This window comes from Falco rusticolus, chromosome 2 (genome assembly GCF_015220075.1).
Source record: "Falco rusticolus isolate bFalRus1 chromosome 2, bFalRus1.pri, whole genome shotgun sequence".
Lineage (NCBI taxonomy): Eukaryota > Metazoa > Chordata > Aves > Falconiformes > Falconidae > Falco > Falco rusticolus.
In genome coordinates, this window is record NC_051188.1 from 107,331,375 (window position 1) to 107,452,346 (window position 120,972).

The following is a 120,972-nucleotide window of genomic DNA, read 5'->3' on the forward strand; positions in this document are numbered from 1 at the left end:
GACCTGTGGTATAAAATTAAGAAATTTCCTCCTAAAATTTCAGAGTAAATATGCATAGCAAAAGCCCCTCAAAAGCTACAATCCAAAATCAAGAAATTAAATCAATCTAAATGAAAACATGTCCCCTGTGTTACTTAGGCATTGGTTCCTTATTGTATGTTGTCATTTTGCTAGCTCTTCAGTCTTTCTGGAGTTTTGCAGGTAGCTATTACTTTAAATAGGCATTAAAAAAAAAAAAAAAAAAAAGAGAGAGAGAAAGAAAGAAGGAAAAAAAGGTAATTCTCCATAGCTAGGACTAGGTGCTTTTGTTCATTACCCTCATAGTACTTTGCACATGAGGTTTGTGCTGTTATTTCACTTTTTCCAGCTGGAGAACCTGAGGCACAGGAAGGATAAGAACTTCCTCCCTCATGAGGAAACTAGCAAATAAGCACAAGGCAAATGCATGCCCATCTGTGGCAAGCTAGGCCTCTCAAATGTCTATTTTTGTATAATCACTTTAGGAAAGTGTCACTAGGTGGCAATTGACAAAATCTGTTAGTGTCCCTCAAGTTTGTAGGAGTTAATGAGAAGTCTGTGGTTAACTGGCTTCTAAAAACCAATATTTTTCATGATGCTCTTCATAGCCAACCCTGTTTTTCTAATATGTGAAACCAACCTGAAATTATTAGTGAAAAGGAAGCCTGGGAAAAGCCTTAAAAAAACTTTCATATACTTCACAGTAAATAGGAAAAGTGCAAACTAAAAACCTTTTCCTTTTAAAATCTTGGAACTTATCTGTCCTCTGGTGTTTGTTGGTGTGCCTTTGTGTGAGCCTTGTTTGGGTTTTGTTCAGTGCAGAAACTAACAGGCTAAAATGTATTTATTCTGCCAAAATATGGACATTTCAAATTCACTGTGGTACAGGATCAAACTGCAAAATCACTAGAATAAACTGAAATAGTCAGAAGTATGAGCAATGAAGGAGATGTTTGACATTTATAGGTATGAAGCTCTGGGCCCAAAGAAAGGAAAAAAAGATCTTAATCACAAAACGATGCCACCTCTCCATTTGTGGTGTATTTCAGCTTATGTCTTTGGTACCAGCTGCTGCTTGTTCATATAAAAAAATAGTATTCACTTAAGGGCTCTGGGAAATTAATTGTGGGTTGGGAGGAAATATTATTCCAAAACCAGCCTAATTTCAGGTATTTCATAATCTGAAACATTTTGAGGCTCGCAGTGCTTTTGGCATTGTTTCTTCTTCAGACTGTTCTGCACTATGAGTGATGGAATTTTGCTGATTTATACCAGTTAGTGACATTGGTTACTGTTTGGTTATCCCTCATCTGCCTGTCCATATACACTGTAATACCTCTCATTACGACCCATGGATCAGCTTTGAATGCTCTCAATTTTTTAATTTCCAAATTTGCCATGTTTTCTAATAGCAAAATTGGTTTAGTCCTAATCTGTAACATCAAACAGTCAACATGTCAGACACCAGTCTGGTAATTGTTCTTTAGTGTACAGGTCCAGGGTGTGAGGTTTTCATTTGGGTTTGGGTTTTTTCTTTTAGTAATTTGATTGTGGCCCACAGTTGTTGGGTTTTTTTTCCAAGGTCCCTAAGCAAGATGATTCCTTTCAAAATGTAGTCAACAATAATTACTGAATTTTCTAAATTACTTCATCTGTATAGAAAATCAGCATTTTCCAAGAATTTCTGTGTGTCTTTTGATAACCTGAGTAAACTGAGAATATTTGCCTTGGAGTTAGCTATATGTTCCTGTGGCTTTAGGTAGAAAAAAAATTAATTATTTCTATTAGTTAATAAACGAATTAGAAAAAACAGCCTGTAAGAGAGCATTTCCTGAGTCCATCATAATCATTCAGACCATGTTTTTGTTTTGTTGGTAAACATTGCTCTTTAATTCAGAAAACAGTTTGTACTGTCCTGGGGAAGCCTGTCTCATTTGATAATGGGCTTTGAATCCAATGGATTATTGCAGGGATTTTATCTTGCAGTAATCTCCAGGGAGAAATGTACAAACAGCTGGGAGAGCAAGGAGGAGCTGCATTGTGCGGCAGGAGTTTGTGGAGCAGAATTTTGGGGTGCTGGAGGGGATCACAATACCAACATGAATCTATTCTGTTTTTCTCTGGTAAGTGTACACACATATGTTTTTATTTAGTGGGTTGCTGAGTTGATAAACTGAACTGGTGGGTGTGTTTGGATGAAAAAAAATCAAGGTGTTATATCTCAAACTGTGCAAGGTTGTGTAGCAACAGTGAGTCTTTCTAGCATAGACAAAAGAGTTTATGTATGAGAAATTGTACATGGCAAAATATGATTCAGTGAAAATAAGATTAAGCAAAAAGCATATACTGTGTACTATCTGTGACTATTACAAAAACATGCAGATTTAAACATGAGGCATTTGACCCGAGCACAGTAAAATGACTCATGTATATGTTATAATTACTAAATATATGTATGCTATAAATTGCTTTAAGCTCATTTTTTTGAGATAATAGTATCTGTTTTCCTTAAGTAGTGTAAGAGAACTGCTAAAACTTTGAAGCATTAGTTTTCTCTTAGCCAAGAATGAATATATAGTCATCAGGGCTAGCCCACTCATATGGCAATATTTACTCACAGGCAGAGGAACTGATTTAAGACCCTCTTCAGTGTTTTTTTCACTTTCTCTCCTTCCCCCTCACTCACTTCCCTTGCCCCAAGGCAACTGGTCAGAACGAACAGGTTTATCAGGATAGGAAATCCACTGAAACTCTTTCTGTTTTCAAAGCTTAACCATCTGCCAATGCCAATGCTCAGTATTAGTAACGGTAATTAGATGAGTGTATTTGCTGTATTTACACAGCACAGTAGATCTGTCAGCCCGTTTTTCATCTTTTGTCCAGATGTTTAGTATATCTTCCCCATATGTTTAGAAAGAACAATAAAAACCATTATTCAAACTGCACTGACACAAATTCAAATAAGGGAGCTGCTTTGTGTAAACTGTTGTTCCTGATTGCTAATGCTATCTTAGTGCAGAGTACTGGTGTTCTTGAGATCACAAGGATTAAAAGCTGCTTTGGAGTACTTAGAGTAAAATGCAGCGGTATTTTAGGATTCTGTGACAAGGGTCACTCACAAAAAAAAAAAAACCCCAAAAAAATCCCTGAGAATTCAACGACACTTTTGATCGTAGTTTCATGTCAATACATGTGTATTTCTTCTAAGTTAACTATAACTTTCTGGTACAATCGGTAACAGCTTGAAAATACTGATTTCTGAAATTCTTTGGGAAAGAACAGGTCTACCAGTATTTCATTGTTCCATCGGGGCAGCTTCTTGCTTTCCATGTATGTAGTTTGCTTTTCAAAAAGGTGTTGAGCCTTGTATCAGTTGAGAAATCAGCATTTGAACAAAACATGAGGTAGATTGTGTGGGTGGCAGTCGGTCAAGTTACAGTTTCTCTGTTAAGCCAGGTATGCAGCAGCTGGAGTTTCTGTGAGAGAGATAATGGCTGCAGTAATAATGGATGGTGCAGACAAGTGAAAGCTAGTGCCATGATAGTTTCTGTAATGAAATAATTAGTTCTGTTTAAAGATTGTTGCTAAGAAGATAACCTCTGTTCTTTACAAGCTTTCCGTGGGAGCCATTCTGTTGGCTTTGGTAATCTTTTGAGCACCTAGCAAAACACCTCACAAGTTATCAAGATCTAAAGATAATTCATAGGTCACTAAAGCATTTCATAAAATGCAGAGCCCTGTGCAGCCCTCTCTATGGATGTGACACAGTGCAGTTGCTTTCTGTAATCAGATTGTCTAGCTTGGAAATGAGCTAGTGATCCAAGTATGTACCCTAGGTACTTTCACTCTGTTGTCCTGTGACTGTGAAAAGGCTAGCAACAAAATGGTTGAAGTATCAATATAAGGATATTTTTCTCTTCAAGAGAGTCAATTCAGAAGTAATGCACAGCAATAAAATAATTAGGGTTTAAAGACAACTTTTAAAGACACTAGAGGAGCCAGTTCCTTTGTAGATGTGAATAGTCACTGATGAAATCGCTGCTGATTTACATCAACTGCACTTCTAGAGTAACTGCTAAACCTGAAACCAACGAAGAGTTTAGACTATTGGCAGACAGAATAAAAAAAGCTGCCCCAAAAAATAGTATTCTCATGGAAGTATGTTCCTCACGTAGACTGACTGACAAGATTTCAGGCTGTAATGAGTGTATGTTTGTGTGTACGTGTGTGTGTACATATATTTTCAAATTATGTTATTTTATAGTTCAGACAACAGTTTTCAACCCTATGGAGTATTGCAGTTGAAGTAAACTACAACTTGAGGGAATTACAAGGATATTCTCTTTAAAAACAGAGTAGAACCAGACTTCTGGCTGATCCAAAGTGGTGGCACACTGTGGTCGTTAAAGGAACATCAGTTTCTGCTGTCAGATTTGACTCTCTGTGGGTTTGCTTCCATACGTGTCCATAAAAGGCATATTTTTGGCATGACAGACACAATATTATGGGCCAGTCTAGCAAGTGGTGACATGGAGGCTGAAGATATGAGTCGCAAGATGGTTGTAAGGGCTTTGGAGTCTGGACTAGACTCTGCTTTTCCCAGGGAGGCAGACAGAGATTCCTGCAACCTGTTGCCGCCTGAGAGCCCTTTGATCTCCTCGTGTGAGTGCTCCAGCATGGGGTGTTTCCTCAGCAGCACTTTGTGTCCTGAGTTGACATCAGAATGGTTTGGCTTCTCAACTGAGATTAATTTTGCATCAGACGCATTTTTTTGCCTTGGTCTCAAGGGATTTGCAGGCAAATTAGATTTGCCTTCAAACCCTTGTGTCCCTTTTCCATTTACAAAATGATCAAAAGGATAAATGTCCCTTCTTTTGCAGACAAATTACATTAAAATTTCAACCTTAGACTCTGAATTTGCTGTGTCTTTTCCATCTTATGGTGCTTAGCATGTCAGACAATTAAATAAAAACAATACTGTTTGTATTATGGACAATATATGGAGAGGTACCCAGATCAAGCACAGCTTCTGTATGCATTGCAAGAAATTATGTTGCCAAACCATCTGTTTTGATACGCTGCCTAATAAATAGCAACATCCCACAAATCTGAGAAATAGATATTATTGAGCATGAAGTTCTTTAGTTAAGGTAGAATATTTTCCTTAGATTATTTTCCTGAATCAACTCTCCAGTATTGAGGGTTAGCAACAATTCACCTGGAACACTACCAGTTGATCCTGTCCTGAGTTATTCTCTTGTCTGGCAGGGTATACTTTTGCTTGTCTTGTAGCATTTACTCCTGGAAGCAGAAGTGTCTCCTTAGATGGGGCCATCTTTGACCATGGTTGTACACTCAGCCCAAATAACAGACTTTTCACACATTTCTCTACAGAGACTCCCATTAAAAACGCACACACATCCAGGAACATGTCCAGGCATTGAGCCTCCTTGGCACACAAGCACCTGAGTCTGTTCTAGCAAACCCTCCAAACCAAGGCAACTGCATGCAACCTGCCTGTCAAGTACAGTTTTGATGGTGTTTTAACAACTGTGCCAAGGAGCTGTTTGGATGTCTGTTAGTTGACTTCAGACAAGTGTGGGCCAGGGACTGTTCTGGCAGGGGGCACTAGTGCAGATGATCACATTACAGTGCTCTGGTTCATTCTTCTTTATTTACTAAGATTGATGCAACCACATATATTTCTGTTGCAAAGAAAAACTGAATTTCAGTAAAGTTTCTGTAAGAAGGATGTGAGGGGCACGAAAGACTTCACACAAGGAAATACTTAAAGACTAGGTCCTACCTTCTTTGGCAGTGAGCAGTGGCATTAGTAATGGAACTAATGAAGACAGGGAACAATTTCAGACACTTAAGTGCCAGCATCTTGTTTATCAGAGACCTGTGTAAGAAGGGCAGTAGGGAAAGGACACAGCACTCCTAATCATGGGGTCACTCAGATTAGTTATTCAAATTGACCACTGATCTTAGGGTTTAAGCCAAATAAGATCCCTTGCATTTGCCTATTTTTCTTCCATATGGTAGCTTGCTAAACACCACTTTTGCTAGTAAAACTTAAAGTACCAAGTGAAAGTCTAATCGCCTTAGTGACTTCCAGTCATTGAACTAGTTATATATTTTATTTTTAGAGCTCATTTAAAGATGTGCTGACAGTACAATGTAAAATGTATTACATCTAATGTTATAAACTGAAACAGCCTCTGGCACTAAAAACTAATGTTTCTATCATGCAAGATGCAGAGAAAATAAGTATTAATAAAAGCAGTGTAGTAGATAAATTATTAATTAGATGAAGCTTCCAAATGTTAAAGAAACCATAGAGTAAATGGAAAGATGCTAATGCTGCTATGGCTATTGGGAAGTGATGTTACTTAGAAATAGATCTGACCTAAAACCACGTGTTTTAACAAAGAATGATTACCTGAATGTGGAAAGACCATCATCTAAAGTGTAGTGTTAGTAGAAAAGATCTAAGAGGTTGAGCTTTGTAGTACTTCCCATGTAATAATCTTCATATACTCCTTGTTTATTTTAGCTGGATTGCTATCATCCCATCATACACCAGAGTTCACATTTAAATGCTGAGCTGGAGAATGACCTGACTGCATTACTAAATGCTCCTCTCTCTGCCTTATGATCGATATAGTCTCTCATGCCATGATAATAATATGCAAAGAAAAGAGCTACAATTAGTTCCTTCTAGATCTGAACTAGGATCTTTTCTCTTCTGGTGCAAAGGGCTTCAAAAGGCTTTCTCATCCCATGTAGGAGAAAGGAAATGTACTAACTACTCCAGGATTTAGTTTTCTTCTGCTGTCTCTTATATTGCTCTGTGATGTTTAGTGTGCTCAGGACTACTAAAGAGTTGATGTGTGAAATGGAAAACTACTGAAATTGCCTTTTTTGGTATAAAAAGAAACCTAACAAAACAACAACAACAACAACAACAACAACAACAACAACAAAAAAGAAGCAAGAATAATTCATTTTCATTTAAATACTTTGGGTTGCCCTGAAGGAGTTATTTCCTTCAATATTTCCCTCCTTCAAGCGATATATATGCCTACAAAGTATAAAACCAGTCATCAAATAAAACTATTTCATAAAGTGAAGGTGTGCTTTTTCTTTGTTGGGTGCTCTGTTTCTCACTTTTTTGTGCTTTCTTGAGCACACTTCCTTTCTTGCACTCCCTTACTCACTTTTGACCGTCCTCTTCTGCACCTCTCATGTGCACTCACTCTTTCTTATGCCTGCTCTTACTTGAGCCTGCTCTCTCATGCACTCTTTCCTGTTCCCTCACTCTTTCCCACACCTTTGCCTTTTCTGGAGCCCACCTTTCTTGTGCCCTTGTGCTTGCTCTTTGTATTGCCCAGGCTCTCATTCCCATGTTCCCTTTTGGTGGCACTCTCTCTGGCATGTTTTCTTACATGCTGTTTCTTATGACCCTTCTCAGTCTTTCTCTTGCACTCTATCCCTCACTCTTCCTCTCCCTTTCTCACACACAATTTGCCTTTCTCATGCTTTAGCTCTTTCTCGCATACTTTGTTGCACATGCTTGCTCTCACGCGCTCATGCCTTTGTGCACCCATGCCCTTTCTCCTGCCCACTGTCTCTTGCACCTTCACACCCGCTCTTTCTCACATGTGCTTTATCTATCTCCCTTGCATGCCTGCCCTTTCTCTTTCACCGTCTATGCATTCTTTAACATGAATTTGCTTTTTCTGCTCCCCTTCTTGCACCTTTCTGATGCCTGTGTTTTCTCACACCTCTTTCCTGTTACTTTGCATACTTTCTTGTGACTGTTCTCACTCTATCACACCATCACTTTATTACACGTTTTCTTTTTCTCCTCCCATGCTTTTCCTTCCTGCGCACTCCTATTCACATGCTGTCTTTCCCCTTCTCTTCCTCTTTTTCTCTCCCGCTTCCCCCCTACCTTCCCTCTGCCCTCCTTCTTTGCCTTCTTCCATCTGTCTTTCAACCATCCTTTCTCTCATGCACATGCTCACTCCTTCTCACATGCTGGTGCACCTGTTCCATGTCTTGTGCCCTTGCTGTCTTCACAACTTCATGCCCTTTCTTGTGACCCTGTGCTCTTTCTGACATACCTCTGGTTGGATTCTTGCATGAGCTTTTCTTGGTGCTCTCTCACTTCTCTTGTACCAACTCTGTATTTTCCCCACACCCTGTCTCTCTCCCCTCTTCCGGAATGCTTTCTTAAAAGTTCTGTCTCCTCCCTTTGCTCTTTCTCTATCTAGTTCTTCCTTGCTGTTGCTCTCACTGTCTCTCATTCTCACATGCACTCTCATGTGCTTACTTTTTCTCAGTTACTCTTTCTTGCACCCTTACTCCCTTTCTTATGCCCTTTCTCATGTCCCCACCCCATTTCTTACAACCTTGTTCCCTTTTTTGTGACTTACTCATGCCCTTGCACGCAATTTTTCATGTCACCTCTCTCTTCATGCAATCTCTTTTCCAGTACTCTCTCTTTAATCGTATGAGCTCTCATCTTTTCTTGAACAGGTGCTTTCTCACCCTTTAGATATCTCTGTCTCTGCATACACCCCACACACACCCCCACTCTCACATCCTTGAGCACACTCTTTTTCTTACATCTTCACAATTTTTCTTGCAGCCTCACACCCTTTCTCATAACACTGCCTTTTCATGCAACCTCATATCCTTTCTCACAAGCTCGCACCCTAACAACCTGACATCCTTTCTTGCAACCTAACATTCAGTCTTTCTCACAACTTCATGCTTGCTTTCTCAGGTACACATTATTTCTTGCATTGTTCCTTTTTTTTCACCTCTCATGCATGCTTTCACTCTCTCTTCCTTGGTCACCCCCTCCTTCCTTTTCTTACTTGCTAACACCCTCACTCTCTTCCTTGTGTGTTCCCTTTCCTCTATACACTCATGCTTTCTTGTGCACTCCCTTTCTCAAGTGCTCTCACCTTCTCATTCTCTTGCTTTCTCATGTGCTTACTCTCTTTTCTGCACTTGCATTTTCTCACATATTCATAAATATTGCACACTTTTCCCTGTTTTCTTTTGTATCCACCCTTTTCCCTACTTTCATGCTCAGTCTATTCTCTCTCTCTCTCCATTTCTTCCTCCTGTTTTATCCCTTTTCCCTCTTTCTCTGTGTTACTCCTCTCTCTCCTTTTCCCTTTTCCTGTCATGTGCATTCTTTCTTGTGCATGCTCGTTTTTTGTCATGCATGCTTATTCTCATGCCCTCATGCCCTTTCTCTTGATTGTGCACTATTTTGGAGAATCAAAGAATAATTTAGGTTGGAAAAGACCCTCAAAATTATTGAATACAACTGTAAACCTAACACTGCCAAGTCCACCATTAAACCATGTCTCTAGATGCCACGTCTACGTATCTTCCAAACACCTCCAGGGTTGGTGATTCCACCACCTCCCTGGGCAGCCTGTTCCAATGCTTGATAGCCCTTTTGGTGAAGATTTTTTCCCCTAATATCCAATCTAAACCTCTGCTGGTAACTTGAGGCAGTTTCCTGTCATCCTGTTGCTAGTGTTCTGGGAGAAGAGACCGACCCCCACCTGCCTACAGCCTCCTTTCAGGTAGTTGTAGAGAGCAAAAAGGTCCCCAGGAGCCTCCTCCTCTCCAGACAAAACAACCTCAGTTCCCTCAGCTGCTCCTCGTAAGACTTGATCTCTAGACCCTTCATGAGCTTTGTTACTCTCTGGACATGCTCCAGCACCTCAATGTCTTTCTTGTAGTGAGGGGCCTAAAACGGAACCCAGCATTCAAGGTGCAGCCTCTCAGTGATGAGTACAGGGGTCGTTGCTGTTTAACCCCAGCTGGCAGCTAAACACCACCCAGCCACCCTCTCACTTCCCCACCCCAGTGGGATGAGGGAGAGAATCACAAGAGTAAAAGTGTGAAAACTTGTGGGTTGAGCTAAAGGCAGATTAATAAGTAAAGGAAAAGCCACACACACAAGCACGGCAAAACAAGGTATTCATTCTCCACTTCCCATGGGCAGGCAGGTGTTCAGCCATCTCCAGGAAAGCAGGGCTCCATCACACACAGCAGTTACAAGCAACTCTGAACGCGCCCCTCTGCCCTCCTCCTCACAGCCTTATATGCTGAGCATGACATCATGCGGTGTGGAATATCCATTGGGTCAGCTGGGGTCAGCTGTCCCAGCTGTGTCCCGTCCCAAGTCCTTGTGCACCTCAAGCCTACTTGTTGGTGGGGTGGGGTGAAGAGCCTCTGTGTAAGCACTACTCAGGAATAACAAAAACTTTTCTGTATTATCGACACTGTTTTCACCACAAATCCAAAGCATAGCCCATACTAGCTATGAAGGAAATTAACTCTACCCCAGCCAAAACCAGCACAGGGGCTGTGTGTCCTGCTGGCCACTACTAGTGCTGATACAAGCCGTTGTGCCATTTCTCACCAAACTGAGGTTTGCTCTTTCTTACTCACACCTCACACTAGCTTTCTCACATGCACTTTCTCTCTTGTGCCACCTCTTTCCCTGTTTCTTGCTCCCCCACCCCCCACCCCTTCTTGCATGGTCTCTCACTCTATCCCTTTCTCCCTCTCTCCCTCTTTATCTTTCTTCTGGGTGCATCCTTGCTTTTTCTTGCAAGTGATCATATTCTTTTTTGTGGCCACGCTCTTTCTCACATCCATGCTCTTCCTCACACCTTATCTTGCACCTTCATGCCCTTCCTTGCAACCCCACTCTCTTTCTCGTGCCCTTGCACTCACTCTTTTTATGTGCATGTTCTCTCTCCTTTTCGCAGTCTCCCGGCTTCTTGCACACACTCCCTCTTTCTTGAGTTCTCTCTTTCTCCATCTCACTCCTTCTTTCTCTTCCCCCCCTTTCTCTTTAATTTGCTATATCCTTGTCTCCTCCTCTCTATACTCCTCTTTTTTCGTCTCTTTCTGTTCCATGAGTTGTCCCTCTCTCTAACTCGCTATCGCTTTCTCACATGCACACATGCACTTTCTCATGTGCACTGGCTCTTTATCACACATCATGCTTTTCCTTGCTTGCTTGCTGTCTTATTCCGGGCTCTTTCTTGCACCAAGGCACCCCTTTTCATTCTCTTATACCCTTTCTCATGGCCATGCCCCCATTCCTGTAATGTTACTCTCTTTCTCATGAACTTGCACCCTTTCTTGCAAAATTGCTCTTGCTTTCTTTTGCGTTTGTGCTTGTTTTCTTTCTCACACCACTTATTTCCTAAACACTGTGTCTTGCTAGTGCACTCTGTCTCCCTCACAATCCCTGCCTCTCACATTCATACGCCCTCATTTTCTGCCGTGCTCCCCTCCTCTTTCTGTCTCTTACACCTTCTCTCCCTCTTCACCCTCTTCTCACTTCATCCTTCTCTTTCTTTCCCTCTCTTCATATTATTTTCTCCCTTGTTGTTTCCCGCTTTGTCTCCCCATCTCTAGCACTAGCACGCTTTAATGTAGTCGTTCTTTAAGTCCATTTCTTGAGCCCCCCTTTTATTTTTTTTATTTTTTTTTCTTCCCCGTTCTAGCAAGCTTGCTCTTCCTTGCATGCTTGCTCTCCCTTATTTCTTGTGTGCTGGCTCTTTCTCCTGTGCTATCACACCCATCCTTTCTCATGCCGACTCTTTCTCATGCAAGCTCTAGCTCTCTCTTTCTTTAGAGCTTTCATTCTTGGAGTGTCTCTCTCTCTTTCATGCACTTGCTCAGTCTCTCAGCTGATAATGCTGCTTCCTGTGCTTGCTCCCTTTCTCTCAATCTGTTCTTTTTTTTCACATCCTTACTCCTTTTCTGACAAGCCCCATTCTCATGACCTTATCCCCTTTCTTGTGACCTCACACCCTTTCTCTCAACCTTATCCTTGTTCTTATGCTCTCACACTCATTTTCTCATGCATGCCTTCTCTCCTGCTATACTCTCTCTCTTGTTTTCTGGTGGAGCCTTTCAATCTCTTTTTGAGCTTTATCTCCCCACCCTGTTCTCCCTCTCCCTCTTTCTTCCTCTTCCCTTTTGTTCTTCCTCATTCTTGACTCTCTTTCAGATGCTATCTCTTTCTTGACATCTTTCTCACACACTCAAACTCTTTCTTGCACACTTGTTCTTTCTCACATGTTAAGTCTTTTTCCTGTGCCCTCGTAGCCACATCTTACTGTGCCTGCTCTTTCTTACACATGGTCTTGCTCTTTCACACACTTGCTCTTCTTCTCATCATCTCACTTTCTTTGTTGCACCCCATGCCCTTTCTCATGCCCTTGTTCCTTTTCTTGAGACTTCATGGTCATTCATTCTCGTGCCCTCATACTTACTTTCTTGCACTTTTTCTCCCTCTTTCTCGAGAGCTCTTTATCACAAGCATTCACTTTCTACCTTGCATACATGTTTCTCACATGCATGCTCTTTCTCACAAGTTATCTTGTTCTTTCTCATGCTCACTCCCTTTCTCATACCCAATCTGTCTTGTGGCCTTGCACTCTCTTGCACCTTCCCCCCCATTCTCATGACCCCATCCCTTTTCTCACATCACTGTTTCTCGTTCCCACATGCTCACTTTCTTACACACACTTTCTTTTTCTTGTGTAATCTCTTTCACGTACCATCTCTTTCTCACATATACTCTCTGCACCTCTCATGTCATCTCTCTCCCCCTTTCTAAACGGTCTCATGATCTCTCCCACTCTTCCCCTTGCTCTCATTCTTACCCTCCCTCTCTTGTTCTTCCATTCTCGGATTCCCCTGTTTTTCTCTCATGGGCACTCTCTCACTCACATTTACTTTGCTGGGCCTGCTCTTTTTCTCTGACCATCACATCTTTTCTTCTAGCAGTTTTTCCTTTCTGACACAATCATGCCTTTCTTGTGACCTCACACCCTTTCTTGCACCCTCGCACACCATTTTTCTCATGCCCTCATGCTTGCTTCCTTGTGTCTGCTTTTTCTTTTGCATGCCATCTTTTCCCAGCACACTTTCTCTCACATTCTCTCTCTTCCTCCCTTTTTCTTGACTCTTGTCATTCTCTCACATATGCACTTTCTTGCACCCTTGCTTACACACGCTTGCACTATTTTGCACACTTCCTTTCTCAACCACTTTCCCTTTCTCATGCCCTTGCCTTTCTCACACTGTTGTTCCCTGTATGCTTGTTTTCTTGTACTGTCATGCTTTCTGGCCCTCAAGCCTACCCTTCCTTGCTCACACCCTTTCCTGTGCCCTCACGCTTGCTCCTTCTCACATGAGTAGTCTGTTTTGTGAGTGTTCCCTCTCATGTGTGCTTGCTCTCGTTTTCAGTGGTATCTGCTTTTTCATTCTCTCTCATGTACTTTCTCATATGCTCACCTTTTCTTGCATGCAGGCATACTTTCTCATGCACTCTCCTTTTCTTATGCTCCTGATTTTTCTCACACTCTCACATTCTTGTGCCCTCACACCCCTTCTCACAACCTTGTGCTTGATCCTTTTCACACCCTCATCCTTGCTTTTTCACTCCATCTTTCTGCCCCCTTCTCCTGCGCCCCCCTCGCCTGTGCTGTCTCCCTCTTTATTTGTTGCACATTCCCTTTCTGGAGTGCTCTCCTTTCTCGTGGCCTTGCTTCTTTTGTGCCCCCTCTCTTTCTCGCACCCTCATTCTTCCTTGCACATGCTTACCTTTTCTCATGCCACCACACTCTCACATGCTTATGTGCTTTATCCCACCCTTGTGCTCTATCTCACCCTCATGCCTTCCTCTCTTGTGCCCACCCCTTCCCATGCCCTCACACTCACGGTTTCTCACATGGGGGTATCTTTCTCATGCACTCTTTCTCTCCCCTCTTCTTTAGCACTCTTTCTCACATGTTCTTTCTCTCTCTCTCGGTCTTGCCTTCCCTCTTTCTCTCTCACCCTTTCTTGTTTTATTTAGCTTTTGCTCTTTCTTGCTTTCTTGCTCCTTGTCTCTCACCCTCTCTCTTTCCCTCTCTTTCTGTCCTGCTCACACTCTTTTATAATTCATGCTGACATTCCCTTGCATATTTGCTCTTTCTGGGTATCGGTACACTCTTTCTCATGTCCACTCCTTTTCTCATGCCCTAGTTCTCTTTCTCATGCCTGGTCTCTTTGTTGCACCTTCACTTTCTCTTTCACAACTTTGCACTCCTGGCAACCTTGTGGCCTTTCCTGCAACCATGCACTTGGTCTTTCCCATGCCCTCATGCTTACTTTCTTCTTCATGCCTTCTCTTTCTCACACCTTCCCACACATTCTCCTTCTTATGCCTTATTTCCCTCTTCCTAGTGTGGTCTTTCTCACATACTCCTGCACACATGTACTCATTCTTTCTCATGCCTTTGACCTCTTGCTCACTTTCTTGTCTGTGCTCACACTCTTTCTGTGCATTCTCTTTCTTGAGTGCCCTCCCTTTCTCACACCCTCACTCTTTCTGTGCCCTTGCTCTTTTTGGTGCCCTCACTCTTTCTCATTCCCTGGTTCTTCCTCACATGCACTTGCTATTTCCCATGCACTTCTTCCCCATCTCACACACTCACATGCTTCCTTATGCACTCACACCCTTTCCTATGCCCTTATGCTCATTCTTCCTCAGGCAAGCTTTCTCTTTCTTACTTAGTATCTTTTTCATGCTCTCTTTCTTGCCCTTTCTCACTCTCACTTGCTTTCACACAGTCTCTCTCTCTTCCTTCCTATCTTGTCTTTCTTTCTCTTCTTCACCCACTCTTCTGTGCGCTTATTCTTCCTTGTGCACTCAGGTTTTCTTGTGTTCTTTCTCGTGTGCCCTCATGCCTTCTCATGTGCTCCACTTCCTTCATGCATTCTCTTTCCCATGCCCTCATTACTATTCACATGCTTCCTATTTCTCATGTCCTCCCTCTCTTTCACATGCACTTGCTCTTTTTCTGCATACTTGCTTTTCTTACACACCTGTCCTTTCTCACTCCCTTGAACTCCACCTTTTTCACATGAACTTTCTTTCTTGTATGACCTTTCTCACCCTCTCCCTCTTTACCTTCCCGAGCACCCATTCTCACATGCTCACCCATATGCTTTCTTGTTGCTTCTCTCCTCTTCTCTCTCCTTATCTCTTTTCCCTCTCTTACTCTTGCTCTTCCCTCCCCCCTTATCTCCTTTTACATATTTTTATTGATCTCTTTCTGTTTTCTTTTTCTCTTTTCTTACTCTCCCCCTTCTCCCTCCTTTCATTCTTCCTCACCCTCTCTTTTCCCTCTTTCTCTTTCTCATGCCCTCTCTTTAACATGAGCTCTCTTTTATGCTTCCATCTCTTAATTAAATACTCTCTTCACCAAAGTCCTCTACTATTCCCAATCTGGGGAGAAATATATGGTTACATTTTACATTGTGGAATCACAGAAGTATGTAATAAGGTTTTATACTCATCATTTTTGTCTAGAAATGCTCAATCAACAACTTCAGACTGGGAGCCTGAACCATCATTGCTACATGGCAACATAGTTACAGTAAGAAAAAACACCGTTCTTATGAATAGACAGGCGCAGTTGTCTGTTAGGAGCACAAGCCATGTGTAGTGTGCTTCATAAGCCATGCACCACTTTCCCAGGAAGCATTAACTCATTAGTTCCTAGAATAAACACCACTATATAACATGAGCATTTTCAGGAGGTTCGGTTTGTAATATTTCTCCCACAATATTTATCTTGGCTTATGAAGACTCTAGTAGACTGAAGCAAATAAAGGTCCATACGTAAACACTGTGGCTGAAAAAATTAGTCATGGCTTTGAGCTGCTGTTTCAATAATATTGCCTGTAAATCTTTACGTATTAACAATATAACTTCAAATATACATCTGTGTTTATGTTCTCTACTAGAGGAACAAATGCTTTTAAATAATAATATACCATGTTAATTTCAATGGTGTTGCTAAGCTGTATGTCACACTGCTATAAATTTGATTTATTCCTTAATTAATGCAGTTAAAATCAGTAATCAAAATTCATTGGGAAAATGTTCGGTGCAGATCAAAGTGGCAACAGCTAAACTCTAGGATCATTAGATAGAGCATGTTTAGTTTTGCCATCTGCTTTCATTTAACTCCTGAATTATGGAATGGTGGTATGTATATGTAATCCTGGCTCTTGGAACAGTGGGATAAATGTGAAAATCTTAGTTTCTGTTAAAATGTTTATATTCTTGGTGGTTGGAGAAAAAGAACCCTCTTACATGTGCATTATAACATGAGTTAAAAAATTTGAATACAAATGGAATTTATTTTTAATTCTAGCCATTCTCATAATTTTGAGAGCCTAAATCATGGCTCAAATTCTGGGAGCTGGCAGAATTGTTTCTGTTTATTTCCAGAGAATAGGGTTACTTTTCTGCATCAAATTAACATTTTTCTCATAAAGAAGTACTAACTATAAAACATTTTTATAGTTTATATAGAAATTTTAATTGTTTATAGTTTTCATAGTTTTTACAGGAATTTTCACATAGTGTTCAGGTGGAGATATACATGTGATTTTACTCCTTCTGAGAAGATAACGTTCATTTTTCCTGTACCCTCAGCTTTACCCCTGCCAAGCTATGGAATCAAAGACACGATACTGTGAACTCTAGCATTTGAGTACTTACTATAATCCGTTTCTATATGCTTTTTAAAGAAAGAAGTCAATAAATTATTTCAAAAGACAGGGGAGCAAAATCACTCTCTATTTCGTAAATCACAACTACTTGCTTTTTTAATTGCTATTATTTTAATGTGTTTACAAGTGTTCATCTTTCAAAAGCTGTTTAAATATGTTTTAGGAGGGCTCAATGGACAGCTTGTATGAGCCTGTCCCAGAACATCAAGAACCCAAGGATACAACTCCTATTGACATCCGGGCTAGCACTCCAGTGAGCGTGCACGTAAACTGTGGACCACCTGATAGGTCTATGTCTTTGGTAAGTAAAAGTTAATTGCAAAGTTGCATCATATTTTGAAGGCACATGTGTGTTCAGCTGGTTTAACTGCCAGTTTGAACTGTTTAGGCTTTTTAAAGCCACTGTTCAAATCTCATCTCTGTAGCAAATGACCTGATTTCTGTCCAGTCCTAACAGGCGCCCTTGAAAAACAGGTCATGAGTTCCTATACAGCTAGTAGCAAAGTGAGGTTAGTGCAGCCCCACTGTACAAGGGAATTTCTCTTTGCAAGTCATAGCATATGAAAATGTTAGGAACAGATATTAGTTGAGTTTGTCTCTACAGGATATACTGTTGGTGTCTCTGGTTGTTCCTTTCATTAATAATAATTAAAAAAAAAAGCATTTCTAGTATGAGTTTTATGAATTTTGTAACTCATGGCTTCTGGAATAACCTTTACATTTTACAAGACCTCATTAGGCAAACATGAAGGAGATTGTCTTCTGGGTTTTTTTTCTTCCTAAATAATATTTCCCTACTTAATCCTTTATTATTGGTATGTTATTGGTATAATATATCATTGAGGCTTTGACAATACTTTAACATAGTATATTAAATTTCATAATCTTTTTCATTTCATAATCTCTGTTCTCTACTTTACTATGCTCCTTCATTTATAATTACTATCTCTATCTATAGCAACATATGATGCAGCCTGGTGAAGGATTAAAAAGAAAACAGGAGGTTCATTATTCAAAGAAGAAAGACTGTCCTCCCTTCAGAAATTATGCCAAGCTTTACCCGTGTGCGCTCCAGGTTAGGTGCTGTGTGCCTATGAGACTGCTGGACCTATGGTGTTGCAGTATCACAAAGCAGGTTTGCACACAGGACTTGTGTGAGGAAAGTGCAAGAGCTGGTGGGATAGGAGAATGGCTGGGGAATTGTGGCATGCACTTGTTGAATTCCTAAAGGAATGGAAATAGCCTGTTTTTCTCAGGCCCTTCTGCTGCAACCAACTCTGTGCATGCCCCTCTCTTCCAGATAATCACCTCGGTGCTTTATATAGTGGTCCTGGTTTTGAGAGCATAACAGGGCAGAGATCTCAAGATGATTCGTCATAGCATCAGCACAGATCTATAAGCCTGGGCTCTGAAATATGCCTACATTAACATTTTACTGCAGTAGGTAGGAGATGCTCTCCTGTGTGACAGGTTTCTCCCCGTTATCAGGTTGTGACCTTGTTACTGTAAGAATGAGCCACCTCTACACTGTTCCAACTAAGTGTGTTTAATCATGGCTGTGAAATATCACTTGTAACCTGATCCTAGCAAGCCTGTAGTATTTCAGTTGTGTGAAGCTCTAGCTATTTGGCTAGGGCTGTGTTACACAACTCTATTGAAACATGCCGTTCTACTAACAAAGGTGGACATTATAGTTCAGCTCCTACAACTATTCAATCTTTTCCCCTTTGCTGTGACTACAAACCAACTCTGTAGTTAATGAGAACGACACTAATATTTCCCTGTCCAATGGGTGTTCATCTAATAGGAACAGTATTTAGAAGTAAAATTAAAATTGAAATCAGATTTGGTTTTTGGTTTGTACCCAGTGTGTGACATGTGATGTCCTAATATACTTTGAAATAGTTAACTACTAGAAATTATCCTTTATCTTATCAAGATATGGTAAAGACATATGCTATGATTTTCATGATGTGTAAGACTAAGAATTAAAACTGCAGTGATATTTTAGGTCAGGCTTTTTGTTTCTTGCTTGTTCTTGTTTTGTTCGGTTTTCTCATTTGACAGCATTACTTTAGGCTCTTCGTTTTATTAGTATAGAGTTAGGTTTCATAATTTTTTTTGCTAAATAAAAGTAATCAACCAATCCAATACAGAACTTCATTTTCATTGAGCCAACATAGAGAAGCAGATCTGCTACTACTGTTGGACCGGAAAATCCTCTGTGTTAATCTAAACAAATTGTAGCAAAATAGTTTTCACATTGCTCAGTGCTGTTTTCATGGTATGGCAATGCATAGTCCGTGAAGACACATATACAGCAGTGAATAGAATAATCCAGCACTTTGGTTTCTGCTACCTCTTATCATACATTTCTGTTTTCCTGAAGGGGATATTTTAGCGATGGCACATTTATTCATCACTAAGTTTAAATTTCACCATCAATAAAAGCAATGTTAAATGGGTAAGCAAACTGTTAGCTCACTAGCTATTAACAAGAAGCTTCCTAAGACTGGTGGTGGGTTTTATTTTGTTCTGTTTTGAGAGAATATTCAGCTGAGCATTTAACTAAAAATAACGGCTGGATGCTGTGTCACTGTGCTGGCTGTAGAATCAACATGATTATTTATAAAATACGCTCTAGAAATGGAAAACAAGATTAGTGATGACATGTCGGCAGTAAGACCTATGGAAAAATATCGCTAAGGCCAAAGGACTATGTGTAATCTTATCTGCTATTTCTAGCATGTGAGTTATTAGACCTACACCTTGGATGAAGCTGTTAAGCTTATTAACTGAGCCCATTTGTACTTCTCTCCCATTTTTAATTCCGTCACTTGGTTCCAGGCTGCAGGGCGGCCCCCACAGCATGATAAATTCAGAACATTATTGGCTCCCTCAGGCCCTGATTTAGCCATCTGTCATTATTCAGTAATGCACATACTTAAGTGCACCGCTAAGTAGGTATGGGCTCCAGTGTATGTTTAAGTGGTTGGCTGAACCACGGCCATGCAGATTCCACAGAGCTGCTAAATCCCCTGAGGGTGGAGCAGCCTGGTACTGCACATTTCCTCCTTAGAAGGCTTTGCCGCCTTCCTTTTTTTCTATACATCTTCAGAAATCAATAGGGCAGGTGTTCGAGGTCTGCTCCCCTCAGCTTAAAAAGGGGAGGCTAGGGCTAGAGGAGGTTTATCCTTCTACTGCAGCAAGGTAGTTATTTTCTTGCAGTTGTCTTGTTTGTTGTGACTTGTCCGAATCATAGCTAGGCTGTGACATTCTGCTGGAGACGTGGGATATACACGGTACGGTGGTCACTGAAGCTGTGCATGACATAATTCAGTGAACATACAATTTGGGCACCTTTTTGAACCATGATTATTTTTAGCCCTGGCCAAGTATCTGCCCAAATGGCACAGCCTGGAGGAAGAATAATCTTTCTCTCACGTACACTGTTCTTCTCCCTCACATAACTTAGAAGACCTGTTTAGTATATGAAATGTTTTGCCTGGAATGTTCCCACCCCAGCTTCCTGTGGTAGTGTCTTGTGCCCGTTATACACACATGCCTTTTGATTTTAATCCTCTCAGGGAACTGGCCTGTTAACTTTTTGGTTACTTTTCCAGTTGATCAGCTTCAGTAACAGTAATATTCTCATACAGAAAGACAAACATAGATTTATGGAGTTGTTCCTGAACCTTATGCATAGCAAAACTGAATTGGACTTTCCTCAGAAACAGTTGGTAGCCAACAGCATGTAATGAATCATATGTGTACTCTTTGCCTATAGCTATGCTATTAACTGGGAAACTGAATTTCTACCTCTTGAAGCTTGGTGTTGCATTCTTCTACCTCATGAGCTGTCTTAAGCTGCTCAAGAAGAGTCTTCAGTATTAAAACTATTTTCATATATTTCCTGTCAGATTGCAATCACCAAACGTCATGAGATCCACATATTTTTCAACTGCTGACTGTGATGTGATTGACTAGCCTGTGTATCAGAGAAGTGCCAAGTAATTTATCAGTTGTTCTAAGTTATTACCAGGAAAATCACAATCAGTCATGATACCTGATTTCATCTGCAGCGTTGTAACTGACATTCGGTTCCAGTGAGGGAAAGAAGAGGGTAAAGTTATCTGAAATGATCATTTGCCTGTTTGCAAGTCTTAACAGACACAGGAGCTCTAGTAAACTAGCTTGTAAACACCAGAGGGACTCATACAATTCTTTAGTTCAGAGTTATTTGATAAAAGCTGGGAGGAAAGGACTTTATTACTAATTTCATAATGCTGACTTTCCATGTGTGCAGTTTGTTTCTAGGAAACAGATTGTTCATATTTGGGATAGGGAAGGAAAGAATTGTTCCCATAAATAAAATAATTATGTACTTCAGAGAACGTGGAGAGCAGAGTCTAGGTGAACCTTAATTTACACTCTAAGATAAAACATGTTTTTAAAACTGCTTAATTTCCAGTTTCAGATTGAAGTTACGTATGATTTTAAGTGTAGTCCAACAGTGAAAAGATTATTAAAAAAAGAAGTACAAACAAGAGTCATTTATTCCTGTACCATGATTTGGCCAGCTGACTCAGACATAGCAAGAAGAGATGTGTTGGATAAAAGGTGACATTTTTAAATGGCCATTTAAACCCACTGTCATATTTCACTGTGGCACTGCATCCCATGATATCCAGTGATCACATGAATATCACCCCAATGTATAACGTGATGCCATAAATGCATCTTTTGTTGGATTTTAAGAAACTAATGCTGAAGCACTGGTTTCAAATCATAGAGCAGAAGATTAAACCTACAGTTCTGTGTTTCATGTTCCACTAGGTGTTTGGCATGTGAAGGCATAAATTAATAGTCTTCCCAGGTATACGGCCACAGTGAGGTTTAGAGAAAGCCCTGGGTCTTATACAGACTCTAACTTACAATATCCTTTGGTCTCTGACCTCCATGCATAATGCTTCCTTTAACAAGACTCTTTGAAATCAAATATTTGATATTTTTTAATGAGATGTTGACACTACCCCTTCAAAAAAATCCTTTAAATCACTTCTTCAGCATTTTCCAACTTCTCTGTGTGCCTGTGCACCTCGTGTAGTTATTTCTTTAGAGCTTTTGCAAAGATTTTTCCCAAGACTAAAATGCTGATTTCTTTTCAGCAAGAAATTTACATTACATTGCTTGCAATATTGCAAAGTAGATGATAAATTCTGTATACTCTTTTGATCTTCCCACAGCATCTGTGAACAATTCTACACATGCAAAAAAAAAAAAAAATCTGTAGAAGCTGTATACAATTATAAGCATTCACAAATGTTCAGGTACTTAACAGGACCTCCTACACTCAGCTAAAATAACCTCAGTGCAGTAAAACAGCCTTTTCTTAATGCAGTCTCCTGAAGAAGCTTGAAAGTCTATGATGGGTTTTACTGAGGAGGGGAAAAATATAAAATGCTCAATTATGCGCTTACATCGGTTTATGTAGTACATGTTTTGGATTTTCATCATGCAACGTGGATGACATTTTTAAATTACTGTGGTCAGAGCCATGCAAATGTGACAGTATTACACAAAGGAAATAAATTAAACATAAGAATATGAGAAATAGGTCCATACACTGAAGTTTTCATATTTATATAATAATGAATGGTTGGGGGTTTTTTAATGTCTCTTGTCGCACAGCAGATTGAAGTGGCATTCATCATGGACATTTTTATCCCAGTTTCTGCTTTCCAGGATGGAAGAAATAGAAATGAAAGTGATACAGTGCTTTGATATTCTGTCTCAGGAGATATCAAAATAGTATAGGGATCAGAGAGCTTTTCTGTCCTAGCATGACATCCTCAGGTTTTCTTAAAGTTAAAATTAACTTCAAGTCCCTGGGTAACTGTGACAGCAAAGGTGCAGTGAGCTGTTTTGGCATTGCTTGCAGAATGAGGCGCACTTTTATTCACTCTCAACAACCACATAACTCTTCTCTTCCTTCCTGCATCTTGTCAGAGTGCATACCATCTGGACACTGGGGACCTTGCGATCTTGCCTCCAGACCAGTGCTTGATTCCAATTTGGTGCCCCTCACAGCTTTTGCAGGCCAACCTGCACAACTTTCAAGCTTACTTGCAGAGTTTCCTGCTCTCTTCCACCTTCCTCTGCATGAAATGGGGTTACAGTCTGTCCTTCTGTGTCCCTCAGAAAGCCACATCCCATTGTAACATATGGGGTCCATCTGAGGGTACTAAGGGGGCTGATGGAGGAGCTCACCAAGCCACTCTTCATCATTTATCAACACTACTGACTAACCAGAGAGGTCCCAGCAGACCAGAGGTTAGCCAATGTGGCACCCATCTAAAAGAAGGGTGGGAAGGAGGATCTGGGAAACTACAGGCCTGTCAGCCTGACCTTGTTACCAGGAAAGGTTATGGAGCAGATCATCCTCAGTACCATCACATGGCACATGGGATCAGGCCCAGCCAGCATGGGTTTATGAAAGGCAGGTCCTGCTTGATGAACCTGATTTGCTTCTACGATAAGACGACCCACCCAGTGGATGAGGGAAAGGCTGTGGATGTTGTCTACCTTGACCTTAGAAAAGCCTTTGTCACTGTCCCACAGCATTCTCATGGAGAAACTGTCTGGACATGGCCTGGATGGGTGTACTCTGTGCTGGGTATAAAGCTGGCTGGATGGCTGAGTGTGAAGAGCAGTGGTGAATGGAGTTACATCCAACTGGCACCCAGTCACAAATGATGTTCCTCAGAGCTCAGTACTGGGGTCAGTCCTGTTCATTCTGTTTAATATCTTTATTGATCATCTGGATGAGGGGATGAAGTGCACTCTCAGTAACTCTGCAGATGACACCAAGTTGTTGGGGAGTGTTGATCTGCTGGAGGGCAGGAGGCTCTGCAGAGGGATCTGGACAGGCTGGACCAATGGGCTGAGGCCAGTTGTATGAGGTTCAACAAGGCTCAGTGCCGGGTCCCGCACTGGGGTCACAGCAACCCCACGCAGGGCTACAGGCTGGGGGCAGAGTGGCTGGGAAGCTGCCTGGTGGGAAAGGGCCTGGGGGTGCTGGTTGACAGCCGGCTGGGCATGAGCCAGCAGTATGCTTAGGTGGCCAAGAAGGCCAAGAGCGTCCTGGCTTGCCTGAAACAGTGTGGCCAGTAGGACTAGAAAAGTCATCGTCCCTCTGTACTCAGCACTGGTGAGGCTGCACCTCACTTTTGGGTCCCTCACTAGAAGAGGGACATTGAGGTGCTGGAGCGTGTCCAGGGGCAACGAAGCTGGTTGTCTGGAGCACAAGTCTTATGAGGAGCGGCTGAGGGAACTGGGGTGGTTTAGTCTGGAGAGGAGGATGCTCAGTGGAGACCTTATTGCTCCCTACCACTACCTGAAAAGAGGCTGTAGGCAGGTGGGGGTCGGTCTCTTATCCCAGATAACAAGTGATGGAACAAGTGGAAACAGCCTCAAGTTATGCCAGGAGAAGTTTAGTTTGGATATTAGGAAACATTTCTTCACTGAATTGGAACAGGCTGCCCAGGGAGGTGGTGGAATCACCGTCCCTGGAGGTATTTAAAAACCACGTAGATGTGCTCAGGGACATGGTTTACTGATGGGCTTGGCAGGCCTGGGCTGACAGTTGGACTTTATGATCTCAAAGGTCTTTTCCAATCTAAATGATTCTATGATACTATTTTATACTCATAAAATATAAAAGAATCATACTATGAAAGAAATATGATATTCATTCTTGGGGTAAGAATTTTGTTCTCTGTCTTTTCAGGGGTATTATGGCTGTCAGCTTCTTGGGAGCCATGGATATTGAAGCCTCCTAAAATCAAAACACATAACTGCATATGCTCCCTGTTGCACTGTCCTCCACAGCTTCAGCTGTTGGAAAAAGAAAGACTGGACATGTTAGTAGATATTGAAAACACACCAAAAGTACATCATTCAGTGTCTTTCCAGTGAGGAAAATATTTTGTATGGATTAAACATTTTGGATTTTCATAGACTTCTTTTCTCTATCTTTTTAAAAGGAATTTCCTGACTTTGAGAGCACAGTGACCAAAAAAAGAAAGTAAGTTGAGACCAGTTCGAGGTCTACACAGTGTCACTATGTTTGTGTGTTCCTTTCATCCTTGTTGTTTTATTAGTGTTTGCCTATGTTGCTTTAATTCTCACAGAGTACATGTATTAATGTTGCAGTTGGGAAGCAAGTATCAAGCTTGTAATGCAGTACTAAAGCTCTTTTGCCATGACTTTTTCATACACATAAAGCTTTCTTCCAAAATATGAGAACCAGGACAGCGAAAATCAAATGCAGTTAATCTCAGCTTGGTTTAACCATATGTCTGTTTTTCTGAAAGATTGAAGTGGTAACCTATTTTATAGCATGTTTGCACCATTGACCTGATAATCTCCTGAAGATTTTTTTGTTTGTGTTTTTAATCCAAATAAAAATGTAGTTTGACAAATTATTCAGATAAAGCAGGTCAGACTATATTTTATCAAGCATGTTTGTGACAGCAGCATGCTTTGCATCCGTTCATTAAGACACAATGCTATGGTTTGGGCTAATGATTAATATATGTTACTATGCAGAGGAATTTATTTTGAAAATTCTTTTTTGGCTTCAGGTTGAAGGCTATTACATTACTGAAGTGGTCCCCTTCAAACGAAATACAAAATCCTGCCTAGTGGAATGATAGAGGCAGAACTTATCTGTCTGCTGTGACTTCTTTTTTAGTTGGGGTTCCACTACATTCAGAACATCAATTGTAATCTATGTCTATTGCTGAGAAATATCAAATTATATAAAGATTTCAAAGAAAATCAAGAGCTCCTTTGTCTTAAGTAACAGTTTCAACCCATTTCTGGTCATCTGATAAAAACACTAGTAACTTACCAACTGCAAACACAGAGATATATGCACTCAGATCTGTGAGACCTCATTATCTGTGGCCGATGAGGGCCCTGTAAAAATGCTCCCAAAATTGCATTAATTAAAACCCGGTATTCACGGTTTTCTCATCATTCCTTAACACTTTTAAGGAAGCCAAATTGCTGTGTAGGCCCCACCCAAGGTTCATCCTATCAAACTCTACCAAACATCATGCAATCACCTAGCTGCCTATGAGTGTCCTGCTTAAATCAGAATTCAGTCTGCCCCAAGAATAGAAATAGTAGTCTATAGTGTCAAATCTTACAATGCAAATAAAACTATTCTATTCTAAAACTAATCCTATTCTAAATGAATTATCAGAATTTAGAAGGGTTGTCTAGATAGTTTGATTAATCAATAGAAAAAATGAATAAGCTGGATGAAAATAATTTTACCGAACATGAAAAGATTTTGTAATGAAAATTACTTCATTGTGAGTATCCAGCCATTACTGTCCTGGCATGATACCTCCACTGATAATGCAGAAATTTTCACATTAGCCTTTTCTGTAGATATGGAGAAAGTGAATGAGGAATTATCATTCTCTTTTTCTTACAGCGGGGCAACAAGAAAGTATCAACTGAAACAGAGTAGCAGAAGTAAAATAAACAGAAGTATGCCTTGCTTAGACAGTAAGAATTAAATTGTGGAACTCTGGAAGCAAAAAGAATAAACCAAGTGGTTTCAAAAGGAACTAGTACTTACGGACCAGATCCTTAAAAAACCAATAGTTCTGTTGCACCGTCTTGCTCAGGAAACCCTTCAGCATCTACGTGCCTGAAGCTGGGAGATGGATCTCAATTTTTGTGCTCTTTCCTTTCTGCTGATCATTGTCACAGATTACAGAGTCTCTGGTCTCGTCTAGTACAATCTTCTGGCTTCATCCTCTAGCTCATAAGTTACTGTCCATTGGGTTTTTTATAGACAAAATGAAATTAATTCACAGGGTATATCTTTGTTGATTCAAAGATTTCTTTCTCTTCTGTTAAGCTAATATATTCTTTAAGCCATCATCTATAAACTATCACCACAGACGGAAGTATGAGTTAGGACTATTCCTTGATGCAAATGTGCAAAAAGCTCAAGGTTTACTTGGGCAATCAAATGCCATCCAAGTTTGTGGAGGTGGTACGTTCATATGTAGCTCTTTGGTTTGACCCATTATTATGTCACCAAACCTCAGAAAATAATTTCTAGAAGTTGCAGGATACTTCAGATCATGTCTAAAGAAAAGTATCTCTTATATTCTTCCTGATGGGTTCCCTGATTCAGTCATGAATTCTTCATTCCAAAAAACTTGAATAACATATTTTTACAGAATGAAAACTCAGAAGCTTTCAGAGCTTTGCGTGGCATGTGGGAGTAGATGATTGGGTGAATGAGAAAAGTCAAGTAACACCAATTAATGCCAGTGGGAATTGCACAGCTAAATCCCTGTGGCCTGCTTTGAAGAATTAGTTTGAAAATATCCATATTTGATTAAATGTGCTTTCGTTTTTCATTCTGCCTTTCAGCTAATGGTAAATTCTTTTAATTCTTTTAGATCCATCCAGAAGTCCATGTCTGAAAATGAAGCATTTGGTTAGTAACTGCTTAAATCATTTACTGTATACTTGCTAATCTCACAGAGTAAACTTTAATTAAAGGGTCTGATTTGCTTTACAGCTATTGGAGCAAATGTAAAGGAAAGGAAAAAATACAGTTAAGCTATCAATATTTTCTACCTCCCCCTGCCCATGCTTTCCACAGAAACATTTGTAGGTAGACACTGAAAACAAACTAGCTAAACATAGAAAACAAATTGAGATTTCAAGAACCTATTGTGGGACAGTATGAGAAATACCCAGCATGCCCAGTGTTTCATTTAACCATTTCAATGAAAAACTGAAATATCTCTGATCGAAACAAATTCAGGTCCCTGCTTTTTTCCATATTAAACTACTTTAATTCAGATTTCACAGACAAGTTCACTGAAGAAGAAATTCAGGGTTTTTGTTTCAGCCTGTCCTGGCACTGCATATTATTATCCACACTTGTGATTCAATGGGTCCTATTTTGTAAATCCCATGGAGGAAATAATCACCAGTTTCTTAAAAAGTAAAAATTCCTAATTTTTTTCAGTGAGAGTTTCCTATTAGCATTTTATTATTTATTCTTTTGAGTCTGGGTTTAGTTGCTGTATCTAGTCCTTACTGAGTAAAAAGTTTTTTATATCTGCCTGTAATGATGCTGTTATATTTCATAACAATGTGTCTCAGATAGATGCAAGTTCCCCTACATTAAGACTTCATTCTGTAGCCCTGCACTGGGAAGACTTTCATGCAGAGCAGCATCAGTTGGGCTGCAGCATCCAGGCTGCAATGAATTCCCAGCACTTGACAGAGTCAACAAGTGCTTTCATAAAGAAAATTTTCTGACAGTCAGAGTGAAACCCAACATTAAAAATACCCAACAAAACAAAATAATAATAATAAAAAAACCCGAAAACCAGAAAGCACAAAAACCTTGTAGCTATCAACGTGCTGTGAAGCATGATCACTTTGAAGTTCACCGAGGGAAGAGAATGGCCATCTTGTTCTCAACGCCAACCTAGTTTCTGCCATTCAAGCTGAGACAGTAGTAGCCTTGGAGTGTGTGTGACACACATGTGCGCGTCTTTGATGCTATTTCTTGCAAATGCACTGGCTCATTAACTGTGAAATTAAATTATATTTATACAATTCCTGGAAGCAAAATAGAGGCACAGATGTTCTGTGAGCTCCTAGGTCTTAAAACCAGGGTTAAGATAACAATCATTTTCATTATGTTTTAACAGTGTTAAATGAGGTATCAGACAGCAGCAAAAGATGGTAAAACTTGAGGCCTGCTCCCAATAGATACCATCCTTCCATCGAATTTCCTATATTGCAAAAATATTAATTCATTTCCAAGTTCGAGCAGATGCTACACCGTTCTGCAAGCTTGTTTGATTTGCCTTTGATGCTATTTTTGTAGACCTTCCTGTTATTTCACGTTTGCTGTGAATTCAGGTGACTGCTCTCTGTGCTTTTACTTTAGACAGGAAAAATGTGAATGGCACACTTTGGCAGGGTTCCAGGAAGTCGGAGAATGATTCGTACATCAGAAGGCACTGTCAGCTTGAAGGTAATTGCTAAACATATTTCAGCTGATTTTGCATTTTCCACAAAGTATTTAAAAGGGCACCTAGGAAAATTTCTCATTTTTCACCAGTAATCTAGCTAAATAGTTTGTCAAGTCCTTTTGAGATTTACCTTGTCCTCAAGGGGGAAAAAAAAAGTAGTTAGAATAAAGCTTACCTTAAAACTGGGAAGCTAAGAACACACTTTGTGACCAATTCACTCCGTAGTGCAGGAGCCAAGGAGGACTTCCACTACAGCAGAGTGCTGTAGTTGTGTTGTATAGGGCTTGCCAACTATAACATGAGCCTACAGGAGGAATCCATGTTCCCTGTATACTTTATACTGCTCCAGGTATCTAACAGGGAAACGGTATAAATTTCCCCAGACAAATCCTTGTGACAGCTGGAAAACAGAGCTGGCAAAATTTTGTAGGCAAATGTTTTTTTCCAATTCTCTTCCTAAACCTGTTTTAACCAACTTATTGAAACAACCTTACTGCTAATATATGGAAAGTTGCTAGTGACACTGTTAACCAGTATAAATTCACTAAAAGAACTGTGGGAAATAACAAGTGAGCAGTCACCTTGTCTATTTAAACACAAACTGGACTCTTAAGAAAAACAAAAAGCCTTGATAATCTGCTTAATGTTGCTTCCAGGAATGGAATTTGTATTTGTACTTTTTAAAGTCAAGGTAAATTCATTATAGTTGCACAATCAGACTAAACCAGACCAGGTTCAACAGAATCAGAAACCAAGATAAGTGAAACTAAAGTGGATGCATGTTTTGTTCTCTACTTAAGCCAACAAAGTGGGAAGGTGGCCATTGCCTTAACTTTTAGTATCTCCTGTACAAATGGTTTAGATATCATCCAAATAGCTCCTGTACAAATGGTCTTGGTATCATCCACTGTCAGGAGATTCCACTGTTACCTGGATATGCCAAAGAAAGCAGAGGACAGGGCACCAGCTTTCCCTCTGGATTTCATTCACTTCACACTTGAAGATAAAATGGTGAATGCTTGGAAAGTAGATCTGACATTGCAGTACCTATCGTATTTGCCCATGTGTGGGCAAATTGGGTTTCTTGGAACCAGAACCAGAAAAAAGAGGTGACGGGAAAATTTAAAGGAACTCTGCTTCTGTGACTAGCAGATGAGGGGAAAAGGGACCTTCAGCTAGTCTCATTGGCTTGCAAGGGAAAAGGTTGTAATGACAGGTGAAAGGAATATTAGGCATCTCTCTCCTGACAAGTCTTACTTTTAACCAAACCCATTTTGTAATAATTCCTCAAACTAGTGCAGAGGTTGACAGTTTGGAGGTGGAAAAAGGCTGAGTGAGAAAGCAGAACTTTTTGACTTCCCTCCAGAGTCTTTTCTACTCAAGACTTTTTTTACCCTTTTAAATATCCAAAGCATGCAAAAGAAGCAGTGCACATTTTAAAAGCTGACAAGTGTTGCAATTGAAGAGCAGGGGCCCAGAGGGAACAGGAAGCAAAGCTGGCAGCTAAATAAAAATCTCCTTTTCCCCTACTGCAGTAAAATTATTTGAAGGGAAGCCCCCTTCACACAGTGGTGAAAACCATTGCAAGAAGATTTACAGTGTATCACTGTTGATCAAGATAATTTGTCACTATTGATCAAACCTTTCTCTTAACAGAGATAATCCTTCAAGGTCTGCAGTCTATTGCATAATATGAATTTCTGTTAGCTGTAACAAGCCATGCATGGTGGGCAGCGTAGACTTCTCTGCTTGCTTCAGAGCTGTATTCACAGACCTAACCCAAATCTCACTGAAATCAATGAAAAAACATCCACTGACACTGGTAGCCTTTGAATTAGGTCCTTAATGCTGATGTGTGTATTACCTCTACAAAAATCAATTTTCCAGACTGATAAGGCAGTAAAAACATGTATATCCCACAGACACAACAGTGGTAATACCCGTCTTTGCTCACAAGCCCAAACCCAAATTACAAGTACCAGATCTGTCAGCCTAAAAGCATCATTGTAGAAAAAGTTGAGGGTGCAAGTCACAGTCATTGGGCTTCCATGAAAGGGTATTACAGAGACAAACAGAAAAGAGCCGACACCTCTCAGAGTCAGTGGATGTAATTCTCCACTGCTCCCAATTCACTTTGCAGTGAAGTGACTGGTACCTGTTGCCAAACTAGGAAGAAAAGAACACTGCAGCTTACATATAACTTTTGCATGTGTTGGTGTTTTTGTGAGGTTTTTTTTACCCAAATACTCTATTCCATATTTCAATGGATTGAAGAGGTGATTTATGCAAGATTTAAGAGTACTGCGGATAACTGTTATTACAGCTAGCAAAAGAGATCATGGCTGGGGGGGGGGGGGGGGGGGCACCACTAAGGTTTGCTTTGATAACTTGCCATTGTTCATGTGGTTTTGAATGAAATGTCATTAAAAGCAGTGTCACTGTATGTAGTCTTTCAGGCTGAGGTCATTATAAATTGCTTCGCGGTTCTTTGTGATTTAGCTGCAAACAGCTACCAAGTAATACTATTTTGGACTAGGCTGTAAGAGGACTTGTGGGCACAGGACTGAATGCTGCAAGGTTTAACCTTGAGTAAGCTTACAGAGCACAGGGCTACAGTGTGCGGAGATGCCTGCAGGAGGTGAAAGCTAATCAGCCTGCAGACCAGAAACAACCCAGTTATGTTAATCTGGTGTTGCATAAGCACTGCTTGACATGAGTTACACTGCTTCTAGAAGTCCAGCTAGCTCTATATTTAAATAAACAACTGGATTGTCAGACACCTGGCCTTCAGTCACTTCAAGGAGATTTGTAGCTCCTTGAGACAACTTAAACTCTGGTCAGTCACGTTAGATTTGCAATGTAATATACTTTTTAGGAAAGCTTTTGGTTTTATTGTAAACATCAAGTCTGTAGGAGAAAGGCATTGCCCTATTACCACAGAAGCTCTTACAGAAGCCTCTAAAGGCAAACTGGTGTGATAATATTTTCTGTGACTCATTTTTCCTCTTCCTGTTGACGCACATGGCAAATAAAGGAAATTGTTTTGATGGGGTTTTCTATGCAGCTGACCTTGGTTTCAACATGGAACTAGGATGTGAAAAGACAATTGTTCTTTTTTGTCCAATGCCCAGACTGTAATTTGTAAGTTTTAACACAGTCTTACAACATCCAAGTTGCAAAACTATGAGTAAGATTACTTGTTATTCTGTTACAGTTTTTATTTGCAGAGGATTTTCTTTTAGGAAAAAACAATAATGCTAAAAATGTCTCTTGATTCAGGATTTGCCTTAAAAATAACCTATGAAAATATGTGTGCTAACTTGCCTGTACAGTGGCCCTTTAATTGTTCACTCACATGAGCTTAGGGGTTTTTTTGTCTAGCTTTATACCCATTGTAGTCTCATTCAATTCCAACATAAGCATAGGTGTTTTGAGGACTAGGATCTTACCTATCCCTTTGAATATAAATATCCATGATCATATTCAAGCAAATTTTTTCATGTGATCACTGAGGGATCTCAGTCACTCAGAATTATTCACAGAATTAATCTTTCCTTTTCTGTTGATTGTAAAGAAAACAATGGAATCAGTCTTACCTGCCTACAGTTAGCCTTGGTGAATCTGTATGTTAAGTTGTCCTTTTGCAAACGGGAGAACTACTGGTGTTGTAAGATATTCCTCAGCATCAGTAAAGATGCCAAGTTATGATTTATGAGAAAAAAAACCCAACACATTTCTACTGGTTTCTAGTAACTTTGGAAAAATAGGATAGCACATTGTGCTATGATTAGCAGACAATTTTGCTTCTGTTTTTCCCTGCTAAATGACTGAATGCCTCTGTGTTGATGGTATCTAATCACTAGGGCCTTTCCACAGCAGTATAATGGTGGAGGCTTTGCCTTAAGATTGGGAGTAAAAGTAGATCTTTCAAAGTAGATGAATTAATTACATTAATGGCAATTAATGACTGTCCTTCACGGTCAGTTAATGGCACTCCCTTGAATATGATTTAACCTGTTAGTTTGGAAAAGTATTTTAAACTATTTCTCGATCCAAGGATTCGAATATAAAATCAAAACTTCTAACAAAAATAATAATCGGCTATATCAAATTGGAAAGGCTCCCCTGAGACCATTTCAAAAAATTGGTATTTTAAAGGGTTATACTTTACCACGTTTGATCTACTTGGCAGACCAAGCGGACATAAAAGTTGCATATTTAGAAACCCTTGACTCGGTACTTAGAACTGCCATCAAGGAACGGTTACATCTACCAGCAAGTACCTGTGATGCAATTTTATATTCTAGCACAAGGGGTGGCGGTTTAGGTATTGCCAGACTTGTAGGATTAGTTCCTAGTGTACAGGCTGGAAGGATGGATAGGGTAGCATAGTCTTTGGATAAAACAATAAGAGAAGCTGCTAGGCAGGAGGATATCAAAAAATCAATTTGGGAGATTGTGGATTGCAGCAGGAGGAGATAAAGATAAAATACTTGGGATCTAAAATTGGTGATATTTGCTGAGGGGGAGGAATCAGTCTGGGAATGGGAAGTACCTGCTCAAAAAAACACCTTTCTGAGGCCTTTTAACTGGTGAAAAGAAGAATTTATAAATTTAACTAAACTGGTATCTCAGGGCTGTGGTATTTTGAATTTTGAGAAAGACAAAATAAGTAATAACTGGATTGAACATTATAGGGGCATTCCTCACAGAAAACTTGTTTGGACAATACCATTGAGAACTAACATATCCAGCTAGAGAGTTTCTGGCAAGGGGCAGGTATGAAACCTATATTAAATCTTGTAGACATTGCCAGGTGGAAGGTGAATCCTGTGCTCACATTATCAGTTACTGCCCCATAATACAAGATAATAGAATTAAAAGACATAATCAAATATGCAAAATTCTGGCTGATGAGTCTAAGAAAAAAGGTTGGTTTCTTTTCCAGGAACCATTATTAAAAGATAAACAAAATGAGTTGTTTAAGCCAGAGGAAAGTCAGGCCCTCGTAGTCAATGTCACAATCAGACATGAGAGCAAATTAACATCTTTAACAGATTCTGCTAATGAAAAAGTAAAAAAATATCAACACTTAAAAGATCAAATTCAAGAATTAAAAGACATCGTCACCATCAAATTTATAGGATTCCCTTTAGGTTGTAGAGGAAAATGGCATCAAAGTAATTACGGGTTACTGGATGGACTTGGACTCTATCTCCTGACAAGAGAACGTCGCTCAACGTTTAACAGAGCATTATTCTCATCAGTTGACATTGTACATATGTTTGCAAGTTATTCACATGCTATTGTTAGATCTAGTGAGTTGTAATGGTTTGTGTTTGTATGTTATTCATGTGCTATTGTTAAATCTATCAAATTACCGCAGTTGTTTATGGATTACAAATGAAGTACCCATTCTCTGCTAGATGGGATTCGAGGTACTAACTAGGGACATCAAATGAGACTCAAAATCATGACATGTCACTTATCCTGAAAAAGACAAAACTGCCAATTTTGACTTAGGTGGACAGGCCACCTTTACTTAACCTGGAAAAGAACACGTATATCTCTATATATGTGTGTTCATTAAATAGACTTAGTAAAATTAAAAGTCTTTTCAAAGAGTTGTTTGACCTGTTGTTGCTCGTTGCTGTAATGAAGGTACATACCCTTCCCATGCAAATCACTAATTTCTTGGAAGAAATGGAAGGACATTCATCCTTTGAAAGCAGTTTCTAATCTAACCTGAGATAAACACATCTCGGTTACAAAGAAATTTTTGCCCATTATTTAAATGAATATTCTACACCCTGCTGCTTTAAATTAGCAGGGCAAGAGGAAGTGCTTTGTGGGGCTCTGGGTTAGTAAACTGAGGACTAAGTACAGATGAAGAAGTACGCATGAATGAGTTTTCTTTACAGGAACCAGTTTGCCAATTTATTCTGTAGTCTTACTTCAAAGCAGTTTGAGAGAAAATGCCTGCTTAAATGATGTAAAATTAACTTTAGAGAGTCAAAATGTCAGCTCAAAATATCAGGTGTAATTCAAATTAAATTCCTCAGAAGAAGGATTTGAAACAGGATTGAAAAAAAATGAATTAAAAAAAAAATTGAAACAGGACATTTTAAATCATGTTTTGTTTTCTTTTCTTTTCTTTCTTTTTTTTTTTTTAACATAATTCACAGAAGATAATATTATTAGTGATGGGATACATTTGCTGCAAGGAAAGAAGATAGAAGAAACAACATGCCAGGTGAAAAAAGTACTTTTTTTCAGAATCTAAAATTTCATTCATATAAAATGTCTATTTCTTGCTCCCATTGCCTAACTTAAACTTCATACTCAGTATGCCTATGTATTTTAGAAGCTGAGTTTAAAAGAAACTCTGGTGACTACCTAAGTTGTGCACCATTTTCATTATGCAGACCATATGGATTTTAAAACTTAGGATTTTTTTTTTTCCCTGAGTGAATACATTTCTGTTAAATTGATGTGTTGGAATTGTGTCTAGCAAGATCTGTACTAGAGTGTTTAGATCAGTCTTGCGTGATCCATATTGGCATATGTATCCTAATGCTTTCTGAATTTTTATAAACATATGCCATATCTCCTCCTCATAACACTACATTAGTTATCTCACTAGCTTGAGGAATTGAGGAATTCTGACCCTTGGGTTTGCATAATAATAACAATAATTACATAAAAGTAGGTAACAGCCCATCAGCTGGTGAGCAGCAGAGCAGTGAGGAGAAAGGCTTGTAGCTCTGGAATTAGAATGACTGGCATTTGCTTTTCATTTCACTTCTAGTCCTATGTCTCCCCTGATATTATGTTACTTAAAGGGCCAGGTCATGATGCAACTCAGCTTAGCGCTGCTGATCTCACATGATGTAACAGTTTACCCATTCGGGAATCCGACTAAAAGTGTGTAATACACACCTATATGTTTGTATGGCTATGTGTCTGTCTAAATGCAGAATTAATACAACATTATTTGAAAGCTGAAAATCTGGTAAATTCTCCTTGAAAGAATATTACATTCAAGGTGAACATTAAACTTTATTAAAGGCTCCAAGCTAAGTTTCCTCTGCTGCTTCCATACAAAGTCAGGAAACCTTTTTGGATGCTTAGGTTAAAAGCAAGAAAAAAGCGTACATGCATCACCCTGAAGGCACCTGAGAGAAGATGGAGAACTGTGAAGATCCAGACTTTATGCAGTGCTCATCTCTAGTGTAGGCCAGAGACATGATCTGGCTTAAAAAGAAAAGTCAAATGATCTGCTTTACCAGGGGACAGATGACTGTACTGGAAACCAGTGACTTCAGTGTGTTCCAGATTTCTCCTGCTTTCCCTCAGGGTTTTATCTGTCTGTGTATTGTTAGTTTGTTCCCATGATTACCTCCTCCTCTCACTGCTGCCAAAAAGTAGGTGAGGAGGAAAGCAAGGAGAAAAGAACTCTTCTCTTCTGCATGTCTCGTTCTCTTTCTCTGTTCTCTTCCTCTCACCTTCTAAGTATTAAGAAGACAGATTATTCTTTGATTTCCCACAGCAGTTCTTCTCCTCCTTGGTGTGAGGGATGCCTGACTCTGCCCCTATCCTGCCATGGCAGCCACTGGGCTGATTCCTGGTTAAGATCCTGGAGGCCATTCCCTAGACATGATAGAATGGGGGGGGTGGGAGTGGGGGGTGGGGGGGGGGGAAGGAAGAAGAAATAGTAAGTTAAAAGGCCCATGTCTGCTTTAAGTCTGTTTCCTTAAAGTCCCTTAAGGCATCTCTCCATGAACTATTTGCCCCATTTTAAAAGCAAAGTTCTATTTTTGACTTCTCTAATTTTTTGAAGACTTTTTTGGGGCACATGACTAACAAGCTGTAGAGACTTGCATACCTCCAAGCTTTGGTACCAATTTGAGACCTGTTGAACTTGCTTTTCAAAAATTTAATATTTTAGAATGTTATTTTGAGTTCTAATGATTGTTACCTCTGGTCTTCATTATCATTAAGATAACATTTATATAATGCTCTTTAAAGCTTCCAAAACAGTCTGATGATGTCTGTTTTCGTTTGCTGCACTGCATTACGCACACAAATAAGGAAATGCTGAGGGAACAGCATTATGTGGGAGGCTCTCACACTTCTGCAAAATCAGCACAAATGAGCACCTGTAGTGCCTGTAGGCTGATGCACACAGCATGGGGACTGAACAGGAGGAATTAAAAGGTCTGTATGCAGCTGTAAGGCTGCATTTTCAGCATGACAGAAATGTGGTGGAATAGCTCATGCAACTGGAGTGTAAGCTGCCATGGACATCACTCCTATCTTCAAGAGGGCCAGAAAGAAGATCCAATGAAATAGAAGCCAGTCAGTTTTACTTCAATCCATAGGAATGTGATGGAGCAAACCCTCCTGGAAACTATTCCCAAACATGTGAAGAACAAGAAGATAATTGGGGGTATCAGCAAGGATTTATGAAATGGAAATCATGCCTGACCAGCCTGAGGGTCTTCTACAATGAAATAACTATCTTGATGGAAAGGGGAAAACCAGTGAATGTTGTTTATCTTGACATTACAAACCTTTCAGCGCTGTCCCCCAAAACATCCTAATGGGCAAACTAAAGAAATAGGGACTAGACAAGTAGACAGTGAACTGAATTTGAAATAGGTTGAGCTGCTGGGCTCAAAGGAATGTGATTAATGGCTCAAAGTCCCACTGGAAACCAGTGATTTACCCCAGGGGTCAGTCCTGGGTCCAGTACCATTTATCATCTTCATTAATCACATGGATGATGGGATAGAGAACACCTTCAGCAAATTCACATTCAGTACAATGCTGGAAGGAGTGGCTGATGCACCAGAGAGTTCTCCTTGCCCATCAGAAGGCCTTCAACAGACTGCAGAAATGGACAAAGAGGAACCTCATGAAGTTCAATAAAGGGAAAAGCAAAATCCTGAGCCTAGGGAGGCATAACCCCTTCTGCCAGTACAGTCTGGGGGCCAACTGGCTGGAAAGCAGCTTTGCAGAAAAGGTCCTGGGGGTCCTGGTGGATACCAAGTTGACCACACCCTTGGAGCAAAGAAGGCCAACAGCCTCTCAGGCTGCATTAGGCAGAGTGCTGTCAGCAGGCTGAGGGAGGTGATCTTTCCCGTCTGCTCAGCAGTGGTGAGATGACCCACCACATATGGGTGCTGGGTCCAGTTATTGCCTCTCCAGTACAACAGAAACAGGGAAAATACTGGTAAGTCCAATGAAGGGCCACAAAGATCATTAAGGGACTGCAGCATCTGTCATACGAGGAGAGGCTAAGAAAGCTGACACTGTTCAGCCTGGAGCAAAGGCGGCTCAGGAAGATCTGATGTATGCGCACAAACACCTGATGGGGGATGTAAAGAAGACTGTACTCAGTGGTGCCCAGTGACAGGATGAGAGGCAATAGGCACAAACTGAAATACAGGAAATTTCATTTAACATAAAGAAAACACTTTACTGATCTGAGGGGAGATCAAACACTGGAGGAGGCTTCCAAAAGAGGCTGTGTAAAGGCTGTCTTTGGAGATACGCAAAACCTGTCAGGACGTGAACCTATGCAACTTGCTCTGGTGACCGGCTCTGAGCCGGGAGCTAACTAATTATCCCCAGAGGTGTATTACTGCCTCAGCTGGTCTGTGGAGTCTGTGATTCTGAGACATGGAAGGGCCATTTTACAAGCAAGAGTAAATAGCATAGATGAACATTTTAGGTTACTTTTCCTCTCAGTCAAGAAAAAAAATAAGAAAGAAAAATAGAAAGAAAAATAAAGATGGAAAAAAAAAAGCAGCAAATAAGTTTCCCTGAGTACTTCACAAAAACTTTAATCCATTTCCATTTCCTAAATAGAAGCTCATTTTTTTCCATTCATTCTGTAAGTTCCAGAAAGCTGGGGTTTCGAATGGAAGTATGGGTTTAGGGACACAGCATGAGCAACACTGTAATAATTGCACCTTACCATAAAAAGTAGCTTTACTTTCTGCATTTACTTTTCATATCTTTTTTCTTGTTTGTTCATGTCTAGCAGGGCTCCCTTGATGGCTCAAAGCCTTTGTAGCATACTGGGAAGGACATAAAATATGAAGTAATACAGTCTTTGGGCTAATACATTTTCAAAAATGTTTCATGCCTCATTTCTCACGTAAATTCTTAGGTTGCATTCAGCCTTCAAAGTGTCATTCATATTCATGAAGAAAAAAGGCTAGTGTTCATTATTTTCACTGATAAGCTATAAGCACTGTCAGGCTTGCCCACTAGGGACTGCATCAGTGCCCCAAGGAAAGTGTATTCTCATGGTGTTCCTATCACGAGGACATTGTGACCAAGAAATGGATTATAGGCAGATGATGAAAGTGTATATAGTCCTGTCTTTGCATAGTTCTGAGGAGTCTCCCATTTTCTCTGTATTGTTAATCCAATTCAAACTCATACCCTTGGGGCTCAACATCCCAGACGAGATGAGGCAAACTGAACAAGACCCTTTTTAGAAAATGCATCAGTGACATTTGCTCCTCAGCTAGGGGGTTGTTGCTGAGCAAGAAGTCTTCTGTGGCTTTCCTGCTCATTGAGAAAAGAGAGCCAAGATCTAGGATGAGACCCAAGTATCCCATGATATAATGGATGGCTCTGCCACTGTACCACACACACTGTGATGTCTCCAAGATGTTACTGAGCCCCAGATAACTAAAGAAATTAAGACAGTTCAATTTCAAACTGATTTCAATGGGTGTCAGCTGGTGTATGTCAGCCATTGCTTTTATATGCCCTTAATACTGTGTTGAAAGACTGCCGAGCTCTCAATCTGTTTTCAACGACATGATATTCATTATGTTTACTCATCTTATTTATGTTGGATTTTTAAAAAAAATTATTTTGCTTTTCTTACCATCTAGGTGATAAACTACGAGCAGTGGATTCCACCGCGAGTTCACAACCCAAGTGTGGCTGGTAACAGTGAAACGGTGAGTTGATATGAAAATTGTTCATTTGTTTTTCAGCAGCAGCAACTAGCTGTTTGAGTAGGATTTCCTTTACTGTATGCTGTTTCCCCAAAAGCTGAAAAATCTTACCCATATCCATATTATTAATCATGATCTTTCATAGAGTACCTTATTAATCTCTGCTATTAATCTTGATATTTCTTAATCTTTTATAGAATATTTTATTATTGCTCTGTGGTTTGCAGGAGAAAATCTGCCTATAATCCTAGCCTGCTTAGATTGATTCTGCAGTCATTTTGAGTAGCTGGAGTACCAGACTAAAATAATGGGACTATTTAAAGGTCAGATATGTGTGGGTAGGAGCACATGAAAGATGTTTGGTCAGCACTTGTCTTTATATTGGTTAACCATGGCTTAACTGACATTTGTTAACATAAAATTTATCCACATTCAGTGCATTTTAGAGATCTAACTCTGTATAAATACAGCGGAAAGTTCTCTATCATCATGTAATATTTTAATATCCTCTATGTCCAACAAGGGTATTACTGAACCTTTTCAAAAATTGCTATGGTACAGCAATGGTAGCACCATTGACACAATAAACACGCAGTAATTTTTTTCTTCTGACTGTTACACTGTACTCTGAATTTAAGTGCATAGGCAATCACGATTAAAACATTGCAGTTCTTCAGGAAAGAAACCAGTTGAGGAAAAATCACAGAGATTAGACTCTGCCATGACTAAGTTCTTTATGCTGAGAAGTGACACGCTGTGCAAGTACTTTTACTGAAATTAATGCAGTTACACCCAGGAAAGAGAGTGCTCAAGAGGACTGAGATTGCTGGAATCTGACCAACAGTGTTTTACACTTGGCTTCCAAATTGCTGTATTTCTGCCATCAGGTTAATCCTCATGACATCTCAGTGAGCAAAGATTTCTAAGGTATTGAGAATATCTTAGGATAAACTAGAAACAGTTTATCAGACACAATTTAGGTCTTTTTTGCTGTTACACATTTTTATAAGTGCATTTTTAAAATGTACTTTTTTTTTGTCCATAAGTATACATGCACACTTCATGCAAATTATGTGCAACTAAAGGACAGGCTGTGATAAGGTTTTTTACACAATTCATTTTTATTTGTGGTGTGACATGATTTTTCATAACTGAAACCTGTTAAGCAGGGAAATAAAGAATATTCTTGTCCATGAGGGAATACTTTCCTTATAGATAGCTTTGCTTTGCTTATAGATTGGGCAAAACACAAGTATAGTTAATAACATTCAAGTGAGCAAATGCTCTGCCTCTAGAACACGGAAGGGGGGGGGGGGAGCAGAATTTAGAAGTCTTCAAATGGGTTTTAAATGAACTTTTTATGAGTGGAAACTTACTGCTCTGTGCACTGGTCTTCAATATTCCCCCATAATTGCTTTTGGAAACCCCTTTCCATTCCACAGAGAAGGAAGGTACTGGAAAGCAGCATACTCCAAATTAGTGTATGTTACTGATCCAGCCAGTACCACTGCACATTCCATCACTGTGTTTCCTTCTCTCGTATCCTGGAAGGGCAACTAGAAATACCAGATTCTAGATAACACAAACATCAAGAAGAAAATTGTCTGAAACCAACACATAACATTTGGTGGGTTTTTCTCGCTTTTATGCAGGCTTTCCCTAAGCGGTAGCTGAGGGTTGCCAGGACAATACACAAAACCTGTGAGACCAGCATGGTCAGTTCACCGGGTAGTCTGTCTGTTTTTTACATCAAAGAATGTTTTACCTCTATTTGGATAGGCAGCTAAACTTCTGGATTTGAGTGCTTAGGTAAACCAAAATAAAATACTGCAAATTTAAAAGCTGTCCCATCACTAACTGATACTGTACGAGCTTTTTTTCTCCATAAAAGGGGGTTACTGTATTTATTATTTAATCAGTTATGACATGTCACTAACAATAGACTCTACCAAATGAGTATTTTTAAGGTAAAGAGGATTAGAGTTTGCCATTAATAAAATTATCTGAATAGATTATCTTTCATTTATCTTGATGTCTCCATGATGGAAATCCCAGATCATAACTCAAAGTCATCATGTTGCTTTTGTATCGTTACTTATAAGTGAATAAATGATTATTACTACAAGAGATCTATTAGAGCAATATTAGCACTTTAAAACTGGTGTGATTTATTTTGCAAAGACATCTCACAACGAGAGACTGAAAAATTACACCTCAGTTTCTCTCTTTAGCTAAGGTAAAACTGGAGTCCTACTATCTTGAATTTGGAAGAGGGGAAAGGGGGCTTGAAATACAAATCAGAACATGACTGATCGAAGGGTGCTTGGATTTGGCCCACAGTGGATGATGAATACTCAAATGCAAGCTGTGAAAGGGCCTTAAGCTGACTACAGCTTTAAGATGGGTCTGCTGAGACCTTATCCTACAGTGAAGATCCTCAAGAAGAACTAAAGGGATTTAAACTCCAAGCTGCTAGGTTTTATTTAGTCTACAAAATAAAATAACTAATTCTTCAAATGGCAGAAATTGAAAGCACCCAGGTTTTGTCTATATTAGGAACTAGCAAAGAGTAATACGTGAGTATCAGCACAGCAGAACATTTGGTCCTGATGAGCTGATGTCCACACCGTGCATTATGGGAGGTCTATCTGTGTTGGAATCCTCTCTGTTAGACATCCAACAGTAGCTGGAGTTCATCAGTTGAACTTCTAGAAAGCATCTTCCATCTTAATTTCATCTGCAATATATTCAATTTGTGCCACTTTGAGACCAAAACGCAGCTTACAGGGCTAGTGGTGAAACTCACTCCAAATATATGCCCCTGATGGAAACTAAAATACCAAAGTAGCCATAACTTACAAAAGACACTGGAGACATGAAAAGGTGTTTATATTCAACTCTCTGGCTTCCTGCTATATTCCTGTGTTTGAGTCCCAGTTCCCAGTACAGTCTGCATCCTTCAAGAAACCTAACATGCTGCTGAGAAGGGTGGAGTCTAAACCCAAGTGTTATCCAACATGGGCAAGTCTGCATTAGTCACCGTGTTTAGCAAGAGGAGGACTCCTAAGAACTTAGCCTTGAGGAAAGAAGCCAGCATAGCTTCACCAGCATGAGTGGAATCATGGCATGAAGAAAGCCATTAAAGGTGTATCTAGAGATAGACTAATAACTAATAATTTTACATAGCTAAGAATATTTCATCAGAACAGTGCCTGAAAGAATAAAATAGTTTCAGATTTTTTTTGTGTGTAATTTTCCACATGTGGGTACATGTTTATTTCACTAGGTCATGCTTGGTTCAAGCCAATTTCTAATATTCTGTTAGACCATTGGTCTTACATGAGAAGGATATACCTGATTCTGTAGGCTGTTAAATCGCCATGACAATTTATAGCTGGACCAAGATGAACTGGTAGTGCAAATAACTTGGTACAAACCCTTTCAAGGTTTGAAACCAAACATCTGAATATACAGGGGAACATCTCACCTATTCTCACTTAGCTTTCACTAACTCTTTGCTTCAATTTATGATGTCAACACAATTGTCTACTGACACAAAACTAACTAAACACATAAAAATGTCTTTTGCCTGGGCATAGAAGTCTTGGACTTCTATTTCTGCTTACAGAGCCTCATGTCTTCATAGAAAAATACCTGAACTTTTGGTACCTGAAGCACAGCTACCTTTATAAGCAGTTATCTGTCAAGTGAACACTGGTCTTTTTTAAAATCTGAAATTAATATATACCCTTCCCCTTATCATTGCTACTAGGGCTGGATGTAGCCTGTAATATGTGAATGCTGGGGTTTCAGGTGGGCTTCATGCTAAGATTTTGCAAAAAGCCTTTAACCCAAATGAAAGCTAAGGAGTTCAGAATCTCTTGAGACTCCTCCTGAAGCAGCCTGCCCACTATACATTAGACTGTGCTGGCAAACTCCATGATGACTTTGTCTCAAAGGATTATGCATGTGAGGAAGTAGAAAGGATCTGTGATGTGTGACCTAATTGTTGGGGAGAGTGCAATAAAGGTCTCTGCATTTCTGCCTTCTGATAACATCAGCACTAGCACTTAATCACTTGTAATATCACCAAAGATGCATTGCCACAATAGGCCGAATTCTTTATCGGTGTAAATAGGTGAACATCCATAGAAGCCAGGCAGTATTGTTCCAGAAAGTAGCCATTGGCAGATTATGGTTCTACTAGTTTCTAATATATTTACTTTTTCTGGTTTCTAATGAAAAGCAGATATCCCATGTGAAACACTGCACGTGACTATGGGAGAGAGGTTATTTGCTGTCAGAGTATGAAATTTCTCTCTAAAGCTCACGTAGAAATTCAGTCTGATTGGAGGAGAACTCAAGAGTTTCTGAACTGATTTGCAAGGCTGGTTCACATAAGTGAAAGTGTCTGAGATGGCTGCATGTTCATAAAGTTCCTGCTCCAGGAGCCTGCAGTAGCCAAACCTTGAGTTTCTCCAGTAGGATGTTGTTGGAACGTACAATAACGGAATTGGATTGTCATTTACATTGTTGTCATTTGATCTAGGAAAGGAAATAAGGTCTTGAATAAAGGAATACATCAGTATTTCAGAACACACCTCCATACATATTTAAATGCAGTAGCTCACCACATCTGGGAATTCCATGCATACCTGAAATGCTTCTGGATAATGTAGTGGTTGCATATATTAAAATGTTTTCTGGAACTAATCTGGAATTAGGTAATAAATAATACTGGGGCATTAAAGAAAAGTCATATGTAAACAGCAATATGAACACTGATCTAAGCTAGATGCCTCTTGTGACTTGCCTTTTCCCTTTTTTGTATCTATTGGTCCCAAGCAAGGAATGCCTTGCTTTTAAAAGCATTTTGTAGGTGATAATTCTCTGAATCTGAGACTTTGTCATTATCAAAAGAATCACCCTGTTGCCCTTACCTTTTATTTGTACGGTTTGAATGCTTCTAACATCTTTAGGTTTTTTGCCAGGGTACAGAACCAGATGATAAAACAGAGTCCATGGGAACATTAAAACGATTGCAGAAATTGGTCCGAACAAAAAAACCAAGTACACAAAGCCTGGAGGATGTCAAACATGTTTTGCTCCCCCTCAGTAAGTAAAGCATCATATCAGCATTCTTTCCAACATTTGGTAAATGACCCTGTATTGAACATAACTGTAAACAATCCTGTCCTGGTCTGTCATTCACCACCCATGATTTTCAAACCCCACTGAGACATTACTGTGATACCACTTTAGTCCTGACTTCCTCATAGTGTGAAAAATTGTTTCCTGTCGCAGTAGCTTGAGTTTTGTAACAGTGTATCTTGCAAGTGGGGATTTTATCTAAACAGAATTGTATAACAGTGGGGTCTCCATGCAGAGCACCGTTTGTTTTTAGAGTAGTTCTTAGGTTTGTATCAAGTTTCAGACAAGAAAGGCAAAACTCAGAAACGCAATGATAACTTTCAGTGTTAATCCGCGAGCCAGTAGTAACTGGGAGCACAGGAAGATCTGTGATACGACAAGCAAGTCGTCCTCTCGTCATACCGAATTGCCTAGGGCTGTAAGACACAGAAATTCCGAACTAATGCTGAGCTCAGGTTATTTTCTGGAGTGCCCTATAGATCATTGATCTGACTGTGCCACAGTTCTTCAGCTGAACTTGTTTTGCCAACAGTAATTTAACAGTGCATGAATTTGTTGTACCATGTGTTTGTGTATATGATTATTTTCAAACGAAAACTAGCAAAATGAGTGTAAACTATCTGAAGGACTACTGCTCAAGCCAAATCATTGCTTGGCTGAAACACATGAGGAAATTTGTATTTCAACAACTACTTTGTAACTACAGCATACACACTGGAAAGGGGTGGAAGCGGAATTATCCAGAAAAGCTTTCCAAACTTTTCAAGTATTTAAGCTAAACTCATGGTCTCTGCAACTATGCAGCAATATGACATTTAATTAGTAAATTCTCATGTTCAGTGCAGATCCAGTAGCATTTTCCAGGCCAAAAGCCTGGAAAGACTGGAAAGGGAACAAGACACATTTACCAAATGGACAATAAATCTTGCTTTTGACTCAGATGTCTGACCCAGTACAAAATCCTTTTCATCTCCCCAATTATCATTATTATTTGTTTTTTATGGAGTCCTTGGCTTTTTCAATATATATAATGCAACAGTCAGAACTAAAAAAAAAAAAAAAAAAAAAAAAAGTGCTATTTTCTCTATGAATCGCAACATATTATAACAGAAGTATTTGCATTTTTAAAGATACACTAGAAGATGGTTATCTCTCTGAAGAGGATGAAGAAGCACTAACGTCTTGCATGAAGCTGACAAAACCTCAGGAAAAGAAGACCTGGAAAGACAACGTAAGGAGAAAAGAAGCTGAGACTAGGGCAGATTTTATTTCTGCATCTCTGGGCCGCTCATATACTTCCAGGCTTAATAACTTAGGAACTATTTCAATCCATTCGGAAACCGAATTTCACTTGTGGAGTGACTGGAAGCCATTTCCTGACAGCCAGCTCTGTCCTTGTGACTTCTTGATTTCAAAAATAGAAGAATGGGAAAACTGTACTTGCTCTTCTCATCAGCCACATCTTACATATTCCCTAACTGATATGGATCTGCAGTACTCCTGGGTAAGTGGAAGTGGTTTCGTTTGTGCTGATATGCATAAAAAGTGGAAACTTTTTGCTCTGATTCAGCATTAAAGAGATGCTGTCATCTTCCATGTGGTTATGAAATGTAATAAACCAAATTTAGATTTCAGGTAAATGGATATGAATGTATTGTTCAGGCTAACACCAGGGGTTCATACAGCCCTAGGTAGCTCATTTTTAACCATGCAGACATCAGCAGCATTGAGGTGGAAGGCTTGAGGCTATTCTGTTTCTCATCAGACACACTGGTTTTTTCATCTGTATTCATTAAATACTCATCCTTCCAGGCTCAGAAAATTTTCTGGAGGTCTGGCGTAAATCAGTAAGAGACAATGAAGCCGGTGGGCTTGGATCAGGCCCCTAGAGGTCACTGCAATACTAGTAAAGGACACCAGAGTTATTTAGACAAATGTCAGAGGTTGAAGGGGGATTGGTGATTCTGCTTTCTTGGATCAGCTCAGCTGGTGGAGCCTATGTTTGCAATTACCTTTGTGGCAGCAAGAAGATCTTAGGGCCAGATACAAAGAAGAGTTTAGTCTGAAATTATCTTTCTGGATAGCTATCTGGAGTATCTTTTCTATGTTAATTGCAGGCTTTTTTTAAAGGTGATATTTAAAACTAGAAAAACAAAGGCAAGAAAAAACTGTAGTTGGTGAGGTATACAAAATATGGACACTGCAGTGAGGCTTTTCTCCCTCTCCTCACTGGGCACAGCAGGTCTTCTGGCACTCCACATAGTGGTAAGGACATGGAGGATGGGTGGCTGACTGAAATAATACGTCAGGGAAGAAGTAAAGAGTAGCCTCTTTCCCTTTATGCCCATTCCCTCGACAGCGCTCCAGGGACAGAGCCGGTTCTCACTGTGCAATAAGGCCAACCCCCAGGAAAGTTCATTTAAACGACAGGAGGCAAGATACCTGCTGACCTGCTAGCTGAGTGTTCAGATGGAGACCTGTGCAACCACAACCTCAGATCAGAGAGTCTCCTGCTGAAAACAGCATTTTCTTTAATGTGTGCTCGTATATCATTAGGAAAGGTACACATGCATAGATGTGTGGGTCAATATAGCAACTACATTTCTCAATACATGGATGTAGTAGTTCAGTTTCTTTTCAATGACACAGTAGCTGATGTAGCAACAGGCAGCACCTGAAACATGGGATTTATCTAGCTGAACGTAGCCCAGAAGATTGTCCTGGGATTTGACATAGAAATAGAAAGGCTAAAGCTTTGATTGATGGAAGTGTCATTAGGAGAGAAAGAAAGCAAACTACCCCTAAAAAAGACTGAGGAAGGTGCAGCAGTAAAACTGTGGACAGTCTCAGCACTGCAAACTGCCAGGGAGAGCCCCTGGAGACAGACCTTTAGGGCAGAGCATTGGCAGAAACAGGCTGGGAGCCATGAACAAAGCCTGCGTTTTGTTGGGTGAGTCCTCCTGTCTGCCACTAAATAGGAGCCCAGAAACCAAACTGTGTCAGGGATGCTGGGCTCCATCATGTGCCTGCTCCTAATGAAAGCAATTTTCAGCATCCCAAGCTAAGGCTGAAGACCCAAGGCAAAATAGTGATAATAGACATGTCGGTCAGATTTATGAGAGCATAAGTGTCAATTCAAATAATTTTATTTCATTTTGTCACAAACAGGTTGTTAACATTCTCTACCCTGGTGAGATTTGTCCTACCCATGTAACTATTAAGTGCCAGCAAGAGGTTTAGTGGTTTGGGTTTTTTTCTGCATTATAGTCTATTTTGCCATCTGTTTTTCTGACAGGCTCCCTGAATTTAATGTATCTCTGTGGGCTTAGTGTCTTTAGATTTACATTACAGGCAATGGAAAGTTATCTCATTCTTTGCATTTGCATTCTACCAACTGGCTCAATTGAAGATTACAAAGACTGGATTTTCAGTTTTGCTTTTTAAGAATCAAACAAGCCAACACTGGTGGCTTTGCTAGGAGGGGATCAGACATTGGGGACAATGCAGATGTTCCTTCTGGTGTTGATTTACTTAGAGTAAAACCAATATATTCCATAATAATTTTTCTGATTCTATGAGTAAAATATTTCATTTTCATGGTTGGTCTTGGCTTGGCTACTACTCTGTTGTCTTTCCTGCAGCATCACGTGAAGGTGCGCTACTGAAATGTAGTCGGTATGTCCTGAATTGAGGCAAACAAGCAAAACTGGTTAGATGCAAGACTAAGGTTCAAGACATTGCTATTCCATCAGCAAACTGTGGCTGGTCTGTTCTGGGGGACAGACAAATATCTAGGTTGGACACATATTATCCAGACTCATCTCAGCAACATACACAAGGCTGACTGAGCCTAGTTTTAATTAAAGCTGGAAGTGCAGATAACAAATTAAGTCGTGCTCCCCCGTAATCATGAGGAAAAAGACCTGGATCTCTTAATGATAGATTGCTGTTTAGAGATATAAAATATGAGTGATCCTAATTCCTTTCCTCCAGTTTCTTCCTATGACTCCTTTCTTCCTCTTCCTTTCTTCCTCCTCAGCACTTTACATAGCCTCCTTTATAGTGTTTCATATTGCCACCGATTGTTTCACCTAAAACAATAAAAAGGCTGGCAGAGATCATCCAAGCTGGTCACCTAACCAAAAATTGTGAGAACAGACTGCAAAAGTCACATCCATCTTCAGCTGCAACAGGCTCACCAAACTCCTCCAGCGACTCCTCCTTCAGCCTCCCCCAGTTAAGCTGACAATAAACACCTGTGTTAGCTGACCGCCTCCGGCACAGGGACATCGGAGACAACTATCTCACCCATCCTGCACACCTTCATGTATTATGAAAACATTTCAGAAGTCTGCATTTCTGTCCTCTGATTAAATACAGAACTGAGTGTGCTGTGTTACCATTTTATAGCCACAGTGCCACCGTTAGCAACTTTGTGCAAAGTTAACTTAGACATAGGTCATTTTTTTTCTGCATTATTCAGCTGTTTACAGTATAATTAGTGGCTGGTCAAAATTTTGCTAGGGGCAACACAGCATTTTTTTTTTTGGTGTGTCAGAATTGCCGTGTGAATTTATTGTTACTGATATTCTTCCTAAAGATATTTAATTTGTAAATAGTTCTTCCTTAGAAAGTGGAAGAATATATTTAAAAAAATACTGAATACTTCAGCAAAAAAGAAAAAAACCCCTATGCCTCAATAAAGAAACTACCATGCTGTACATTTTCATATTACCACAAAGTATATTCAGGAGGGAAATGAGCGATCCAGGCTGGTGTTTGTAATGTGATATATCAGCTGAAAATCAGGCAGAGGACGGAAGACTGTCCAGACACCACTTTAACGCTCACGTGGCCTTAGTGTGAAAGGTTATTGGGTTTTACACTTCTTATTCCTCAAGCTTAGCCCTGCAGAAAACAGTTCAGCTGTCTGTCAGATTTTTTTTTCCTCCTTTTTTATATTTTTTAAATTGTGGTTACTAGAAGCTGCCCTTCTGTTACTTGTACGCTAAGATCTTCCTAGCAAAGTAGTTCACTTAGAAGTTTCATGTCTATATGACTTTTATACAAGCCCTTTCAGCCTTCTGTTGCTTTTTCTCAATCTGTGCAATTACATAAGACTTTTGCAACCTTGTGTAAGGCATGGAAAACCCAGAGTCAGAAGCTTGGAAAGTACAGGAGCTTGATGGGCTGGACTGGCCCTGAAACATGCACAGTGTGGAGCACACGGTGGGGTCACAGCTGAGGGGTCCGCTTCATAAAAGTGTTCCCAGACTGTCTTGGACAGCGGGAGACAGAGAGAGAAAAGCTAATGAGTCCCTTTCTCCTCTCCCTCAATACTTTAACATGCTGCTTCACTGGCTGACCCACCTGCTCTCCCAATAACTGTGCAAGGTGGAAGCTGTGCTTGCAGGGTGACACAGGATCCTTTACAGGAAAGGGAGAGCAGGCAACGTCTCCTGTTGGAGATAAATCAGACAAGAGCTGCTGGAAGGGGGTTTCTCTTCTTGCTGTATCTTAGAAGCATGGTTGCATTTCACAGAAGAAGGTTTTAGTCATTGATACCATAAGAATATTTATCTGTTTCAACCTGTGTTTGGTATTCAGTGAGAATGAAAAGATGATGGTCATTTCCCAAGACTAGAGAAGACCTGGGAATTTGGTGATTAGGAAGAAAAAAATCTAAGGGGGCTGCAGAGCAAGATACTTTCATGTCCCATTTTCAGGTTATGAGGAGAGTAGAAATCTTCCAAAGACTGCTTTCTTTCCAATATGAATGTATTGCATTGTGATGGAATGAGCAGTAAGTTTAAGAAAACTGCAAGTGACTTGATGCCGATGTCTGTGTTCATTCTCTCCATATTCCTCTGAGGAATGTGTTCTGGTCTAATCACAGTTATTTTAGCCCTGCTATTATGGCCGTGGTTCTCTGCCTTTTGAGTGACTTTGTGGCTTTCTGCTTTCCTCCTGCTCTGGCTTGTTTTCTTGCCAGACAAGCCATTTCTCAGCATCTCCCTTTGACCCTTAGTAGACACGTCTAGTTTGACACTCATTTGTTTGTTCAAGAAACACTTATTTCCAGCTCTGTTTTTGGACATTTTCTTGTCCAAGCTTTTCCTGACATGTTCTACTTAATAGTTTCTGGTTCCTGGCTGCTCCATCCCAGCCTTGCTTGCTCGCCACAATTGCTCTTACCCCGCACTCTGCACTGCCTCTGCTGCTCCTAATCATCTTGGTTCTCAAAGAGGTGCTGTATATTGCCTTGAGGTTTACACAGGATTTTGGATTTGTTGTGATGCCGGTGACGGATCATTGTTCTCTTGGTTAGTGAAGTAGGGGGGAAGAGTGTGGACAGCTGGTAATGAACAAGCAGGACAGAGAATGCTCTTCCTTAGCAAAACCCACTTCAAAGCTGAAAGCTGCATTTACCGTTTGCACAGCTAAGAGAATGGCTGCAGGAAGATTTCTACTTCACTTCAGCCAGCAGTTTCTCCTGTGCTCTAGAATGCTGTCGGCTTTAATGGACTTTCTGGCTGCTCAGTTTTCTTAAGCAATTTGTCTGTTTTCTGCATTTTTTCCTTTCTTCAGCTAATGCCTTTCTGTTGAGAGACACCTGAACATGCCTTAGAAGAGCTTTCTCAATTACATTTTGAATCCCTATTTGGCACAAATGTAGCACTAAAAAGAGTGCCTGGAAATCCCCAAATTGCTTTTCTGAGACACTGGTTTTCAAGTGCTCTGGTCACTCTAGCTGCTTCAGTGCCAGTAACAAGTGGTTGGTTGAAAATCTGTAGCTCTTACTTATTCCTATTTCAGTGAGAAGATAGGAAGACAGGTCTTCACCAAGTGTAAATCTATTTTCTGCTCATGTTAGGAAGTCCTGTACTTAAACTGACGCCCAAAATCTTTGCTTGGGGAAGAGATGAAGAGCAGTTGAAAGGGTGGCAGTAAGCAAAGCAGTCAGAACCATCGTGATGGGTGTTCAGCTGTGAAAACACTCTTTGTTTTCTAAGATATGAAACTGTCCCCAGCTGCTTCTTTTTCATCTCGTCATATCTTCAGTGACAAGCCCCTGACAGCCTTCCTTTTGCATTTTATAACATTCTAGCTAATTTCATCTGTTACCCTGCTCTCCCCATCAGTCGCCCAGCTCAGCCCTTCAGCCTGTGTGCTCAGCATCTCTCTCGCAGAAATGCCCCCGTGCTCCTCAGACTGCGGAGTCTTCAAAGATACATGAACTGATAGACAAAAAGGAACAGTGCTACAGCTAAATCTAGCACACGGTTAAATTCAAAGGCACTCCCTATTTTCCCATTCAAATTCTGTCTCAGAAACATGTGAAAGCTTATTTTGAATTTTAAACCTTGTAAGGAGGTGGAGATTGAAATGTGTTTGTGCATGTCTGTCGTAGTCAAATGCTGGTGAAATTGGAACAGCTTAGATTTTAAAACTGGAGAAAAGTCAAGATCTGTGATTGACTTTCAGTGTTTACTTTTCCTGGAAATACCAAGCAAAACACGAACTCAGCCAAAAAGATAGAAATGCTAGTGAACTGAAGAGAACTCATTTTCCTGATGCTTCAGTGTCTGTAGAGTCTTACTTTGTCTCCTGTCACAGGGAGCTTTATTTAAGAAACTATTACATCAGGAAGTTGGTAAATATTGTATGGCTTCTTCAGTAAAATACAAAATGTGAGAGAAAATCACTTTTTAAAGCATGAGGCTTCATCTCTCAAGCCTTGTGCTTGGAAGAGAGGAGCCTGGGAGGGCGTCCAGCCTCGCTATACCTGCACCATTGCACCGTGCTGATAGCAAGTATCTGACAGCAAGTATCTGCCGCTGCCATTCTGCACCCTACAGGGATTTTTGCTACTTCCTGCATAGTAATGTGAAAAGTTTAGTGTCATCTGTGGTGACTTTGACCATGCAGTCTCAAAGCAGGTTTTAAAAAACATGAAAAATCTGGTGATGCTGCTTTTCACTATGGTAACTCTTGTCCTATTTTGTATTTTTAATACCTTACTAGAATTTTCATAGCTATACAGGGAATTATGTCACACTTTCCATTAATCTTAGAGGCATGTATACCTAACTCTATTAAAAAGCTTAACAATTCCAAACTTTTCCCTCCAAACATTGCTGGACTGTTCTGTAAAGTTGGATTGCTAGTACTTGCTAGTATATATAAGGCAGAATGATAATTAAGTGAATTTATTTGCAGTAAAAGATATTTTAAAATACCACAACATTTTTAATATGGTTACAAATAACTGCAGAAGAACATTTCAATTCACCTCAGCAGATTTCATGGGTTTCTTCTGACATAGCTGCTAGGTACTGCAGAGCTACAGCTAGAGAGAGAAATGGAAGGTTAATTTGGATTACTGTCATGAATGTAGTATGAAAGGTAATATAATTGTTGGAAGTGTAGGGAAAATTGTGCCTTTCATATATTTATTCTTTGTAAATGGCATATGAATTCTTAATAGCAAAAAGGAATCCTACCTGCTTCATGAAACATGATGAAGAGTCAAAATATAATTAAACGAAGTGCAGTTGTTGATAACAAACTGATGAAAGGATGACTTCCTATTAACATCCTTTGGAATTGCCAAAATGATGCACTTTTGCATACTGAAAGAAATAGATTGTATTGTCTGTCTGCTGCTTTATATACCTATGCTGTGGTAATATTATCCTTCTGAGGATCTGTTGTGAGTCCAATATCTTATAATTGACATTTTTCTTCTTGTTATTTTATATTAAAAAAAAATAAAAGCTATAATTTCTTCCCATACACCACAGAAAGCAAAAAATATATGTTATTCTTCTTGAGCAGTGCTCCTGCCAAGTGAATCTGCTAATATAAGGTGTGTTTTCATCCTGTGTTGTGCTAATGCATTAGCTTCTGATGCTAGCAGGAATGTTTTGACCAGTGAAGCCATCAGATGCCCTGGCATCTGCCTATCCAAGACTGCAAATTTTTAAATACAATGTATCTCCTTACACAAAGTGATGCAGTTTTACTTCTGCATAGATTCACTTTTGAAACCTAAACTTTGGCCTGATCTTATGCTTGTTGAGCTGGTGAAAAGCTTCCCATTTGTAGTCACAATGTTTAATTTTCACTGGGCTTAGCTCAGTATACCTTCTGTGCGTGCTCATCTTCATCCCGGGGAACAAGCAAGCTTAGAAGCTTAGCTTCAGATTTTTCCAGTGTCCCTGATGAAGTTGAAATTAAAGTGCTACCCACATGACTAATTTGGTAAGGATTTTGAGGCTAAGGCTCTGGTAAGGAAGCCACAACCTAAGATGACTGAACAATCTTCACTGACCTTAAGTTACAAGAATACGTAGGTGGTAGATATCAGTGCATACAACAGTGCCTGATATTCCTTGTCTTCTTCCCCAGCTAATTCAAATAACTTTTCTTTTGGGGTACGCTAATTTTCTGGATGTTCTGGGCTAGATTAGGAGCTGATTATGTTTACTTGCTTGTTTTGTGAGTGTAGGTTGAGCAAGTTATTCTCCTTGGTAAGTTTTTTTTGTGTGCTTTGAAGTGTTCCTGTAAAGCCTATTTGTGAAATATGCCTTTCATAAATCCGAAGTCATTGGTTCTGTTTTCATCACCCTCACACAGAAATGTAGGAAAAGTCTCATGGTATCAGTGCTCAGCAATGGCATAAATGGAAGAGTGAGGATTTTCAGTGCCAGAAAGGCATTAAAATTTCCAGGGCTGCAGCATTATTATAATGAACGTGCTTCAAAGTCCAGTAAAAGAAATATTTCTGTTGTGGCATTCTCTTAAAGCAGGGTATGTCTTGCATAATTTCAAACTTTTTTTTTTTTAGAAACTGAAAATTTAATTTGAATATTGCATTTTCACCCAGCTTTGAAAAAATAGTTGTGGGTAAGATGAACAAGAATAAGGCTTGAAAATAAGATTGGTAGTGAAACAATGGAGACACAGTGGACACACCTCTATTTCTACTATTTAAATACCTTCAGGTATAGGAACAGATCATTAGAAGACAAAGACCAGGGCTTTTCAGAAAGAACTGGGCGATGACTTGTATCTGAGTATTCTCTTTTATTTTGAAAGGAATTCACCCATGGTAATGAAATTTCTGGACTGAATTTCTGTAGGCATTTAATTGACTGAAAGAAGTTCACCTTCCCTAATGCATGAGCAAAGCAAATTGGAAACTTGAACATAACATAACATAACTCTTGCTGGACGTGCTTATACTCCAATCCATTTGAAGAAATTTGGCTGAATATTTTTTGTGAAAGGACCAAATTGATTAGGTTAAATTACATGAAACTTCTTGTTCACTTCTACTTACAACTTACGTTTGGTAGCATACCACAAGAAATGACGACAAACAGTGTGTGGGAAGTAGGAAAATCAAGAGTTCAGATAGTTTAAGATCATGAGATAAAAAAAAAAAAAACCCAGATATTTTGAGGGTTTCTGTATTTAGCTCTGGATCGTGTAGGTGTTCTAATACCTAGATTTCCTTCCTCACAGATCATTCTTGCTTCCACAGAACTCCCCTAAAAATTAACCAGCATGGCAATATGGCAATTTGTGTGCCCTCAGTTACGGCAGGGACTCGTGCATTCGCTGCCACACTAGCTCACAAGACAGATCTTACTCTCAGATAAATACAGATGACAGCTTATGTCCTACAGCAAGATATGTACAGGTGGAAAAGGGCAGAATCAATTAATTCTGGTGGCCATTTTAAGATAGGCAAGATATTATTCAGATTATTTCAGATTAGTCAGAAAGCCTTGAAGTCAAACTCCCAAAACTTCACTTGCAGCTACATTCACTCGAATTTGTTGCATACCTAACCACAGGGTCAAAACCTGAGGATTATGTGCAGTCAGTGATCAACTACAAAGTAAATAAATTTTAATACAATTTCTTACCATTTTACTGAACTTTAATGACAAAATAAATCCTTATTCCAGTTCTTGGTAGAAGCATAGCTTCCTTAACTCTGTGAATCATGATCCAGTGATTAAGGACGTGGATAATGCAGATTCAATTCCCTGCACTTCCACAGACCTCTTGCGTGATATTATACAAATCACTTAACTTGTCTGCCTCAGGCTTCCTTTGCAAAATGGTGACAGTATGTTATGTTACACATTAGATGGGTGTTGCACAAGCAAGAACACATTTGTGCACCAAAGGGCAGAAGTTCAAACACTTTATTTGCACTTATTATTTTACCTCCATTCAGATTCATCCTTTGCACTGAATAAGACAGCCATTCAATAGCAGAAATGTGGTAAATATTAAAGCTGCATCATTATAACTGAACCATAAATATACATGCACGCATGGGGTGAGATTCAGACATCACAGCATTAATTCTGCCTTTCCTTGGCTTTAAAACTTTATTTTCTTAATCTAATGAGTTTGTATCTGTATGGTACATGACTGTGCTACTTTTTAGGGGTTTAGGTATTATTATTTAGTTTTATAGGTGTATTTGAATGAAAGGATGTTTCAAAGGTTTTTGTGAGCTTTCACCTCCCAAACTAGAAGAGCGTAAGATTAACAGTTTTCTTCACCAGTTTGTACAAACAGGCCTGTACCTAGCTGTCGGAGTTTTGCTGCTCCTGGAGTAAGACTGCCCTCCAGTTGGCTGTCTGAGGCTCAGTGGAACTTTTAGCAGATCATGGAGCTTTGGGAGGGAAGTTTTCTTTCCTTTTCATCAACCTCTGCTTTCTGTGGCAGCAGTAAGGTGAAGGAGACAGAAAAGACATGAAATAAAGAAGAATAAAGGACCAAATAGGTGAGAGTAGGAGGTAAAAAAAAATTCTCTAGAGAAGTGGTATGCAAGGCATGAGTCAAAAGCTCATGTACTTTGTGGGGAAGTGAGAGGGGAAAGAGTTTGATAAGACAATGAAAAAAAGATGAAGATTGGTGGAGGGAATCTGGAAGAAAAGTGGGGTGTTTGTGAAGAGGCAAAGGATCTATCTCTTTTTCCACAGAGCACAGTTTCGGAGACAGCCTCCCCTTTCCATTCCCTTCTCTCTCCAAAGACAAGTTACTGACATGTAAGTAATTACCTTTTACCTACTGAGTACCATGACTGTCCCTGTGAGCGCTTTAAGCCCACAGCCTGAGATAAAGCATGTTATCTTAAACCCTTAATGAAAGAAATTTATGTGACTGTGCTTCACTTCATCTTGTTGATGGGCTAAGAGCAAGTTCCCTCCCCATTAGTGAGGCTCAGCTGACCTGGGGCAACTTAATGGTGACCAGCCAGCCACAGTCCAAAGCATCCCATGAAGCCCTGAGTGAGGCAAGCAGGGCACTAGCCATGACCGGCACAGAGTGCAGCAGTCACCTGGCCAGTCCTCCTCCGTGAGGGACTCAGTGCTGAAATCCAGCAGGAAAAGTGCCTCCTCTTCTTTATGGGAGAGCTCAGCATGGCTGCAGCTTGCCCACCCTCCATCAGCCCTGCCCTGGACCAAGCAGTTGATGGATCGAGGTAACCAGCTACACCTGCCAGACAGGACATACAGAGCAAGAACCAGAGCTCCGTGCAGTGCGGTTCGGGCTGGAAGTGAGCATGAGAGCAAATCAACTGCTTGCCTCATTTTCAGTACGAGTGATTTGGCAGGTCTGCTGATGGAGCTAGCCTGACCCACATCCTGCTTGGTTTGAGGGTATGGCCATTAATGTTAGCACCTGAACCAAGTTTTGCAACAGATAAGCCCAGAGGTCTGGTGCAGAGTGTTCTAAGCAAATAAAATGTAAGACTCAAACTGATCACCTTATTCTTGATGAAGAAGCATTTTAGTGTTTTAAAACACAATTACAAATAAAGCCATCTTGTCCCTCTCTGTCCCTTCCAAATTATGTTTACCACCAACTTGAAACCATGTTCAAGGAGAAAGGGAGAACAGCATTTTCCTCTAGAAGTAAAATGAAATTGAAGCACCACAAGTGAATATGCAGTGTATCACACTTTATTCCTTTTCATGTTAGCATCTGCACAGTAGTTCTAAAGCTGTGACGGCACAGCAGCTTGACATTCTGCCATCAGTGAAGAAATTCAGCAGGACATGTTTACTTGTAAAAGATGGTTCAAACTACAAAGAGTTTCCTGACAGCAGGTTGTGCATTAGAGTTAATCAAAATTTACTTCTGTTGATATTGATTCTAATCAGAGATAGGCTTGCAGACATCATGTACAGAGCTTGGATAAACCTCCTGCTGCACTGCCAGTGCTGGTGTGTTGTTGGTCTTCTAAATGCCAAATGAAACATGTCACGTTTTGTGTATGAGATTAAAACAGAGAGCCTATATTTATTTTTGTATCAGTTCCCTTTATCGAAAATCTCATATTTGAGCTTTCTGAATAGATGTGGAAGGCAGCTGTCACTTTTTATCTGTAAATGCATTTCTGGGAGTCTGAGCTTCAGCTGGATAACTATAAAACAACAGTCAAATAAACCTGTAAATTATGTGGGATAAAATGCCCTTGTAGCTGATTAGTAATCACAGTGTTCACTAACAGAATCCATTGAGATCTTCTGGCATGAACGCTGCCATGTAGCTTTAAGCATCATTTTAACATTCACTCTGAGAAGCAGCATGCTTTTCACTTACATGCCTGAACCCACAGCAGCAGCATCCTGCCCAGTTGCTTTCTGTTATCATCACAGACAGTAAAGTGTGTTCTGCTTACAATAAATTGTACAGGAAAACCACCAGTGATGCATATATTTCTGCTGGAAATTATTACATGGATGCTGAATAAGGCTGTGGCTGTGTTTTATAAGACACCAACCTTGCTGACTCTGAGTTTTCCCAACAGGAATACCTAGAAGATATAGATACAACTTTGGCTTTTACTCTTGAAGGTAATAAGAAAGGGATTTGTTCAATAGGTGAAAGCCAATCTCCTTGAGAATCCTTCTGTCACAATAGTATAGATTTTTATTAGTGTTACTACTAACCTGACATAGTGTAGGTATGACTGATCTGTTCATCTACTGCTAATGCATGAGAATGTGTTGGGATCAAAGTTTGAGATAAGTTCTTAGTACTTCGTTTTCGCTTTAGGCCAGGTGGTGTTGGGAGCATGCCAAGGACACAGTCTGAGGGCCTGGCAATGAGACACTTTTTCTTACTCATAGAGTAGCAACTACTTTTTTTCTTACCAGACACATCTTTAAATTTGGTAGGAGCTCTCATAGTGATGCTCTATAGCCTGCCCCTGCCGTATTTCTTTGTGTCTCCGTTGACCTTAGTGGCAAAGGATTAGCATAAGAGAAGGAAAAATGTCAAAAATCTTTTTTCAGGAAGAGAAGGAAGCCAAATAGTGTGAGAGAGGCTGAATTCACAATTCCAGGGACTTGTCTTGATGCTGCTTTGCACCCTGACAGTTGCTTAAACAAGTTTAGACTTTGCTCTGTTGTTGCTCCCACATGCTGCTTCAGTGGATGTATGACAATAAATATCCCCCCAATGTAAATTATTTAACAAAGATCAAGTTTTTGAAGAAAACTTCAGATGTTAATTATTAGCTTTGCGGAATAGCCAGTTTCTGCAGGCTTCATAAGAATTATGCTTTTCATGGGATAGGAGTCTTCTTGATATAGTGTCAACACACTGCCAGGTCAAGGGTGTCAACTTAAAATATTCTTTAATCCCGTATTTTCTCTCGAAGACTGTGAGTTTCTGTAGCTTCTTCATTTTTATTCCTGATGAAAATCACATAGGAGCCTATTCAATAGGGAGTTACATACTTTGTTGCATGAAGCCCCTAATCGTTTTGGACCAATTTTCATTACCATTCTGAATGCTGGCAGTGATGAGTTTGCAGTGAGTGTGGGAGTTTCAGAGATGGGACCTTAAGCATCCAGCTCCATTCCCCAACATCCCAATGGAAAATCAGCCTCAGTCTTCAGAGTTAAGATTAAAAGTGACAGTTTTGTTTAAACAGTTATAAAGACAGCCCAGCCTGCAATATCTGCCTTCTTTCATGAGTTGTTGGCAGGGGAGGGAGGGCTTAACTCCATTTTTCTACACTTGTTCCTTTTAGTATCTGCAGAGTCTTTGCCGTGGTAGTTTATGGAGGTAGTTACTCTGCTGAGGAGTAGCAGTGACTGTAACTGTGGCTGGCCCTTGCTCAGATTAGGCCAGGAGAGGGAAGTATCTAGCTATGTTCTGGCCCATAATTAATACATAGGAGGAAATTGTGTTCTGCTCATGAACGTTCCTTGAGGAAATAAAGATTAAATTTATTAAGTAAATTATTCACTGCAAATTATTCACTCAGATCCACTTGCTATTCTGAGATTTCTGCAATATCTAAGGGAGCTAGATCATACAGGGAGAATCATGGACATAAAAGCACAGGCTGAAGGCATGATTCCTTTCTTGTACAAAATACAAGTCTTATTTTAATTAAAATAAACAGAATAACACACTCTAGAGTTGCTTAGCATTAGGGAAAGCAATGTACAGCCCCAAGGTATCTCTGAGTCTCCAGTTAAACTTGGACAAAGTTTGTCTGACAGACAATAAAAAATGAGTTGCTAATACGAAAAAAAATCTCTTTTCATTTGCTTTTTGACAGGTGGCCAGTATACTAAACCCTTCAATCTACTTTGCACCCTACTTTTTAGTTTTGTCTCAATAACCAAGCATTGAAAGGATAAGCTTACACTTGCTGTTTAGGCTGGAAGTGATCTCTCCTTTAAGAGCAAGGGAAATAGATGGAGCCACTGAGAGGTTATGGACCTGTTGTGGCACTTGACATCATGTGGGAGGAAGGCACATAAAGCACTGGAATGTCCAGGACCATTCATCACGGTCCATTCATTAAAACTGGATAATGATAATAATAAGCTATAAGGTATGTTGCCTTTTATAAATACAATGGCAGTGGGAATCATTCTCATGGGGTCATCTTAATTATTTTTAAGTGGATAGCCTTTTTCCCCATTGGACTTCCCACACAGAAGAGTGACATTGCCTGGGTATTTCAGGATGGAGGAGTCAATCCAAGCCCCATAAAATTAACCTGAAAAACTTCTATTAATTTCACTGGGGCTTGGATCAGGTTCAAAGACCAGAGAGGAAATGGAATATGTTACCTGCAGTCATGTCCAACGGAAAACTATGTAAGAGAATTTTTCTTTTAATTTTGCATAGATATCCATTCCCCTTTGAAAAATTAGCTTCAAATACAGAGGATATAAGCACCCAGCTTATTATTAATCTTTAATTCAAAAGAGGTCCTTTAGAAATGCATCGGTTAACTAAATTAAATGAACTTAATGTTATAGATGTTTGATTTTCTTTGCTTTTTTACTTTTTAAAGCTAGTGTGGGTCAGCCTTCCAAGGGCAAGAACATAATCAGGTCAGCTTTCAAGCTGCTATAATTTTTCTGATATGTGGATGAAGAAAGGAAATAGATATGGGTGGGTACTATATCTCTTGAAATGGCCTCTTTCCTCCTGTTTAACAATAAATATTCTACAGAAAGGAAGCTCATATATTACTCGTCAGATGAGTTCCCATTTTATTAATCATGAAGATTTTAACAGTGGCCTGAGACAGGAAATCACAGTCTAATGATCAGCAGAGTCTGATTTAATCCTCACGCTTGGATCAGATTAAAAAGAAAAAGTATACTACCACATACATCTATGTACATAAATAATCAGGTTTAATTACTATTAAACATGCATACAGCTTTTATAACAACATATGGCCCTACTGAATTACTATGGCTAATTAAGTATCCATGGTCAAACCTTGTTATGGTTGGAAACGTCAATGGACACTTCAGGTGGTGTTATCAGATCTAGAAAAGAAAAATACCTCTCAGAGTTCATCACTGTTATCAATTAATTATTGATTACTAATTATAACAATTATTATGGCTCTGATTGATATGTTATTATTAATAAAATTAATAATGAATTCAACTCTATTCTACATGAGTGTAGTGCTGATTAAAATGTGAAGTGAAACATCTTGGTTAATGGGTTGAGGTTCAACACATACTCCACTGCAATCCAATAACCTGGAGAACAGTCTTGCATTATACTGAGCAGCATTTCAGCACCTTAACCCCAGTTCCTCCTCCCCTTTTTACCAATTTGGTTCTTAGAAAGTCTGTAAAGGAAAAACTTATTATACCGTTAGCATATAATAATTATTCTCTCACCAGTCAGTCTAAGCCCATTCAGGTGCCCATCCATGGGCATCCAAGGCAGCCTCCAAAACTTTTCTTAAATATTTAAATAGAAGAAGCAAACTGAAATGGTAATTCATATGATGAGCAGTGTCTTATCCCTCCCTGAAGTATTCGTATGACAGAAAAGAGCAATTCAGCCAAAAGACTACTTGCCTATCTAGCATTGTCTCCTCATGCATGCTTTACAATTCACAAGTGTTTACTGGCAAAGGTAATTCTAAGAAATGAGACCTGTGCATTTGTTACTGGCTTTCAACCATCAGTTCTTTTGGGTTTTGGTTTGGATGGTTCCTTGCTTTAGCATTCCTTTAAATTTGAGTTCAACCAGATCCAGTATTAAAAATTACATAAAGCAAGAAACTCTGACTGTGCATTGGGTATTTGGATTCACGACAGCTGAATTTTTAGTTGGTGCAAGAGACCTTCACAGTGACTTGCTTTTTTAAAAGAGCTTTTATCTATGACAAAATTATAAGTAAAAGTTGCTTAGAATACATTTTCTCAACAAAAAAATAATTTTGAAATAATATCAAAATTTTGGGGAAAAAAAATTCATACCAAAGTTTTTTCTTGATACTTAATCTTGAAACTTTTTCTTGCAACTTATTTAGAAATACATGTATTTTTTTATTTGTAGTAATGTTAAATTAAAATTTAATTGATGCTCTGTGGATGGACCAAAAGTTCGAGGTTTGAAATTGAGAATTTGCCTCCATCTTTAAGCAAAAAATTGGGAATTTTTCATGGTTTCAGGTTTTGTGGCCTATGTTTCACCACAAGTGAGTCTTACTTAGGATACTTAGGAATTTTGTTTGTTTGACTTTAGAAAATAATATTAAGCAAAATTAAGAAAAAAATCAAAAAAATAATAAAAAAAATTAATACATCCACTTTACCCTCTGGACTGGTTTTCAAGAGGGTATAAAGGACCTTTGCCATTCTCCTCTGTCTTTTTGTTGTAAGCCACCTGTTAGACTTGCCTTTTCTCCTTGTGGCTTTGTCACCAAATCAAAGACAACAGAGGACTGAAAAGTGCTGTTTCAGGGCATCCAAATTCTGTGATGAATGGCAAAAATTCATTCCATCATGCAAAAGAAAAAGGTGGCTTTAGAAAACGTCCCTTCTCTACCAAACAGTGACCTTTAATCTCATTGCTTTTATTGCATTCCTGTAGAGCTAGGAGAGAAAGGGAGGTGTTAGGGACCAGCCAGACCATGTACTACAGGTGCACAGTGGTTTGTTTTTTTGCTGGTTGTTGTTTTTTTGTTTTGGTTTTTTTTTTTCTGGACAAATAATCACCCTTGGTCCTCTGAACAGCAGCACACCTTCTTCATATTCGAGTCCCAGCACATGTTGAAATGAAGGGTGCGCTTAGTGCCACAAGGCTGAGTGAGGAAAAATGAGAAAGGAAAAGAGGACAATTTTCTTGAGGTTGTCCAAAGTCTTACTGAGGCCTGACAGTGACACAGAAGGAGGTCAGTTTTAAAGCATTTCTCACTCTGAACTTTATCCTCATTTTCAACAAATCTTAGTGCCTCTCTCTTTCTTTCCCGTCACTTCCTCACCCCCTTCTTCACTCCCTCCCTAAAGACTTCAGCTTGCTCACCCATGCCGCGAAGCAGCCGTGTGAGGTCACATCCTGACAGAATAAGGAACTGTGTAACCGATGTATGCATGTGTAGTATGCTTCGTTGTGCTTAGTTTGGTTACAAGGTAGTAGCAGTTACAGTTCATCTGGCTAAGCGTGAATTAAAAATGTTGAAGAGAAAACCATCTAATGTGTCTGATAAGGAGAAAAGTCAAAAGCCAAAGGTAAGAATGTTTAATTTTTATTGCCAATGAATAATAAGAGGAATTCTTAGCAAATTTTAAAAGGAAGACTTCCTTTTAAATCCTAGCTTCAGGGTTTCTTGATGTGTTAGCAAGTGCCTTGGTGCTATAATCTCAGTATATACTCACTTTATAACAGTAATGATCCAATCCAATGAATCATGATTGTGAAGCTGCTATAGCTGTGCTAAAGAGTCCTGGTACTGGGGTTTGTCTATAGTTACATGTTCTGCATCAGCATCTCGCAAAAATCCCCTTTCTCTTTTTTATCTATGATAAACTGATGATGTTCAACAAAAGTTTGAGAATCAGTGAAGAATTAGAAAAGCTTTTAGATTTGTTCCTTATTTAATATATTTGCTTTTGCACCACCATAACCAAAAGAAGAGCGGGACTTGGCAATCAGTGTTTGTCATCTTCACTTTTCTGGGAATGATCATCCTTTCAGCCTGAAAGAAATACTCTGAATAAATTGATAATGTGCTACACTGGACACCTTCCACAAACTGGAATTGCAAGAAAGAAAGTGAGAGTTTTGTAAGATGCATAAGAATGTGTCCTGTGCTAGAAATTTCTTTTCAGTCCCTGGACTGGGTGCAAAATTACCTTTGCAAGTGTATTGGAAGCCTGAAGAGAAATGGCTACTGCTAGACCCCAGTGCCTCAGTATCCATTTCTGCCTCAGTTTATCAGTGCTGACAATTTAACCAAGAGATTAGAGGAGCCTTGTAGTGTATCTCTGCTTTCAGTAACTCAGTGTCTCCAAGTTTACAGACCCATCTTCTCATTGCTTGGGAATACACTTCACTTAGTGACTTCTGTGTCCTAAAAGATTATTGCAGGCACTGTTCCAGCAAGAATGTCTTCTGGTTTTATACAGCACTGGCTTTTGTGTATTGCACTTGCAATTTTAGACTATGACTCATTAACAATTAAAATTAATGTTTTTCCATGGATTTGAAACAATTGTGAACCCATTTTCCCATAGATTTTAATGTTTTTAAAGCATTTCACTGGCTACTATGGTATGCATTTTCTTCTGTTCAATCATCATACTGTTTTTAATGCCAGGGAAGAAGTATAATTAATAGCTAATTACACTATAGGTTAAGCAAGAAATGTCCACGAGAGACTCTGTGGACGGGCTTTGTTTTCCCATCTGTTAAGTGTTTTCAAAAGCCAGTTTTGATCACTCTCTTCTTCCAGAATAAGACATTCCCTAACAACAGTCTGATTTTCATTTTTTGGTTTGGTTTTTTGGGTTTTTTTTCTATACAGTTAGTTACTCATTCATGAATGCACTCCGTGCTGTTAAAATGCTGGCATTGTGGCTTTTCAAATATATTTGTGTATATCATGGCCATGGATTTGATTCACCGTATGTGTAAAGTAGTGATAAAAAGAGTCTAACCACTTGACTGAGTGTCAAACCTGCTGACTTTGCTGTGCTGACTTTGCCTTATTGTAAATGTTTACAAAAATGGAAATGTCTTGGTGAAGTGGCTCGTCATGTCTTCTGCCTCTGTATCGTGCTTTGAAACACCACCTACTCCAGTCCCACTTTTGCACAGAATTGTGAAAACTTTCCACAATGAGCATGTTTTTGCTGAGTACACTGTTCATAAAAAAGGCATGGGAGGCCACAGCCTCATGCTGCATGGAATAGAAAACTTTGCTTGTTGTAGCATGTTTTGAAATATGCCCCACGGAAGCAACGCAAATACTTAAGTTGCTTAATACTGCATTGGGTAATAGGGGCGCAGGTCCTTACCTCCCGACAGAAGTTATGGGATTTCACAAGAGACTTCCCTAGATCACTTCCTGGCTGCCGCTGCTCTGCACAGGCAGCGTTTGGTACCTCCTCATACACTCAGGGCAGGATGCTGTTGTCACTGTGCGGTTCCTGGGATACCTCACCTTGCCTTTAGGCAGCTTAGACCCAGTGTCTCCCAGCATCCGCACAGGGCTGACGCAAGACCTGTGGGAGAGCTGTGAGGTCTGGAGTGTTAAGTGAAAATCAGGTTTGCTACCTTAGGCCCTCAAAAAGGACACCAAAAAGATCATTTTAGGTAAATGAATCTTAACCACGGTGACCGGTTATCTTTATCACAATTGTATGAATTTCTGTGCATTAATTCAAGTGTTTCACCAACATTTGCTTTTTAATCCTTTTGGGTTTATCACTTTCTAACATGAAGAATATCAGCATCCAGTTATGTCTTTTGATAAAGATGAAGGAATACCATGCAAACCTGGTAAAACACTTCTTGAGGCAATTCGCTCTCCCTGCCCTCTAGCAGTGGTGGGCAAGTCAATGACCGATGCAGGATCAACACAGATTATCAGTATCTAACTGGCAATTCTCTACCTGCAATGCATTTACTTTATTACTGTGGTGCATAAGGGACTTCTGCAGATGTGTTAGGTGCTACATAAACAAAAAGCAGCATCTTGCAACTCTCAGTGTCTGCTGTGAAAGGGTTGATATTATGCCATGAAATAGTAATATTTCAGGTTTGTTCCATTAGACAGCAGGATTTCTAGAGTGCTGCAGTCATGCTAGTAACTTCTTTGCATATTTGGCAGTTTTTGCTTATGCATGGATTTGTATATAACTACTGAATGCATTATGTACACTATATAAATAAGCATTCAGTGTTAGGAAAAAACAATCTACATCGTGTCATCCCAGAGAAAATTGGAAGAGAAATGTGAGAGAAATGTTTTTGCAAGAGATACTGGAAGTATCCTGATCTTTTGCCAATGTTTATCATTGTAACTGCACGTACTGCTGTGGAACTGTTGGTACATTTATATATTGTACATCAGCTGAAGACCCAGGTAGCTGAACTAAAAAGGAAAAGTCCAAAGGCTTAAAAATACCCTGCTTGATATTGAAGAAACTCAACCAATTGATGGGCCAAGCTCTCTATTATCAAGCCTATCTAATCTAACCTATCTGTCTGTCCAGGACCTTAAACAACTTTCTATCACAACAGAGCCTCTGCACCTCCCATCAGGACCACCACCAAGAGGCAGCTCTCAGCGCTTCCTTTCCGTCCCCACCTGCCCCCCTTTCTTTTCCATCAGACGTGACATGGCTTGGTTTATATGGTGTAGCTCTTCGGAGCTGCAGTACTATTTGTGAGCAGGTGAGGTCAAACAAACTAGGTCTTACACCTCGCCCTGAGGTTCATGGTCATGCTGGTGGCTGCAGTCAGCCTTAGCGCCACCAGCTCACTGCAGGGAGAACCTGTCTCCTGCATTGCTGGAGTTTTAGTTATGGAGCAGGAAAGTACTACAGTAAGTGGAGGGAATGCTTTTACTAGATGTGTTTCAGCTATGAGTTTGTGCCGTCTGTCCCACCACCCCTTAAAGGGCTGGGGAGGAGGAAAGAAGTTGACTTAGAGGAGGAAAGAAGGACCCCTAAAATGATCTGGATTTTAGCCTCTTTGGCCCTTATAATGTTACTGACGTCAGTGTATCTGGGGAGTGGCATGAAGCAGATTTAGAAAGATGGTAAGAGAAAAGATTCTGAGAAATTATACAGGAACTAGTCTTCTGTTCTGTAGACACTTCAGGCAGCACCATATCCTGGCACCATACAGATAAAACACTGTTAAAGCATTTAGCAGCCACTCTGCATTCCACTTTGCACTGCTGTACACATTTGAACAGGTGCAAATGACAATGGAAGGTGCAAATAATCTGTAAAACATCCCCTTGTCCACTTCACAGGTTGCAAGGTGCTGGCCACAGCCTATTCTTTTCTCTCTCTCTCAAATTCCTACAGACACAGCAAACTTGAGAACTGCTTGATGATTCTTGGCTTTACTTCAAGCTGAAGCAAAGACGACTTTGTGCCATTTTCACTGGCTTGACTGAAGGAAGTCTTGTGTCATTATTCTACATGACAGTTGATCTATGTTTATGCTAAAGGTTTGAGACATTTTTGTTTCCTTATTCTGCTTCCAAATGTACTTGGTGCTTGAAACTCAGCTTACTGCTGGTGTGTAAGACAATTCAGGGTCAATGCCTGTGCATTTTGTTTAGGCAAAAATATGTCCAAGCTTCTAATTAAATCAATATTCACTTGCTTAGGTGATAAACTATTTGTTTTCAGAGTTATGGGAAAATAGTGGCAAATCCAATAGGAGGAAATATTTTAATGTGCAATTTTGTCCCCTAGTACTATTTCATACCAATAATTTTCCTTTTTATAAGCTTTAAATGAAACCCTGCTTCCAATTGCACATTTTTGCCATAGAGTTCAGGCCAGGATTTCCTCTTTTTATATATTCTTCACAGAAGGCCTGATCCTGATTCTGAAAACACTTAAATGAATAAATTAGCTGTGATCCCATTGATTTCAATGGGATTTGTCATCTGGGTAAAGTTTATCGCTTGCCTAAGTGTTTGGAGCCTGTAGCGCAGACAGATGCTATAAGCAAATTTTTTGGTGATGCTTTTTTCTTAGACAGTGGCTTGTGATTCTCCAATGGGGAAAACTTATCAAAGAAAAGTAAATAGAAAATAAATACAGCAAAACTAAACACCAAAAATATTTCAAGACATAATTAGATCTTCTGTAGGACAAGGTCTGCAATGAAGATATTGCTCAGTGTTAATAAATATTAACTAGGATTTATCCTTGAGTAGGGAAAGCTGAGGGTTTTAGTTTTATTTTAAAGGTAAAGACTGGTAGACTTCTGAAAATGGCAAGTTTTATATTCTTTTCTTTCTCCCTGAAATTTTGAGTGTGAATAAATGAGCCACTGCTAATGTCACAGATGCTAATTTTCACAACCAAACCTTGTTTCCATTTGCATTTCATTCTAACAATGATGAGAGGTGATGAGTTGATGATAAGCTGTTTTCACTGTACTGCCCGCTGTGCAAATTTATGCTTATAGGCAAAGATGACACATAGTTCTGTCATTAAAGGTCTTTACTGCATTGTCTCTTGAAGAAAGAACATTTGTCAAAATCCATTTTCACTCTGTAAAATAAGCAGGAATGGATAACATCTGAGAAGTAGTTTTAAGAACCTTGTTTATAGTGGAAATACCTGTGGGCCTTTATCAGGGAGGATTCAGAGAAAGAAAAAATGATACTTGTAATAACCATGTATGTGTAGATGGGGAAAAAAGGGATTGCAGGTGACACTTCAGAAGGTGTGCCCTCTCTCCCTCAGGCTTCATAAAAAACTAGAACAAGGTTAGAGTTAACCTTGGGTTATTTTTCTTGTGAGTGGAAGGCTCTGTAATCATATTATTGCTCGTCTTACCACTGCTAGTATTTTATTTTTCTTCATTTATATTATCATCTTGCTTCTTGATCATCAGCCAATTTTTTTTATTTTCAACAGCAGTTCCATAAAGTTGTTTGTGTCTTAACATCTATGTTAGCATACCTCTTCTAGAGGTCTTGAAATTTGAGGAATTTTATTCCTCAATTACTCACCGGAAAGTAAAGGTCCAGAGTCTTTGCAGCAAAAGAACAGCTGTCCCTCTCCTGCCCCTTTCCAGGAGGCTGGTTAGGATGTCCAGACTCCACATTTTGATGCTCAGATCAACACACCGGCTCAATGAAGGCTCACACAACTCTTGACTAGCTTTTGTGCCAAAGGAAAAAATGACATCTGTGGCCTGGTTCAGTCCTGGCCTCTTTTGTGTGTTCCCTTGATGACAGCACTTTTCAAATTTTCACCGACTTTGCTCAAAATTAATGCAATTTCTCATTTGTTCCCTGTCTTGGTTTTCCTTCACTAGCCAGGCTTAAGTCCTTAATAACAGAATATTTTAAAACAAGTGAGAGGAAGTCTCCTGAAGGGAATATTTTTACATTAATATTCATTTTGCTTAGAGTGACAAATGCAGTTCAGTTCCTTGTTTTCCTAAGCAAGCAAGAGCACTTCCAGAAGCATGCCTGAGCCACCTTACCCAGCCATTTTTAAAAACCAGACTATCAACCCCATCATTTATAACTGTACTGTCTGCTAAACACTGTAGCACAGCTGCCAAGGTGACATAAGTCAGCATTAGTTGCCTTTTAATTCTTTAACTGGCTTTATAGAGCACTTGACTTACTTCAATATTGTGCTTCTAGGAAACCCAAAATACGCCAAATAAAACATTGTCCGGGATATCTGTCATTGCTGGAAAAAAGCTGTAAGTATGTACAGGCAGGGCAGGCAGAGGATGTGGCCCACAGGTTTCTGTAGGTTTCAACACTCTTCTAGTAATCTGTGTCAGATAATAAACCCAGACTGAGGTAATTGTAAAGCCATCACTAGGCAGCTTGTGTAAGCAGTTTGAGGGTGGCTGCAAACATTTCAACCAGAAGAATCAATTCCTTGATGTGTGGGCAGAAACCCTTAGCAATTCCCACTCCAGAGAAGGAAAGTAAGTCTTCTGGGCCTTGGTACTCACCATATCTCTCAAATTTTGTGTTCTGAAACGTGGCAACAGAGACAGCAGAATTACTTCAGTTGTTAAAAAGTTACACCCTTTTCCACAAATTAGCAATGTCAGTGTTTTTTCTAGACATTTAGCTGCTTGGCACCAGGCTACAGAATATATATGCTCTGAATATTTAGCAAGTCATAAGTCCTTTAAGCCATCCTAATGGAAAATTTTGTTTCATGCATCAGATGAAGGTGTGTGTCACATATGTTGATATTCACAGCAAGATGAATAACCACATATTTTTTTCACAGGTGAAATTTTTCCTGTATACCTGCTCGCTCTTACCTTTCTAGCCTTTACTATCTTATTCCACTTGCAGTACACCCAAGAATATGTTCTTAGTTTTTTTCTCCTTCCAAAACCTGAGGCTGCAACTCCAGCCTAGGGAAAAGTTTGGAGATTTTTAACTGCTTCAGGGAAGCTGCTTCTTTGACATATTATATGCTGTACTGTCACTTTTTCCCCCCATACCTCTTTGGTTTATTCCATGGATACATAGAAAGCTGGATAATGACTTCACCTGTACACAGTCTTCAGGCTGCTTAACTGCTAGTCGTAACATTTACTGGCATCTTTCTGGTAAGCTGAATGTCAATAGCAAAGGGTGTGTTCTTTCTAACCTTCACCCAGCACTGAGGCTGACAAGCTTTCTCTGGGAAGATCTAGTGATCTACTGTTTTGCACCATTATGTGTTCTGGTTTAAGTTTTCATCCCTTTCCTACCCTTTTATCTCTTCATCTCTTTCATCATCTTCACAAGAACAACCAAGTAACCTCACTGCATTTGATGTCCATGGGATGCTGAATGGTTACTTCCTTGAGAACTGTAGGAAGTTGTAAGTTCCTCTCCTTGGTCATGCTGACCTCATTCAGAAGGTATGGCAGGGTTGCTGTTCTTCCAGGTATGTTGAAAGGCAAGTGAGGTATGAGGCTACTGAAATTGTACTTGGCTTAAAGTTTTACTGCAGTGTTTCTCATGGCTTCTTCAGGGAGAAGAGAAGCACTAGAGGAGTGTCGTTCAACCAGAAAACACGGAAAAGCCGCGGTGACCACAGTGCAGACCTCTACCATTGTGTTTGAGGTAGAGACGGAGCTTTGTCACTGGCAGCCTGCAGCTGCAAGACAAAGAAATTGGCTTTCCTTAGCAACAGTATAGCCAAAAGGAGATGTGTGAAGATGAGGTGACAAAGTGGCTGAGACAGCTGGATGAGCTCTTGCAGCTCACCTCTCTGCTGCGTTCACCTGTGCAAAGTGGATGCTGAGCTTTAGCTCTGGTGGATTGCTTTCACTCACCACAGCTGTGCTGGATTTCTCATACTTCTGTCTGCCTGCCTCCTGTTTTAAGATCAGATGTTAAGTTCAAAAACCGTTTTGCAGAGCTGGAAAGGGGACATGGTTCATGAGCAGCTCAGAGCCTGTGTAGAGGGTGCATGAAATGACTGATGATGGTAGAGCGGGCATTCAGGTCTAGTCACAAGTACACAAAGCTCTTCTGATATTTTCTGTTGGGGAGTTTCCATGATTTTCTTCGTGTCACTATAATGGGACTTACATTTGCTTGATTAACGTCTCTTGGTAATTGTGGTAAAATGTTAGAAAACTGTGTGTTTGGGATTTTAGTTAGTATCTGAAGAAAAGGGAAAAGGCAACACATTCCTATCTGTTTGTGAAAGCCTAAAACCTCATGACTAGTACAATCCCCTTCGCTGTGATAGGCCAGATTTGAATAGGATTTGGAGTATGGCCTTGAATTTGGGGTACAAAGAACACCTCAAAGCCCTCACTGCTCTCTCTGCCTTGGTAGCATTATCTCATTGGTGAGTGTCTCTCAACTACACATGGTTTTCATAGAGGTTGTGGGAGCTGGGGAGCGATGAAAAGGTCAGTCTCAGTTTTGTCATGTGTCAGAGTAAAAACACACTTCAGGGATCTGGTACATTTGTTTTTCGTGAGATGAAACTGTAGTTTTCCACTGAGCTGTGATCGCAATAACCCCATACCACAAAGATAACCAGATGGAGAGAGGGGAATTGATATGCCCATGCTAGACTAGGACCATTTGCTGTGCCCGGTACCCACAAAGAGCTGTTGATTGTATTCTTTCCTTTCTGGTATGTGTCCTGAACACAAACAGGATGCTATCTTGTCTTCAGATAACTAGATTTTTTCCCCAGGATTACAGTTATAGAACTTAGGCTACAAAGAAAACCCAGAATGTAACACATCATAACTTCTGCACTACGAAGTATTCTTATGCAGGGCTAAATCACAGGGGCACCCTGAGCTGGAAACCTTCTTTCAGCTTCCATACTGGTCCAAACCCAAAAGCTTACTGAATTTATTTTATGAGTTCAAATTTCCAAGGAACATGTTTTAGATTCCCAGGCATGCGTTGTGCAAGCATGTCCAGGTTTTGGAGCCTGCAAGGCTGCAGTGAAGTGCCACGTGTGCTTTCTTCCCCTGGGCGATAAGGGTAACTTTGGCCTGTGGATGGCAATAAGCCAACATTGGAACTCATCCTTCTGGAAAGGGAAGAGACATGAAGAGGAGAAAATGGTGACACCGGTCATAATTTTAAAGGGGTCAAAAGTTAACTCATTAAATGCGTATAGCATTTTATTTTATTTTTATTTTGTTTTCTGAGATAAAAATAATGTAAATAAATGGACATATAGATTTGATGAAACACTAAAATTCACAGTGACTGATGATAGATACTGCACTGAATTTTGCTTCTCTACTGTACTGTATCTCCATTAAAGCAATTTCAGCTAATCTCACTATGGATTCATTAATCAAGTGTAGTCAGGATGTCTGAAGGGAGATAATGAGGGGGAAAAAACTGGCCTATTGTTTGGATCTTATTCTTCAGCTAGTTACTTTGCTTATCATGTTCTGTGATATTTGTATCCCGATAAATAAGTCCCAGTCACAATTAGTTGTCATAACAGATAACTAACACATCTTTATTTACTTGCAAGTTCAAAATTGTTCCATAAATAGACCAATTAACTTTGTATTCTCTACATCGCATGCATGTACAGTTTGCAGCCTGCAGTGTCAGTTAACAGTGATATGGAAACAAGGTGGACCAGTAGCTTTTTACATTTCCTTCCGTTTAGCCAAATGTGCAAGGAGCCATGGAGACAAAGTCCCTAATCCTATATCTTTTTCTTTAAGCACTAACACCCTAAATGCATAGTACAGTATCAGCAGTCTCTTAGCGCCTTCAAAAATTTCTCCTCTAAAAAGCCTAAGAAAAGATTTGTTCATTTTTTACTCATTTTTTACTCATTTAGGATTACACACTGTATATCTGCACCACATAAAGCTGTCACTATATTACATTAAAAAAAAAAAAAAAAAGAAAAAAAAAGTTGAGGTTCCAAGAGCCCGGTGGGGTTGGAGACTGCTGAAGATGGGAATGTTTATAAGCTCTGTGATATTAACTGCAGCACTCAACCTCAGGTGACATAAAGCATGCAAAAAAGAACTTTCTGTCAGTTTTATTATTTCTAAAAAGGTTCCCCTTGAAAGAGAAGAGTGACCTTGCTCTGCTGAGCTGACATATGCCACTGAATTAATGGCTAAGCTTTGCTGTAGGGAAGCTTGCAGAAACATTACAACTCCAATGGCTGAGTTTGCTGTGAACATTAATCAGGGGAACCAACATGATGTATCAAACATTCATTTAAAAGTAATAAAAACTCACTCTCTTTCTCCCCCCTCCCCCAAGTTTCTTAGAATTAGCTTATTGTTGGTCATTACCTGTTGTCAAGGATAAGGCTGCAGGATGGCAGTAAAACTTGTGTAAGGGTTTTCTAAAGTTTGCTTACTCTTCAGAAAACCAAATGAGCTTTTGGGACGGTCAGATTTAACCATGACTTAGAGGTTATTTTTTCATCTTGTTTCCTCTGGAAGGTCATTCGAAGGAACACCTTCCACTGAAAATGTGCCTCTCCCTAGCACAGAATGCAGAAGCCGCCTTTCATTCTGGGTGACTCCCCGGGAGCAGGACCAGCTCCCACGTCACGCATGGGCAAAGCGTAAGACAGGCAAGGAGGCTCTCGCTGCCATCGAAACAACCACTGTAAAAGATCTCGCACGGTTGTGGTACAACGGTTGAGTCGCAGAGGCTCTGACCGGAACACTGTCACGCCAGGCAGGAGTGTTCTCTGCCTCTCCCCTGCTGCCCCGCTCCAGGGTGGGCAGGAGACTGCTGCAGTCAGCAGCTGCGGCTGCTTCCCAGGCTTGCTGGAAGGAGCAGGAAAGCCCTTGGGCACGCCGTGTCTCCCTGCGTGAGTCCGCGTGCAGGCTACATATAGCACAAGGAGGCGATGGGGGAGTACGCTGGCTGCCCCACGCCACGTGTGCTGCACAGGCACAGGGCTCCCTTTAAACCTGAGCCCTTGGGGCTACACGCTTCTCAGCTCATCTTTGGGCGTATATATTTTTGTCTTCACTTAAAGCCTGCAAACACACATGTGAGTAATTTCTCTGGCACAAGAAATCCAGCTGAACCCTGCAAGGTCAGGACCTAGATAGCACACAGCATTAATAAAATTGTGCTGTACAAGTAAGCAGGGAAAGGACTTTAATTGAAGCAAGGTGATTCGTTTTTAAAATATGAGAACTCATCTCTGAATTCACCTGGTGTGGAGAGGGGGAAGTTTCAGGAGAGGAAAGATGCTGGTATTTAAGGGATTAAAGATCAAAGCCTGTGATGCTTACGTAGTGTTTAACCAGCTTGCACTCAGAGAATGCTCCCCTTCGCTGCTGTCACAGTTCTTTGGGGGGGGTGTGCATTTCCAGGCCTGTCCCTCGGTGATTCTGCCCATGTGTAAATGAAGGGTAAAAAAGGATAGCAGGGAGGTAGAAGTGCACATCATGCCAAGTCCTTAACTGTCATTTTCATAGCTGCTCTGAGTTTGTCACACATCCTTAACCTTCTTTTAAAGTCATTTTCTTTTCATGGTTTTGTGTGCCACTGAAAGTCACTTTTAATTAAATGTCATATAAATAATAAAGTCTTAATTACATAATTATTGCAAATACCTGTGTGCACACTCCCAGAATTCGATAGACTGCCAGAAGAGCACTTGGAGTGACTTTTCTCACCGGGAACTGAGAGTGCTCTGCAGCAACTGGGCAGGAACATTGGTTCTCAAAATTCAGGGTCAGTCTGCATTTAAAGAAAGAGGAGTCAGGTCCCTCCCCCCCTGCACATTTTGCAACACTCGGCTGCAAAAAAACTTTCTTTGTGTTAAGATCGACGTTTCTTAAATTGCTTCCTCATTTAGTTCCTCACAAATGTGTGAAAAAAGCCCCAGCAAAATCAACACAGCATATTTTTTGCCAGAAGAAACTGCCTTTTTGCTCAGGCTTCCTATGCGGCTTGCCTCTTCCTGAGACACTTACAGACCTGCACACCAGCCGGCCTCGCTTAACTGCCCCCCTGCCTTCAGCTGCGCTGGGGCCTGCCCTGCACCAGGTGCCCTTGGAAAGCACTCGAGAGCCAAGTTTCCAGTGGAAACTGGGATACGGGCTGGGTTACTGGAAATGACGTGCTTCATGTCAGCATTGGTTCAGGCTTGAGAGGCCAGGGCTGGTACCAGAGAGGTACTGATAACAGAGCCGCTCAGCATTTACTTTGGAGGGTGAAGTTTGTTGACCTGGAGGAGTGTTAACTGTGATTAACTCATTATTTTATACAGCTTATCTTTTCCAGCCATTTTCTGTCGTTAAAATTAGGGTGTTTGCTCTGAGGCTCATGGTGGCAGTTTTGTCCAAAGACCACTTTGCTCCCCTCTCTCCCCACCTCCACACAGTTACTGAGTACCAGACCATGGTAACAACCACCCTTTTTATAGAGTCATTTTTAAGCCAGTTAAAAATGCCATTTCAGTAGATTGCCCTATTTGAGTTAGCAAGAACAAGCTGTATCTTTTTTATGGCTTTTGACTGGTGAAGTACAAGGTTTAGGCCATGTTTCGTGTGGGCTATAAAGTTATATTAATAGCTTGGTTAGTGGTCAGAAGTTCTATATGTGTAACTAATGTGTAAATAGGAAAAAATCCCTGAGGTAGAGAGGTCATGATGTCCTGTCTTTTTTGCTTCTCTATTACTCTTTGGAAAGACAGTGAATCTTGTATGCAAATTCTTGTTCTTTATACAGAGGTCAGGAGTTTGTTTTTGTTGCTGGTTTTTCACAGAACATCCCAAAAGCTAAAAATTGGTATCTTGCCTTCTGGGAAAGTAGGAGGCAACTTCTTTGATTATCTATGTAAGAAGATAAGCCAGCAGAGTGGAAACATTCATCCCTACTTTAGCAACTCAACTTCATTCTCAGACTAGTCTCCCCCTTCTGAAAGGACTAGTAGCATCAGAGAACAGAAGAAATGAATCAAATCCTGAGCTCCACTTATCTCCATCGATCAAAGCAGCAAGCACAGACTGTCCTCTTGGGAGATGCTGTGGCTTCTTCCAAGGAGAAAGGGAAGAATACAAGTGCCTGGCAGGCAAGGAAATTGGGCAACATGCTGAGCTCCCTTTTTGTTACTCCCAGTGGCCACATCTGCCCCTATACTGCTTACATGGTCTGGGTAGTCTAAGGATGAATGGAAGCTAAATATGAAAATGCACGGAGGAATTTGAAGAGATTTCCTTGTGCAAGACGGTCAGTACAAAGGCATTGCATCATGCTGGACTTAAAAGCTATTTTGAATAGGACTTGAAGCAAAACATAATGGGCCAGAATTTCTCACAGCAGGGAACCAGATCTCTGAGCACTGTGAATTGTCCAAAGGAAAATATGAGCTGAATATCACCCACAATGATTATTAGTAGGATAGCTGCTGCCAGTTTTGGCTCAAAGGTTGCCTTTAGACACAGAGAAGCTCTGACTAGTTTATCATAAGAACTAACTGACTTCTCCTATGACATGCCCTACAAGGGAAGGATATACATAACAGAAGGACATGAATTGCAGAACCTCTTGTTGTTTTTCTATTTGCATGCCATACCATTTTCTGGGGAAAATGATAGGATATTTACAGACAAACCAGATCACCAAGTGCAGACTGTCCAAATAAAAATAAACAGCAATTACATAGCACTTTCCCTTTTGAAATGATAATTTGAAGTACATGGATTTCAGGGAATTGAAGATATACGAAAAGATTGAAGAAGGATTTAAAATACTGAAAAATATCTTCAATATTTTCTATTATGCTAATTAGGTATACCCAAGGGGAAGGGATGAAAGTTAATGCATTGATTTGTAGAAATTATCTGATCAGTCCTTGTGTAGGAAAATAAAAGAGTTTCTCTCCTGCCCATGCCTCCATTAGATTTTACTGTGCAAATTCATATTTCCTTAACGTATCCACTGGTAGCTCTTGCATGAATCCAGCTAGAAAGATCACTTAACTTTATAGGATGCTGAATCCTGGTATCAAAAGTCAATAGCGTATTTTCTCCTAGTAGCTTTGCATTGCTTTTAAAAGCTTCCCTTCACCTGGAAATAAGGCCTGTCCGTATCTTCACAAAGTAGGTGTTCCCTGACACTAATGCAGTGACTGACACTATTGAAAGTAATAGTCCTGTTCCCTTTGCAGCCCAGAGCTCCTAAATCTGCTTTTCGTTATCAGTATAATGGGGTTGAATACATTTTTAAAAGGTGGTAGCTATTGATTACTTAATGGAAAAAGTTAGTACAGAGAATTGCTGAAGCAGCCCTATTTAGTGCTCTCCAGTGCAACAAGACCATTATCTAGAATAGTGGAAATCATCCTGTAACCCTTATTAATATTTAATAGGGATGAAGCAACATTGAAGTATACTACAAAATAGCCCAAGGCTTCTGCACATGTAGGATATAAGGTTGTTTCAAGGGTCAAAAAAGAATAACTGATTTCCCTGTGCTCAAGCTGTTTATAGGTAAGACGAACAATAAACAACATTTTTCCTCTTGCTCCTTTTAAAGTATTTGCAGCACATCTGCACTTTAATATACAGTTATTCCTACTAAACATCTTGAAGTGATTGAAAGCAACAGAAAGGTCAGTGTATGTATAGAGATCGCTGTGCGAGACTATTTTATACTTTCCCAACATTGCTGTGAATCCCAGCCTCCCTCTTTCTATCTCTACCCCTCCACGCTGCAGGGCACATTTGGCTGGGTTGACAAGCCAGTGAAAGGTGTTAATCCTGTCTAATAGAACCATAATCCTTGGGGCTGTGTTTTTATATCATACTACTGAGCTAACCCCTCATCACAGGCTACTGTTCATCTACTTAATAGCAAAGTTCTTTATGGGAATTTTAGATAAAATTAAAGTGTACAATCCAAATTGTCCTCTTCAATTTCACAAGGTAAAAGCAAACAACCAACAATGTTTAGCCAATGGAGATGTTCTGAGAGGTGACAATCAATTAAGAAGAGAGCTGTGTGATTTCCCCCTCCCCCCCTCCAGTGAATAGTAAATGTCATTTTACTTGTCCAAAAATATTCACAAATCTGGGTCAGCTTCTTCAAATAACCTTTGGCTGGAAATATTTTTCAGGTTGGATGTGCCCAGAAATGTGGAAAAAAATTATGTGGTGGTGGTGTTGTTGTTGTTGTTGTTATTATTATTATTATTATTATTATTATTATTATTATTATTATTATTATTATTATTATTATTATTATTATTATTATTATTTTAAGCTGCAGTGCTTAGAACACGGACCTAAAATGTGGGTACACTTTCCTCTTCCATCTGGCTGTGCTCAGGCATCTCCCACTGCTACATCCACATTACTTTTTTGGGGGAGTTGTGGAACTGGTTAATAAAAAAGTGTGGGAAAACAGGGAAATGAAACAGCAAGGAGCTTCTCAGTTGTGTTCCAAGTGATGCTGATTTTCTGCTTCTCAAATGGAAACTTTAAAACAAAGTATTTTCACATGGTTTCCCGTAGCTTTTCTTTGTCATATTTTCCCCCCTCTGCAAACTAATTTTAGTTTAAAGGTGGCTGCATGTAAGAGATAAAGGAGCTAATATGGATAGTAACCCTGTGATTTGTGAGCAGGGACAGAATAAGATGGGGTTCTTCCTGGATGGAAACCCACAGGGGAGGTACGTGTGTGCTCGGCATAGCTGGTATCATTTTGATAAACTCCTTCCTTAAGATCATGGCTGCAGAGCCTGAATGCCCCCTTGCCACCCCGTGTGGCGTCAGGAGCCTGACACTGTTGCTGATGAGTCCCACAGAGGTGGCTGTGGACAGAGCAGGTATGGGGCTGTACCAGCACTCAGAAATTTGCAAGCGGCTGAAGTCATTGCTTAGGTCTCGGTTCAAACAGGTGTTTGGTTTTCCGGCTTTCTGGAGGACGGCACTCGTGCAGCATCACCAACCCTGGCGCCTGGGTAGGAGACGGGAGGGCAGGCACGGCAAAGGTGCTGCTCCCCGCAGCGCTCGCTGTTCGGGCAGTTCGGCTCCTCTCACCACCACTGAGGGGTTTCACCATCACTGAGCAGGTTGATGCCAGCATTAGCACATCTGCAATGCAAAGGCAGGCAATGGGACCGGCTATTAAACCAGTCTTTTTCTCCTCTTCTTTTGTTGCCCAAAGGATGGTTTACCTCAGTTGCCTCTGAGGCTACCTCATGAAAATTCTTGCCTGGTAGAGAAGGTTGGAAAGCTGTAACAGTAGGCAGAACCGGGAGCTCACAGGCCCTTTTGAGGCTTGTGGCGTTCCCAGATGGAGAGAGAAAGGAGGTAGCTGGAGATGTCAAGGGAAGGGGACACGATACATGCTTTAGAAACCGGGGGGAGATCAAAAGAGGGCTTGTGTGGCTGGGGGTGAGGGAAGAAAGCAATGGAGCAAGGATCCAGTTTGGCTGAAATCACATGGGCAAGGTAAATGGATTAATAAATGCAGGAAAACCTGTAGCCAGGTAGTCTGAAATCACTTCTTAAATTGTTCAGGATGTATTTATTTTGTTTTTTGTTATTTCGTTCAGTGTTTTTTTTCCTCCACAGGAGATTTTGAATACTCAGAAATATACTGAGATGATATTGCACAGTACATAATAGTTAAACCCTGCTCAAGAACCCTGATACTGCGTTAAAAGGCTTCCATTTAGTATGGAAGAGTGAAGAACTTTTTTAAAAAAGGAGTAATTCTGGATTTAGATTTGAGTACTGGCGAAGATATAAAAACAAGCTCTTACACTGTAGAGTGGATAAATATCCAAATTCTGGCCATTATTAGAGCTACACTTAAAGGGACTTCTGACTTTGCCATCAATGCCAGTTCCCCGCGGTTTGCCACCATAGGCAGCGCGGTGTCAGCCAGCTCTTCCTGTGCGTGTCTGCCAGGTATTTCTGTGCGACCTCTCTTGCAAAAATCTGCTGTGCCACTTCCCTCCTTGCCATGCCACTTACCCACATGCAGAAAGGGTGAAAAGTAGAAGGAAGTAAAAGCAATCCATTCATGGTCTCTTAGCGTACCGCTCAGGTGATGCAGCCTTTCTAATGTTAAGCAAAGCTGTGGCACAGGGAAAAACTGTACCTGTTTATGTTTAAAAATCATATTTTTGAATTGGAGGACTGGGAAGACAAACATGAGTCCTGCCTGATTATTCTGTTACTTACACCCTCCACAATGTATGCATTTTGGACAAGATGTATTCATAATCCTTGTCACTTCTTGCTGATTCTTGTTGGCAAAGGACTGTAAACAGTCTCCCCACTGCAAAATTAAACTGTATAAATTGCCACAGTTTACACCACCAAAACTGACTCTATATCTTGTATGACATTTATGGAAACATCTTTTTTTCTAAGCTCATAGACAGCAATCTTACTTAGAAGTAACTCATAGAAATCTGTGTATAAGTAATGTGAAACTGATGTAGAAGAACTCATAATTATATCCATTATCTAATTAGTATTTGAAGCAGTATTGTTTCTCTTACTCACTTTTTCTGCTTCTGGCTTTACAGTTACAATTCTTTTCCCTATAGTTACCTCTTAGTTTGTTTCTAGCTGGTTATAGCAGTTGATGGTCCGCTGATCTGGGTTAACGCAAACAAGTGACTTGACAGTTGTATTTAAGTCTTAATAACAGAACAAAACCCCACCGGTGGGTCAAGGTTTGTCTTCTCATTTTTTTTTCTAATTTTTTTTTCCAGCGCACAAGCAGCTTTGGAAGCTTTGACCGTTTCAGGCACCACTCAATATCAAAGACAGATGATTCAGCTGAGGTCTGTATAACACAAAGTTTTACTTTTTGCAGTTCACTTTCCCACAACAATTATTCAAAAACATTGGGAAACCATTGTGGAAATGTACACTGGGGAGAACTTTGCTTGTGCACCTGGGTCTGTCTCGGTGATTAAGTCCTTGCCAAAATGAACAAGAGAATCAGACCTAAACTTTGGTACTTTGATGTGAAGATTAGAAACAGTTTCCCAGAAAGACAGAAGTGCTCTTCAGGTTGGTGTATGCCCAAAGTAACCGGCACACGTACGCAACCTGCAGATCTGTCACTTTTGTTTTCATGATCCATGAAAAATCCCCTCAATTCTTATTTGGGTTAAGAACAAGGACAATCGGAAATAACATTTTCTAGCATAAAATACATTTTTTCTGTCATTCATGCATACAGTGGTGTGCTGCAAACGGGTTTAGGTACACAATTCCCCAGGAAAACGGCTATGACTGACTTTGTCATCCTAACAGCGTTGGTGTCCTTAATATTTCCCTGTAATTCCTATTCCACTACAACAAATTTCATTTTCATGGTGAGTTGTTGCTTACTTTTTTGTTTCAAAGCAGATATCTGAGCTGGAGACTATAAGTGACATTGGAGAAGCAGTGCAGGCTAAAGCAGCAAATAATGGAGGAAGTTTGGGTAAGAAGATGAGAGCCATTTCCCTTACCATGAAGAAAAAGATGGGTAAAAAGTACATCAAGGCACTCTCTGAGGAGATGGTAAATACAGCTTAAGAATCTCATGTTAGATGATAATACATGTGAAACAAAAATGTTATGGGCATTTTTCTGTTCATGTTTCAATTGTCATGTTAACACAATCCATAAAACGTGGTAACACATACTGAATTAAAACAGCTTTTGGTAGGCACCCTTTCTTTCATGTGCATGCTAATGTACACACACATGCACATATAAAATTACAGCATCATCCAGTAAGGGCCCAAGATAGACACAGGAGTTTCGTATCATTTAATTTTGCTTTTTCCTGAAGAAGCATTTGGATAAGCATCACAAAAATATGTCCTGATGTGGGCACAAGGGAGTATCAGATGAACCCCACTGGCAGTCTGATTCTCAGCCTGTACAAAATGCTTCGTTAGAAGAATTTATCTTCTATTCGATTCCGACTGTTTCTGAAGTCCATTTTGTAGAGGTCACCCAGCATCCTTAGAGCATGACAATTCAAATGCCTTATCTGTTTTTACCTTATCAAATCTTAATGAACATATCTTTATTAAACATAAAAAAGTATGTTTCACACAATGCAAACCCTGTTTTCTCAATATACTGTGACAGTGAGTTCCAAATTTTAAAACATAAGGAAAAAGGACTTCTTATAATTAATCATCCTAAAAAATCTAGCTAGTCTGCCTCCTATCTCACACATATCAATATCAAATAAGTAGGGAAAATAAATAAGAAACTTCACAAGTAGAAAGCAGTGTTTCACAGGATACCTTTAGACAGTTTCTGGAGGTCAAAGACAAGGAATCCTATCTCATTAGTTTAGTGTGTGGGGTTTTTTTGCTAAAGTTCAAGAGGTTGCAAGCCATGATTTTTACATTATAAGAAAGAAAAATCAGAATTTCAAAATCTAGCTTCTGCAAATTTACAGAAATTATTCACATGACAAATTCATTGAATTATCTGACTGGACACACATGTAGCATGGTTTTAATTCCTGCAGGAGATGATGGCAGTCAATACTGGCCTGCTGATTAAGCTATGGGCTACGCTGCTGACTGGTGTAACAAGCACTGTCTTTGTTGAAAACCAACATAGTCAATGCTATGCCTTATACATACTTGTATGGGTCTCTACGTCATCCATGCGCTGCCATTGTTGCTTGACTTCATCAGCCAACTGATGAATAATTCATATTTCCCCAAATATGATGTAACTTCCTATGTGGTGCAGGATGTTTTATTTGCATCAGAATATCACAGACGTTGACAATGTGGTGAAATCTGCTGAAGAAATTCCTTCCTTTGAAAGCTCATCATTATTTCATTTAGTTGTTACATTGTCCCTAACTTACCTGTGATTGAAATATGGATCTTATTGTTTGGAATAGGCTGTGATTCCTGAGGTGTGATTTAATGTTATAAACTCAAGGGGCCAATTTCATACACCATTAGATTTTGTGAGGGAAACATGCATCCATTAATTCTGAAATGCACTGGGTTTCGAGGCCAATGTGTAGGTCAGGCAATGTGATGAGCATGGTGCTAGAGCACACCAATGCGGTTCATGTGGGCAACCTGCCTCCTGAATGCCCTGGCTGGGGTGCCAGCCTGCCACCGAGCGCCCATGGTCTTCAGAAGTTCAACACAAAACACAGCTACATCAGCTAGCACTTCGCCATGTGCTTTCGGAATTAAACTTTATATTTCCTCCTCTGAGACAATCAGACCTATCTGGCTGCCTGTGAATTCCCCATTACAAACCTTTGTCACTGCTGTGGTATGTTGTGGTCTTCTGGGATGGGGGATCAGTTCAGCTGCTTGAGCAGGAGTCAATGAAGTGAGTGGGGCAGACAGGAGGCAGGGGTTTTCTCCAAGATCACAAGGTGCTGGGCATCCTTAGTACCAGGATACTAAAATGCTTTCTTTCATAGGGTGGTTCATAATAAAGTGTAAGGATGAGTTAATCTCCAATGATGTTTTAAAAGAAAAAAACCAAATGTTTATCTAAAACACATTTCTTGCTGGTTAACATCTGTTTTTTGTGTTGAAGAATGAAGAAGGAAAAGATGATAATGATCCTGGTGGTGGAACACACACTGAGAAGGTCTCCCTAAAAGCCAGTGACTCTATGGAAAGTCTCTATAGTCTGAACAGTGGCCAAAGCTCATCTAGTAAGTACAGGACATCCACACTTCTTATTCAGTCGCTGGATCAATATTGCTACTGTTTAAGTCTGAGGTATCAGAGCTGGTGATCAGAAATGTGATGGTAGAGAGCTCTTCAGTCTGGCAGGCAAAAGTGTAATTTGACTAAATGGATGGAAGCTAGGGTAGATATACCTCTCCAGAAATAAACTGAGTATTTTTAAGAGTGGAATTATTAAATGAAAAGAAAAGAAAAAAGAAAAGAAAAGAAAAGAAAAGAAAAGAAAAGAAAAGAAAAGAAAAGAAAAGAAAAGAAAAGAAAAGAAAAGAAAAGAAAAGAAAAGAAAAGAAAAGAAAAGAAAAGAAAAGAAAAGAAAAGAAAAGGAAAGAAAAGGAAAGAAAAGGAAAGAAAAGGAAAGAAAAGGAAAGAAAAGGAAAGAAAAGGAAAGAAAAGGAAAGAAAAGGAAAGAAAAGGAAAGAAAAGGAAAGAAAAGGAAAGAAAAGGAAAGAAAAGGAAAGAAAAGGAAAGAAAAGGAAAGAAAAGGAAAGAAAAGGAAAGAAAAGGAAAGAAAAGGAAAGAAAAGGAAAGAAAAGGAAAGAAAAGGAAAGAAAAGGAAAGAAAAGAAAAGAAAAGAAAAGAAAAGAAAAGAAAAGAAAAGAAAAGAAAAGAAAAGAAAAGAAAAGAAAAGAAAAGAAAAGAAAAGAAAAGAAAAAAAAATATTATAGGGGATGTTGCTGGTATATATGCCATATATGTCATAAAAGTTTCTTGGGGTTATCAGTGCCGTGGTGCTGGCACCCATAGGGTTGCAACCCCTGTGTGCAGCCACACAAGCATCCTTTCTGGGGTAGTGGCTGTGACTTCATCCTTCGCCCTGCAGATGCGAGGCAGACCAAGTCAGAGGTCTCTCTGAGATGACAGGTGATGGAGGCCTGACCTGGTGGCTTCAGGTCATGGTGCAGTGAGGCACAGTCTCCTTCTCCCCAAACCCACTGAAAACCCTCCCCCAACAGGGTAGTCTCAGTCAGAGGGCAGATGAATCTTTGATGAGAAGCAGAGTTCGCCTCCACCTCTCTGTCCATTGCTCTGCTGTGGATATTTGCTGGGCAGCAGGCCACAGCTGCCTATGGTGACATTGCCCTGCCATCACTGCAGGCACCACATGAGCCCTAAGTGGGGACTTGAGATGCAGTCCAGACCATTTGCACTTAGTAGTTAATCTGGTCCTGAGACGGAACTGTGCACTTAAGCAATCACCTCAAACAAAACCATTTTTATGATCATTTTCTATGATGTGATTTGTGAAAATTGTGTATGGGAGTTTACTTCCAACACACTGCTGCTGTCATCTAAAAACATATTTGGATGGGATATTGCAGAGCTTGCTCAAATTTGCTTGAATTACTCTGCTGATATTTTATTGCTCAACTTGGATAAAATGACAAGCAGAAATGTTGATAAGATTAAGACTTCTCTCCGCAATGCAGGTTCCTTTGATGTTTCAGCTAGCTCTGTAATGAAATAAAATAACTTCTACAGTACTTGTTTTCATTTCTTTGAATAAACAGGAGAAGTTCAGCAGAATTAATTCCCTAAATTGCACTTTTAGAGTACATTTTATTAATCTGCAGAGGTAATATTTCAAAAAGTCTGCAGGTAAAATGTGTATTCTTTTAGTATCATCACCAGAAACAGATTATTGTAGTGATGATTTTAATGAAAGATGTCTTATCTATTTTCTTCGGTCCCTTGCAATATGCTTTTTATTGAATTTATTTTTCCTGGAATGTGTCAAAACCACACAGAGTACACTCTTTCACCAATTCTGTGCTTCCGAACACTTTCCTCTTGGCTGCTGTGCAGAATTGTATGTCTTGGTACAGGAGGTCTCTCAACTTGTCTCTCTTTAAGGTGGGGTGACCAGTTGCTCAGATGGAACGAGCAACAGGGACAGCCTCCGGTTTGATGATGAAGTCCCTTACAGTGGGCCCTTCTGCGGTCGAGCCAAGGTTCACACTGACTTCACACCAAGTCCTTATGACACCGACTCTCTGAAAATCAAGGTAAGACAACCACCAGGTTTTCTTCTTTTCCAGTAAGAATGCCAGGGGACACATTTTTTACGTGTGAAGAAAATGTTTACCAATGCATTTCTAACTGTTAGCGCATGTATAATGCTCTAAAAGCAAGATCAATCTGGTTTTTGCAATGCTTTTATAAGGACTTAGTTCAGACAATGCTGCAAAGCCAACTGCCATGAAAGACTTTTTAAGGCATAGACTCCAGGTAGGTACCTCATCATGGTGTCCACCTGGATACTACAGCTTTCCTTAGAGTAAAAACCATGTTGCTTCCTGCATACTAGGTCTGGAGTAAGACAAACTTGAGTCTCATGGGATGTGAAGTTGCCTCCCCAGCTTTTCCAGTCACAAGTAGCATATATCAAAAGTTCAGTGGCACCCGTTGTCTTTAATGAAAACATTTTGCCTTTCCATTAAGCTTTTCTTTAAGCATACCTTTGAACTATGAATTTTCTCTGGCCCTGACAACACGGCAGGGGTGTGAGCGAGAAAAAGGAGCTCTAGATGTGGACCTGGTTGAACATTATTAGAAAAGCCCAGCCGTTTTCTGCTCCTTCCATGCAGATGCATTCCATATCATCATCCTTCAGACTACTCATGGCTGTAACCTGGACTTCATTCTTTTCCCTCTTTATAAACGCATCCATATCCAGATTATATTCACACTTCAGCATCTTTTCTTCTTCTTCACAGCCTCTTTTTGTCAAAATCCTCATCTGTATTTCACGGCAGTCTCCTTCTCCATTGCCCTGCCAGTCCTTGCAGCCTTCACCACTCACACGTTGCAGCCCTCCACTTCCACCCCCACCTAGTGGATTTCTTTCAAAACAGTTTAACTGGTCTCAAAACAGCAAATGTCTGCTGGCTCACACAGGTTCCTTTTTTAGTCACTGGGGCTGTGTATCTTAGAATTGTAAACAACTACTCTAGCATTGAAATCCCCTAAATTTGTTTCACAAAGTTTCAGTACCCTGAATCTGAATTCACAGTGCATCTGCAGTTTAGCTTAGAGCCACTGCCTAATCCTCATCTGCATCCACGTCTGAAGTTCCTAAACCTCCATGAGTGTGTAGAATAATATGTGTGCTTATAGAGCTTTAAACAAATGTTTGCTTAGTTTCCATTTCAAACGTGCTCATAGCTCTGAGCTCCATATTCTAACAAAACCAGGTCACTGAAACACAGTCGATTTCATACTTGGGTTTGTACCAAGACCAGGGGGCTGCTTTTTTTGCAGTTTCTTGACCAGACCAGAATAGAGTCAAAACTCTTGGAATTGTTAACAAATATTTTAATAAACTGAGTAGATTTTTAACTTTGTAACAGAATGCCAAATGAAGTCTGTACATGGGGACTTGTTGGATAACTCTTTAAAGGCTTTCAACATTTTTATAAATTCTGTGGTACCTGCGCTGAAGAGAGGACTCAATTCTGAGGTCACAGGAGCAAGTTGTGTAGGGGCTATGACTTACAAGGGAACCTTCTTACTACGAGAATTACTCCCAGTGACTGTTTTGCTAAGCTGAGACCTCGGTTCACAACATGCCTGTGAACACCTTTACCAAAAAGCCCTTTTGAAGTAGCTGTGTTGTCACTTTTTTTTGCCTCACATTTATGAGTGGATGCACAAGTGTGGAGGGGCTGAAGCCTCTAGATCTGTCTGCTAAGGCACCTTCCACTATTTTCTCTGGTGTTAATATAGTAATAGAAAAATTTGTCAGTACTTTGGGAAAGACAGACAGGAAGATATTAAGACAGTTAAATGTTCTTTATTGCCTTTGAGAAATGTAGCTGGTTTTTTTTTACTGTAAATTGAGTAAAAGTCCACCTTTCACATAGCTCAGCTATCAATTTCTGAAGACCCTTGGGATGCTGGATAATAACATTATCATGTAAATGGTTTGGCACATACTTGAAAGATAACCTCACAGTGTTCCCTTGCTTTTTGCCAAAGCTACGTCCACTGTCCATGGCAAAAGCTGATTGCTGATGCAACCCTATACCTTTTCAGGGACCAGCTGGAGCACAAACACCTCTCCTTCCCACGAATTCAGAGATAAGGACTAATTCCTTTTTCTGTAGTTACTTTGCTGAGATTTTATAAAAGCAAAGGAGCTAAAGCTGGGTAGTTGTAAAAAGTTACTTTGCACTGACCAGTTGAGATTCTGTGCTGCCTGTGCTGGTTTTTGTACACAGAGGAAAAGCCACATATAACAAACCAGATGTGTAAGCAGTGGTGTGGTTTTTTTTATTGTTCTAGAAAGGAGACATCATAGATATCATCTGCAAAACCCCCATGGGCATATGGACAGGCATGCTGAACAACAAAGTAGGAAACTTCAAGTTCATTTACGTGGATATTATCTTGGAAGAGGAAGCTGCACCCAAAAAGATAAAGCCACCCAGAGGAAGCAAAAGGACGGAGCCTAAAACATTGCAAGAGCTCCTGGACTGTGTCCACCTGCAGGTCAGCCAACACATTTCCCCGCTGTATTTGAAACGTTTCACTTCTGTGCACTTGGGTTTGGATGTCATTTCCAGGCAGATGTAGAAAGGCAGGTTTCAGTGGTTTTGGTGTCAGCAAAGCTAAGCAGCTTCGTGTCTGTCTTTTATCTGATGAGGCTGCCTTATAGAACTGCATTTTGCATCATTTGGGTAGGCTAAGAGGCACAGTAGTGACTTGTCAAGTCACCATAACCTGACTGCAGTTGTGTGCCTAAGCACAGGAGGTGGGTGAGTGCAGCCAGCGCAGGGAGAGGACCGCAGTCTGACTCCAGTGCCAACATTTAGAATTTGGGTTTCTAATTTCTTGTGATCTTTAGGGAGCAATAGTCCTTTTGCACTATGCTCATATTGCACCTCTCTCCCTCACTGCAACCCTAGCTCTCAACTGAGTGTCAAAGCATAATTAGGTCATGATTTACAGATAACATTTTTAATAACAGTTATTGCTTTGGTGCTGATGCAAACACTCCTTTCCCTGGAGTGTGTGCAGTTTCATACCGCATTGACACACTGGTCAAGGGGGACCACACAGCACAGCTGAGGCCTCCCTCAGATTCTCACCTTGCTTATGTCGAAGGGCTCCTTCTGTGCAAAGGCAGAGCACACCCTTCCTCAGAGACCCTCCTGGACCCAGCATGGGATGCATTCGTAGGGTGACACACAAAAGTCCAGACAACTGGCAGATCAAATAATTTCTGGCAAGCCTCTGTCCTGGGTCCAGTTTGCTGCCTGACTCTTTTAGACAGCTCAGGCATAGATGCTGGGATGGCCAGGAGAACCCCCAGGGATCTCTGCCTCTGTCCTGGCTTGCTCTCCAGCTCTGGTTTTAGGCCAAAGGTGGGTCAATCAGACTGAAGAACAGAGCCCATTTCAACCTGACAAAAAAGTAAAAGAGAAATTGTTCCTATTCCTGTACTAAACACAGTGCTTGTTTACATGAGAGGCTTTGCTTGTTTCTTTCTGTAGGAATATGCATCAACCCTCTTGCTAAATGGCTATGAAACTCTAGAGGACTTAAAGGATCTACAGGAGAGCCACCTGATTGAATTAAATATTTCAAATCCAGAAGACAGGGCAAGATTGTTATCAGCAATTGAAAATCTACAGGACTATGACAGTAAGTGTTTAAGCTTTGTTAAGAGTCATGTGCAAGTTTTAACTGAAGAAACACTTCTAAAGAAATAGTGATTCTCACACTGACCTGTTAAACCAGTTTTCTTTTAGATATGAAACATGGAATAAGATGATTGTCTTATTTGTTCAGATAGCAAACCATACATCTCTTCTAGATATGTATATGATTACTATACTAGCAACACGTGAATTATTTAATATTTCTTATGTATAGGTCCTACACTAGAGATTAGTAGTAACTATTGCTTAAGAACGACCCTACTTATGGTTGGGGACCCAACCCTCCAGACGGGATAAGTGACTTCCCAAAAGTCACAAGGTCTGTGCAAGAGCAGAAAATTAAACCTCTCAAACTCTGTGCTAGTATCTTAACCAAAACATAACTTACTTCAAATAGCTACAATAAAGAATTTTCTTTAAAGTTTTTTTAAACAGCATTCTGGAGAATAAGACAGCTTTTCCCTCCCTCACTTCATCTCACACTTAAATCCTTATCCAAATCAGTTTCTTTTGTAGCAATGTTTTTTTTAAAAAAATTAAATATATACTAATAGCTGGTTTGCATCCTTTTCTCAAAATGACTCTGACTCAAGTTTCCGGTGAGCTTCTGAAAGCTGATCATACAGTGTATGTAAATGTATGTGTATTGATCACCCTTGTTTTCTTCACTTGCTCCTTTCACTGGGAGTGGAAAAGCTAGGATACAGAACAGCAAATACTGTTCTCACGATATTTTAATGATATTTCCAGCCTGACTTCTAATTTTAAATAATTTATGCCAAATTCCTAGAAACTACAGTTAAGCATCTACTTAATTAGACACTAAGCCAAAGCAGGAGACATTTTCGTCTTCATTGAAATTTGTGCATACTCACCCCTGTGCTGAGCAGTCATTTAATCAAATGTGCACTTGCAACTGAGAAGCATCTGAAAGAAAGAAAAGGACACCCAGAAAAGCAATGTCTTTCTGGGATATTTTAATATCAGTTCCTGTCAGATGCCCACTTTTTATCTCTTCAGTAGGTAGGCAGCTTTCCAATTCTCACTGCAGCACATGTACATATGTATGCACATACCTCCATGCACATATATACCCTGTGTGCTGCAGTACATAAATCTCTCTGGATTTCTATGCATGTCTTTGGCTACCTCATCCATGCAGCTTTTCCTGCGTGTGTTCTCTAACCTCCCGCTTTGTGTGTTTGCTGACCTTGTTTTTACTGTGTGTTTGGGCTGTCTGGGGACCCCATTTGTACATGCAGTCTTTCCTGTTCTCAGTCAGCTTTCAGGGAAAGAGTAAGGTTCTTGCAAACACGTTAGAGAGGCACTAAAAGGGTTTCTTTGCCCACCAGGTTCAGTAGTTCTTTCTGGTCTATAGCTTTGTGAGAGAGATGACAGGCTAGAAAAGGGCTCTTGAAGGGCCGTCTATGTAGAAGTAGTGATTGAAAGGGTGAATCCAGGAAAAAAATGGCTACGTTTTCCAAGAATTGTATTGCAGGGATCTAGCTGGAAATCATCTGAAAATACATTTGTTTCCCTAGTTTTCCCTTAAACTGACTGTATGCACATTTTTATATACTTCTTGGTAACTTGCAGCCTTGCTGCACTTTCTGCACCTTTTATTGTGTATGCTTTTCTTTGTCAGTATATTACACCAGAAAAGTTAATGAAAAAATCTAGATTGTAATTTTGCAGTTTTGCAGCAGTTTGAAAAATGAAACCAAAACAATGTTTTTTAACAGACCACAAGAGTGTGAGGATATGGCTTACTATTTATATTCTTTGTGCGACAAAAACCATAGCAAGCGGCCTTAGACACCTAACCTTTTTAGAAGATGAGACCAAGTTTTCCTTTTTCTGAAGGTGTCTTCACACTTCAAATTCTACACACACGTGTGCAAGGACCAAACATAACAAGGTCCTTACACGTACCATAACTGAAAATTAAGGAAATTACCTTAATTATTCAAATAGGGTTCTTCCTAATTGGCAGCATGGAATTAAGTCAATTCTCCAGGCAAAACAGTGTCCCTGATGTTATCTGTATGATAGTTGAGTATTTAAATTCTTGTAATGGTTCTGGAAATAATAACATTAAATCTTATAAAGTAGCCCTTGCTCTAAACTCAGTGATGACACTGTAGTCTTAGATGAAAAGAAAAAATGAATATTTGCTTCACATCTACTTTAGATAGGTATAGCCAATCTTTCCAGTATTAATATTCAATAAAACAATATACCCAGAATTTTTGAATACTCACAGGGACCGGAACCAAGACATCTTTATACAATTGTGCCAGCTATAAGCATGCATTTAAAGTGTAGCTGAGTTTCATAAGACTCACGTATATTTTAAGGTAAGCCATGCATAAATACTTTCCTGGTTTAGAGTCTTGAATTGGGACTGAATCAAATCCTTGTCTTGTCTTGGTTGCCAAAGGTTCGTAGCATTTGTCACATGACTGGTAGGGACAGAGCAGAATTTAGCAAATCTGCTTTAAAAAGAAAGATATGAAGACTAAAATTGATAGAAGCTATCTGTTAAGTTGTTATAATGAAAGACAGGGAGTCAAGATGATCTTGGGGATAAGCTCAGCTTGGGCTTGACTTTGTCCAAATCATTTGACCTCTTTGTCCTTCTGTCAATCCAATTGGAAAATTGGGTTGAAAGAGGTGGGTGCTACTGTGAAAGTAAATCCTGCATCTGAACTGAACTTTCCTAGGTCAATATTTTTTTCTTTCCTAAATGGGCATGACTCAGTCCAGCATAAATGATTTTTTAATTAAAATTGATTTTCTGCATTGCTTAGAAGTGAGCAGCATAATTACCCACAGCTACAAGGTAATCTGTTTACCGACCAAGAGTGTTCTAGATATAACTTCAGCACTTCTCCAGATAAAAGTTCACTCTTTTTATAAGCTTTGTGAAAAAACGTACTAAGGCTATAGACCATATTTATTGTTCTAAGCCCATCTTTCTCACAAAGCTTGGAAGACTTCCATGTCTTTGCATTACATTCGTGCTTCTGTGAAGCATGTGTTTGATTAATGGATGGGGTCTCAGGTACGGTCCAGAGCTGAAATGCAAGGGTTTCCAAGTTTTTGTGACTCTGCTACTATTCAGAACAGCCAAGCGTGCGCAAACGTAGCCTCATTTTATTAGATTCTACTATAAATGTAGTAAAAAGAGATTTAATACTTCTTTAATGTGATATCTGATATTGTGAAATGTCCAGATGTTTTTACAGGGCTTTTAATGTCTTTTCCTTTCCTTGGCTTTTTCTTGACATTTATTGCATGTTATACTAAGTGATTTCTTCATGCCGCATACTTGTGACTATATAATTCATGTTGCAGAATAAGCAGTTACTGAGTTTTCTAACTAAAAGACCTGCAGCAATAGTTTTCGCATTATAAGCTTCTTAAAGCTGTCCAAAATGTAGCATTTCTGGCAGTGAGAATCTTTTCATCTTACGTTTGATTTAGACCTGAATGGATTTGAAAGGAAAAACTTAACCCATCTTATACCAAGAATTAAAAACTAAGTTTTATTTAGCAAATGCTACCACATAGTTGGTTTTAGGCAGATTTTGCTTCCTGGTCCTCCACTACCTTCTTTCTACCTTTCCTGGGAGTCCAGGCCCAAATTCACCATCTTCAAATACTTCATGTTGCACAGCTATCCTAGAACTGCAAGGTCTTGTAAGCTCCTCACAACATCCCCCCCCCCTCTTCCCAGATCTCTTTTAAAATTTTTTATAAGTTGATTAGACCTATATATTTTGGACAAAATGATTGGTTTCCATGAATTCATGGCTGGAGAGGAAAAAAAAAGGTCCTTTTCATAAAGTATTTCTTAATAGCTTTCCATTCTTCTCCCAGATGGCTTCTAGACAGGAGATGGATGTCTGTGCTTTTGCAGGATGCTATTTTTAAAGCGAAGCAGTTGCTGGATGGTTAATGAATAAAGTAATAAAAGAAGTTTGGAACTTTTTTCTTGACTGTTTCCTAGGACACGCGGTTTTGTGTGTATAGCCTTAATTCTCTTCTCACTTAGATGATGTAAGTCAAGAGGTTCACTCCTGAAGTCCAGCAGGTTATATTAGTCTGAAGCTATTCTGAGTTAAAGAAGAATTAGACTCATTGGATATGTGCATACAGTTCATTTTATAGAAAAAACAAGGTGCATATGTGCAATTTGGGGAATAATTTTGTATGCTTATTTCCCCAAATCCACTTCCTTAGCTCACTTTTCATATTTAAGTGCCAGAAATCCCACTGCCAGTACCAGATATGGTTTGTTCCTTATTTGTTGTACTTGGACAGCAAGATAGTAGATAGCTGAGGACACGACTTTCAGTTCTCAGTTGCATTCCTTATGTGAGGACCCAGCATCATTTTACACTGGGCAGTCCCTTCAAGAACGTGGGATTTTACAATGAAATGTCAAGGTCAAATAGTGTTCCAAGACAATCTCCCCCTCTGTACTGTGGTACAACTCATTGACCTGGACATAGTATTTCCAGATTTCCCAAGGAAGTTCATCCTTGCATGAGTATTAGTATTTTTCACCCTTTTTCAGGCAGATGTTTGCTTCCAGATTTTAGAGAAAACAGAAGCTTTTTATTCCTGTTTTCACCATAGACTCTCACATCAGTTCAGTGTCCCTCCCAGAAAAGCTATGTCACTGACTTCAGTGAGCACAATTTTTTAAGCTGCTTGTCTGTAAATACCCACAAAAGGTTTACTCCTTTGAGACCCCAAAGTATTGCATGGGTGTACAGAACCGCTTCAGGTTTCTCTGCTTCCTTTTCAAGAAGCATCACCATTTAATGCTTCAAAACCATCCTTTCTGAGTTTGATGCTTTGTGAGTTTTCATTTCGTGTTTAAATTTAGGCGGTCTAACTAGTACAGGCACTACAGGCTGGTAGAAGGCCTTGATATGTACCTAGGAGGTCTAACCTCAGCCAGAAAGACGCACTTTGTTCTGTTCAGTTATTGTGTGGTGCTGCTCAGTACGTCACCACTGCACCTTCCAGGAAGGCATGCAAGTGGCTCAGGCCAAAGCATCACGCTCCTAGCCTGGTTTTCTTTCTGGGAAAAACTCATGAAGGCAAACTCTCAGAGGGCACACCCATGAAGTATGGCTGGCTGCTGGGTGACTTCTTTTTTCTTCCAAGACAAAATCCAAGCCTCCTGCCAGTCATCTGGTTTAAACCAACATAACAACATAGGAGTGATGTGTGACCTCTGTACAGTCTTGAGCTGAATTGCCTTAAATCTGAGCTTAAAGTGCTTTCTTAATCGGGACTTTAAACTCATTAAAAAAGGGGGAAAAGCTGGTGAAGGTAAAAAAAAGATCTATCCCTGCATGTGTCATGCACATCTATGCCATTGAATAACAAATATTCATTTCAAAGATCTAAACAGTGAGGAAAATAAGTATGCATCACACAGCTATTACCAAGGCTAAAGGCCTCACTTTTTTTTCAGCAGTCTGAGTATAATCCTACCGTCTAAAGCAGTATTAGAATATTTGTGTCAAAATGATGCGTATCGTGGACTCTTCTGGCCATATCAGACAACAGTGACTGAAAGCTATTTATCTTATATGGAACTGCTTTACTGTAGCGAAATGATAAGATCGTTATTTCTGATGACTCTACAACATCTAACAGCAGTTTAATTTTATCAATTCCTGTTTCCTGTGAATTGTATCTTTCTTCTGATGTCTGAAAGATTAAGACAGCAAACTTACCTTTACTAATTTGGAACTTGAACATGTATATGTTAGAGGAAGGAAATAAGTAAAATTGAATGTAAGAGCCAAAAGCTAAAAAAAAAAAAAAAAAAAAGAAAAGAAAAAAAAAGCGTAGTTTCTTTTCTCATGAAGCAACAGATATAGTTGCATCATACATATATTTATAATGCTCAGTATCCTGCTCAAGTGGTTTAGCAGTTGCTGCATAATATTTAAGGCTACTTTAAAGAGAAAAAAAAACCTGTCAGAATTTGGTTTCAGTCTTTTAATCTTACATATGAGCAGGGTGTTCTTAAACTTTTTCTGCTCAAAACAAAACCCAGAAAACATAATATTTTTACTGCCTCAAATACCTGAAGATTTTTGGTTTTCATGTAAAAAATTCTTCCAGTGTTATGGGAAGAGACAGAGGTTTTAAATTTCGGTATGTTTTTGAAATAGAAATTTCTTATTCTGCTAGCTGACCTAATGAGATTTTTTTTAAAAAAATCTCAGTTCCAGACTTGTCTGTCTCTTTTTTCCTGAAAGAAACAAGGGAAAGAAATCACTACAAAAGAATTCAGGATCTGTTTTTCACATATGAACTACTCAGTTTATCATAACTAGTTACAGGGCACTAATATACTGACTGAAACAGCATTTTCTTGTTAATCCACTAGTTACTTGGTCTTCTTTCCATTGTAAAACAAAATGGATGGAGGTTCCTCTTTGACCTTGAAAATGTAAACAGGATTAACACTTTTTAGGTCACTGCTTTCCAGGGCAGCAGATGATGCTAGAGCAGCTGTAAAAGTACCAGCAAGCAGCATTAGGCTGATGAGGGGATTACAGGGCAGGGGAGCCCTGTCCGCAGCTGCGCAGGGGGACTTCACCCGGTCACCGGCTGAGCCCTGCCAGCCTCCAGTGACCAAGGCCTGGGACGGGTGCGAGATGCTCATGACACAGTTTAGACAAGGCTTTACTGGGGCATCTGCTGTTATTTGTGCTGGGCTACTTCTGTTGCTACTAACAGCAGCAGGAATACCTTCACTGGTGTAATGCCTTTTGTAATTCCTTCCTGATTTAAATCAGAAATCAATTGGACCTTACATGATCAAATATTTTCCCTGCAAAGAGAGATAACATTTGACATGACAAACTGTGTTCTGTAAAGCGAGGAGATCAAACAGTTACAGATATCAATTAAATCTGATGAAAGGTGTACTCTTTCACCCAAGTGCAATTAACCATTAATTTCTTTGGGAACAAGGTGAGACTTCTATTCTTTGGAAAGTATTTAAAGTCATTTTTTTTAAAAAAAAAATACATCAGGTTATGTGTATAACCTCAGGTTTAATGCAAGAATGACTAAGCTGAGACTTTGGATTCTTTTCCCGAAAAATCAAATTAGTTTATTCACTTAATTAGGCAATTGAAAGTTAGAAAAATATTAAAGATAATTAATCAGTCCAAACAAATCTGCAAGACTTCCATCAAGATCTAAAAATGTTTCTCAGTACGTCAAAATGCTTTGTGAAATAAGTTGGTTGAAATATCATGCAATGAAGAAAGGTACTGACTCTCCTGCTGTTCTATTTCAGTATTTTCAGAGTGAAACATTTCAACTTTTAATTTCTAATTTATTCTTTGTGATACAACACAAGGTCTAAAAAAATATATGGATCCAAATGTAAAATCTTTCCCATCTTACCAAATCTTATAATTTCCAACAACTGAAACAAATGTCAAAGTGAATTTTTCTTCTAGAAATTTTATAATTCTGGGAGCTAAAATCTAGCTTTAGATTTTGACAAAGGATAAAATCCTTCATGTATTAGGACTTCCATTCTGCCTGGACTTGAATTGAGACAGCTTAAATCTGACTAAAGATCTAAAGCTAAGTATTTAAACATGGAGTAACAAGTCCAGTGAAAAAAGGGAACTTACTTTGCAAAAGCCAAAAGGTACAATTTCTCTGAAGGGCTAAAATCTGGGGTAAAATTATTTGTTTCCTGTGAGAATTGCTCCTTGTACTTTTTTTTGGAACGCAAGCCACAGTCTGAAGTAAAAATACAGTTACAGGAATGACATAACAAAAAATGTAAGAAAGGGAAAGGCTTTATAGCTTGTTTTCTCAATAAATTTACTGTGAGCAAACCATGTATTCCACAGTCAGAAAATACAAACATGAACTTTAGCCACAAGGTATATTAGATGTATGATATACAGGTATAGCCTGTCTGCAAGGCATCAGCTTGTTGAGCTTTTTTTGAGAGGTCTGCTGATACTCTCATGGAGTTGCAAATTTTTGAGTTTGAACAGATTAGTCATACAGCAGCTAAACAAGGACAATCATTCGCAAGATAATTTGCTTCTAATTTGGAACAGTATTCAAAAATCATACGCAGGAGTTAGGCATCTTAGCTTTCTCTGAGGTCTTTCTGTTTTGGAAAATAACCTTTTGGATATCAAGCTAAGCTTAGGAAGTTTCCATCAGCCACTGAAAAGCCCAGTCTGTTAAAAAACCCAATTACCACATCTTTTTGCTGAGTGCTTGTGAAGACCAGCGCATTCTATCTCACTACAGAGTGCACAGAGTAGGTAAACCGGTGGGGGTTACGTTCAAAAGACACATCATCTACAATGCAGTGCGTTATAAACAAGGCACAGTAGGCTACACAACTAATTGCATGAGCAGGCTCTGAAATACATGAATGTGGGAGGGGAAGAGCTGCCATCTCCACTGTGGGCATGGTGACCACTCATGGTGACTGTTGCACCCGTGGACAGCCTGAAGCACCTCTGTCTAAAGAACGATGCCAGAGGCTCCAGCATTCATCTCTGAGCAGCACACTGCAGGATCAAAGCCAACCTCAACATCAACTTAGATGTTGTTATACTCGTGTAATTGTAGTTTTAGTTCTTTGATACTGATGTTTCTGTTTCTGATAGACAAAAGATATTGATCTAGTCGTGTGTATATTACCAGCTCTGTTTCTACAGTTCTTCAAGAACAGTCACGCTTCTATCTCAAACTCTTTCCCAGGATATTTATTTTGACATTTTTTCCCTTCTTTTTCTATTCTTTCTAGTTGAACAGCAGCAGAAAATTGAGGGTGGTCAGGAGACACGAAGCCTAAGCCCTCACCATGGCTTTGACAAATCACAGTTAAATGACTGCCCAAGAGATTCTGGCTGTTACATCTCATCAGAAAATTCAGATAACGGTAAAGAAGAAGTAGACCCAGAAACCCTGTCTGACATGGTGCAGTCAATAACAATCACTGAGTCAAACTGACTCAGCCCTGCTGCTTTTCTGCAGATTTTCAGAAAAGACAATCAGTATTGCTGGTATGATAGCACAGAAGCAGAACACAAAATATTCTCAACACTGAAAATCTACTTCTGTCTGATGTCTGACGCTTTAGACTGTTTAATATGTGGACACTTGATAGCTAAATGTTAGCTGATAATAAGAATATCTCATGCTTTTCTTTTCAATGAATCCACAGACATTTCAGTGAAAAGGTTTATACATACATATTTATAAATATTTGTACAGCAAATGCATTTTCTATAATAACAGAGAATTGGTTTAAGTAGTGGTACACAATCTGGATGTGTTAATTTCTGGAACCATCCAAAATGTAAATATTGTATAAATTTATTTTAAAATGATGCAGATTAACTACACTGTCTCTATTTTCAGATGTGTTTTACTAATATTTGTACAGAATGTGTTTTCTTTGATATATCAACATAATAAAAAGGTGGATACATTCACATCCTACTTTAAAAAGTATCAAGCTAATTCTCATTAATATTAAAGCTGTTTCACACTGTTCTTCTCCAAGACAAGCTCTAAAGTAGACTATCATCTTGTACACTTTATCCTGAAGGTACGAAAAAACTGCAGTGTAAATATGAATCGAGCTCTCTGCGTTCATTATCTTTTAAAGAACATAGCCAAGTGAATGGCTTATGCACTGGCAATTTCTTTATTGTTATTTTCACACGTGTTCTCATTCTTCTCAAGCATTATACAGAGAATGCAAGCTTGGAGCAAAAAAAAATCAATATCTATGCTATGTTTTTATGATAATTTTTTGTGAAGCTCTTGCCTTTTGTGAGTGGTGTGAAGTTTGTTAATAAAGTACTTGTTTGTATACAAAATTTGGAAGCTAATATGGTTATAGTGCACTATTGTCTTTCATATGAGATTTTATTGTATTTCCCAGTACATTTTGCACTGGAATACACATTTTAACTGCCTGTCTTCTTTTAGAGTACTTCTTTCAATAATAAACAGAATCATGTGTTTGAGCCCTTTAAAAACTACTTGATTTTTAATGCGGTCATTACATTTCAAAACCTGCTGTCTTCCAAGACTAGCACAGTAAATGGCAACTTCCACTGAGCATTTTTATCAGTGCTTTATTTATATTTTATCTTTATTATTATTATGCATAATAATCTGTATCAAATCAATAGTGAAACTTTTTGCTCACTAATTAGTCACACAATTTTCATAATTCCAGGCATTTTGCATTTATGTTAAAGTTTCCACATTTTGATGACAGCTTAGAAAAAAATCACCTTCAGAAGAGATGAAACATGGAAAATTCCATGCCAAAAATAGTATTCCTGAAGAAGCTATAAACAAGTGCAAAGCTTTTCTCCTTTTTTCTTTTTTTTTCCCAATTGAAATACTTTCTGTAGTTTTCATGACCCCTCAAATGGCTACTGCTGTCTGACTTTTAATACACAAACCTGTTTTGAAGGCTATAGTATAAAAATGTCCATTTTAGAAAATGGCATGAACTAGATTTCAAAGATTTGGAGTAAATAAACTCTCTTTAGAAAAATAAATAGGAATGGGAGATGCTAAGATTTGTTTCTGGTTGTAACTTACTTTTTATGCTGGCAACAATCATCATCCTTGAGCATCAATGACCCCATATTGCCAGGCATAGTGGGGATGCAGAATCCCTTGATGGGATGAAGTACATGAGAGATGGTTTTTTAGATATAGTAGCATGCCATGACATGCAGTACTGACTTTACTTAATATTACTTTAATAACTCCTAAAATAATGTATTTGGATTGGCTTCAATCACCTCTTCATTCTAGAGAATGACTAAAGTCAGCCTGAATTTCTCAAAACGGGGCTTATCTTTTGGCTTTCGCAGCAAGAGACGCTTAGTCTTCAAGTTGCTTCTATCTAGACACCTGTAAAATTGCTGAAGCTGTAAAAATATGTTGAGGTGAGTTTAACATGATTATAACTGCCGAGAAACAGCTAAGTTAGCTGGGTCGAGGACTAACAACCGCAGAGACCAGAGACGTACCGTGACACAAATACTCTGAGCAATGTTTATTTGCATAAGTCTGCAAATGAAAACAGGCCTCCCTAACCAGTTACAGTGAGACAGGCAAGGCTTTCAACAGCGCAAAATGCCCAACGGCTGCTACGATTTTACAGGAATCAGACCCTGCGTATCTTGGGCTAATGGTAAGAGCATAAAGGTGTGAGGTTAACTAGATGGGAACTATGGGCATGAGCTGTGGTTTAACCATTCCTGACCCTTAAGCAGTAAGGCTCTGTCCAAAGGGTTTCTTATTTAGAAAAACGTGTTGACTGAAAGCTTGTTCAAGGCATTCGTAACTTCCTGTGAAGGCAGAGCAGATTAAATCTCAAGCTGAGAAACTTCCGTTCCCTCGAGCTATTCTGAGAAAAAAATGAGGAAATTTTGTACCACAAAGGAAAAAAAATGCTTATTTCCTAAAAGAAGCACACGCAGGCTTCTTTTGTCTCTCAGTGGTCTCGTTAATCCCACTGATCAAGGATTAGACTGTAATAGCACGAACAGTTCTCCGACTGGCTTTGGTGCTGGGCTAACTGAATAAAAGATAATTCTAGGAGCTGTTGGAGAAAGTCTGGTGGAGATCTCAGCTACTTTTGAGGAATTTTTAAACTGTCCCAGAGACAGAGAAGAGAAGCAAACAGCGGAGGTTTTGTTTCTCTGCCACTTTCTCAGTGGTGTCAGATCCCTTTTCACTTTTATTAACCTTCCGTTATGATTAAGGTGGACTATAAGTTTTGTAAGTCTCTTACTTGGACATAACCAAAAGTCCACTGTTCCCTGGAGTTACAAAGCATACAAAAAGCTGCAAAACCAATCAGTAGAGGTGAAGCCAGCGAGGCTAGCCCTTCTAGCCTTCAGCCAGTGGGGATTTCCCTGCCGCAGAGGGCTGTGGTGCAGGTGCAGCAGACTTTCCCCCAGGGCTGCAGCGCAGGGCTGGCTGCTGGCACGTGTGTTGCTGCCTGCCCGCAGCAGAAAGCTTCTAACTCAGAAAGACTCAGAGGACTGTCGTGGTTTAACCCCGGCTGGTAATAAAAGTACCGTGCAGCCGCTTGCTCACTTCCCCCTCACCCAGAGGGACGGGGAGGAGAGCTGCAAAGGAACGTAAAACTCGAGGGTTGAGATAAGAACAATTTAATAATTGAAAAAGAATAAAAAGGAAAGAACAACAACAACAATTATGACAAATCAGTTATAATGAAAAGGGGAAGGGAAAGAAGAACATCCAGAGGGAAAGGAAGAAAGGAACACGCGGTGCACAATGCAGCTGCTCACCGCCCACCGACCGATGCCCAGCCAGTCCCCGGGCAATGACCTGCCCGCCCTGGCCAACCCCCCCGGCTGACATACCAGGCATGATGGCCCATGGTACGGAATGCCTCTTTGGCCAGTTCGGGCCAGCTGCCCTGGCAGCATCCCCTCCCAATTCCTTGTGCCCCTCCAGCCTTTTCGCTAGCAAGGCCTGAGGAACTGAAAGGTCTCACATCAAAGCCCAAACACAGCACTGCACTAGCTCCTAAGAAGGTAATTAAGTCCATCCCAGTTTGAAACCAGGACAGTGACCCACAGAAATAATCAGGTGGTGGCGGGCGCCTTCATCACCAAGGAAGAGCCATCCCTGATCAAAATTAACACCGCTTTAGCAGTGTTGCCTCATGCTCAGCTGCCTTTGACTGCCGTTCACAGCTGGCATGGCGTTAAAGGAGGGCTGCTCTACTGTCAAAGAGGGTAGCAGAGTGCCAGACTGCAGCCCTGCAATCCATGTGGACTAGCCTGCAGATCCTGGCAGTCATCATCCTGCTCTCCAGGATTTGTAACAAAACTTCTGAAAGTCAGTGGGCATAAATTCATCAGTGTAGAGGCAAGCAACAAGGAGGGGTTTGCATTCATTTTGCTGAGGTGTGAATGAGCACATGAAGCATAAGGCAGAACGTGGGCATATCTGTGGAAATTCTAGAGAAGACTGATCTCTGAGGGACTCAACTAATTACTGGCTGCCAGCTGGACTCTGCAGCACTTGCACAACTCTCTGAGCCCAAAAGTCCAGCCAATTTTCCACCCACCTTACCACTCAGTTATCTGTCCCATACTTCACCAGTCCTACCACTGAGTGGCCAGTGTCTCCTGTGATGTGAGGAAGCCCCCAGCTGACTAGCTATGATATAAAAGGGACCTTTATACCATAGTGCTTGCTCCTGGGTAGTGGCAAGTAAAATAATTTCTGGCATTGTCAGGGGATCTGCATCACACCGGTGGAGCCATTGGAAAAGAAGGTTGGTGCAGACAGCACAAGACAATATTGAAAGAAAAAAAGGATACCTCAGGTGCTATGAACCAGACATGTTCATTTCTAGATGTCACTAGGTTCACAGGATGAGTACAACCTACCCCTTCCCTGGAAATTTGCTGTTCCATCAACTCAAGATCAGTATTCTTTCTGCCCACTGATACACACGTATGTACACAAATCAGTGGTGTCAACAGTTAAAGGAAGACATGTCATAGACTCTTTCAGTGCCCTGGGTCACATTGTTGTCTGTCCTAGGACAGCCTCGATGGCTGTTTTGCAACTGAGTCATATGTCATCATAGATCATAGCGTAGAATTGTAGAATCACATAGGTTGGAAAAGATCTTTAAGATGGCTCAGACTTCCTTCCTGCATGTCAGAGGGAAGTAGTTCCATCATGTCTAGTAACAGCATAGTTTCCTTGTTTTGACTGGGATAGAGTTAGTTTTCTTCCTAGAAGCTGGTACAGTGCTATGTTTTGGATTTAGCATGAGAATAATGCTGATAACACACTTGTGTTTTAGTGTTGCTATGTAGTGCTTACCCTAAGTCAAGGACTTCTCATTTTCCCATGCTCTGTCAGTGAGGAGGTACATGAGAAGCCAAGATAGAGCGGAGCCAGGACAGCTGACCTGAACTAGCCAAAGGGATATTCCATAGTACAGAATGTCATGCTCAGTATATAAACTGAGGGGAGTTGGCCGGGCGGCTGATTGCTGCTCAGGGACTGGCTGGGCATTGGTCAGCTGGTGGTAAGCAATTCTATTGTGCATCACTTGTTTTTCTTGGGTTTTGTTCCTCTCTTTGTTTTTGTTATCTCCCTTATTGTTGTCGTCATCATCATCATCATCATCATCATCATTACTATTGTTGCTGTTGTTATTATTATTATTTTACTCTATTTCCGTTATTAAGCTGCTCTTATCTCAACCCATGGGTTCTACCTTTTTCCGATTTTTTCCCCATCCCATTGGGGGTAGAGGCAGGGAGCAAGCAAGCAGCTGCATGGTACTTAGTTGCTGGCTGGGGTTAAAGGCTGGGGTTAAACCATGACAGATGGCAAACCCTCTGCCTCTTTTTCACAGCTCAAAGATGAGGTTTTGGATTACATTATCCACTGAAGAGGTTATTTGTATCATGCTCTGACTCAGTCTGCTGGCTGTGTACATGTACTACTGCTTTGTGCAATGATGCTCTTCGGTCAGTTCCAGGAATGTGTTACATAGGATGGTGTGAATGTCTTCTCTTGGTCTAGGATTTCCTGCATGAGGTGTTCACTTGCATCCCTGATCTTTGGTTCCTGGTAGGTGACAAGGTTTTTCCCTACAACTCAGGGGAGAATGTCAAAGAGGCTATAATATGGCAGTGTTTGTCTTTCTTACCTCATGAACACATTACCCTGAAGCTCCTTATCTGCCTCTGATGTCCTGAGGGCTGGCCTGTGGGCTGGCACTAACTAGCAACCTTGCTGCAGGCTGACAACCAGCCAGCAGCTCTGTCAAGCCCTATATTTTACCTGGCCATAAAATAAGGGCTTCTCTGTTCACCAGAAGACCAACAAAAGTTATGTCAATTCTTGTATTTTCTCCTGTCTAGGAAAAGACAAGAAATGCCACTAAAAGCACATGGCAAAATGGACTTGGGGTTAGTAACACATTCAGGGAAACACAGCTGTTAAATCTGCAGTTGCATCAGGTATGCATGATAAACAGCAGTCATTGCAACGAACCCAAATTTCTTGGGAAATATGGATTCTCTAGGAGGAAACAAGTGGAAGGAGGCCCGTGATAGGCTAAGGGGATCTGAGATGGTCATTTCATCTTCTGTGGCTAGGCAGAATTTGGTCTGACATGCCTAGCACTGTCTGCTAGGCATGAGATCTGTCTGCTGACAGCAAGAGCACAGAAAAGCTGCCTGTGCCGGGGGGTCATATATAAACAAGGGACAAGAGGGCTGGAGGGCAAGTGGTGTTTCTTAACAGTTCACATACCTGGGGTGCTTATTTTAAACCTGGCCAGCATCCCACAATAGATGTGTTCCCTGGGCAGAGCCCACAAGTCCTCACCTCCTAAGGCCCACTCCACATGCCAACCAACGACATTAATGTCCCCTTGCTCAGTGGTGCTCTGATGTGAGGCTGTGGCAAATTCTGGGCTTTCTCAAATTATCCACATTCAGAGATCTCAGATTTCAAAGTCTGATTCTCCATGGCTCCTCCATGCTCACAGTGAGCGAGGATTAGATGCACCCTCACTACTCTCCTATTACTTTCCCTGTGCAACCCAGGTCTTCCAGAATACTTGTCCCTCCTCCTCAGTCATGGTTTCTAGGGGTGTCCTCCACATATGGAAGGGCTCTCTTGTTGTGTGCTGTACATGGGGGTTTAGGGTGGAATATCAAAGGTATAGACATGTTGTGCAACTCAGCATTAGGACATGGAGACATGTCAAGGGTGTGTGAGGGTTAGGATAGTTTTGACAGACTGTGGACAAACTGTTTGACATTGGCTACCAGTCATGTCCATATGGTCAAGGGAGGACATGGGAGGACTTCAACTTGAATCATTCTCAAGTGTTTTTTTTTCTGCTGAAGGAGCCAAACTGCGTGAATCACAGCTACCTTGAGAGCAAACTAGCATACAAGCTTTAAGAGCTACTTGGTGACTTGGGATGGAGTTTGAATACAGTAGTATACACTCTGCCGTCATGACAGCCAGCCTCTGCTGCTTCTGCTCTCTCAGTTTTGGAAGCACCTTCATCTGGACACCACTGACCTGCTTTGCTTGGATGCCCAGTACTCAGTGCAGGTCTCAGTGGATCTGGTTAGCTCAGCCAGGGCCCCAGACTTCTGAAACTTTTCTGTGAAAAGAAAGAAGATACTTGTACGTTGTGCCTGCAATGCATGTTGTATCACAAATCCCTCTAAAATGTTCACCATCCTATTTGAAAGCAGTCCCTTGCTGGCTATCAAAAAAACATCCTCCAGGGAAATCACTTCTTAAAATACTGTTGGCAATATCCTTACACTTTACAGAGTGCAAATGTAAAAGAAATGGAAAGAGAAAGCCACTCATGTGGGGAAAATATGCTTTAGATAAAACTGAATACAGCAAAACTTTCATGCTTTCAAAGAAATCTCTGTACGTTACCTAACTACTGTGCCTTCTAAGTTTGTTCTCATCTCTAACATAAGAGGTGAATGACTAGCACCATTCTTTACACCAACATATTAAAATAAAATGTAACTTGGTGGAAGGACAGTTATCTCTCTTTAAATACCTTTGTGGTAAAAATATACAGTAAATACTTACTTCACCTCCTTGCCTATCTGTCTAGCTACATACCTATTTAAAGGCAGCGATGGAGTATCAGAGGGAGCTAAAAGATTATTGGCGTAACTAATAGTTCTGCTCCACTCAATTAATGCTATGAACATGCCTACAGGACATCTACCTGTCTTCTTAGTTCTGCTTTATTTTTAGAAAAAATGTATTAGCAATCTTTGCTCATTTTAGTTTTGTTAAGCAAAATGTGCTTTGTAACCTAGAAAAGGCTTCCATCTGGGACTTTGCAGGGGTTGCTTTTTCATTTTGTTTTCAGAGTGAAGGGAAAGCCATCATGAGTGGAAGTGGTTGTACGACCAGTGACTTTGTCAGCTTCACCAGAGGAAAAAAAATAATGGGAAAATTGACTGGTTTGGACTGGATTTGTGGATATATGTAAAAATTTAGTTAAGGGATCAAAAATATTGTATGTTGTGAAAAGTGTGATGACTATAGCTATATAGGACAGGCCCTACAGTGAGGTCTCTGAAAGGAAAGTGGTGGAGTGTCTAGCAGAAAAAGACCCATGTGTGCCAAAAGTGGTATATACTGTGACTTATACTTCTTGCATATCAATGAATGTGTGTTTAGTATGACACTGGTTTGTCCTGTGAGACAGACCAACCACCTACAATTCTTGCATAAACTCAGTCTCTGCAGCACCATAATTTCATATTTTACTCTGGAGAAAGACCTAAACCTTGCACAACTGGCAGAGAATTTACACATTTGCCAAAAATAAACAAATTTGTGTGAGATGTGTTTCAACAATATAAGATCCTAGATAACAGGATTACCTACATACTGTACAGTACTTCACAGTTTCAAAATTGAGTACAGGGGATCATTTAATTAAAACCTATTCAACTGAAAATCCTATTTATCTGAAACAAATGTTTGTCCTATCTATAATATCAACAAACTATTCACATGAGCAACTAGCAATAAACAACAGAAAGATGCACAATGAATGTCAATTAACACAATTTGCTTTCAAATAAACTTGCAGTTTATGTATACAGCTTTAGTACTGTCCTGTGTATCCATTATAAAGGTCAATTAACCTCAATTGCAGCTAGTCAGCTTGTTCTAAAACAAAATCAGTGTAAGATACTTTTTTTTTTTTTTTAATCAGCATCTCAGCAATTCAGTTGCCTGGTACTGAAGAGCTTTTAAATTGCTAAAAGTCTTTGCAAAAAGTTTTATGTTGGGAATTGTAAAAAAAAAAAAAAAAAAAAAAAAAAAAAGAAAAAGAAAAAAGAGAGTGAGATTGGCTGAAACTAGTGAGGTGTCACAGTGTAGCTGCATAAGGCTTTTAAAAATATTCATTATTCAGCATATAATCATGGATTCGGAACAACAAAGAGCTTTGGTATGTCTGTGCCTCAAAGGACGAAAATCTTCCTAAGTAAAGCTTTCGATGCATACACTAATCCAAGACTACACTAACAAATCTCTTGAAATGGAAATCCCTGCTGAAAATGGCCTGTGTGCTTTAAACACTACCAAAGATATTTTTTTCCCTCTCCCCTTTGGCTGCAGAATGTCAGCATTTATGGTAAAAGTCAATCAGGTGCTCACTTGTTCTGCTTAATCAGGAAGAAATGATACCACGTGAGCACTGGGAGCTCTCATCCGGAATTGCACAAGCATCACTAACTCAATGGACCATCAATGCTGTAGAAAGCAAAGACAAATGGTTAGAAGTCTGACATATTGGTCTGCGAAACATATGCACAACATTTTAAATGAGAATATTAATAATCACACTTTGGAAAATACAGGTGAATCACTGGACTTAGAGAAATGCTTGTTTTCTCAGATGTTAATAATGGCATTGCTAATTAAAAAGAAAAAACAAAACAAATCAAAATGAAAACCAATATGGGTTATCAATCACTTTGCAGGACACCATCCAGTGACCATTCCAGCCACTGACCATACCAGCTATTGAGTCAGGCTTATATCCAACCTGTCAACGTTTGGGAGGCTGTTTAACTCACTTCATAAAAAAGAACAGGAAAGGCAGTGGCTGACACCATGAATCACAATTCTGGCCCTATCAGATGCTTCTACAGTCTTTTTGAAGCTGATGATAGTTATAAAATGACTACAGTGCTGTATTCTCTCTTTAGAAAAGAAAACATACGAGACTGTGCAAAGACCTAGGGGGAAAAAAGATTGCTTTCTCAGAGTGTACAAACAAACCTGCATTCACAGAAGGTTAACAGGGGCTCTGTGCTTTCTGTGTCCTTCACAAACTTCGTCATTGCTGTAGGCAGACAGTGCTCAGTGCTACAGTGCAATTTCCTGGTACTACTGCTACTGAGGCTCATGGAATATATATATATATAAAAAAAAAAGCTAAAACTTGACAACATAATTATACTGGACATGGAACTGTAGGAAAATGCTTGGCCTTCTGGGTAAAATTTGCCTGTGTCCCTAAGACCTATGAAACATTTGCCTACTATTGCAGTCTGAGAACTACAGTCTCGTAACTACATTGGGGTATCCTGACTCACTGCTGCATGCTTTTCCAACCTAAATGATTCTATTATTCTATGATACTACCTCAGTGCCTAGGTCTTCCTAAAGGTGACCTTTACTTACCACTTCATTGCTATAGCACATATCAAACTCCATTACACTGTTTATAAAGTATTACATAAGTAAAAAGAGCAACTAGTATTTGTTAAAAAAGTACAAGTCACATACATGGCTGATAGGTATGTGTTTTCAAAATTCAGTTCAGCTACAAACATGAACATGGTTCATGACTACAGAAGAAGTGAAACATTTTCTTTTAATTTGTTCGCATTGCTAAAAGAAGCCTCCTAAAAACACGTCAGTGTCTGAATCTCAGCATTATGGTTTCAGCATGAGACAGAGTGAAAACAGATGCTTGGCTTGGCTAGCTAATGATGAATGGTTGATCTGTACAGACCAGGCTAGAAATCTTCTGCTAATCCCTAAATTTCATGTAAAAAGAGAAAATGTGCAGTTATTGATCAAGGATATACTGATATGCTACAGTTCCTTCAACTGAAAAAAAAAATTACAATGATTTCTCACTAGTTGAAAAACTTTGCAATGAAACAGTTCTGCAGCCCCATAAGAACTATTTGCTAGCAGAAAGCGTGCCTCATAAATCATGGGGTTTGGTCTGGTAACGTTATAAGAAATAGACCATCTGAGTCAGCCAGCCTGGAGTAAGGTAATACTTTCTAAAAGGCATCCTGAACATCATCAGGGTCTTGTGAAACAACATTTTGATTAGCTAAGTGAAAATGAATCACAAGTGTTGGCATACAGCTATGCTATCATTTTATTCAAAGAATGATCAATCGGTAGCAGAGTGATGAAACATTAAACAGAAAGATCAATTCAAGACATTATATTCTTACAAGACTCCTAGATCCTCTACTCAAGACTTGATAGTTTCCACAAGACTTATCAGACATGGATGATAATTACAAAGATATGGTAATTGAGGGCATTAAATCAAGTGTGCAAGCTAGATCTGCTGTCACAGCAAGAACTTCTTCATTGAGAACTGGCAGAGAAGGATTTTCTTCCCCCTCCACTGGCACAGCAGGATCCTCATCCAGCCACTGGCACAGTAACAGGTTCCACTTTAAATCTATTCTACCTACACCCTGTTGAAGTAATTCAGTTAATTGTGTGCATCAGTCTTTGGAGAAATCTTTCATACCGCTAGTTATGTCCTTGGATGAGTATGGTAGCAATCAAGCACTGCTGCCTGCTAGATCTGGAATCGCTGCTACAGAGCCAAAAGTCCACTTAAGCACCAAGGAACCAAGAAGCCCACAAGATCATCTAAGCTTTTAAACACTATAAATCACTCACGAAGGGATGTGCTGTAAGCATAAATGTTCACCACGGTGTAAAGCACTATGCAGGAGCAAAAACTAGCCAGAGTATGACTTGACAATTTAAAGAATTTGATACTAATGTTAGTTTATTAAATTTCTTTTTTTAGCTTTAGCAAAAAAGAAAGAAGAAAGGTTGAGCAAAACCAAAAGAATTGCAATGAAGGCCAGACAAAACATTCACCCAGACACCTGAGACACAGTTCTTCTACAGACTGTGCCAATATTGACTTCCACATAAAGTTCTATTTTTTTATAGAAAAGATTAACCTTCCACAATTTACTTACTCATGAAATATAAGGTGAACAGAGACACTGATGCAGATGATCCAGTATATTAAAAAATGCATTGAGCCAGGAAACATTCAAAGTTCTGTAATAAATTATCTTTTAAGGTCTGGGATAGTAGACGTAGTGGCTGTGCCAAGCCCTGTTAACTGGAATAGCTGGATTTAGAAGGAATCTGCTTTTAGGGTTGGTCTCTAAAAGATACAGGGGTTTCCTGTCCCACTCATCCTTTAAAGATTATTTTTTTAAAAAGGTTATAGATAGCCTATAGATATATCACATTGTTAGGAGCTGAGTAACAAAGTAGATACAGGCAACTGGAAGTATAAGTTTCAAAGGAACAAGGTAAAACAACAACTGTTTGAACCCTTCCTATCCTATCCTGTAGAAGTTACCCCCATCATTTATAAGGGTGGGGGAGGAAGAGGCTAAGTTGGCACAATTATGTTTTGATATAAACAGAAAATTTTAGTCTGTGGTGTTCTTCTTCCCCTATTGCTCTGAGACAGCAATTGGAGAAGTAACCAAACCAAAGCAGGGAAGAACTGAGTTTATATGCTGCTGATCTGAATAATAAAACCTTTTCTGCTTCTCTCTCTGGCCCAGGATACTAGAGAGATGAGTTCACACACACACACATGCACCCTTCTTTATTTTTAACTACTATTCCACTGAGTCAGAGAATTTGTGGTCATGCTGGGAGTCTGACAGAGCAGGAGCCTCTGAAGAAATTCCCCCAAACTTCCCACTGACTGGGGAGCTGAAAGGTCTGTAGCTGTTAGGTCCTAACTTAAGGTTTGATTGCATCCAATACCCATGCGGGGTAGTGATACTGCTCTCTGTGCAGTAATGCAGGTCTCTCTGCAGACAATTCTATTCTGCTGTAATACAGCTATTCTTTCCCTTTTATGAAGAAACAAGGGTTGTGGGGGAAGGTTTTGTACAGATCAGTTCCAGTTAAGCCCCAGACAATTACAATAGCACTTATTTATTGGAGGAGGCAAATCTTCAAAAAGATAAAATTGCTAAACTCCAGAATCACAGAGCTTAGAGATGGGATGAGTCCCCTATAGGACTGTCCCTTAGTATTTAGGTTTGCAACTTGCCAGCATCTGCTGAGATGAATGGAAAAAAATTGATACAGAGTGGGACAGTCTTTAAAATGAATTATATTTTTCCTTTAAATATGAGTAATGTGCTAGCTGGTGAGAAGTGAAAGGGATGAACACAGGTGAAAAAAAAAATCTTTCCTTGGGTACAAGATCTGATATAGAGATACTTGCTAAGTAGGCTGTGGTAAAAACCCTCTAATGCTTTGGAGGGACCATTGTGGCCTAGCTTACCTGCTGTGATTGAGGCAGTACACGGTTAGTGTTGGGACAGCAAGAGAAAATCCTGGGAAAAAGATTTCCTCTGGCAGGTGTATTGACCCTGGCTAACAAGAAATGCCAAAGAGATGGCAGATTTGAGAACAGGTTTGCAGACCTTGCTCTAGTGTCTCTGCTTTCAGTCAGCTATGTGAATCCAGTGTCCCATACCTTTACAGAGCCAAGAGAGCAGACTATGCAGTCAGGTGGGTTTGGGTTTCACAGCTCTTTGCCCAATACGTGAAGCTTTTGTGATGGCCATGCAAGTCCATCAGTCAAGCATGGAGCTACCCAGACACCATGTCCTCACATGTTCAGGCACTCTTTACAAGCTGCAGTATTTTACTACCGTATGAAGTAATATGCCCAGCCAAAGCCGGCTTCTCCTACCCCTGCCAGAAGGTAAATTAGCAGTAGCAATTTTTGTAACTCCACTTTCTCTGTTGTTTTAAAGTCAGTTGGTAACTTACATGGCCACTTTCTTAGCAAGAAAAGTACTTGTGCTGTATTTGCCATACATGTTCTAAACTATCTGGCATTTAATCATTCTTTTTAATTTACCTGAGAAAGATAACTCCTCTGTGTCTAGTCTTTTCAGGAGGTGACTTACTTCCTGTGTAATTTTACTTCATGCAGTATGAAAAACAACTATGCTGTTCATCTCTTCCTGTCTTCTCATTTTTAGCTCTAAGGTATAGAGCTCGGTACTCTTGCACATTATGCCAGAGGTCTATTAAGCAGCATACTGGTGCACCGATCTGGAAAAACGTAGCAGTCAATGATGCTGGCTGCATTCAGCACAAGCCTCGTAAATTGTGGGCACATTCTCTGTCTGCATTGCTTAAGAGGTGCTGAGGTAAAAGAGAGAAGCTGTGCTACCTGCATGCATGATTGATTGCCAGCACCGAAATCTTCCCTCAGAGCGTGCTGCTGCTTTTTTGCCACCTTTGCTCCAAGGGTCATGTCAGCAGGGGAGGCAGAGATGAAGAAAAGAAAGAAGGGCACAGGGGATGCGCCCGGTTTATACCACTGTCCATCCATATTCATTGTGACTAAGGCCTTGGAGATGCTGCTGATGCTACATGTCAGAGCAGCTCCATGGCTGCCCCAGCCTGGCTGTGGGCTGGCAGCCAGGCCAGGAGTTAGGAAGCCATAACCAGTTTCCCGCTCCGCTTTAACAAACGTGGACTCAGCAAAGCTGAAGCTCTGGCCCAGTGCCTTTGCTGAAAATGGAGCCTGGGATGGAGTTGTATTTTTACTGCTTGCATTCTCCCTCAAAGTCTGAGACTGGAACATTTATGCAGAATTCATTTGCTGAGTTTTTAATTCTTCGCAGGCAAAACAGTGTGTCAGCAAGTATTGTCTTGCTCTCTGAAAGAAGCAATCATCTTCAGCAGCGCTTCCAGTCAGAGGGTCTCCAGGGCTGACTCCAAGCTTTGCAAAGTCACAGGGGATGTTTGAAAGAGAAAGGTCTGGATTCAGCTCCAAAGCCTGTCAGACATTTTAAGTACGTCACATGGCACCCCTTGGAAGGTGTCGCTGTCCCTGTATCATGGGTGTAAATTGTAAAGAGACGCAAGTTTTGCTAAAAGGTCCTACACAAGACAGAGGTGGCTGCTGTTATGGGTGACACCCTGCTGTGTTTCTCTACATTCTCCCTGGGTTCACACAGTTCTGAGGGTACCAGCACCTCAGCTCTCGCTGGTGCGAGCTGGCACAGGATTTGGAAATAACCTCTTAGCTGCTGTTTCGGAGCTTCAGAAACAGTGCCCACCCACCTCGGGCAGTGAGCTACCAGCTGCGGGGCCACGGGGCCCAAGCCATGGCTGTGCTGCCGGGCCACCCTGGCAAAGCCGCCTCACCCCGGCGCCTTCCGCTCCCAGCCCCCGAGCAAGCATCAGGAATGGTATGGGGCACAAAACCAGAATAAACCCCCTTGCCTTGATAACCATTTCTGAAGTAAGATAAATATATCCTCCACTCACTGGTTGTGACCAAAAAAATGATACTTATTTTTGCTCTTCCTCCTTGGACCCTGGTATTTCTGTCACCAGTGTGTTGGTGGCAGCCACCCCCCTCCCCCAGACCCATCCCTCGCCCCCTGTGCAAGGGTCCCTGAGCAGGAGGCAAATGCCTCACGCTAAACAAGCAAGATCATCGCTGTGCTCTGCTTAGCATTGGCTAGGCCTCGCTCAGAGAGCGGCACGCATTTGGGGGCACCGTGTTTTAAAACAGACAGAGAAATTGGAGAGAGTTCAGATGAGAGCAACAAAAATGATTTAAGAGTTAGTAAATAAGACCTCTGAGAAAAGGTTACGAGAGCAGGGCCTGCTCGGTCTGGAGCAAAGAGGACTGAGGGGAAGCATTACTGTCTACAAATATGCAAAGGGCTGCTACAAAGGGGACGCAGGCCAATTAATCTCATTAGAGAACAAGGACAGAACAAGAAGTAATAGATTTAAGATGCAGCAAGGGGGAATTTAGATGTAATATTAGGCAAATGTTATAACTATTGGAAAAGTTAAGCAATGGAACAAGTTTACAGAGAAGTTTGCAGAATCGCCCCTACTGAGAAATCTGTGGCTGGGATGAGAGGTTCGTCTGTCAGGGCCGGGCTGAGACTAACGAAACTCAGGATCCTTCTCCAGTGCACAGGAATGTTTCTGAGCCCCTCACAGGCAGATGACAAGGGCTCCTAATAAAGAGAAACCTATCAGTTCAGAGGAAAATGAAAGGTTTGTGAATACGCACCTGCATGTGTATGTATACGAATGCTACACAAAAGAAATGTTATTGGGAGCCACAACCCTTACTGTTATCCCACGTTCTGTCCCAAAACACCACACCTCCACATCAGTCTTTCTCCAGCACTACAGAAACCATGACTGGGACATCAGTATAACTATATGCATTCTTGGGTCCCAGTTCTGCGTTCTTTTTACCACAGGGCACAGGGTGATGAACTCGTCAGGAAGCTCATGGACTTTGATTCACAACCAAAAGAACACATAATGTGGAAGGTACCATGGTACTGCCATGGATGCTACTGCAACAGTTTCATCATTTTCACCCCTATGCCTAGTTCAGATACAACAGCAGAACTAAACCCAGGTCCTTCCTACTCAGTGATTACCTAAACTTCAAGCCAGAAACCATCAAAGGCACAAGCAGGGAACCACAGATGGTAATGGAAGCACTGAGTCACTCCTAATACTACCTGCAGTGTTTGAACACTGTAGAGCCTGATAAATGCCACTTTCTTGCTATGAAAATAGAGTGCAGAGAAAAGCAGTATCCAAAACTCAAACATGCCCTTATATTTAGGTTATCATTACCACTTCTGTGAAGTCCTAAATGCTTTGAAACTCAACATAAGCAACGATTGGCCCTAAGTTTAATAGCTATCAATACATTTGGTGAACATTTTCTAAAACAGGAATTTCTCCTTTTGTCATTAAAAGAACATACAACCCAAACCAAAAAGACTCACACACTCAGACCGCTCTGAATTTTCAAAAGCTGTTTTGATAATTTTGAAAATTTTGGACTAAATAATACAATTAATTGCAGCAGGCAGTTTATGTACCATTTAGCCTAGAGCAAGGTTTTATGTTGAAGTTCTAAATTCATTTGAAACAGAAAAAAAATGGGGTTGAGCAATTATAAACAAAGTGTTAGTCCAACTGTGAAACACTGAAAAGGGTGACAGTATAGTCAAGTGCAAGCACAAACTACTTATTTGCTAATATACTGTAGTCATCCTGAGACACTTCTCTCCTTGCTATAGGTCAGTGCTCAGCAGAGGTTATCATCACTGACCAAGCTCTTTCTAACATTTTTTGAGGCTATCGTAAAGGCAAGCAAGAAGCATGTGTTGATAAAGAACTGATTTGAAATGTCAGCCTTATGGGAGAAGGTACCAGCAGAGCTAGCTGGCTTTTTTTTTTGTTTGTTTTGGTTTTTTTTTTACAAGAGGATTAAAACCCTCCTGGTCAGGAAGCAAACCCTGAGGAAAAAAAGCCGAAAGACTGACAGGGCTGTGAACCTCATAGCCACAGCAATAATTTTGCAAATGACTAATAATAAGTAGTCGATAATCCAAAGGATGATCTCTGAAGTGAAGAGCACCAAATTACTTCTGGGAGAAAATCAATTATCTCCAATGCAGTTTTGTGGCTGCACAGCCTACAATATGCAAATGCACAGAAGTTACCATAGTCACAGAAACCTGAATATCAAACTTAAATGAAAAAAAAATCCAAGGAATTTCACAAGTGCCACTGAAAAAATATCCTCCACATGAATGGATGTATATCTGCTTTATTGACACAGCTACAATGTTGTTCTAATATTCTTCACCACAAAGGCTGACAGCCATCTAGAGATGTCAGCATCTATGAAAGAAATGCTGTGCTGTGGTGAAAGCAGAATGGGGTGACTGGGTCTGGGAGGCAGTACAGAAATCAAATTATCATCAAATACTGCGGGCAGATTTTTAACATCTTTTCTCTTGCTGGGTGGTGTCTTACTCTGTAACTGGGTCACTGAAATTAATGGAACCACTTGCAAGTAAAACAGTACTCAATGTGCCCTAGAGCACCAGAGTCTGACCCACAGTACATATTCAAATGTCACCTTGTATTTTAATGTATCTCAGACTTGAGGGTTTTTAAAAATTATTAATTTAGAAATAGATTCCTTATTGGGATCAAGCTCTTTTTTTTTTCACTAGAAGCACAAATGTCTTTAGAGAAGATGCCTGAACATTTGGCCACTTGTTACAAAAAATCCCATTTCCATGCGTGTGTAATCCGCGTTCCCTGGAGGTTTTGAGAGCAAGGAGCTTATTGTTGATGAAAAGGAAGAAGCACAGCCTAAGGGCTGCTTGGGAACTCCAGATGGACAGAGGCCTCCAAGAGGAGGGTGCGTTCCTCCAGCATCTGCTGGTAAGCCAGGAAAACGACTGTATGGGACAGACCTCATTTACATTGCAGTTAAGCGTTGGGTTTGGGCACTTTAGTTAAAATGCATTTATCCTTTGGATTTAAGGATAATAAAATACTATTATCCCTGTTGGGGCATAATTGGCAAAAGGACTGTATCAATTGTGCTGGGAACGAAGAGTTTCCCTAATTACAAGTACCGCCTTTACGACCACACGAGGGAAACCTCTGAAAAGGCTGGGAAGGAAATGAGACAAGAGAAGTTTCTTCCAGAACAGCTTATTTAGGAGCAAGGATTTTTCTGAGACTCAGTGTATCACTGGTATTTTCTAAAAATGGGAACAGAATGGTGTCACTTCTGAGATGCTGAAAAGAGCTGAAAGTACTTGGACTCCAGCCATGGAGAGAGAGCAAGTTAACTGAGGGACATGGATAAGGACCTCCCAGCCTTATTACATGATCTGAGAAAAGGGACAGGCACTCGTCTCAGGTTTAAAAAAAAAAAACAACAACAACAACAAAAAAGCATTGAAGCATTGAGAGGTCTTTGTGCCCTACAGGTGAATTTCCCCAGTTCTGGACAATAAATTTTAGATGTAACAGAAAGGATGGAAAAAGTATTTGTGAATCGCCTTAGTACTTACAGCTGTAAGAGATGGACTAAGGTTAAGACTCCGCTTGGAAGAGGAAGGCTCACCTAATGCCATTTCACTGTTTCTCAAGCTTATTCTGTGATCCCTTTTATACCTGCCGATAACGGGCTCTCCAGAGATACTCACTGCCAGTGAATATGTGGGGCTGAATAACACAGTTCAGAGACAACTTAATTTAGTGTCCCAAGTTGCTGGGATATTTAAGCTGGAGTTATTTAAACATATTTTTTTTTAAAAAAAAAAAAAGTAATTCCTACAAACTTGAATATAGACCTTATTATTACCTGTAGTACTTCACTGAAAGTATAGTGAGTTGTAGGAAGCTGCAAACTTGTCCAGTCCACTTGAGTATATGTACTCCCCAGGCATCATGCCGTGAAACCAAAGATTGCCTCCAAGGATGGCTTAGGTCAGCCCATGAAGCTCTGGGCTTTCAGACACCCTTCCTGCTGGGGTGGTATTGCTGAGTTAATTTTCAGACCTGACTTAAACTGACACTGCACCAGCACAAGCATGAGCACTAAACTCCCACTGAGGGAACTCTTCTTTTTTCACTAGGTATAAAGTACAGCTGAGTGGCCCCCAAAATACATATTTATGGCAAAAACAGTCAGTTGTGGCTGAGACAGCTGGGTGAGAACTGCCGTGCAAGTAATGCCTCAGCTGCGCTCTTCACTCTTTTGGGGCAGCACTGAGTTACGCACACTGGCTTGCTATATAGTATATGTTGTGTTCTAATTTCAAGGATATGTATACAGAAATAAATACGAACAGCAAGATGAGAGACTACACACCATACTCCATGCCGCTGGGCATTCCTTTGTTTAGGCTCATTAGTAACAATAATTACCATACTAGAGAAATACATTGGTCTGCCTAACATAGCAAGCAAAAAGAGCTGTCTCAGAAGGAGGCACTATCAAATATTTACATATATTAATTCTCTGAAGGCACTTATGGCATACACAGGCCTTAGAAAAGTTTTGTCCTAACACCTATTTTGTGCAAGTTGGCCAAAACTCTGTGACTTGAAAATCATTATCCTTCCCATCAGCTTCTGTTCTTACTCTTATTGTCAACTCAACAGTCTAGTCTGAGGCAACCACGTTTAGCCTTTTATAAGACAGATCTCATCAAGAATTCAGTTCACTAAATCTTGAGAAGTTTTTTTTTAGTAGCAAAAGGAGTATGTATATATATTTAAAGATAACATGGGAGTTCGTTTCCTTAGTAACAGGATCTTTCAGCCATTGTGTTTAGTATTTACTCAGCATTGGAAATGTACACTGTATTGAGAAGAAACGTGGTATTTTTATTAGTCTGCCCCTACATATATACGCTCAGCAGCAGCAAATGCATGCTGTGTAGTTTGACTTTCCATTTCTGAGTTATATGAAACCTCTGAGAAGAGAGCATACAGAAATGAAACCAGGGCACCTGGTGCAATGTATTTTTGTTACAAGTATTTTGAGAGAAAAAAAACTGTTGTGAGAATTCAAAGCACTGCACTACAGATATTCCTTGTTTCACAACTGTACCTCCAGCAGCAGAAGAGGGTAAAATAATTTCTATTCCATGATCTATATTCTGATGAAAAAAATCTACAGAAAGTAGTTATGAAAGAGGATATTTCTACAGTGCCACTTTCCACAACTGTATTAATGTGCAGTACAAATTTAACAAGCACTGTTAGATGTTGGTTTATCTGACAATGGGGGTGGGGGGTGGGGGTGGGCAAAAGGAGTGAGGGAGGAGTGAGGGAATGTACACTTAAAGGGCTATTTCAAAGCTTGCTTCAGTCTGGGAGAGAAGCAAGGCATCAGTTACAACTGCATCAATTAAAATGCAGGAGAAATTAAGTAGAATAGATCCATTTAATTTTGGGCCCAGCCAGGATGCCAAAAGGTTTATACCTCTTCTTCTTCAAACATGCCATGGGATTTTTCATCCTCCCAGCAAGACAACAGAGTTGCCTTCAGATGCTAAGCAAAACCCTACCACCTCCAGCTGCCTGGTGCTTCCTGCAATCGAGCGGGGACGGGGCTGGGCTGACTGGGGACAGAGTGCCACCTGCCGCAGCACTGAGCCCTGTCCTTCCCTCTGGTGCTGCACAGAGCCTGCCATCAGGTTACTCCGAAATCACAGGCAAAACTCCCCTTGGCATTGAAGGATTTTCTTTCAAGCCCTAAGGACTGAATCAGCCCCTTGCCACTTGGCTGGCGAGAGACATGGGGATCGCAGCATGTCGCTGGTGGTGCAACAGCGTGTCACTTGGGACCTTAGCGACCCAGACATACAGGGCTGGTCCTGGAGAAGACAGTTGTACAAATTAGCCCAGCAGTCTGTTTCTTGTAATAGTCTGTGCGTTACCTCTCGCTCCTAGGGTAAACTGACTATTGCGCCAACAAGAAATCCACTCCTGGGCTGCTCTCTCATTATAATTTCAGATAGTGTAAAACACTTCTGCATTATATCAATTTAATATCTGACATGGCCTCTGTCACAGTATTATATCATACCCTTACAGGATGATGGACTCCAGTCTAATACAGCTTTTCCTTCTCTAACTGCTGCAATCCTCTATCCATTTTGCCATTCAGATGGAACACAGCCTGCTCAGAGAGAAAAGCAGAATGTTATAGTCACATAGAATAACTTAAATGTAATGGTAGATGGAACATTTATTCCATATTAAAAAAAAATAAAAGAGCTGGAAAATGGACTTGGAAAGGTACAACAGTGGTGAAAGCAGGTTGAACCAAACAGTTCGGCTCACTAATGCACTATCCAACAAATGCAGCCTTTTTCTTTCATCGCGAACAGTTTTCTCCTGATACTTTCTCAATTTTGTTTAGCTCAAAATATTGCTGTGTAGATGGGTT

At 40.1% G+C, this 120,972-nt stretch overlaps 1 protein-coding gene across 4 annotated transcripts; it reads left to right on the top strand.

Moving 5' to 3' along the window:
* Positions 1 to 2,012: 2,012 nt before the first annotated feature.
* On the top strand, positions 2,013 to 100,309 carry LOC119143519 (SAM domain-containing protein SAMSN-1-like). Of its 4 annotated transcripts, XM_037377858.1 has the most exons (17): positions 2,027 to 2,141; positions 15,440 to 15,506; positions 16,814 to 16,951; positions 24,696 to 24,736; positions 27,144 to 27,181; positions 28,658 to 28,744; positions 34,928 to 34,995; positions 39,659 to 39,727; positions 44,716 to 44,839; positions 46,006 to 46,379; positions 81,595 to 81,666; positions 82,241 to 82,396; positions 84,416 to 84,536; positions 86,422 to 86,573; positions 88,852 to 89,058; positions 90,063 to 90,213; positions 99,064 to 100,309. In XM_037377858.1, exons 3-17 carry the CDS (start codon positions 16,823 to 16,825, stop codon positions 99,267 to 99,269), a joined length of 1,995 nt encoding a protein of 664 aa, XP_037233755.1. In that variant the 5' UTR covers positions 2,027 to 2,141; positions 15,440 to 15,506; positions 16,814 to 16,822; the 3' UTR covers positions 99,270 to 100,309. The 4 variants fall into 4 exon arrangements, with proteins under 4 accessions (XP_037233754.1, XP_037233756.1, XP_037233755.1 ...); XM_037377857.1 differs by lacking the exon at positions 15,440 to 15,506 and having other exon boundaries at positions 2,013 to 2,141; XM_037377859.1 differs by lacking the exons at positions 15,440 to 15,506; positions 28,658 to 28,744 and having other exon boundaries at positions 2,013 to 2,141.
* Positions 100,310 to 120,972: the final 20,663 nt, after the last annotated feature.

Bases quoted from the DNA above. Each gene is read 5' to 3' on its own strand.
- LOC119143519 (XM_037377857.1), top strand. From the start codon at position 2,118: ATGAATCTATTCTGTTTTTCTCTG. The intron at 28,745-34,927 runs GTAATTGCTAAA...CATAATTCACAG, and splicing joins AAGGCACTGTCAGCTTGAAG to AAGATAATATTATTAGTGAT. The intron at 82,397-84,415 runs GTAAATACAGCT...TTTGTGTTGAAG, and splicing joins AGGCACTCTCTGAGGAGATG to AATGAAGAAGGAAAAGATGA.